The sequence below is a fragment of the Erpetoichthys calabaricus genome, chromosome 4, assembly GCF_900747795.2.
Source record: "Erpetoichthys calabaricus chromosome 4, fErpCal1.3, whole genome shotgun sequence".
NCBI lineage: Eukaryota > Metazoa > Chordata > Cladistia > Polypteriformes > Polypteridae > Erpetoichthys > Erpetoichthys calabaricus.
Window position 1 is genome coordinate 52,801,128 of NC_041397.2, and position 144,179 is coordinate 52,945,306.

At 39.8% G+C, this 144,179-nt stretch overlaps 2 protein-coding genes across 9 annotated transcripts in view; both read left to right on the forward strand.

Annotated features, from left to right (window-relative positions):
* Positions 1-9,146, forward strand: part of LOC114650028 (MAP7 domain-containing protein 2-like) — a 203,859-nt gene extending 194,713 nt beyond the window's left edge. For all 7 annotated transcript variants that reach the window (XM_051926906.1, XM_051926905.1, XM_051926904.1 and 4 more), the window contains 3 exons: positions 927-1,098; positions 3,390-3,659; positions 7,386-9,146. In XM_051926906.1, coding sequence (XP_051782866.1) covers positions 927-1,098; positions 3,390-3,654 — 437 coding nt within the window. In that variant the 3' untranslated portion in view covers positions 3,655-3,659; positions 7,386-9,146. The remainder of the gene's footprint in view (positions 1-926; positions 1,099-3,389; positions 3,660-7,385) is intronic.
* A 14,732-nt stretch (positions 9,147-23,878) lies between these two features.
* On the forward strand, positions 23,879-120,450 carry LOC114650029 (BCLAF1 and THRAP3 family member 3-like). Of its 2 annotated transcripts, XM_051926911.1 has the most exons (12): positions 23,879-24,093; positions 29,119-29,169; positions 29,442-30,086; positions 30,404-31,072; positions 35,343-35,518; positions 36,437-36,551; positions 37,379-37,442; positions 38,313-38,449; positions 39,289-39,403; positions 43,981-44,088; positions 50,112-50,172; positions 120,439-120,450. In XM_051926911.1, the coding sequence occupies exons 2-11, from the start codon at positions 29,135-29,137 to the stop codon at positions 50,136-50,138; spliced, it is 2,091 nt and encodes a 696-aa protein (XP_051782871.1). In that variant the 5' UTR covers positions 23,879-24,093; positions 29,119-29,134; the 3' UTR covers positions 50,139-50,172; positions 120,439-120,450. The 2 variants fall into 2 exon arrangements, with proteins under 2 accessions (XP_051782871.1, XP_028655298.2); XM_028799465.2 differs by lacking the exon at positions 120,439-120,450 and having other exon boundaries at positions 50,112-50,942.
* Positions 120,451-144,179: the final 23,729 nt, after the last annotated feature.

Genomic DNA, 144,179 nt, shown 5'->3' on the forward strand with positions numbered 1-144,179 from the left:
ACCTCAATCTTACAACAAAAAGTTAATTGTTTCAATGTATAAAAACAATTATAATTTAGTACAAAGAAAACATTTGACAGTTGCTTCTTCAAAAAATGTTATTTAAAAAATAATACCATGCTTATTGTTAAGTACAGTGAGCCCCAAAGTGCAAGTGGAAGAAAATGTCATTAACAGTATTGGAGAGGTGGCAACATTAAGAGGTGACAGCAATTAAACACAACCTGTGTGTGCGTGTGTACGTACGTATCATATGTCACCATACTGAGAAAGCCCAGTAGCAAACGCAAATGGAATATGATGTGGCACTCCATAGTATTGTTGCATTCTGTGATAAAAACCAAGGCTGTAAAGTTTTATATAACACAATTAATAAATATGTATGAACACATTTGAAATAATGAACACATAATTGACAGCTTTCTTCAATAACCATTGTACTTTTTAAATTTTTAAATCCTAACTACCATTGTGTGGATAGTCCACTTCGTAATGTTGCCACTACTTGTATTTTACATATACCATGCTGCCACCACCCCAATTTTGTGTGCACCACCTCTGTCTCTCCTGCAATTTTTGCTAACACTACCTCTTAAAATATGACAGGTGTTAGAATTGTATGCCACCTCTTTTAATGTCACACTTTGGACAGCTATAGCTAAAGTTTTCTAGTGGGGTTACTATGCATAAGTCTAATCTAGTTAAACAGCCATCTCTTCTAGTCTTCTATTCTGCCTGCAACTGATAATCAGAAATGGTAATTATTATAAATGCAAAACACAAAGAAACACAGTAGTCATTATGTACAGATCAATGAAGTGCACTGCCTAATTTTGTAGCTGTTTTTAATTGAATGTAATTTTAAAAGTAAGTCTACAGTGGAACTTCTTTGTTGAACTTGTAACTGAAAAAAATCAATTTTCTAGACAATGGAAAAGTGGAGAAAAAGGTTTTAGAAGAGTACATAACTGATGGATCTTGTTCTGAAGTAAATTTTAAGGATGTAAAGCCAACTGAGCCTTTAAATATTAACTCTACTGAAATGAAGCCTGCACCTGTTGATGATTCTGCAGATGAGGTTCAGTCAATGGATGTCAGGTAATGCAGCAGATGTAAAGTTTATACGTATAATACTGCTAACACTGTTGTATTAAGAAGACTGAATTTTAACATCCATTAAGTGCCCGCAAAATTATTTTATTTTATGGTAGTAGAGATTACATTAAATCACATTTTGCTAAGAAAGTGGTGGATGGTAAGGAGAGGAGTCTTTTTTAAGTGACTAGACTGCTGCACTTAATACTGAAGATTAAAGGCTTTTATGCTGTTTTTAATATGAGGAATTTCCTTATAAATGAACGAGAAAGATACTGTCACAACTTTGTGTATGGACTTGGTACGAGAAACCCATTAAATAGGCACGAGATATGCATATAAAGCACTGTATGTATTTACATTATCATAGAGTAACTCAAAAAGTAAATGGATTCTGCACAATTGTGTTTTTTTATCTTTCCTGGAGTGTTCAGTCTGCCCAAATTACTCCGAAGGCACAAAATAAAATCATCCGATTATCCCATAATATTCCAATTTGTTGGGTTTTTTTTTTGTTCCACCACCCCCCCGTACTTTCGTACCATCTAAATAGTTACATTTTTTGAAACTCCACTGTGATTTTAAAATGTCATTAACCACCATAAATTAGTTTTGTTTACTTATTTTAGCAGCCTTATGATATTTGTGAGACTGAGTTGTTGAAAGCCTATTATTTATAGTGTCATGAGAGTGTTTTTGACTTGCCACAACTGAAGCCATTTATCCATTACATTCAGGACATGACTCCAAAGTCCTACTTGAGTCTTTGTATAGTGAATGTGTGTTTTATCCAAATTCCGGCATTCATGCTATTTTTGATTTGATTGGCCCCATTTGGTAGTATTGTCACATGTTGTACTCTCCAAATCTGCACTAAAAATCTATCATTTATTATATAACATACAGTGTTGCATAAAATAAGTGTAACCGCTCATTTTAATGTTTTGCAAAAGTGAAGCCAGAATATGTAAAGAGGTTAGCCTGGGTAACAACTTAATGGGAAACCTGTAATTATGATGCCAGGAAAAATTAGTAAACTATTGCAGAACTATTAAGGTACATAATCAATGTTCATGCATCTTTACTTACTATGGGAAATGTTAGTCTATATTCGCAATGGCCATTCAAAACTTGTAAGCAACATAGGGAAACCCTTGAAATGGTAAACTGTTTAAATATTGAGAATGTTTTCTGCTTTCCACTAGCACAGCTGATGCAAAACAATAATGATTAGGTGATTCTACTCCCACAAATTTTCCCAGACTTTTTGTATCTGTTCAAAAGGTGGCTTGATTTTCACTTAATTAAATTCAATGCAATTCCGAAAATCTTGCACTGAAATGCAAGCTGTACAGTATTTGCATTTATATAGTATAAACCCATTGAGAATTTGAAAAATTATGATATTTTTCATTCTCATGTGTTTCTCCTCATTGAAATATACAGTAAGATTCAGTATATGGATTATTTTGCATCAAAGTATAACGTGTATGCTAATTACATCAGATGTGACAGAAATATGTGAGCTTCTCCACTTAACATTGCATGGAGAATATCACTGCAGTGCTATTTTTGCTTTTTTTTCCAAAAAGAATACTATGTCAACATAAACCTTTACATTCTTGTCAAGGTTTGCTTCTTGTAGGTTGTTATCACCTATCTTGCATTTGTAATTAAAGTTTAATTTACCAACATGTAATACTTTACATTATTCTTCACTTTACAAATGGTTGGCCAGTCTTAAAAATTATTTAAGTAATTTTCAATTATCTATCTGCATCCTCAGTATTGGCTGTTCCTCCTATTTTAGTATCATTTGGCAGATCCTCAGAATTAGTGTTAATAATGTAAGTTGGACTCCAGTGATGGCCTCACCAATATAAAGCATTGTATTGTTGTGTATATTCTGTCTCTAGCATATTAACCTGCTTAAAATTAAACTTTCCAAGGTACTGCTTTATATCAATGGTACAGCAACAACATTTATTTATATAGCACATTTTCATACAAAAAGTAGCTCAAAGTGCTTTACATAATGAAGAGAAGAAAAATAAAAGACAAAATAAGAAATTAAAATAAGACAACATTAGTTAACATAGAAAGGAGTAAGGTCCGATGGCCAGGGTGGACAGAACTTTATTATATACTTTTTGCATCCCTGAATGCATAATGTCATAGACTTGACTTTTGCCTGCTACTCCTGCTACCTGTTTAAAAGTGTCTTACATATTTCTTTACAAAGACTCTCCTTGTTCGGTATATCATAACTTGAGATTTATCACTTTTCATTGTAGCCCTGTCTCCAAAGAAGAGCTCATATCTATCCCAGAATATTCTCCAGTAAATGAAATTCACCAGAATGGAATGAGCAACTCCAAGGCCCTTGAAGATTTATTAGATTTAACTGGACATATTGCAACCTATCCTAAAACAACGAGTGCTACAATGGGTCTGGGAGACTGCAACAAAAATCTGATTGATGGATTCTGTGGTTCAGGACAGGAGACCCAGCTGATTGAATCAATAACTCAGGCTGTTGAAAAAGTTAATATTCAGTAAATAAGGTACCTGAATTTAATTTATGGTAAATGACTGAACAAAACTTGTCTTGGTTTCTGATTACTCATTTATTTAATTCTGGGTTCATTGTCTCTCAGCTTCTTGGACGAGCTACTGAGTTAGTTATCTCTATTATGTGACAATTATATTTGTTCCAAATGGTGTCAACTCCCTTTCTAATTTTGTGCATACTTTTACTGAAAGTGTGATTGATCGACACTTACTCAATTTCAGATGCTCAATATTTTACATGAAGAATCCTTACATTTTTGACTTGAATGAAGCAACTGAAGACAAGAAAATTATTGAAAAAGTAGAATCTTGTACTGAAATGCAGAATTAGCATCCCAGCTATCTTGAATTTATAATGTTTTGAGTCATTTTTCAAACATTTGAAAACTGAAGTTAATTAACCAAAAGAAATCTTCTAATTCCCATGTTAATTTAAGAACTATTATGGAATATTGGTCTTTCAGATTTATTTTAAAAACAGGGTTAATTTGTTCAATGGTAACACATCATGTAGCCCCTATCAACCAAACATTTCTTAAACAGTAGTTACTGGTCTGCACATTCTTTGTCGTACAACTCCTAACCTGCTTCAATTTGTTGGCGGTTTGAACTTAATAGAAATTTTTTAGGTCTTGCCATAGCCTATCAGTTAGGTTAATATCACAATTTTGACTTGATCTTTCAAAAAAACATTTTTCCCTCTTAATTCCTTGCTTGGTAGCCTTGTGTTAACATTTAAAATGCTCTTACTAAAAGCTCCATTTTTAGCATAACTTTAAATTACCGTTTTTCTTTTTGTTTCTGAACTTATTTAATAGTCTTATTTGTGTATATTTTTGTACCTATTTATGTGTTTATTTATTTAAAACACTTCTATAAAAAGCCAAATTTCCCCCTGAGGACAAATACTATTTCAACGTATTTTAGTTCAAGTCAGTACTCATATTTCCTCCAGCAGTGACAAGTTATCAAGGTCCATGGGCAGAAAAGTCCCAAATCATGACAGTCCCACCAACATGCTTGATTGTGGGGATTGAGATTATTATGGTAATTAGTATAGGCTTTCATAAGATTTGGCAAAAATCTATTCAAACTGAACAATATCATCCAGATGCAAGCAGTGATGTTAATTTTGGTAACAATGGTTTTCTCCTGACTACCCTCCCAACAAAGCAATTACTGGTCCTCTTCTATCATGCTGTTTAAGTATGAATATGGACTTCAGCTGCAGCAAGAAGGTTATGGAGATCTTTTGAACAGATCCTGTGTATCTTTTACATATACAGTCATGGCCGAAATTATCGGCACCCCTGGAATTTTCCCAGAAAATGCACCATTTCTCCCAGAAAATGATTGCAATTACAAATGTTTTTGTATATACATGTTTATTTCCTCTATGTGCATTGGAACAACACAAAAAAACAGAGAAAAAAAGCCAAATCTGACATCATGTCACACAGAACTCCAAAAATGGGCCAGACAAAATTATTGGCACCCTTTCAAAATTGTGGGTAAATTGTTTTATTCCAAGCATATGATGCTCGTTTGAACTCACCTGTGGCAAGAGACAGGTGCTGGCAATATAGCAATCACACCTGAAGCCAGTTAAAATGGAGAAAAGTTGACTCAACCTTTCTGTTGTGTGTCTGAGTGTGCCACACTAAGCATGGAGAACAGAAAGAAGAGCAGAGAATTGTCTGAGGACTTGAGAACAAAAATTGTGGAAAAATATCAACAATCTCAAGGCTACAAGTCCATCTCCAGAGATCTTCATGTTCCTTTGTCCACTGTGCGCAACATAATCAAGAAGTTCACAACACATGGCACTGTAGCTAATCTCCCTGGACGTGGACGGAAGAGAACAATTGATAAAAGACTGCAATGAAGGATAGTCCGAATGGTGGATAAACAACACCAATCAACTTCAAAACATATTCAAGCTGTTCTGCAGACTCAGGGTGCAACAGTGTCTGCTCGTACTATCCGTCGACATCTGAACGAAATGAAACACTATGGCAGGAGAGCCAGGAGGACCCCACTGCTGACACAGAAACATAAAAAAGCCAGACTGGAGTTTGCCAAAATGTACTTGAGGAAGCCAAAATACTTCTGGGCGAACGTCTTGTGGACAGATGAGACCAAGGTAGAGCTTTTTGGTAAAGCTCATCATTCTACTGTTTACAGAAAATGGAGTGAGGCCTACGAAGAAAAGAACACAGTACCTACAGTCAAACATGGTGGAAGTTCTAAGATGTTTTGGGGATGTTTTGCTGCCTCTGGCACTGGATGTCTTGACTGTGTGCAAGGCATCAGATAGATAGATAGATAGATAGATCATGACATCTGAAGACTACCAAAAGATATTGGGGCGCAATGTAGGGCCCAGTGTCAGAAAGCTGGGTCTGCGTCAGAGGTCATGGGTGTTCCAGCAGGACAATGACCCCAAACATACCTCTAAAAGCACTCAGAAATGGTTGAAGACAAAGCGCTGGAGAGTTCTGAAGTGGCCAGCAATTAGTCTGGATCTAATTCTGATTGAACACTTATGGAGAGATCTCAAAATTGCTGTTGGGAGAAGGCGCCTTTCAAATCTGAGAAACCTTGAGCAGTTTGCAAAAGAAGAGTGATCAGAAATTCCAGTTGAGAGGTGTAACAAGCTTGTTGATGGTTATAGGAAGCGCTTGATTTCAGTTATTTTTTCCAAAGGGCGTGCAACCAAATATTAAGTAGAGGGTGCCAATAATTTTGTCCAGCCCGGTTTTTGAGTTTTGTGTGAAATGATGTCAGATTTGGCTTTTTTTCTCTGTTTTTTGTGTTGTTCCAATGCACATAAAGGAAATAAACATGTGTATACCAAAACATTTGTAATTGCACCAATTTTCTGGGAGAAATGGTGCATTTTCTGGGAAAATTCCAGGGGTGCCGATTAATTTCAGCCATGACTGTAGTGTATAACTATCTTGTTTAATCTCAGAGTAATTTTGAAGAACATCAATATCTGCTATTTGTATTACAGGAGACTGACGCATCAAAAATGTTTTGAATGTTCGTTTCCTGACTGTTTCCAGACTTAAGAGCTTTTGAGGTTGTCTGAGTTATGTGCATTACACTAACCTATACAGTATATTTAAGAACACATCAGCAATATTTCTTACTTTCATACAGGGTATCTCCAATATCTGTCTTCCTGGTGGTTGACTATTTAATTAATTATGCCCAATTACTAACTTGATACTCTTGCCTCATCCAGTAAACTAACCTTGTGGTTCACTTACTTTTGAACATGACCCAGTTCTTTTTTACACATTTCTCATTTTATATTACATGTATCAGTTTATCCAAGTAATATGTAAAATTTGTGAATTCAAATCCTTTTTATTTTAGGAACAAATAAGGACTTTTATTAATTTAACAAGGGGTTAACAGTAAAAATGTAGCAGTCAAGTATAGATTTGATGAAGAATTGAAAAAAATGTTATATTACTTGCTTTATGAATCACCCATGTTTACTGATATTTTTGTAATTTAATAATATACATCTTGAAATGTTTCCAGAATTTATTAAGCTTGTTCTGAACTTATCCATTTAAGGGGAGTGAAACTCTGTGATCAGGAATAGTTCTCAATGCTCTTTCAAGCCTGAAATCGAGACAACTGCATCTTTAGACTTATCTGAACATTTTTTATTCTTTTTTTTTTTTTTTTACTTTTTCTTACAGGCTTCATCAAATGAGAAACATGCTGTTTTAGACCAATTGTCAGCTGCTACAGTCTGAGAAGGCCAAGTCATCTATAGAAGCTTTCTTCTTGCAGCCTATCTAAGCTAGAACATTTTGAAAAAATGAAATGAAAACAGCTGAATGTCTCAAAAACGTTCCAGAATACGAACTAGTCTGAAATAAGTTTGCCCAGATTTAAAATAAGATTTGCAGCTGCTCTTTGTCTTTCATTTACAATTTGTTTTACCCTTTTAGTATTTTCTTTTTATATCTTAATCAGATTTAAATTATTTTTAGTTGTATTATCAAAATTCTACATGGAATAGACTATACTGTATGTATTCAATTGAAAGCACTGTGAATGTGTGCCATTTTTTTTTTATAAAATGTGAGAATGTCTGACTTTCCTAAGTGAGGCTGCAACTATGAAATGTACAGTAGGTTAGAATGATGATACAGTAAGTGAAAGTGTATTTTTTTTAATCTCCAATTTGCAGAATGTTATTGTCAACTGAAGATATATTGTACATAGTTATGAGATACTCTGTTGTAGGGTAAGGGATGAAGACAAGCGGTATAGCATTCCTTCATTCTTGCCCACTTGATTCTGAGTCTTCTTCAGTTATCTAGGATAAGAATGGTTTACACAGATTTCCACAGGAAGCATCAGATCTTAAATGTTGCATATTGCAGTTGTGTAGCAGTAATTAAGAGCAGATATTACTCACAGATGTTGACTCAGTTGAAGAACACGTTAGACTCATCTCCCCCCCCCCCCCCCCCCATTATTTCTTCAGAATACACATCCAGAAGTGGCCTTCAAACACCACAGAATGTCACTTCTTATTTAAAAAGAAAATAAAATATAGCCACATTTTTCCATTTGTGACATTTTTTCCATATTACTTGCTTTGTCCTTTTTTTTGTCACCCTACCTGTTTAATTATTCAAATGTGCTTTAGTATTTTAAGTTCACAGTGCGTTCTGACATGTATATGTTTTAAATAAACAAAAACAGACTCAGCTAGTGGTTTAGGTAAAGTATATATGCAGTTATCATAATCATCATGGAAAAAAACTGTTGGTTTTGGCACAAAATTGGTACCATATTATGCTGTTGCATTGGAAAGTTTTTCACATACTTACTTGGGTAAAATAACTGATTCAGTATGCAGGATCATGAAATGATACGAAATTCAGTTGTTTTGAGTTACTTGTCTCATTGTTCTATAGTTTGCTTAATGTCCTCTAACTTTTGTTTTGGGTTTTTGTTTAATATTCTGTTTTGTATAACTATTCAAATTTAAATCTTATCACACATACACTAAAAAACTTAGTTTCAATTATAGATGATTAAAGGTTGCGAATCATCAACTAGTAATCTGTAATATTAAATTGTTTTACAAGTAATACATTATATTAAAGTAGTCTTTCCTTGTTTTTCTGTCATAACATAATTATGCTACTTGCTTTATGTGTGAAAGTTGGTTTGTACATTATGTAAGTACATGTATATTTTTTTAAGAAGCATTGTGAGTAATGTCTGTTTTAACTGAAGTGTGGCATGATGCATATAGTCTTCCATGTGGCTTTTTGATGCAAAGAGGTTGTTGAAGCATCTCTCTGTATCTGCAGCACAATATCTGCTCTCATACAAAATCTTCAGCATGTGCAAATAATCAGACTGTCAGCCGTTACAAATTGCTTACCCATTCCCATATATTCTTACAGCAAATAATAAACCAAAAGGATACACAAAAATTTGACTAAAAAACTTTTGATGAGTCGTTTTTCAATTCTTCATGCTCTTTGTTTTCTGATGTCTGCACCTGTGTAGTTTCTATTTTATATTTGACAAGTTAAATGTCATATTAATGTACAGGAAACTGACAAAAACAAGGAAACACGTGAGAAACTCGGAATATTTTGAAAGTAGGAATTTCTAAACGTGTTGCCACTGAATTAACTGAACAGTTCATTCCTTATGATGCTTAAGATCATGGATAAAAATGAAAACACAGCTGATTATTATTTTCACTACAGTAGCCCAACAAAGAGTTTTCATTAGTTTTGAGAAACTTGTCACATATTTGGCAGGAGGTTTGGCGGTGAAGGCTGTATTCATGAGTAACAGTGGCTAAGGTGATGTTGCCATGGATGTCTGAGGGAAATATATCAGTTAGGAATAACTGTACATGAAACACTTTGTATTGAAAATATAAGAGACTAGCAATTGTGGATCATTTAATTGCAAATGTCACTCTAAAGTAGGAGCAAGATGTTTCATCAAGAACAATTCTTCCATTGGTCAGGCTGTGGCGCACAGGTCCTTTACTACAACTAAAATGCATTTTTGGTAGTAAGTGGTGCAGAGAACATATGGTAAGCATTTGTTATATGAACTGCAAAAACCATCATGTGGTCAGACAAATTATTCTTTACTTTGTGCCCTGTGCTTCGTGGTTAGGCTCCAATTCCACTGTGACCCTTCTCAAGATTAAGTGGGCTTAGAAGACAGTGTGGTATTTCATAAATACACCTGTATTGCAATTTTTAAGTATATTTTTTTTTATAACTAGTGATTTTTCATAAGAGTCTAAAGATTTGTATTTGACCCTTTAGGTGGCGCAGTGGCAGTGCTGCTGCTTTGCAGTAAGGAGACTGTGGAAGATTGTGGGTTCGCTTCCCGGTTCCTCCCTGTGTGGATAGCGCTTTGAGTACTGAGAAAAGCGCTATATAAATGTAATGAATTTATTTATTTTATTTTCACATCTACAGTATGTACAGTACGTTGGCTAATATATTCCTCCAGTGCCTTGGGTTTCAAGCTGTCTTAACTGTGCTTAGGCAGCAGACTTTAAACCACAAGGTACAGTGTCTGGCTCTCACTGGTGCATAACAGAATGAGGAAGACCCAGTGCTGACCTGAATTCACATTCATCCTACGTGAGCTATTCCAGAATTTTTATATCCTTATGGTATGGAGTGACTTCTTGCTGCAAAGTAGACAGGCACACTGCAGCTTTGAAGGGAAGCACCTCATTGGTAATGATGTTCACACTGATGTGTTGCTCTACTCCTAACAAGGTACAGTACATGATGTGTGCTGTGAAAATGAGCTGCTACCACCAGCACCAACCTGCATGACTGAAATGTGGTTTGGAGGACTCATGGGATTTTGTCTTTTGCCGTGGCCAGTCTTGCTCCTAGAAGGCTACAGGTTTTTGTTCAAATTGATTTTATTTTATGTATTTGTTTTTGTTTTTATTCACTGTCAGTCTAGTTGAAATTGTAGCCTAATTTCTCTGTCTAAGATATCAGTAACTCATTTTTATTTAAAAAAGTCAGAAATATGGTTTGTACTTGTATGACTTTGTACACAGGAATCTCTTCTTTTTCTGCCTTTTTTGTTTCATATTATCTTGCTTTTCTAGAATTATAAGTTCTTTACTGTTTCTTTTTTATTTTATTATGGCAATAATACCATGATTCACAAAAAAGGCTAATAAACTGAATTAGCTCTTTTCACACTTCTGCATTTTATCTTCCGGGAGGAGTTATCAATGGGTAAATTCTCAACAATGGCAGAATTGTGAAAGAAGAGCACCTTTGTTCATATTCTAAGCATAAACATTCTTACCATAGTTTCAACAGTTTTCCCACTGATGAGGCAGAGTGCAGATTTAGCTCTTTGAGTAGTGAGAAAAATGTTCTATAAATTTAATGCATTATTATTATTGTTATTATAATAGAGCCAACCCATCAAAAAAGACCACTTGTCTGCAACACTTTGTCTGATGAGTACATAAAAGTTTACACGCTGCCTTAACATTGATGCTGTACCTTTTTAACAAGTGTAACTTTAGGGTTTTACTGACAGTAGAATCGGCTCTTGAAGGGGCAAAGGCTTGTCTCAGAGTTAACATGTCCATGATGATCGAAAACAGCACAGCAGTTTGACTCTCAATGGAATATGACTATGCAATGGCACCTGGTTAGTATATACATCTTAATGTAACTGCAATGTTATTAAATTATTTTTTTCTGACTAACCAATATGAACCATATGTTTAAATGCTTTGTCTTTGTGAAAAACATTTGAGAAACAATGCAATGAAGAATGGTCACTAGGAGAGCAGATCCAATATGGTTATTTTCTAAGATTATATAAGTAAGTTACCTTGTTTATTCTGTATTACAGTATACTGACATCTATTGAAATGGAGTGAGCTAATGTTGTCGAGTTTAGATGTTTTTGTTATATACTGCTTTTCAAAGATAATTCTTACATTGCAAAGATCAGTTATTGGAAGTGGGAGTAGAGAAAAGTGGAATACGTACCATCCATTAGTGACAAACTAATGGGAAGCAGATTTACCCATCAATGCATTACTTAAAAATTTTGTGAAAAGAGCTAATTGGTACTATTTTCTGTTGTATGAGTCCCTCATTAAGCAGCAGCTTTTCATATTTAATGCCTTGAAAAAGCAGAAAGAAACTAGGTATAAGGATTTAGTCTATTTCTCCCAAGACCATTCTGTTGATTTTTCTCCAAAAGGTAAAATGAAAGCAATTTCTAATAATAAAAACAAAAAAACAAAAACAAAAAAAAACCTCTCACAACAACTTCTGGCTTTCATAAAAAGAGGGTAATAACCAACTTGTAGGTGGCAGAAAGAGGAGGTCAGACCTGCCCTGTTGTGCTACAGGTTTACATTTAAAGGCGTTAAAATCAAATCAAGCGGGCCTGACTTGTTGTGTCCACAAATGGAGGTTGCTCATAGACGTTTGTTTGTTCCAATATTGCCCTGGTTTAAATCACCAGCATTCTAGGGATTGAATGATTCATTCATTAGAGTTTCAGTAAAAGAGTGAAGCATTAAACATTAGCCAGGGTGATATAACTTCTCTCGCTAGGCAGTGATGTGGATAAATTCATTCAGCATTTCAATGTCTGGGTAACACACTAATGTTTTAATTGTATGGTACACACTTTTTGCCAGTAATCGTTCACTTAAATCGAAAGGCAGGAGAGGGACTGTAAACTGCATCTAACTGTATGACATGAAATTAAAACAGCTGGCTTTCCACTGTATACAAAATGCCACAGTACTTGATCTCGCCGTGACTCACCATGAGATGTTAAAGTTCATCCAACTTATTAAAAAGCGATTAAACATTCCACATTTATGGAGGCAGGCCAGTACTGAAATCTTTTCTTAATACTTTTCTTTTACTCGGACAAGCTGCTTCTTAAGAAGGTATAACACTGCTCCATAGGCGGCAATGATCGCAGTGCTACCAGCTGAGTATGGGAATATTTAATATAACCCAACTTTGTTACTCAGCATCTTTTACATTCTCGGATGTTGTAGATGTAAGGTAGCCTTCATCCTTCCTGTCATCTTTGCTCACCCTGTCACATCTCTTAAGTTCAGGGCACATCCACATGAGAATTCAGATGTACTGAAGCTCAGGTCTGGGTCTAAGAATATCTAAAAACATGGTATGTCTCATAAATTGAAAGAGTTATATTGTTGTAATTAGGAAGCTATTTGCAACCAAAGCCTGGAACTGTAATTCTAAAGAACCAAGAAGCTGTGGTCTGTTGTTTGTTTCCTTTATCTCATTGCAGCCACACTTATGTGTCCAATCTATTAATAACCACATAAATACCTATCATAAAACAGTCTGCATGCATGATGGAATCACTGACTGAGCACTTTTTTCCCTTATATTTAAGGGTTCGTGGCCATATAGGATGAGTAAAAGGAGAAAAGTTTTACACAAATCATTGATTTAGATGTTTAAAATTTCCAGAGTGTTATTTGGAAATTGTGCTGCAGTCTTAAAAGTGACAAGAAAAAAATGCATATTATGGAAGCATAAAAAATGCCATGTATTACAGGATGTCCCTGGAAATATACACATCAAAGCAATATGAATGACCACCTCTTCATTGCTGACCCATACTGCCTCACCAACTGTTGGACTGTGATACTTTTGAGTGTGTGCCCACCTTCCAGAATGAATGATGCTCTCTGCCTCCTACCCATCGTCTTCATGTGACAACTGAGACAGCCATATTGCCAGTATAATTTAATTGTCCATTAACACATGGATATATCATCTGGTTGTATGGATGATTTAGACAAACTCACTGCCTCTGGAACACATGAGTATGGATGTCTTCTGTTCTGTCATGCTTGCATTCTATTGTGAGAAGTAAAGTTTCTTATAAAATCTCCAGCTCAACCCAAAAAGACTGATTCATTCCTATAAGATCTCAGCTCTGACAACATGATGGATAATGTGCCATACCAGCCTTGCAGGTATCTCTGGCAGTACTGAGTTTTGAAAAAGTGCATGTCAGATCCCTTCCCCTTCTGTATGAGAAATAGGCTTTCAGCACCTTTATTGTGTCTTGACTAAATTACTAAATATAAATAATTTTCAGATGGTCCCACTGATTGAAGTGTCAACCAGTTACAAGAAATCAAAATTGTACTGTCGAACTTCTAACACATCATCTCTCAAGTGGTTTGACTGCACTGGCTTCATCAGTAAGATTATTTTAACTTCTAAAAACTCTCCACCTGACTGACAAAGCCCCAATATGGATAACATGCTGTAGTTATAAAATAAGGATCTTGATTAGTATCTCATAATTGCAAAATGAGATCTTGTAATTATGAGATGCTAAGTCACATTATTGAGTAATTATGAGAAATTTACTCATATTTATGAAGTGTTTTAAGAGTAGGAAAACAGAATTATCTGGTTCAAAAATCTCGAGTGATGCAAATTTGGACCAACTCTTAGGAGCAGGAGTAAAAGCAGGAGTTAAAATGTCCATAATGACCAAAAGCAGCACAGCACACAAGATTTTAGGAGAGCCTGTGAGCTGTCCTTACTTGATAGGAGCTGCCAAAAGATGGCACTCAGGCAGAGATTGGCATCTACATCCCAAGAGTCCAATGGGCAAAGTCCATTGCATTTGTCATTCCAATAGATGGTGCATCACAAATATTAACACTGTTTTACAAATCCCATGCCAAATAGCATATTCATTGCATGGTGCACTGCAAACGTTAAGGTCTATGTTGATTACTTACAGTAAATAGCAACCTGTCTTAGATGTGTAGTACAACTAGTGAACTCATAAAAATATATTGATCTAACAGAGGTGAAATAATATTAATAACATTGTAATCATGTACATTACATGATTGATCCATCTATGTGGAGAAGACACGCGCTGTCAGATGAAATTAAAGTGTTGGTAACATTACACTTTTTGGCCACAGGGAGGCGACAGCTTTGCAATGCCTATGATTTGGAAATGTCACAACCATTTCTTAAATTATTACACCACAATTTAAACGCGCTCACAACCCGTGAGGTAATATGTAGACTTCAGGTGAGGTAATGTTAAAGCAAGCTGTATTAATTCATATCGGCACACACATAAACATTGCTCTCTGCAAATGTGGAAGAACACAATTATGCGAATTGCAAGAGATACATTATTATAAATACACAGGTGGTCATGAGTGCAAACTGTATTGTAGTGGCCAGAATATTACCCTGAAGATAGGCAGGACTGGGTGGGTGATTGACAGTGAAATGTCACATAGGTACACCGAGTTATGCATTCCATGAACCCCTAGAACATCCATCCATCCATTATCCAACCCGCTGAATCCGAACACAGGGTAACGGGGGTCTGCTGGAGCCAATCCCAGCCAACACAGGGCACAAGGCAGGAACCGATCCCAGGCAGGGTGCCAACCCACCGCAGACCCCTAGAACATGAATGTTACATTTCGCAAGACTAGAAAAGTTCAAGAAGACTGGTAGAGACTCCCAGGGAATTGGATATACTGTATAGAGTATCACAGAAGATGAGAGGATCATGGAGAGACGAGTGGGACACTAGAAGTGTGAAAGTGACTTCAAAAACAGAACCATAGCTAGTTTCAGTATACATTAACTGTTACTTTACAGGGTGTTTCCATAACAGCTGAAAACTGATTCACCTGAAAGTACGGCTGTAGATCATTAATCCATCCATTCGTCAATCCGTTTTCTAAATCTGTTTTACCCTGAGCAAGGTTGCAAGGAAGCTGGGGCCTATCCCTGCAAGCATGGGGTACAAGGCAGTAAAAATCCTGGGATCATTCATTATTAAATAAATGTGCGAATTTCTGGCTACACTTATCATTTGTTATATGTGTCTCAGTCTTTACATCTTGGTGCTTGTTATAACATTATTCTTTATGTTGTTGTGAGGTGGCAATAATTATATGCCACTTAGCTGAATATCCTACCTTATTATGTTTTTCTTCTCATCTTTGTGGTGAAGCTGTAGCATTAGTATCAGAAAACTATAAAACGTCATCATGATTTCCAAGAGAAGTACAGAACATCATGAGTTCCACTTTACGGATCAGGGTGCCATAAAATCATAACATCATTCATTCTCAAATCCGTACTCCTAGCTGAGAGCAAGAGTGGGATGCTTCATAAATACTTCTTGTGTCCTACTCTGAGGTTGGACAAATTCTTACCCTTGTCCAATTCCTAGGAGTAATTCTGAGACGTTTAATAAATACAGGCCCTGGTCATATTCTTTTTACCGTAAATACTAACTGTTGGGTTTAGAACAGCTCCAGTGTGCCACAGAGTTGTGCAGTTGCAAGGTGCTTTTTTTGGTATCTGAGAATGGGTACAAAGTTGCGTACTAACCTCATGATCAGGTTCAATAGACTTAGTATAGTGGGTAATGTAAAAAAAAAAGAATTTTGCACACATCAGACAGACCTTTATGAACATGAGAAAGGACAAATGTGCCATTAAAACATTTTATGCGTGATAGCGTAGCGTATAGCATGATACTGAATTAAATGTGTAACTCACTACCACAGAAAACGACAAGTGAAGCATAAAAAATATTTTTATTGTGTAATATAAGAAATAGAAAAATAAGGATAAAATTTACATTTAACCATTAATCCCAAGAAAAAAGATGCAGAATTAGTGTCCCTAATTTAGAAATCACTTGGCTGCTGGTTTGGTAAGTGCACATTGAAAGATGGTGCTAGATTCCTTCGTATTCCTTTAAAGTATCGCATAGGTGTCTCAGGTGTGAAATCTCTCACAATATGTATAGTACTAGGGTGTTGTACTGTGTTAGCCATTATGAATGTAGAGAAAAGCCAAGCAAAATGACACCTTTTATTGGCTAACTAAAAAGATTACATTACATCTTGCCTGAAGAAGGGGCCTGAGTTGCCTCGAAAGCTTGCATATTGTAATCTTTTTAGTTAGCCAATAAAAGGTGTCATTTTGCTTGGCTTTTCTCTACACTCACAATATGTATAATATAGTGCCTGTCCTCTACTGTGAAGTTTCTGCTGAGATGAAACATCCTTTATGAATACTGTCCAGCTACTGACTTAGGTATTTTTTACGGTTTGGTGACTGTTATATTCATTTGGATATCAGGAAGACCTGGATGCATAATGAAGGACAAGTATCAACTCTCCTGTATTCTCTACATCCTTGGGAAATGAGTTACAGACAGACCAGATTAAGAACCCAGGGTGTCGCATACTAATGATGGCATCCCTTCACTTGCATTGACATCTCTTTGAACCTCATGATGCATTCCACTGAACAGCTACCAAAGTCAAATTCAGTGCTTTGAGTGAACTCCAGACCTTATATCTACTTAATATGTCATGGACTAACAAGGAAACAGGCGACACCTAGCCATAAAACTGCTTGTCAGTCACTTGTCCAATACCTTTCAGCCTCTGAAAATGGAGGGACTGTGAAAAATGGCTATAATTTCTAAAAGCTTAATGCAGTACCTTTGCTGTACCACATACATTAAAGCTGAACATCTATACTTGCATCACATCTTGATGGCTTAACTTCAAATCAATTGTGGTATACAGAGAGAAAATTACAAAAGTTGAAGCAATGTCCAAATACTTACAGACCTAACTGTATATGTTCTAGAGGCCGGTGGAATGTGGAGACTACTTCCCTATTCTAACAAGTTACTGTCACTCAAACATCTCGCCCCACCAATCTGAAAACATTATTTCAGCCACAACATGTTATTTTAAGACGAACTGTCAATACAGTGGAAATGCCTGAATGGATAGTTACTCTTAAAATATTCATGTTAATGAAGTGGTTCTCAGTAGTTTAAGATCAGTTCAGCACCAAGTCCACACAGAAGGTCATCTAGATGCAGTTCATCTGTAATTTCGAGCCTTGGACAATCTGCATTAATGTGTCCTTACATGATTTCTTCAGGAGCATTTTCTGTGCAGAAAAGTTGCTCAGTAATTCATAAACTACTAACAAATTCTTCAACAGCAACATTTTGAATATTTCTCTAAGTATTTTCATCATATCCTATGTCAGGTCAGGTTAGGGAGCATGTTGCTGCACCCACCATACAACTAAATATTTTGGACTCCTGGTTGGCAACAACGAGGAACCTCCGGATTACCCTCTGGGAATCACGCCACAAGGCCGTAGTACCGTAACTGATGCTCCATCATAATGCAGGTAATGTGCCTCATTTGGGACTCCATGAGCAACCACTCATTCGACACAAAGTCAAACCAGCAGTACCCAAGGATTTGCCGAAGAGACACTGTACCGAAGGAATCCAGTCTTCGTCTGAGGTCACTCCATATAGCAAGACAGGAAGCACCAGGACTCGAAAGACTTGGACCTTTGTCCTTTTGGTAAATTTTGGGAGTGCCACAAACCCCTTTCCCGCGACCTCATGACCCCCCATGCTCTTCCCAATCCATCTACTGACTTCATAGGAAGAGTCACCAGAGACATGCTGCAAACCTCTCTCCACAGACAAACACACTGCTGATGGCTGTGACTAAGAAGTCATATAAGGCCTGGGGCCTCATGTATAAACGGTGCATACGCACAGAAATGTTGCGTACGAACCTTTCCACGCTGAAATCGCGATGTATAAAACCTAAGCTTGGCGTAAAGCCACGCACATTTCCACGGTAACTCATACCTAGGCGTACGCAATTTCTCCGCTCGGTTTTGCAGACTGGCGGCACCCAGCGTCAAAGCAGTGCTACTGTTCCTGTGTGATCACCCTTTCTTTCTTAGCTCCACATTCCTGACGCGGCTTTATAAATACACTGAAATTAACTGCATATTGTTTATTAGTGTAATGCATCTGATTATAATTAACCTGTAGCAATATAATGGTCCAAGGAATAGCCATAGTATTCCAAATACCATAACTGCTTTAGCGTTGTTACGCTCACTGCATCTTGTTCTTCTTTTTGCTGCTCCCGTTAAGGGTTGCCACTGCGGATCATCTTTTTCCATATTACTCTCACTGCACCACTCGGAGTATTTATATCACTGTATCTGAGTGTGAATCACAGCAGCAGCTGATCGGAAAGAGAATTATCGGTATACAGTTTCAAGTACACACTACCTTAACCACGGCAAAAAGTGTCAAAGCCTTTCCTGTACGGACCTCGCGTTTCAGAAACAGTTTCATCCCAAGAACTATAAACGCACTCAATCAGTCCATCAAGTGCTCCTTGCAGAACTGTTTGTACTTATAAGTACAATTACCTCACTGTAAACTTGCACTACAGTTATAATATTGCACAACATGCGCTACTTTATAAAGCGCGTCTGATGACAATATCATTTTTAAGATGAAATTCAGTAAAATATGTTGCTTATAGTATACAGATAAAACTTTAACTTCATTTAAATAATCTGCATTGTTAATAATTAAACATGTGAGGACACGGTGCCGCAACGTATAGCTGGTTCACGGATAGCTCCTGCCTTGCGCTGTATTATTGTTGGTGCTGACGCGACACTGGAAGGATAGACGGATAGAATAATTAAACAAGTACTACGAAGATATTTCAATGTTCCTTAAAAGTTTTGAAGAATCGGCATTCTAAGCTTACAGATGGCTTAACGTCTATTACAGAGCTGATTGTGTGGCAATTGGGTATTTGGAGAAAGAAAAGTACGTTTGAAAAAGACAGTACTTCTGTAATAAATTATTTCATCGAAGGTCGCACATGGCGCAGCAAGCCTCTTGCGTGAGATATGAACAATCACTGCGCCACCGTGTTCCCATGTTTAATAACATGCTTTCATTGCTATCATCATGAAAATGATATCACGTATACATCTCAGTATTTTAATTATTTAGAGAGCTGTAATATCTCGAATGTAATGGATTCTGTGTCCTGTCGGAGAAAGAGAAAGAACGGAAGCACGTAGTGATTCACACACAGAGCACATAGAATATCAAATACAGAACAAAGCATTTAACGTGCTACTTGAGAAACTAGTAAAATAAACGATTTTAAGATGAAGTTTATGATGTTCTACTTTAATGGCAAAATAAACTACGTGATTAAAGTGGAAATTTCGAGATTAAAGTTGACATTTCGTGCTTTTTTCCCCACTGTGTGCCAATTTGTTTTGTCTGTACCCTAATAAGCTTTCATATGACACTCAGAGTCGCCTTTTCACGGGTGATATGTGATTTCTTTTTTATTTCGGGTACTGTGCGACTTTGTGAACTCAATCTTTCGAGTTTCTCCAACACTATGTCACTCGATCAACTTTCTTTTGTTGATTATACCACTGTTTAAACCAACAAATACAGTAATCCCTCCTCCATCGCGGGGGTTGCGTTCCAGAGCCACCCGCGAAATAAGAAAATCCGCGAAGTAGAAACCATATGTTTATATGGTTATTTTTATATTGTCATGCTTGGGTCACAGATTTGCGCAGAAACACAGGAGGTTGTAGAGAGACAGGAACGTTATTAAAAAACACTGCAAACAAACATTTGTCTCTTTTTCAAAAGTTTAAACTGTGCTCCATGACAAGACAGAGATGACAGTTCTGTCTCACAATTAAAAGAATGCAAACATATCTTCCTTTTCAAAGGAGTGCGCGTCAGGAGAGAGAGAGAGAACAAAGCAAGCAGTCAAAAAAAAAATCAATAGGACTGTTTGCCTTTTAAGTATGCGAAGCACCGCCGGTACAAAGCTGTTGAAGGCGGCAGCTCACACCCCCTCCGTCAGGAGCAGGAAGAGAGAGAGAGCCAGAGAAAAACAAAGTCAAAAAGCAATACGTGCCCTTTGAGCTTTTAAGTATGCGAAGCACCGTGCAGCATGTCCTTCAGGAAGCAGCTGCACACAGAAGGTAGCAACGTCCCTATCGTCTAGGTGTGCGAACAGCCCCCCTGCTCACACCCCCCTACGTCAGCGCGAGAGAGAGAGAGAGAGAGAAAGTAAGTTGGGTAGCTTCTCAGCCATCTGCCAATAGCGTCCCTTGTATGAAATCAACTGGGCAAACCAACTGAGGAAGCATATACCAGAAAGTAAAAGACCCATTGTCCGCAGAAACCCGCGAAGCAGCGAAAAATCCGCGATATATATTTAAATATGCTTACATATAAAATCCGCGATGGAGTGAAGCCGTGAAAGGCGAAGTGCGATACAGCGAGTAATCACTGTAGTACGTTTTTCCTTTGACTCCACTTGGTATTCGCTGAAATTCTTATATTTTCCCCTGTGCTTTTCCCATTGTCTTTTCACAGAAGGCTATTTATATTGATTTGCATATTCAAAGAGGCGTAATTCTGGGAGGAGTTGGGGCGGGACAGAATGCGCGTGCACATGCGTTACTTTTCACGCTGATCGGGATTTATGTAGTGGAAGAACGTGAAATTTTGCGTGTGCACAGATTCCTGCATCTGGATTTTTCTGTGCATACGCACAATCCCGCTTTTGTGCTTACGCCATGTTATAGTGTGAGTTCTACGCACGCCGTTATACATGAGGCTCCTGGATCTTGGTTTTCATCAAGGATGCTTGCAAGCCCAGACACTCGAAGACTCCTCGCTCAGTCTCTCAAGAGCCCCAATCAAAGCCTCCATTGACTCTTTGAAGATTACAGCATCATCAGCAAAGTCAAGATCAGTGAATCTTTCTTCACCAACAGATGCTCCACAGTCGCTGGACACCACGACCTTGCCCAACACCCAGTCCATGCCAGCATTGAACAAGAGTAGGAGCAAGAACGCATCCTGACAAACCCCAGAATCAACTGGAAAAACACAGAGGTTCTGCCTCCACTCTGCACTGCACTCCCACTGGTTTCACAGTATCAGTGTACAAGCCGGCCATGATATCCAGCAACCTGTAATTTCTGCTTTGGGAGTTGTGATTATAAATGATAATTGTTACACTGAAATGTATTCAAAAGATTAATTTGTAGTCTTGCTAAACTAAGAGATGACAGTATCACAGACAGAACTCCCCAAGCTAACATCAGCCCTGGATTTCCTTTCTTGCTTAGTAGTAACTCCGAAGGAGGAGTAAGACTGCAGTGGCATGTGAATACTACTGTCAAATGACCATCAATCCCAAAACACTCTTTAATCTTTAACCATTTGTACATGAACTTCAATTTAAGTAGGCTGACTGAGCAATGATTTTTAAGGTTCAGTATGGTGATAATTGATGACATTGCTTTCACTGTTCATTTGGATATGGGGAGAATGTGGTAGGTATGAAATCCAAGTGAATTCACATGTAAAAAAAAAAAAAAAAATCCCCTTATTTTTAACAATTCATCTGTTATTTTGTTTGTTCCCCTATTTTTCCATGATGGCCATGATTTACCCCCCAAATTGAAGGATTCCCCCTGAATAGAGAAGGGTCTAACTGCAGCCTGCAATACTTGTGACATAGGTCTGGTAATGTCCACAACGTCAGTCACGAAACGCCCTTTGAGTCAAGTAATCCCAAAATTACCCCTCAACAATAATAATCTTAACCAAAGTGTAACAGGGCCCTAATGTTAATCATAGGCTAATGCAGTATTTCCCTAACTCATTCATGGGGATCCACGGTGGCTGAAGGTTTTTGTTCCAATCAGATTCATAATCAGTGACAATACCTGATAACTCATTTAATTAGCTGGTTTTTTTTTTCTTTTATTCTACAATCAGAAAAGCACAGCAACGTGAGGTTTACATTGATAAGACATTTAGAAATACTTCTGCTTTTGCTATAGAATTAAATCCTTAATTCTCTTTTGTTGATTTCATTATATTTTGCCCTTTCTCTGTGCAGTTTTCTCCTTTGTTGTACCTTATTAATGTCAATTAAAAATGAGCAGAGCAGACACGCAGGCAAACAACACTGAATAAACAAAGGCTGCAACTACTTTAGCGTCAGACCCACTCATTAGTAAATAATGGGTTAAACACTTAGAACACCTGGAAAAGTAAAATGAAAATCAAGATGAAAATATTGTTAAAAAGAAAAAAAATACATTATTCCAATATAACTGCTTGGTACTTTTTTTTTAACCAAACTTAGTTTTCTAATTCCTGTATTGTTCCCAAAACACAGAACTTGGGAAATGACAGTTCACTTAATTAATCCAGGAGTCCAATTAAAAACAGAAGCCGGTTGGAACAAAACCCTGCAGCCATAGTTTGGTCCTTAGGATCGAGTTTGGGAAGCACTGGTTGGTTGGGGTTTCGTGATTTTGGGTCATTACATGACTGACCTCATAGGTACTGCAGTCTGCAATTACACTCTGTTGGCCTGAATGGGCAACCCTGCCAAGTAACGCTATTGATCTTTGGCAGCTTACGGATTAACCAGTGGGAACTGGTGGTCTTTGTTTTGACTGAGAAGTGACGAAACCATCACGAAAACAAGCGTTTTGAAGTAAATAGCGCTGGTGGCATTAAAAGAGCCATTGGGAAAAGTTTCATGATAAATGGATGACCGATTTAACTATGCGTCTATTTAATCATGTGACTCAAATATATATATATCGCTGTACGTTTGCATGATTTCGTAATTGCCGTTTTATGCATTTCGTATTGGCACAAATTGTGCCCGCTACGAATACTGCCCTTTAAAACGAAACGGAACAAAGAAGAGTACTGCATTTTAACAAGTATATTCATATTACAACAACTGATAAAAAAAACAAACAAATGAAAGCCTCCAGTCAGCCAATACACCACGTGGTGCCTTTACGGGCTGTGTATTTTTAAAGTTAGATGTCGAGAATGAGCTACTGATCTCTGTTAGACCCGAGAACTGCATTTGAGACTTCCGCTTTCGACATTATACGTCCTACAGAACAAAGAAAAACGAACTGCCTTTCATTCCTACGTTTGTCTTCGTATCATGCTAAGTAAAAACTACAAACCGAACACGGCACACATCCATACCATTTCAGATGCCAAACTTCCCACAAGCACGAGAAAGAAAAAATGTTTTATAATGCACTAGCATAAAAGCAAAAATCAAATGCGACCCCACCGCGATACAAGCCTACGACCCTACTAACTGGCAGCTCGAAGCTGCGCCAACGTGACCAGCACAGCTACAGCACGCTAGTAAACACTTCCGGGTTCTCCTTCGACTTCCGGACTGTGCGCTGCTGCAGGAGAAACTGGTTCTTGACGACTGTTTCTTCCTCCTTTTTTGTAAACAGTTTACGACGCAGTTAGACTTCTTTATAAATATGCGCTGGTTCATTCTAAGTAGCTGATGACTGTAATTGTGTAAGTTGTTTTCTAAATAACACTGCAGTGGAAAACGAGTTTTGGGTGATTCTGAAGCTCAAGGTAAGCCTTTCTTATTAAGATTGTTCTTGAAAGTATACTGAATGTGTCCAGTGTGAGAGTTCAAACGACAGAAAGTATTGCGCATCCAAGCAAAAAATGAATGAAGTAAAGGTACTGACAACAAGTGTGTTTTTACTCTGACTAACTATTCGGATAACAAACCCACGTGGTGCCTTTACGGGCTGTGTATTTTTTACAGAGTTAGATGTCGAGCTTGAGCTACTGATCTCTGTTAGACCCAATTGCAACTTACCATTAATCGACATGAAGAGCACGATCTTGTGTTCAAGAAATGGACCCAGCTTTTCGTTGCAGCTATCAGTCGGGTCACTCGGAGGTCAGTTCTACCAAAGCTAAACCCTCGCAGCGTGTTTATACTGTTTTCGTTGGTCATTTTCCAAGCACCCATAAGACTTTTCAACTGTCTTACACGAAACAAACGAGCACGTCCTGTAGTTTGGTACCAAAGTAACATTTTTTTGTCATAAGATTTAACTAGCACTTCGTTTTACTGAGCATCACACCCAACAGATCACACAATAACACACATTAAAATTAGCAAATTGCAAATACATGATTACTTGAATTTTGTATATCTGTCTTTCTGTCCTATGCCTTTCAACCTGACCTTTATCAGTTACAAAGCCACCAGCTACAACGAGTAAGATTAAAATCATTCAGTGCATTTCTATAAATAAATCGCTACTCTGTGTGTGTGTGTGTGTGTGTGTGTGTGTGTGTGTCCGTGTGTCCGTGTCCTCTCCCCCACCCCACCAGCAATGTGTTTGGTTAGTTGGGCTTTGGTGACTCAGTGGTGGGATAATGACATGATACTTTAGGAGTACAAAGTTCAATTCTTCATTGTAAATTAATTTATTTATTACGATAAAGCAGGTAAAATTGAGAATTTCAGCATCAACAAAGCAAATACCATACTGATTGATGTTGGGTTGCTAAATACTGTACTAAAAAGATGCAAATTGAGTTACTTTCAAAGTTGGGAAATATTCGCAAGGACACCAATGACATGTTCATAGCGGGTAATAGTCTACCAAAACAGGAGGTGAGCAAGGCGCCTCAAAAGTCTTTATGGGAATGTGGCAAGAGAGGGCACGCCAGGCAAGGAAGGTTGAGACAGTTGAAGCCTTTGAGGATACACATTGAGACTGAGATATCAAGTATTTTAAACTTTATTCTACTGCCAGTCTTCCACTGGTAAATATTGCTATTAAAAATAATGTTGTTCAAGAAACAAATCATTAAATACTTAAAAAGAGTGGTAATTAAACCCAGATTTTTAAAACTGCAAGGTACCAGTATTTTGTTAACATCAGTACTGGAAGTAAATGGTCACTTTCAAGCACCTTGCACTCGTTTGTTAATTAGCATGATCTGTACTGCCCATTCCCTACTCCCCCAACAACCAAGTTCTGGTATTGATAATGGAAAATGTTTAGTACAAACCCAACTCTGTTCTCATGTGCATGCTTAGTAGCATGTTCAAAAACTCTCTGGCACCGTGATAAGCCAAAATTAATTTTATTTATTAGGAAACATAAATCCTCTTACCTGGTGTACTCTTTACCTCTATCCAATATAAAATATTTAATACTGCTACCTTATTCAGACACTTCTGTAACCTGTGCTAAAAAATACATGATCACATTTGTATTTAAGCACATCTTCGTCTTCCTCAGCAAGCAGTTCACCCTTTTTGACATATGGGTTAGTTGTAACTAAGTTTACTTGGGTACTACTGGTCATATTTGCTTTATACCACTTCCCCACTAGCCCGAAAAGAACCTGAACAAATCCGACAGCCTAGTTCCAGATGTTTTTCAATTACAGCACATCACTTTTTACACATTTTGTTATGTTACAGCCTTATTCCAAAATGGATTAAATTCATTTTTTTCCTCAGAATTCTACACACAACACCCTATAATGACAACGTGAAAAAAGTTTACTTGAGGTTTTTGCAAATTTATTAAAAATAAAAAAACTGAGAAATCACATGTACATAAGTATTCACAGCCTTTGCTCAATACTTTGTCGATGCACCTTTGGCAGCAATTACAGCCTCAAGTCTTTTTGAATATGATGCCACAAGCTTGGCACACCTATCCTTGGCCAGTTTCGCCCATTCCTCTTTGCAGCACCTCTCAAGCTCCATCAGGTTGGATGGGAAGCGTCGGTGCACAGCCATCTTAAGATGTTTAATCGGATTCAAGTCTGGGCTCTGGCTTGGCCACTCAAGGACATTCACAGAGTTGTCCTGAAGCCACTCCTTTGATATCTTGGATGTGTGCTTAGGGTCGTTGTCCTGCTGAAAGATGAACCGTCGCCCCAGTCTGATGTCAAGAGCGCTCTGGAGCAGGTTTTCATCCAGGATGTCTCTGTACATTGCTGCAGCCATCTTTCCCTTTATCCTGAATAGTCTCCCAGTCCCTGCCTCTGAAAAACATCCCCACAGATTGATGCTACCACCACCATGCTTCACTGTAGGGATGGTATTGGAATGGTGATGAGCGGTGCCTGGTTTCCTCCAAATGTGACGCCTGGCATTCACACCAAAGAGTTCAATCTTTGTCTCATCAGACCAGAGAATTTTCTTTCTCATGGTCTGAGAGTTCTTCAGGTGCCTTTTGGCAAACTCCAGGTGGGCTGCCATGTGCCTTTTACTAAGGAGTGGCTTCCATCTGGCACTCTACCATACAGGCCTGATTGGTGGATTGCTGCAGAGATGGTTGTCCTTCTGGAAGGTTCTCCTCTCTCCACAGAGGACCTCTGGAGCTCTGACAGAGTGACCATCGGGTTCTTGGTCACCTCCCTGACTAAGGCCCTTCTCCCCCGATTGCTCAGTTTAGATGGCCGGCCAGCTCTAGGAAGAGTCCCGGTGGTTTCGAACTTCTTCCACTTACAGATGATGGAGGCCACTGTGCTCATTGGGACCTTCAAAGCATCAGAATTTTTTCTGTAACCTTTCCCAGATTTGTGCCTCGAGACAATCCTGTCTCAGAGGTCTACAGACAATTCCTTTGACTTCATGCTTGGTTTGTGCTCTGACATGAACTGTCAACTGTGGGACCTTATATAGACAGGTGTGTGCCTTTCCAAATCATGTCCAATCAACTGAATTTACCACAGGTGAACGCCAATTAAGCTGCAGAAACATCTCAAGGATGATCAGGGGAACAGGATGCACCTGAGCTCAATTTTGAGCTTCATAGCAAAGGCTGTGAATACTTATGTACATGTGCTTTCTCAATTTTTTTTATTTTTAATAAATTTGCAAAAATCTCAAGTAAACTTTTTTCACGTTGTCATTATAGGGTGTTGTGTGTAGAATTCTGAGGAAAAAAATGAATTTAATCCATTTTGGAATAAGGCTGTAACATAACAAAATGTGGAAAAAGTGATGCGATTTGAATACTTTCCGGATGCACTGTAAATCCAGTTGATACTACAGTCTGACATTAGTTATATGAAGATATTAGCGCCCTGTTGTAAATTTATACCCTTACACTTAAGTTTCCATTTTAATGTACAGTGACATTTTGATTGATCATGTTGTAAGGTTCATGAAATCAGTTGAATTATCTTTGTTTCTCTATTAGTTTAGCCTTGAAGGAATACTTCACCCAAAAATGACTGTTACTTACCCTTATTTAGTTCGTAGTGATGACCCAGAAAAAATATTCTTCTCATGTTTTCATGCTGAACAGAAATAAAATTTCTGATGTAATAAGATATCAACACTGGACAGCAACAAGCAATGTCAAAATGTTCAAATCTCTAGTTGCTATGGTCACAAAAACCACGTCATGTCGTCCACTTGTATGCTCACATTTTTACAAAAAATATTGTGAAATAACCATCCCTGTAAATCACTCTTGTAAACAAAAGCCGAATGCACGCAGACAAGCATTTGAATTGTAGGCCCACCTCTTGCTGTATTCATAGTCGTGAGCCACAACTGAAGTATGTTGGGATTACTTAGGAGGTCTGTGACACTGAGGGTGAATTTACCTGCTTATTGAAGAATCATTGGATATGAAGTATATTCTCTACCTAACAATGTTTTATATGCTTTTCTTTAACTTTCATTCTTTAGTTTTATGTTTCTCAGTGCACACTTTTTGTTGCTATCATCATGAATAGCATTCTATTTCCAAGCTATTTTTATTCTTAATTGTATGATGAGCTCTCTCCTCAGTAGCCTTATCTGTTGCAGATTAGATATGAATGTCATTTATGTAAGCAACCTTGTTTTTTCCTTCAGATCCTCATACAGTCTTCACTTTTGTTCTCTTTTCTTCATGTGTTGGACTCTTCAAAGATGATCCTCTGATAAATACAAAAAGAATATAATCTGTCACTCAATCTGACATTCTTCGTACTTTAATACTCTGATACTCTTCGTACTCTTAATACTCTTCGTACTCCATCCACTGTAAACCTTTAACCACTTAAGCATTTCATGCCTTAAATTCCCTGAAATCAGCAGATATGCCAAGTGTAGTCATTTAGGAGAGATTTTGTTCAGTGTTTGTGACCTCCCAGAGTTTCGAACGCCTTGCTGTTTTAATGAACAATGGCAGTGGTTTTGCTTTTTTTGACTGCCTGTGACGTAATGGAGGCCAAAATCTTTAAATATAGATTTGTTACTCTTTATACCTCAGAAGCACTGCAAGGTTTGTTTCTGAACTTCATGGTAAACTGTGGCATATTGTGATGGTCCTAACAAAGCATTCAGTTTGTGGATGTGACACCATGTCATTTGTTATATTTCACATATGTTGTTCAAACAAAATACGTATGCTAGGTGAAAGTGTCCAGCAAAGCACAATCATTTTTTTATGTGGGTCTTTGTTTAACCAGATTATTGTTATTATTAGGCATTAGATGAACAGTACAAAAAATGCAAATGATTCACAGTCTTGCTCACCAATGTAGTCATCTTTTGCATTACTGCAGATATACTGTACTTTGTTTATTACTTTTTTCTTTGTTCTTTCTTCAAAGGCAATATTTTTAAAAGATGGCTAGACCTTCGGCCCCAAGATATAAATACAGGTATTTAAAAATGTGCATGAACCTAAAGTAGAAAAAATCATTAAACCCTTATTATATCTTAAATCAACTAATTTTAATAGTGTGAATTACAGCAGTAATTTTATGGGAATTTTTAGTCATTTAGAATTCAAGTAATTAAAAAAGTAATTTAAAATTATTATTAAATTATTACATTAAATTATAAAAAATATATATTTTTTTTATTTAAAAAATATTTTTCAGATATAGTACTATAAGTAACAGCTCAATGTAATATTTTCGTTTTAATGCAGGTCCACATCACCGTCATATAGGAGAAGCCCGGAACCATATGAAAAGCAGTCTTTTGCCCCCCACTATAATGAGGATTTTCGGGACTATAAAAGAGGACCTGGAAAACATTCTCAGTGGAAGTATTCTGAAAAAGATAAAGATTTTGAAGAAAATAATTCTAGAATTCATCATCATGATAACGGCAGGCAAAAATACATTGATTACAGGCAACCTCTGCCTAATGCAAAAAGAATGCAATCAGATTCTTTTCATGGATACTCTAACCACAGAAAACCGACAACTACTGAAACATTTCATACCTCAAATTCTCGGAGACCGCCAAGTCCAGATAGGCCAAGAAGCAGGGGACTGTATGAGCCTAATAAATACCCAGAAGAAATGCCCAGTGATGGGTATGAGAGACAACATTATGAGGATAAAACACATAAGCCAAATCGAATGAAGAGCCCCAGGCATTTTAAGGATGGTGGGAAAGACAAGCCTTATGACCGTTCACTACGTGAAGAAAAGTGGCAGGATAGAAAAGATTGTGCTCCTTCCTGGTCAAGAGAGTCGTTTTCTGTTTCTCCTCGAAGAAGCTCCGAAGAATTTCATGGGCGAAGTTCTTATGAAGAAAGAAACCGGAAAGAATCGTTTCAGCCTGGGTAAAGTGATGTGCAAGGCTAAGGTTCAGCAGAATAAAAGATTTCATATTAGTGCAGAATGTCAGTTGCTGGATCTTGTATTGATTTGTAATTTTTTGATAACTTCATATTTGTTCAGGCCTGGTGTATATGTGTAAGGGCTGGTTTAATGTAGGAAATGTGTTGGGTCTTTACAAAAAGGTCAGTTAAATTGTTACCCAAACACATGTTAAAAATGCTGCAGTCTGAAGGGTATTTCAGCAATGCTGCAAACATACAAGTTATAAAATATCTCTTCTGTATGTGATGCACGTGTAAACTACTTTGTGTCAACACAGGTATCCTGTGGAGAGGGGTTTCAGAGACCAAGGTCACTCAAGAGAAATGGAGCGGTATCAACAAGAGGAAGCTCCTCGCAGAAGTCCTAAGTGGAAACGGAACCATTCTCCTCCACCATTTGTCAATGACATGCCTGAGGATTTTTCACGTGAAGATCACCGTCCAGTTGACAGAGGTTACTATGAGGAAGAAGTGACAGGAAATTTGACGTTCAACTATGCTCACAAGCATCCAAGCAGACACTCCCCGGGTAATTATCAGCACCCTAAAAGCTACCCCAGACAGGAAGAAGATTATGCTCTAAGCTCTCGGGATAAAGAAGGTAGTCATTTCAGTAGTGGAAAAATACATTCAGCTGCGGACAGACATCCAGGTTCAGCAGTTAACCAAGATAAAACTTTTTATGGAAGTCCCTCAAGGCCTCGGAAAGCTGATGTGGACTTGAGACCACAAGCATCTGAGTTGGTAAGCAGAGAGAAGTTCAGAAATGATTCTGGTATGTCAAAAGGGAATTATGAAGAAAGTTTTAAAGAGAAGAGGTTTCTCCGCAGTGAACTGCATTATTCAGGTGTACAGAAACCCTATAAATCAAATTCCTTCTTGGAAAGCACCAGGGGTGAGACTTTAACCATCAAAGTTGATATGAAGCATACTTTAAGCAACTATAGGTAAGTCCTTGTTATTTTTTCACATTTATAGTTTATGAGGCTGGTTTTAAAGTCCTTTCCTTCTACATTTGACTCCAGCAGATTTAATAATTTTTTTTTTTTTTTTAATTTTGAGAATGATACTACTTTCATCTAGCAAAACATGCTATCCTGAAATTTTCTCCCTTGGAAAATGTCAGCAGATTGTAGTTGCATTATTCCAGCTTTGTAATTCGTTTTACAATTTGCTTTAATATTCATCCACTACATTAACTTAAGAATGTACAGGAAATTACATTCTTCTCTTTTCATTGGTGTTTGGAAAAGTGAGCCAAATCTTCAAATGTCACTTATTCTTCAAACTTCTAATTGATCTCTGGAAAATTCAACAGCTGGGAAAAATTATGGAGGATGGGCACTGGTTGTTTGTTGAACTGATGAACAATTAAAACGTGATTTAACAGAATGTGGTAGACATGATTCTGAAGTGGATACATATGTTTCAAAATGGGTGAATGGAATATGTCCTTGTGCGTTGTCATGGGACCTGCAACATTTGTGAATAAACGGCAAAGTCAATATCCTGTACTATTATTGGGGTAAGAATTTCTTCATTATATTCACAATGAACAAATCAAATCTCAATTTTTTATTAATTATGGATCATCAAAATCAGCATGTCATTTACGTAATTGGATGTATTTTTTAAATGTTGCTGAAAGAGTAAATAGTTTTAAATGGAAATTTGAATAACCAGCAGATTCATATTCAAGTCAATATCCAGTATTACATTTTACAAACTGAAAAATCTAAATTTGAGACACAACTGTTGATGGATACTTCAAAATGGATACAGTAAAAATGTTTTACATTACAACTCTACAGTCAGAGAGTACCTTTTTTGACAATACAGTGTTTTTGTATTTGGAATTTTCATTATTGGCATTACCTACCAGATATCCATATCTAGAAGTTATGGTAAATACAGCATCTTATGGTTACACATTAACAAAATTCCAGCCTAAAGTAATAGTTTGTCTGGTTTACTTGTACATTACCTACATAAAGGAAAACTGTCTTGTGTTGTGAATTCTTTAAATGTTAAAATCAACTCACTACTTATGGACTTTGAAGAAATTCCCTGCAGATTTCTAAACTTAAAAAAAAAAAAATCATAATTTGGGAAGGATTTCATAAGTATATCTCACTTTTGGAGCTTTTCTATTGGCTTTTAAGCATGGACAATAAAACACTGAGAATGTTCAACCCTTAAACATCAAATATAAAAACGCTTGTTGTGGATATTTGAAAATAAAAGGATGAACCAGCTGCGTATATTTACATACATTCTATAATGTATTAAATTTTGGAAACTTGCCACCTTATTCTAATCTTTAAAATTGCAGATGTTTTTCTAAGCAGTGTTTTGCAAAAAATGGCATTCTGTGTGTTATGTGAAATTCCAAGCTAAAGGACTCTAAATCATGGAAATGTTTTGCATTTTCATCTGGATGGTGCTAAACAGAAAAATGAAACAAAAGGAAATAATTGCAATGGATGTATATTTCAGTGTGACAATTAACAAATGATCAATATAAATATTGCACAAGTCATTTCACTGTTATTCAGTATTCACTTCCCCTTGCATATGGGAATTGTCAAGTGGGAACTATTTGCTAAAGTACAGAATCAACATGATGGACATGTTTAGACAAGCAGCAGCCATCAAAACATATTTTAACTGACCAGTGACACAAGATTATTAAAGTGAGAATGAAGCAGCAACCTTCAAAATAATTCAAATAACTTTATTGTAAATCATCTTTAAATGTAAATCAGATTTTGTGCATCTGGAAACCCATATTCCTGACAATAGCCAGTGAGCTAGCACTTTATCATGATGCTGTTCTATAAAAGGACTGTCTGCATTTTATATGATACTAAATGTTTTGACCAACCCAGTACATTTTACAGGAGGAAGAAAAACAGCTGTTAAAAGTGATTTGTACAGCAGTAGCAATGTTGAAGCTATTTGTTGAAGATCTCAAACCCACCACTTCTGGTTGCCTTTTAAAAATGCAGTGTCATCAGGATTGATCAGCATTATCAGAGTTAAGTGATTGTGATAGATTAAAATTTGCTGCTAGTATCCTTTGACTGTAAATGATTTAATTTCTTTTAGTTGCATATGATGGAACAACTTCTGGAACCAAAGCTTATTTTACCAATTCAAGTTTTTGATATTTACTTCTCCTTACAAAGCAGAATTTTTTGCCAGCCTCTTGTTGAGCTTAATTTTTCATGTCAGTAATGTCCAACTTGGAAAATGGAGAAATATAGGAAAACTTCTTCTTGGGTAAACCCTTTCTGGCTCTCAAGTTGTACAGTTACATTGGGGACATTGTGATGATCTGCAACTGTATGTCTTCATCTCAAAAAGCTGGACTTTTGCACAAAGAAGAGGCAGTTGCTTAATAAAAATAACAGATAATGGTATACAGTACCATGTGATTCTTCACATCTTCTTGCTGTTATAGAAAATATTGGATAAAAAATACTAGAAGGAAACTTGTCAAATGTACCTGGTTCCAAATAAAGTTTTTTCCCTCTATGGAAATTAGTCTGCAGTATATCTCAATACAAAAATACTGAACTTGCAGACAGTTTTCCAGTTCCTGCTTTGGAAAAATGGGAATTCAAGTTTCTGAAAATGCCTTTCTGCATGTTATTACTACATAGCCATGCTATTTATACAAAGGTGTTTGTTTTCTGTCTGTCATAATGGACATTTATCAGTTTTTGCTGACTTTTGAAAGATCTCTGAAGTATTAAAAATATGAAGTGAAAAGAAGAGATTGATAGCAACAGTCTCCTATGATCTACCACGTGAAGATACTGGAACAGTAATCTGAATGATTTAAAAAAAAATTGAAGGAAACAACTTTGCCAGCCTCATAAATTGTGTTTTTATTTAAAGTGAAATTCAATTTGTGAACCTTACCTCTTTGATTACAACTTTGAAAATTTGAAGTCAGATAAGTACTTTATCTTAATTTATAGCCTTTCCTCTCATTGGGTTGCTCTTTTCCACACAATATTGTTTTTACACTAATGAATAAGCTACCAATTTTTAATTTAAGTCTAGAATATAAGGGTGATAGGCGAGTTTTGCTTTAAGGAAATGGTGGTATATTTGGATGCTGTGTTTGCATTTTCAGGTGAGAGAATATAATTCTTGTAATAGTTGTTTGGGGGGCAATGTACTTAGCATGCTCCTTCTAAATATTCAGTAAAAGTGAAGTCCAGGTCTCTACAACTGCTCACGAGTCCTACATACAGTGACAGTCTTGGCACATTGTGTGCTGGAAAGTGATGTGTGTGCTGTATGGTGGCTATATAGTGAAGTTTTAATTTTCTAACCACTCATTTCATCATATCACTGATAACAATTTCTTTTGGAATATTTGGATGATTATTGGTTTACAAATGGAGGTGGAATTGATCATGGGACTGACCAAATATCTCTGCAGTGGCAGCAGTTTTTCAGATATTATACTAGACTGTGATGGTGAAGAGGGAGCTGACTCCTTATCTGTCCAACCATAAGAAAGAGATTGCAAGCACAAGGAGCCTAATAAGTTTCCTTACCTGGGTTACAGGACTTGCTTTCCTCAATAGTGTGATATATTCAGCAACATGAAAGGATCTTGAAGTAACAATCCTGCTTTTCTGGATCAAGAGGAGTGAGGTGATCTGGCATGGGGGTACATGAAGATATCCTGAAGAAGGGTTATGCCAGACATAGCCAACAGCAAGAAGATCCGGGGCCGACCTAGTATACACTGAAGGCATTATATCTCTCAACCGAAATGGGAGCATCTTGGAATTCCTTAGAAAATGGTTTCATGGGATAGAGTGGTGCATTCTGTTCAGCTCAGCACGTTGTCACTGAAGCACTCTTCTGGGGAAAAAAATTTGAAAGTATGATGCATTTGTTTTGATATATTTTTATTCTCTACATATTACTTTTTTAACCAATTTAATTCTTCATATGGCCCAAAACTAAACAACATCTACATAACTTACTTGGAAGTTTCTAAAAAAATAAATAAAATTACATTTTCATTGTTCATTTGATTGCTGAATATAAAACACATGGACAATTTGAAATGTTCCTTTTAGCAAGAGAAAATACTTTCCAGGTAAGTCATTTTAAGTGTTTTTAATTTTCATTTAATTTTTAAAACTGTTTTTATGAATATGTGTTTTAATGTATTTTTTATTTTTGTAGCTCTAATAGCCACACAACAGAGAGGCAGCTATCTCAGGATTTAGTTGCAGTAAGCAGAAGAGGTCTGGATTTCCAACCTTTATTAAAGCAGTCTGGCTCTTTAGGCCAGAGCGTTCGACATTCCCACACTGGGGACTTTGCTCAAGAAATCATTTCTTTGGTCCACCAAGTCAAAGGTAAGTATAGTTAAAACAATAAATAATAAAATAAATCTTTAAGTGTACTTTACAGTATATGTGAACAGGTTGTGAGTTTATTGCATTTATTCTAATACTGAGGATACCTGAACCCTGAATATCTTGAACAGTTAAAAAGACAAAATTGTCAAATAGTATACTGTAGAATTACTTTGGTATGTTTGGAAGCAAGTGAAATAGAACTAAATTAAGACACTGCAGCAATCTCACCAAATAAACATATACTTCGCCTTTCTGGACAAGCATTCTTGCTCTAGCATGGTAAATGCAGTTTATTAAACCAATTCATGTGACATATTTAAGCAAACCTCGAAGAGCTCTTTCTGACCATGTCATACAATAGAAACTTTATCTGTAAACAATTCCCACACTTGGAATAATTCTTTTTATTTTATTTATATTTAGATCTCTTCTGACCTCTCACATGCTGTGATCACTCTCAGTTCACTCAGTTCATTATTTTAGTCAGGTAAAAGGCTCAGGTCAATCTTGCACAACCACATTTCATAATAGGGCTTACTGTCAATCAGTAACATTGTGCTGATGGAGTGGGAGTGATTGTTACTATTGTCCGTATGTCCTTTGCATGTGCATTTATCTAGAAACCACGAGAATGTATGATACAGATGATTTATCCAGTCTTATTCATTTAGTCATTGGTTTATGTGGTACAGAAAGCAGTAAATAATTGTGATGCAGATTTATGTAAGGCAAATAATATTTGTATAATGTTGTTCTTTTCTTTATACTTTGATTTTCAGAATTGAAATAATCAAGCTACTCAAGGTTCCATTGTTTTATGAAATAGGCAGTGCCATTATGATTCTATGGAACATTGACAAATATGTTGCATACTGTATGTAATATGGTTTTTTTTTTCCCTTGTGAAATTTCCAGAAAGCTATTTTAAAACTGAAAATGTAACTTTGAATGATCGATTTTCAAATATTCAAGAATTCCACTCTGACTTGCCACATGAAGAAAGACCACCATTAGCGCCAAAAATTAACAGGTACTTTGCTGTAAATTTGTATGTATTTATTTTATATCTGGCTTTGATTTAAAATAAGAAAAAATTACTATGTAAAATTATGTGTGCAGTTTATCTTTCATGTATTGAAATTAGTTTTACTGGCCAGCCAAAACATCTATATTAGTAAGTCTTTAACTGAGATCTTTGTAATGTGTTTAGCAAAAAATGTACTTTAGATAATTAGGTAATAATTTTGATGTATTCAAACTAGGACACATAAGAGGAGCAGGGCCCAACATTAATATTGCCAACTTACAGCACGTAGGTTCCTGTTTGCTTGTGGTTGGAGTTTGCATTTTCTTTTTGTTTCCTTTCAGCCATTCCAGTTTCAGTTTCAATGATATCACTTTGACTGGCTACTCAGTATTGCCACAGTGTATGTATTTCACAGTCATGACGCTTATATTTTGTTTGAATGTTTCTTAACATATTATGTGCAATTTCTAATTTGATTGTCATTTTAGTGATAGGCCGTGACTGTTTACAGATAGTGGAAGGTCAGAATTGAAATTATAAATTCTGAAATTTTGCTGAACTGTGTTTATGGGTGCTTATTTCATATGAAATTCCATTACCCATTGAGGGCTGCATCCTACCTAATAGACAAAGCTCTTACGATATGCATCAACTTTTGCACAACCCTGAAAGGTATATTTACATCAACAAGTGGCCTAATAGATATATAGGAAAGATATGCCATATACTGTATGTGTAGATATCATCTTGTTTAAAGTTATTATCTTTTGAATATAAAGATGCATAACAATCCTGCTTTTCAATTGAATTAATATGTTTCATTAATTTAGACGCATTGATTTATCCCTGTCTGACCTTAAAATGAAGAAAGTGAAAAAGACTGGCCCTTCACAGGTATAAATACGTCTTTGGTGTTTTTCATTGGTTGCTTTTTTTAAGACAAAGTATGTGTTTATGTACCTAAAATTTTCAGATATTTAATAAACAATTGATCATTGAATATACTATGTAAATTAAACTGTAGGTCTGGAAAAGGTGAACTGTATTATCCTAGAAAAAGTATCGTTTTTAAGCCAAAATTACCGTAGGCTTTAATCATTGTAAATTTTGTGATATTTATCAATTTGTAGATGAAAGTTGCACATTTGAGTCAACATCTAAGATTTGACTTTTTTGTAGATATGGATTTGAAAAGGAAAAGTCTATTCTTTGTAATTGTATAGATCCAGTGCAACCAAAATTATATTCAAAAGGTCATTCCTGGAGAGAATGTATGAATATGAGGTAGCTGCAGCCTTACAGTAGGGAAAGCAGGGTTCACTTCTTGGGTACTCCCTGCTGGAAGTTTACATGTTCTCCCCGTGTCTGCGTGGGTTTCCACCAGGTCCACCAGTTTTCTCCCATAGTCCAAAGACATGCAAGTTAGGTGTGTTGGTGTTGCTAAGTTGGCCCTAATTTGTGTATGTGTGTTTATGAGTATGTGTTTGTATTCAGTCCCCCATGGACTAGTGCCATGTCCAGGGATTGTTACTGCCTTGCACCTTGCTGCCTTGCAGCCCTGCCCTGGATAAACAGGTTAGGAAGATAGATGGATGTGTGTTTAAGACTGTAATTAATATTTGAATATATTTGAAAATGGAATAGAGTATTATAGCCATAATGTACTGGAATGGTTTCATTTAGGATAATTCTAACCCTGTTATTCCTTTTTTCTTTTACATATGCAGATTTCATTAACTTGTTTAATTGTTTTCTTTGACATAGGCAAATTCTAGAGTCGCTGAAGATCCAAATGATCTTAGGCATGATATTGAGAGGAGGAGAAAAGAAAGGTTACAAGATACTGAGGAACATAACTTTGCACCTGAGCATCTTCCAGAAGGTGATCATTTCACAGGAAGGTAATTTCCCCAAACCCACCTCAGAACATTTACAGAGGAGTTAATTTGCCTCTGGTATTTTGTATGAAAGTGTTTGTTAACATATGTTACTTGCAGTATCTAGTTAGATTGTCATTTTAGTGATGGGCAGTGACTATTTACAAATAGTGAAAGGTCAGAATTGAAATTATAAATGCTGGAATTTCTTTGTAATAGGAACACCTATAAAAAATAAATGGTGTGTGTTCAGTAGATACAGATTTGAAGTGTTTTTGGGTTTATAGTCTGTTTTTGAGGAACCTAGTTCTAAGCAATCTGAAATATATTACTAATAGTAGATTTAATTGCATATAATTGATTTAAAGCAAAAAGTTGATTTGCACCACAGAATATTCATAAGCAACAAGAGTATGCCTTCTTTTGCATGCAATACATTTTCTCCATTTATTTTTGTTGATTTTTCTCATAGTGTTTCCCTCTCCTATCATATATACTGTATATCTGTGATGTTGGGTTGATTGGATTTTTTTTAATGAGAAAGTATGTAAATATGTTCTCTTTTGCTCTGTAATTGTTAGCCTCCCATCCATAGTCTGTTCCTGCCTTGTGTTAATCTCTGGCCCCCAGTAATTACCAATGTGATGATTCTATCAAAAAGTTCGTTAGTATGACAAGTGCCCATATATAGAATGATACATTTACATGTGGTACTGCAAGTCTTAGTTACTTGTAAGTAGAACATAAAGAGCATTGTGAACAGGTATATTTTCATTGAAGAATGTATGCAAAAACTATAAAATATCAAAGAAAAACTGTTACTAAACATCAGAGCTAGATTCCATTGTTTATTTTTTGAACAGATTCAAGAAAAGCTCCAATTTTATGAGGGGGCAGCACGGTGACGAGCATTTCCCAAGACAAGGCCATTTTACCAACTTTCCAGAAGGGAAAAGAGGCAGACGATCACCAAATATGGTAATTTAATGTTTACCATAGTAAATAATGCTTTAATAATTAGTTAACTCTTCTGTTCTCTGATCCTGTGCAAATATATACTAATTGGAAAATTCAGTATTTTAATAAGGAACAAATAACTACTAATAGTGTGAATTCAGAAGTTAAACACATAGATTACATGACTTACATTAGCACTGTGCCATATGAACCAGCAAGTAGAGACCTTTAGTTCACAAAAATGAATTTTTAATAAAAAAAATAAATGTTAATATTTAAAAATTAAAAGACCTAACTGCTGGAACACTTGGAAACATACAGCAGATGAGAACACTTCCTGATTGTGTGTTTTCAAGTACCTGCAGTGTTTTTTTTTTGTTTTTTTTTTTAACATGTAACACGGTTAATACACATGTGTCTATGTCTGTCCTGTCTTTGTGCTCTTTACATTTTCAAAAAGGCATGTGAAGATCCAAAAGATTGCTATTACATTTTATAATTAATCTTACATTCCCTAACCATTAAGGTTAAGATTCTGATAACTTACTTCTACACAGACTTTTCCGTTTGCACAGGAACATTAAACAAATGTGACAAAAAAAAATTAAAAATCATTTTCAGGAAACAACAATTCATTTTACAATACATGAAGCTTATAACATGTTCATGTGATCACATAGTAAATACTTTTTTATCTCTGTAAATCTGATTTCTTAAGAGGTCCTAGATCAAGAGGCTGTACATTACAATGAAAAAAAAAAATGCCTAAATTGTGTGCTGATTCATTAAACCTAATGGTGATTCCAGCTGAGGTAAAGAGTGACAGAATGTTGTTGCAGTTAGCATCATTCCCTCCATTAACTAACATTTCTGTTTTATCTGTATTTAGAGACAAATAGTTCTCAACACAATTAATTAATTACAGCATCGGAGAAACATCATTTGGTCTAAAAGAAAGGTATAATCGGGTGTCACCTGCATATGAGTGAAAGTTAATGTTATGTTAATAATAGTTCTCAATGGAAGCATGTAAAGTAAAACCAGTAAATGTAGCAATACTGAGCCCTCTGGAGCACCATATTCAAATTCTGAGAGTAATGATAGAGTACTGTTAGAACTTTTCTGTACATACTGGTAACAGTTTAATAAATAAGAACTAAACCAGGCAAGCACAGTGCCTGTGAGGCCAATGTAATTTTCCAGCCTTTTTAATAAAATAGAATGGTCAATGGTGCCAAATGCTGCACTTAAATCTAGCAACATAATTTTTTGCGAAGTTCCTTCATCAGAGGATATCAGAATGCTGTTTACAACATGGGTTAGTGCCTTTTCTGGACTATGACCACTGCAGACGCCATGCTAGAATTTCTTAAACAAGTTGTAATGTGTATGGTGACTACTTTTTCAAGTATTTTACACAGAAAGGGTAAAAAAGAATTGGGTCTATAATTATTATGCGTGTACTTATTATTACAGTTGGTACCGTAATCATTTCTTCTAGAACAGTGTTTCTCAACCTCGGTCCTGGGGACCCACTGAGGCTGCAGGTTTTTGTTCCAAGCAGCTTCTATTTTTAATTGGACTCCTGGGCTAATTAAGTGAACTGTTTTTTCCCAAGTTCTGTGTTTTGGGAACAATACAGAAATTAGAAAACTAAGTTTGGTTAAAATATATATATACTAGGGGGCTCCGCCCCCTGCTCGCTTCGCTCGCCAACCCCTGGTGTTGGGAATGACAAAGAGCGTGATGTATGAATGAGATATAGAATAGTGTGACGGTGTAGATGATGCAAATAGAAAGCAAACAATAAAGTGTGTGGCACAGTGTAAAGGTTTATTTGAAAATTTCTTTGTACACGCCGTTTAAGTGTAAAAGGTAATTCCAGCTCAGAACTTGTAAGGTCATTTAAGATGGTTATTGTTGTGATCAGAGTCAAGTTTGTCAGAGCTTAGAAAGAGTTGTGTCTTTCCAGGAAGTAATGGAATGACTTGGGTATTTATGTTTTCCACATTAATATTTTTTGGACATAATATAGTGTGTTGTGTTAAAAGGGGCATTTGGTCTAATGAGATTGCTGTTACAAATCTCTCTGTAACTAAGTCGTCGCAGATAAAGGCTTGAGGAATTGTAATAATATGTGGCTGAAGTCCATCTGTATTGGTGAGTGTACCATCTCTCAGTTGTAATAAGCAATTGTTATGATCTGGTTCTGGACATCGTATCTTTTTTACTAACTGTATCTTTTGAAAGCAATGCCAATTGTCTGCGTATTTTAAGGTGCACTGAACAATAGCTGAGTGCATGGCATCTGGAAGAATAGCTAATCACTGTCTAAAATCTCCTCCTCATAAAAGTACCTTTCCTCCAAATCGAATATTATTATTCATAAACGTTTGTTCATGCCATTGAACATTTATCAATAAACAACATTTTTTCAAGACGGATGTCACGTGCAGTGCCACCGTTAATGTTCATAGTGGATTCCGATTTGTAGGATCTAATGTAGTTGATAAAGATTTCACTTTCAGGTACATCGTCAGTTATAAGCTTCTGTAGATATTCAGTATATGAATGTAAAGAAGGCAGTCTAATTTGACCCTTTTGACAACAACGTGTAAATGTATAACTTGTATTGCCAGTTGTTTCTTCAGGGAAGTGAACTGAATGACAATGATTGCAAATGACATTCATTAATCCGAATGAATTTTCCTGGTGTATGTTTTGCTTGTGCCGTTTGAGAGGCGCGTTGTTGCATGTGTAGTATTTGGGACGTGTTGTTTTGGAGCTGTAATCGATTTGCCTGTGCTGTGTGAGAAGCCCGTTGTAGCCTTCGCTGCCATTAACGTATGTCTGAGACGGGAGGTGTTTCGTTTTGAATCCGTGCCTGTTGTGATGCAGCACTTTGATTGATAGTTTGCGTCATGTGGATCTAGGATGTAGATTTGTGCATATTAAATGAACTATTGTAGGATCTAATGCAGTTCATAAAGTTTTTACTTTTAGGTACATCGTTAGTTAGAAGCTTTAGTTGAGCTTTGCGTTTTTGGAGTCGAGTCATTTTTTCTTTTAGAAATATGGATAAGTAATAAGGAGTATTGCACTCACTGTTAATATGGAGCCTTTTCTGCGGTTGAACGGTTAATAGTGCCTTATTGTAATGAGATCCACCTATGCTGCATAGCCGTCTATTTTATTGTTTCTTTCGTGTTCGTGTGTTTGTTCCTGTTATCCTTTCCTTTTCGTTTTGTACTCGTGACCGTGTATTCATGACTTGTTTCTTTCTCAGCATGCGAAATATGGATAAGTAATAAGGAGGATCGCAGTCACTGTTCATATGTTTCCTTTTCTGCAGTTGAACGGTTAATAGTGCTTTATTGTAAGGAGATCCACCAATGCTGACACCTATGCTGTCTAGTGTGAAGGTGTTGATGTTCACTTTAGAATATGTGGCTTTGGGTGTCACTTCTTATGGATGTGTGTGTGTGTGGGGGGGGGTTGAGGATTGTTGTCGCGCGAGCGTCTTCTTTCTTTTTGTGTTCCTCTGTCTTGTTGAATCCCCCTGTTTGTGTGTGTCCCGTCCCTTGCTTGTAGGGTCTGTGGGGTGGTTTTGTGTTCTTTTTTTGTGTTCCATGGGCTTGTTGAATCCCCCTCTTGGTGTGTGTCCCGTCCGGTGCCTGTAGGTGGGGGGGGGGGTGCCTTGCTGTTGTGCGCGAGCCCCTTTTTTTTTTTTTTTTTTGGGGTCTAGTCTCGTGTGCAATGTGTTTCGTGCTTTGCCTGCGTTTCCTCATTTCTCCATTTTTCCTGTGCTCACTCCTTTTTTCTGTGGTCTTGTCCGCCTCTCGCGGCCCCTCATCCGCCTCTCTCACCCTCTTTTGTCTGCCTTTCTCGGCTCCTCAGCCAAGTCTCGCGGACTCTTTTTACGCCTGCGCAGTACGTCTTTTTGCAGCTACGGCCCATTGCCGGATGTGCCTGCGTCCATCATCCGGTTTAGCATTCTCGGTTAGTAATATGGATTAAAATGTACCAAGCAGTTATATTTGAATAATGTATTTTGTTCTTTTTAACAATACTTACATCTTGATTTTCATTCTATTCTTCCAGGTGTTCTAGTTGTTTAATCAATCCATTATTTACTAATTAGTGGGTCTGACGCTAAAGTGTTTGCAGCCTTTGATTATTAATTTGTGTTGTTTGCTCTGCTCATTTTTAATTGTTGTTATTAAGATACAACAAAGGGGGAAAACTGCACAGAGAAAGCACAAAATATAATGAAATCAACAAGAGATTTAAGCATTTAAATCTATAGCAAAAGCAGAAATATTTCTAAATGTCTTACAAATGTAAAAATCACGCTGCTGTGTTTTTCTGAATGTAGAATAAGAGAAAATAATAACAGCTAATTAAATGAGCTCAGTGTTATCAGGTGTTGTCAATGATTATGAATATGTTTGTAAACAAAAACCTGCAGTGGGTCCCCAGGACCGAGTTTGAGATATACTGTTCTAGAACATTTATTTACTGTATATGTCTGTGATGCATAACTTGAGTGCTGATAATGGTGAGTGCTTATGATTCTGTTTTATAATGCTTTTGCTTAGATCGATGGATATCGGTCCATGCCATCAACTCCAAAACCTACATTTGCTCGGAAGAGACCCTTTGAAGGAAAATCTGATAACTTCATACCCACAAAAAGGCCTTTCAGGGTAAATTTGCATTCCTTATTCTGCAGATCAACTAGAGTACAAGCGTATTAAGCTTTCTGCTTTGATTTGTCACATTTAGAACTTGAATGAATGTTCTTTAGAAGGCCACATTGTTTAGAAAGCAACAGTTACTTGATTTTTATTAAATGAATTTTGAGTTATTTTTGAACAAGTGAGAAATGTGATAACCAATAGTTATCTGCTCCCAAGGGTTATTTGACATAACACATTTTAGGACCTTTTTGTTAATCAACTTTATATTCCTTTTAATTTAAGCCATTGATGTTAATTATTTGTTCTGAAAACTACTGGTTGAGTAAATAATAAAGAAAAAAATTTACAATTCTAGCTTAATAAAATACTGATGAAACATAAATTGCAACCAGTGCTTCACTGGGACCCCTTGGTGGATTACCTAAACAATTACTAACTGGCTCACAGTTCCTCCCATCTCAGTTATGACATGCTGAAAATTCTTAAGAGTTGTTTTTGACCCCTTGACTTCTATGCTGACCAGTTTGACCAGTTTTGTTCTTCCTCAGCTGCTGAGGTTTGGGGGAGGACATGTGCTTTAAATATTTTTCATAGATTAGTCTGTCTTGTATTTACTGATAACAATGGACAACCATTGTTTTCAAAAACATTTCTTCCAGAATATCTGGAGATTATGATAGACAGCTTCAAGATATCCATCCATCCATCCTCTTCCGCTTATCCGAGATCGGGGTGCAGTGGGCAGCAGCTTGAGCAGAGATGCCCAGATTTCCCTCTCCCCGGCCACTTCTTCTAGCTCTTCTGGGAGAATCCCAAGGCGTTCCCAGGCCAGCCGAGAGACATAGTCTCTCCAGCGTGTCCTGGGTCTTACCCGGGGCCTCCTCCCGGTTAGACGTGCCCGGAACACCTCACCAGGGAGGCGTCCAGGAGGCATTCTGATCAGATGCCTGAGCTACCTCATCTGACTCCTCTCGATGCGGAGGAGCAGCAGCTCTACTCTGAGTCCCTCCCTGATGACTGAGCTTCTCGCCCTATCTTTAAGGGAAAGCCCAGACACCATACGGAGGAAACTCATTTCAAAAGCTTGTATTCGCAATCTCGTTCTTTCAGTCACTACCCATAGCTCATGACCATAGGTGAGGGTAGGAACGTAGATCGACTGGTAAATTGAGAGCTTTGCCTTGCGGCTCAGCTCCTTTTTCACCACGACAGACCGATGCAGAGACCACATCACTGCGGATGCAGCACCGATCCTCCTGTCGATCTCACGTTCCATTCTTCCCTCACGCGTGAACAAGATCCCGAGATACTTGAACTCCTCCACTTGGGGCAGGAGAGGGCATTCCACCCTTTTTCGGCTGAGGACCGTGGTCTCGGATTTGGAGGTGCTGATTCCCATCCTAGCCGCTTCACACTCAGCTGTGAACCGATCCAGAGAGAGCTGAAGATTATGGCCTGATGAAGCAAACAGGACAACATCATCTGCAAAAAGCAGTGACCCAATCCTGAGTCCACCCAACCGGACCACCTCAACACCCTGGCTGCGCCTAGAAATTCTGTCCATAAAAGTTATGAACAGAATCGGTGACAAAGGGGAGCCCTGGCAGAGTCCAACTCTCACTGGAAATGGGTTTGACTTACTGCCGGCAATGCGGACCAAGCTCTGACACCGATTGTACAGGGACCAAACAGCCCTTATCAGGGAGGGGGTCCAGTACCCCATACTCTCGGAGTACCCCCCACAGGATTCCCAGAGCGACATGGTCGCACGCCTTTTCCAAGTCCACAAAACACATGTAGACTGGTTGGGCAAACTCCCATGCACCCTCCAGGACCCTGCTAAGGGTGTAGAGTTGGTCCACTGTTCCACGACCAGGATGAAAACCACACTGTTCCTCCTGAATCCGAGGTTCGACTATCCGACGGACCCTCCTCTCCAGGATCCCCCGAATAGACTTTTCCAGGGAGGCTGAGGAGTGTGATTCCTCTGTAGTTGGAACACACATTCCAGTCCCCCTTCTTAAAGAGGGGGACCACCACCCCAGTCTGCCAATCCAGAGGCACTGTCCCTGATGTCCATACAATGTTGCAGAGGCGTGTCAACCAAGACAGTCCTACAACATCCAGAGCCTTGAAGAACTCCGGGCGTATCTCATCCACCCCCGGGGCCCTGCCACCAAGGAGTTTTTTGACCACCTCGGTGATCTCAGTCCCAGAGATGGGGGAGCCCACCTCCGACTCCCCAGGCTCTGCTTCCTCATTGGAAGGCATGTTATTGGGATTGAGGAGGCCTTCGAAGTACTCCCCCCACCGACCCACAACGTCCTGAGTTGAGGTCAGTAGTGCACCATCCCCACCATATACAGTGTTGACACTGCACTGCTTCACCCTCCTGAGACGCTGGATGGTGGACCAGAATCTCCTCGAAGCCGTCCGAAAGTCGTTCTCCATGGCCTCCCCAAACTCCTCCCATGCCCAAGTTTTTGCCTCAGCAACCACCAAAGCCGCATTCCGCTTGGCCTGCCAGTACCTATCAGCTGCCTCCAGAGTCACACAGGACAAAAAGCCTTCAGCTTGACGGCATCCCTCACCGCCGGTGTCCACCAACAGGTTTGGGGATTACCGTCACGACAGGCGCCGACCACCTTACAGCCACAGCTCCGGTCAGCCGACTCAACAATAGAGGCACGGAACATGGCCCATTTGGACTCAATGTCCCCCACGCTTCAAGATAAGCCCAAAGAGGTAACGTGGGTCCCCCTTCCCATGGGCTCACCACCTATTGGAGGGGCCAAGGAGGTCAGGTGCAATGTGAGTTGGGTGGTGGCTGAAGGCGGGACCTTGGCGGTCTGATCCTCGGCTACAGAAACTGGCTCTTGGGACGTGGAATGTCACCTCTCTGAAGGGGAAGGAGCCTGAGCTAGTAGTGTGTGAGGTCGAGAGGTTCCGACTATATCTAGCGCTAGCTTCAAGATATACAGTCAATCTGAAATTATATATGTGTCTCATGTGGGAATTTGGAGAAACAAGAAATTAACTTTTTTAAATTTAGCATGTTTATTCGTTTAATGATTTTGTCACATAGCATTAGTTCAATTGTATTGAAAGTGTACTGCTGCTGATTTTCATTTGTAGTGCACATTTGATGTTTCTCATTTCAGTGACCAACAATACTTGGCCAGCACTGATGGATTACACCTGGCCTGAAACTGCTTTTCCTTGGTGAAACTTTTCATCATGTTTGTCACTGTACCAAGATTAGCAAGGAAGAAGTCCAAATGGGAATGCAGTAAATGAACCTTTAACAACATGCTGCATTTCATGGTTTTTTGTGCTATACAGATGTTGTTAACCACTTGGACATAGTTTAGTGCTTTGTAGTTGTCAAGAAACTTCTCGAACATCGTTGAACGCCTTCCATGCGATTTTACCCAGTCCCACTATTATAACTTTGAATTGCTTGTTGTTAATGATGTGTCTGATTTGTGCACCTCCAAAAATGCCTCCCTTAATCTTGGTGTCAGTTATTTGTTGAAACATCCTCAGCCTTCCTTGTTGTCACTTTTACAAAAATTTTCATCAGTCCAATTTTATATGAAGAGGAGGGGAAAATATCATTGTGTGGATCAACAGGTAGTGTCACAATTTTCTGCCTTGAAAACAAATGGAGTTTCTTTTTAATATCTCTTTAGATCACTGTCCCATTCACAGATGAAACTACAATAACCAAGCTGAATTCCTGATTGCAGCGCCTATACCTTTAGATCAATACAGATGTTCCAGTTGTTGTATTGCATATGTATAGTTATAATAAAGGAAATCACAAAAATTGGTGATTGCAAAAGAAACGTGCATGATAGGAAAATTTTAAAGAGGATTTTTGTGGTCAGCAGGCCAAAATACATAAGGTAAACCCAGAACTATTCCTTGTCTAGAGAAGAGATGGGCAGTGTCGGTCCTGGAGAGCTGCAGTTGCTACAGGTTTTCATTCTAACCCAATTGCTTAATTAGAAACCAATCCTTGCCAGTCTCAGACCTTATTTAATTTTATGGCTTGTTAGTCTGCGCAATGTAAAGTTCTTATATATCAGATTTTTTTTCCTTTCCAAGGTTACCATCAAAATCATTTTCAGTCTGACATATTTTTCTAGTGAGTGTTTTATTAAATTAAACACTGCATGATGAACACACAGATGTAAGTGGAAAAAAGCTAGATGAAGACCTGCAGGCTCCTTTGTCATTTATATCTTATTGCTAATAAGGAGCCATTAAAACACTGAATGCAGCTGTTTTAAGTTTGAAATAAGCAATTAAAGGTGGGGGACCTGAACAAATGAGACCACTAAAATGAAGCATCAAAGTATCACTTAATAAGTGCTTCAACAACAATAATTGACGTCTCATTAAGAAACTGAGTTGGAGCCAAAACCTGCAGCCACTGTGGCTCTCCAGGACTGACATTGCCCGCCCCTGATCTAGAGCAGTGGACTGAAGAGTGATGCTAGGAAATCTCAGTTCCTTTGTTATCTGTTTCTATCCTCACCAGACCTCTGCCTGTAAATAACTGTGTTTGTCAGTTCCTGGAGAAACTATTTTGTCTTCCTATAACTTTGCATGCAATGACCAGTGATAGCATTTAACATAACAAACACTTGGTGAATTCATTTTAAGTACAGATTGTTAACATTGTAATGGTATCAGGTTGAGGCTGTGTTTTTTCTGATAGTATATACTTTAGGAATTAATACTTTCAATAATTTTGTTATCCATACCAAAAAAATCTGATTTAAATGTCTTGTGATGTTTAGATGTTATGCAATAAATTGTATGTGTAAAATATACAGTGCCCTCCATAATGTTTGAGACAAAGACACATTTTCCCTTGATTTACCCTTCTGCTCCAAAGTTTAAAGATCTAAGTCAAACAACAACACTTTTTCAACATGGTCCCACCCCCCATTACAGAGCACCATATTTTTTTGGGATATAGCAGTAGTTGGTATATTAAAGTAGTCATATTTAGTACTTTGTTGCATATCATTTGCATGCATTGACTGCTTGAAGTCTGCAATTCATAGACATCACCAGGTGCTGAGTATCTTCTCTGGTGATGTTCTGCCAAGCCACTAATGCAGTCATCTGTATGTTTTGGGGACTTGTTCCCTTAAGTTTTCTCTTCAGCACATGGGACATATGCTCAGTTGGATATAAATCAGGTGACCAGCTTGGGCATTCAAGATTTTCCTGCTTTTTAGCTTTGAAAAACTCCTGTGTTACCTTACCAGTATGTTTGGGATTATCATCTTGTTGTAGAATGAAGCACTGCCCAATGAGTTTGGAGGTATTTGTATGAACTTGAGCAGAACAGATGTTTCAATATACCTCAGAATTGTCAGCAGTTATATCATCAATGAAAGTGAAGAGTGCCAGTAGTCCTGACAGCCATACATGCCCAACCCATAGTGGCTTCATTTTCTTTCATTGGCACAGCTCTTGTCCTCACGTTTGAACAGTGGCAATTACAAACTCCATAAGCAATGAAGCACACTTGAATAATCACAAACACCTGTGACACCAATTGTCCCAAAAATTATGGTGCCTTGAAATGAGGAAGAAGAAAAAGGTTTGTCATTTCTACGTGGTGTGACCAAAATTTATGCAAATACTCTTAAACTGAAGGCTGCAAGGTGCACTTTAATTACATCTGAATTGTTTGGTTTGTAATTTTAAACTGTGGAGCAGAGAATATTATGGCGAGTACTATATGTAATCCAAAAAGAAATAAAATATATTAGAAATGTCTTATTAAAAAAGTATTCCTTTTCCATGATTTATGAATTTTCATTAAAGCTGTAGGTTTTTCTAATATTGTTAGAATAGTTGTTATGCAGAACTGGAAAAGCAGTTTTAGGTTTCTTCTATAGTATGGGCTGATTGAAAAAGCAGACTTTTTGGCATTTACCATGCAGATATCTAATTGAATATGTATATTTATGCACATTTGTGAATGATCTGTTTCACTTTTTTAGGCACCCTTTCATCACAGTCACCACTAGTCGACTCCTTTTGAAGACATCATCAAATGTTACTCTCCGATGTATCAAGTCCAGATGAAGAAAGGCATAAAAATCTGCTAAAGTATTTTCTTATAAACTCCAGCCATAGGTTAATTCAGTGTAAGCATTTTTCAGAACTGTATTGTTAAATCCGTCCAATTTATATTTTGTAACTATTTTATTACAAAAATCAGTAAAACCTAGATGTCCTATTGAATTAACAGTAACCCATATAAATATAAGGCTTCATCTCATTATGGAATATGATATCCTACATTTTCTTATATTTGAGTGGAGTCTGTAAATTCAAATTTTTGTATCTTATGGGAATGTGGGGTTGCATATACTGTAATGGATTTTTCACCTCTGTCATAAGAAAAGGCTTAATTATATAAAAGCTGTTTTCTGGATGTCCACTGATCACTTGTTAGGATTGATATTTGAGTGGACCTTTGAACCATATTGTAATAGTGGCTGCTAAATGGGTTTCTAGTTAGTGTTTTGTCTAAAAAAAAACAAAAAAAAATACTTTTTTGTTAATTAGCTCTTTAACACCCATCACAGCACAAAGTTTGAAGTTGTTATAGCAATTAAAAAATAAAATTGCTGTTTTTCATTAAACATAATGGTAAGTTAACAGTTGTGATAAGTGTATATTTACATTATATTTCTTTAAATCCTTGTCTGGCAGAGGAGTCACATTTATTCATTAGGAAATTTACATTCCACCTTTCATTTGTTCATTTGAAGGTTAGATGAGGATGCTTTTGAAATTTGTTTTACTAATAAAATATTTTAATCAGAGTTCTATGTAGATTTAATTATACTGTAATATGACATAGTAATATAGTGAATGGAGAAATTTTATAGTAAAAGAATACTAATTTACAGGTACATGTAAGAAATGTCAGCATAAAGCAAGAAAATGCATTTAACATGCCAGACACTAAAACAAGTCATTGATGTGTCATATTGATTACATATACAGTTTCACTGGATTAGGTAGGCAGTGTGGTGTTACAACGAAGACATTGGACTTTAAACAATAAGACCATCAATTTATTTACTACTCTGCCCAAAGTCAGTGAACCTACCTTAGCTCTTCCTGTTAAAAAATAAATAAATAAATAAAATCTGTAAATACTTGTAATATATACTGATTTTTGTCAATCTCCTTGGATTAATATATTAATCAAATATATGATGATTATAATGGTTAGTAGGCACATAGTGGCTACAGTGTACAAGCCTGACTACTCACAGCTTTTGAGTTTTTAAGGTAATTTAAAGTTATTTGATTGTTAATTTAGAGAAACCATTAAAAATTGGTGTCCTCTCCGGGGCTGGTTCTTGCCTTATACCTAGTGTTGTCAAAGTAGGCTCTGACTCCACATGTCCCCAAATTGGATTTTAATTGAGATCAGGGTATAAATTGGTGAAAACCTATAATAAGCTCCATACACTGCTAGCCCATTTAATCCTGTTCAGAGTCTTCTCATGTAATTGGCTAGTGTCTTTCATCTTTGTTCTTCCTATACTAGGAATGAAAGGCAACACTTTCCTTCAAGTCAATAGAGAGTAGGACTGAGATCACTTGTGTTGGGCTGTTCTATGACAGCTCTTGATGGGATGGGGGGGGGGGGGGGTTCGTTTATACTGTATATACAGTTAAAATTGCTCATCTTCTGCCATCCCTATTACAAACTGAAATATTTCCCAAGACTTCCACTCACATATTCTCTTTTTTCTTAGGCATTGCTCCATCTCATCTCCTGCATGTTCTTAATCTCCTTTAATTATTTTGAGACATTGTTTGGATATAAGGTAATTTGGTCCACAGCCACCCTTCTCTTCTTGAACCACTTATAGCAGGCCACTCTTTTTCTGTCCATCTCATAGCTGCCTTGTTTAAATAACTTGGTACAGACAGAACAACCTTGAGTTAGAATGATTTTGTCAGTGCCATGCTCCCTCTCCAGTTTCAGCCCCACCTCCTCCCTTAAATTCCAGACTGATGTTCAAGCTCTACTTTCTTGCTTTCTCTGGAACTCTGAAAAAACCTCCATCAGACATTTGACTTGGATTTGGGATAGGTCTGAGGCAGAGGTGTTACCACCAGACTTTTCGGAGTTTTATTGTTACGTCTTTTCTCTTTGTGTGTTTTGCCTCTGGTTTACCAAGTACTCTGTCACCATCTTGATTTCCTATGAAGTTCTATTTAATGTCTTGCTGCTTCCCATTCACTGTTTCTTTCTCTTCCCAGACTCTCATTTTTTTGCAGTGAGGCTTTTGGAATTAGTGGTGGCATTATACCTATTTCCTTTAGGGCACTTCTAGGTCTAAAGGTGCAGGGTGACATTTTTGATAACTTGGGGCTCTTTCCATGCCACTCGTAGTGTTCAAAGATTTCTATCTTCTACTTCTTTCTTGCCCTGCCTTCAGCACAGATCAATCTTTACAAAATGTGGTGTTCTATTGTCTTCTTCACACACTCATCACCCACTGTATGAAATGTTTTGTTCCATAACTCTTGTTAAAAAGCCATTCTCCACACTCTATGCTATTCTGACTAAGACTTCCTAGTGCCCTGTCTCTGTTTGTACCATGTGGTTCATTGATCATCTCTCTGCTCCTCTCTTGTCTTGGAAGAAAATATTTAAGATGATCTCTCTGGTTTCCAGAAATCCCAACCACTGACATGTTCATTTGAATTCTGTAAGCATCTGACTAAGTCCAACTTTCACCTACGTAAATATTTCTTTTTTCTTGAGCTTCCATAAAGTTTTCCCCTTGGGGACAAATAAAGTCTGTTGGTCTGTCTATCATTAATCACATCTTATCTATTATATTGTACTGGATCTATCTCTCTCTCTCTCTCTGTCCTACCTTATGAAAGAGTTTTGCCATCAGTCTTCCTCGCAGTCTTCTGTGTGCTCTTTGCTTTTTTAGGGACCCTGACACTTTTATCCAAATGTTCTGGGACTGTCCTTCTGTTGCTTCCTTCTAGTCCTCTGTCTCCCACTGTCTTTCTACAATTCAGTCTTTGAATATTCCTCTTAACTCATACGTTTCTGCTCCTACGTGTGTCTGCAATATCTTTTTATTCTATACAGGATTGACTGTTCTCATTGGGCATATGGTAGAAATCTTTAGCTCTAACCTCTCAATGGACAACACCTCATTCTCTTCCTTGTAATCTCAGAAAATCCTCTTTTTACAATCTAGCTCCTGTGGATCTTTAAATGTCTCAAATTAATGTATTGTCCAATGCCACCATAGATGAACGGTCAATTGCTTCTCGTTTGGTGGTGGCTGTGGTCCAGGAGTTTCCTCTCACTTTCCAACTGTGCGGGCTCAAGGTGTGCATTTCAGACAAGAAGCAGTCTTCTTGATGATTTCTGAACTGTGGCATATCAGATGTTTATTTTATTACTTATATTTCTAATAAAAATTCATCACAGAAAAGGTGGGATTTACAAGCAGTTCATCCTCCATTTGTTTGACCTGTGAGGGCTGCTGTGATGAAGCAGTGAGCCAGATCGACCAGGCCATACTTATCAAGAAGATCAGCCTCCTGTTTCCAACGAGAAAGATGAAACTTGTTCCTCGTGCCAGTTAAGGGAAAGAGAGAATTGCTTCATTGTGTACGTCATCTGCCACCAAGTCTTAACCCACTGGGTCTTTTGTGCACATTCTTTTCATATGAGGTCTCCAGGGGACATTTTTGCTGCAGGCCCAAACCACCTAAACTGCCACCTTTTAATCCAGAGAAGCATCGGTTCTGCTCTGACGTGTAAGCTCCATGCCATGTGAGAAACACAGAACCCAGCAACCTCACTGCAGCAGCTTGAGCCCAGAATCAGACATTAACTAGGTTGGGGATTGAGAACAACTGGTAAATTGAAAGCATGTAAAGGACTTGTTACCCACAGTCTCCTACAATTTTCTTAAAATCAGCAGGGCCACACCTAACATTGAATGTCATGATCACCTCTACTCACTCATGGGCAGGACCCAAAGGTATCTGAGCTCCTCCATTTTTTCAGGACACTGTCTTCTGGAATTATTGTGAGAGAAAAGGAAACACCGGGAAATAATAACACAAGAAAAGAATCATAGTTGTGACCTGGCCAGAACAAAAATGGAAGATCAAAAAGAAACCTGAGGGAGCACAGCACAGGACCAAGCCAAAAGTCAAAGTGAAAGGGAAACCAAAACTGAAGCAAAACTTCAAACTTAACAAATTTGGATTGCAAAGTGAACTATTGCTGAAGATTTTTGAAGTTTATCCATCCGAAAGATGAAACTGCTACCATATTAAAAGCATAGACTATTGCTTATGTCACAAATACGCCGATCATGGTCATGTGACGCATCTCCCATGTCTCGAACAAAATATCGGATCAAAGAAAAATGAAAAATAAACTTTGTGAAAACAAATGAAAATGGTTAGAAAACTTCACAACTTTGTTTCACCTGATAAAAAGCTAACAAAGACACAAAATCCCACATATTGAAACATGGGATTACTACACGTTTGGGGTGTCTGATCATCCCTTACCTGTAGGGAACAAGTTACAGACAGGACAGTGAAGTCAGACTTGTCACTAGTGTCACACATCATGCAAAGGGGATGTTGCCATTCACAAGACTGGTCTCTTATTGGCTGTACATGGAGAGCCTGTTTCTAAACACACAAACTTGGTGGGGTTGCAAGCCCACGTTATACCAACTTGACTTGCTGCATGTAAGCACAACTGTCCTCTGCAAACAGAGCAGCTGAAGAGCACGTAGCACAGGCCCAGGAACCATTTTCATTTCTTACTACTTTCCATAAGATCCCACGAGATCCATGACGATAAACTTTCAAATCCACAGAACACATGTACTGTAGATATGATTGTCAGACTCCCATGAGCCCTTCAAGTGTCTGTTGAAGGATAACAAGCTAGTCCTCTGTTCCCTGGCTAGGATAGAATACACACTCTTAGTCTTGAATCTGACGTTCAGTCCCAGTGACCTGGAATAGGCCTGCAGTGTCTCATCTCAGTTTAAGAATGGAACTCCATTTGAGTGGGTCAGACAGAAGGTCCTGTCACAGCCTTCTGTGGAACATTCAAGAAACATGCTAGCTAAAATGCACCCGCAGTGTCCGATGGTTTCCATACTTCTGGATGAATGCCATCCAGCCCTGTGACCTTGCGACTCCTGAATTGTTCAAATGAGTGGACCTGAACAGTTGAAATGGAGTCGACCCCAACAAACACCTCTGGCAGTGAGCTCTTCAAAGCAATACCCCCAAGTCACAGTCCCCTGTTACTCACCTTTAGCAGAGACGTCAGATACTTGGCTTGAGCCTTTTTAATGCCATGTGAAACCATTCTGAGCTTTTCCTACATCTGGCCTTTGCCTTTTGGTCTGTTTGTAGATAGATAGATAGATAGATAGATAGATAGATAGATAGATAGATAGATATGGTGCTATATAATAGAGAGGTAGATACAGTATGTACTGTAAAAAGATCAATAGATAGATAAGGCACTGTATAATAGATGTGGTGCAGTGGTAGTGCTGCTGCCTCACAGTAAGGGGACCAGGTTTCTTCGCATCCCTGGTCCTCCCTTTGTGGGTTGCATGTTCTCCCTGTGCCTGTGTGGATTTCCTCTGGATGCTCTGGTTGCCTCCCACAGTTGAAAGACATGCAGGTTAGGGGGATTAGTGATACTAAATGAATTGGAGTGCTTGTGTTTGCCCTGTTATGGACGGTCCAGGGTTTGATTCCTGCCTTGTGCCCTGTGTTGGTGGGGATTGGCTCCAGTATATCCCCCGCGACCCTATTCAGCGCTAAGCTAAGCAGTTAGAAAATGACTGACTGAATATATAATAGAGAGGTAGGTATGTATGTACAGTATATAAATAGATAAATACACTACTGTATAAAATAGGCAGATTGATAGATAAGGCACTATATAATAGATAGGTTCATTCTTATGGCATTCTATGTCTTGTTTATTAGCACTATCTACAGTATATACAGCAGATCAGTGTATTATCTAGTGCCATGTCTGCAGCGCCTGTCTACCTAGAGCTTGTTCGAGCTAAATGCAGTACATACGATAGATGAAATCAGGAGTTACAGTACTTAGAATTACGAACCGATAGCTAGAGATGAATAGGTGCAAGACACTGTATAATAGATACATATGAATGGTCATAGCACCAAAACGTTTTCATGTTTATGATAAGAAGGAAAATATACCTATTACTCTTAACAGTAAATAAAATATGCATGTAGAACTGAGGAAGTAAGTTTCATTTTTTAGGATGAATGTAAAGTTGATAATTTTAAAAAGGCCATCGATAAACATGTAAAATGGAGTCTTACCTTTGACAGCAGACCAGTGTTTACTACACGCCGATCAGTCCACTTCCTAATGTCTGGTTTGCAGTCGATCACCAGTGTAAAACCGGCCTGTAGTAGTAAATGACTGCCATGTAGTTACCACATTTATACAGAAGGTGGCGCCATGAGATCAGCTTTGCCTGACAGTTTTCTCCTGCAGATTTGCATTCATTTTGTGAGTTTTTTCACATATTACAGCTAACCTGCCCCAACAAAACTAAATTATTTTAGTTTTTACTTAGTGTTTGGGACTTTTTCATTCATGTGAATCCTAGAGTTTTTAAAACTTTGTGAATATTTCAGTTTTGGGTATTATTAAGGCGGGTTGAGGCAGTGGCTAATACTGCTGTCTCAAGGACCCCACGCTCTCCTGGGTGCTCACCCTGTCCAGTGCTGTTGCTTTCCCACCGTCTAAGTCTAAGTCCTTGTGGTGGACTGGTGTCTCCTCCATGGTTGCTTCCTGCCTTGTGTCTGATGCTGCTGGGATGGGCTGTCCTTGACCCAGTTTGTATGGGTGGGTTTCAAAATGTTAGACAATGGAAGTCGGTTATCAATTCAGGGAGCAATCAAAACCTCCAGCAGTGGCCTAAGCTTGGAGGTGTTGTGGTGTGACGTTTAGCACACAATCTGGAAGGAGCCTGACAGGCTGTTGGTTTTCAGTGGTGGGTGTATGCGTACCAATTAATGCAGTTGTCATTTAAACCTTCCATTCGTCAGATGCATCAGAGCTCCTGTCTTTGGCATTAAAGTAAAGTCAGCAGATATTGAGCCGAGGACATTGGAGAAAACTGAAACACAGAGGGGTCTGTCATTGGAGGTCTGCAGCCAGATGTCGTTGAAAAAACATTCTGAAAAATCGAAAACGTGACATCTGCACTCGGGGTGTCTGTAGTTCATGATGATTTCAAAATAAAGATTTCTCAGTGAAATTAATATTTATGAGGAGACTTTCTACATCTGAGCATTAATCTGTCGAGGTCGCGTTTGCTTTGTTTGCCGCTCTGAAACTAACTGAGGTGTTGGCCATTTCAACTTTTGAAACCCGTGACTCTAATCCTTATTTTATCTAACGTCAAATGTTATCTACACATTAACTTACAATTAAAAACTGCAAAGGGAAAAATCCAAATATTTACACTCACAGTGGAGAGCGAAACTCCAAACTGACCGCAGATCTGAACCTGCTGAAGCATTTCAGGCCCACTGCACTCCTCACTAAGCTGTCTGTGTTTAAAGATGTCTGCCAGCACGACTTTGGGTTCTTCTGAGGAGGAAGTGCATTGTTTGCTTGTTGGGGATTTGCGGGCCTCTTGGGTTTTGATTAAATTGCTGATTTGCTAAATTGGCAGCTAATTTGTGATGAGTGGAAGCAGGTGTGTCTTAATTAATGCTTAACGGCTCACATCTGTGCCTCCTGAGAAGGCTCAATACGAGTCATGTGACCAGCTAACAATCTGATTGGCACCAGGGTCCAGTTGGCCAGGAAAGACCACTCATGTCATCTGAATTCACACAAAGCTGATAAATATTAAACAAAAAAATGACAGTTCAGTTCCATTTGTTCTTGCATAGCATCGGCAGGGCACGGCACACATTGTCGGTTTTAGTCATACGGATAAAACAATGTTGTTGCAATCCTCCTTATTTTTGTGTCATTATTTATTTATGATTGTTCTTTCATGCGAATATTTTGTTTCACTTGTTTTTTTATTACTCCTTCATCACCATTTGGTGCCTTCATGTTGTTTATTGTCGCTATACAGTACCTCTTGCTGGTCATGTGACACAGACATGCCTCACAATGAGCGAAACAGACAAGTTTCAATTCCCATAATGCTTCACAATAGAGACACTAAAATTAGTTTTGCAATTGTGAAACCGAAAGCTCGCTAACAAGAGTGTTTGGGCGGTTTTAAAGGTTTTTTGGAGTGGAACACATAGAGTTTTCCTCCCTTAAATCTCGTTCGTACGTGATTGTTAACCTGTGTTCCATCTGCAGCGTTGCCGCACACCAGTAACATCAATACGATTTATGCCTCTCGTTCACACCACCATGGAGGAAGGAATACAGTGTGATTTCCACACAAAGACACACCAAAATGCTCAGTCCTGCAGATTTCCCAGCATGGCAAGTGAGATCATCTTTCTTGATTTCTACAGTGAAGTGTATGTGCGCTCCATGAGACTGAAGTTTCTTTTCTGTCTCCAGTGCATCATAATTGGCAAAGTGGGCATCATGCTACCAGAACATGTCTGCTGGCTCAACTGTACTGTATGTCCACACGTGATAGGAAATGAGTCTGGCGATTTGTTTTCACTAGAGATATTTATTTAGATTATCAAATGACCGGTAGACGCATGTGGAATTAATGGATAAGTCGGACATTTTTCAAGTCAAATTTATTTCTTCACAAGTATGCTATCTATGGATTTGCCACACAAAACTGTGTTCCAAAAGTAAGCACTTTCTATAAATTAATATAAAAAATATCTTGCCCACTGGTGCTTTACAATGAATGTTAAGGAGTACAGAGGAGAAGCTTAAAAACTTACCAAATACGTCAGTTTTTCAAACTGCGGAGTACCGAGAGGCGCCTTCTGTGTTTCTGACGCATGCTTGTGACATCAAAACGGATCTGGAAAACGTGTTTTATCGTATAATCCTGGTGCGGTTTTTCTCATGGTAAGGATATGTTTCTTTTTCACTTGTGCAACTGCTCACATAAATATGGAAGTAAATCCAAACAAAGCAACCCCATGACGTGAAAAGGTTTCTGTGATTTGATCTTTCAGGAAGAAACCAGCCACCGATGGGGTGAAAGGTTGTTGGCAAGGAAGACCAAGTAAGTGCTGAGCTAACATGCAGGGCTGGTGTTCTTTTAAAATGTCTCATCCTTACAATTTTGATGTTTTTTTGTTCAGAAATTACACTTATAAACTGTTTTACAATGTGTGTGTAATCTTGCCAGCCGCTGATCAATACTCGACAATTACCTTGGCTTGAAAAATGGACGTATTTTAAGCTGCATAAACAGCAATCAAAGTGCCAGTGTAGTCAAGATATATTTTTAAATTCATTTATAGAGAACAATTAAATTTAGAACACAATTTTGCAATGCAAATGCATATATAGCATGTGTGTAAAAAAATAACTAAAACTTGAAAAATAACAAACTTATTCTTCAAAACATATTAAGGCTTCCGGACAGCAACTAAATGTTCGACACTTCTTGTGTCGATGGCACAAATTTTGCTAGAAGTGAAACGCAATTTGGTTTACGAATTTTTGTGAAGCAAAACACAGAGTCTCACTGAGTTCAAATTTGCAGGAATTGTTCTGCACATCACCAGATGTGATGCGACAATTTATTTGTTGTTCTTCATTCTACAAAATGCCAGCACACAAGCACAGAAGTCTTATATTATGAAGGAACCGTTTATTAATCATCTTTTAATCATTTATTAATCATCTTTTAATTAATCATCTTTTAAAATTGTATGTTGAATTATTTCTGATGTCATTTTAGGTTTTGCTGCATTGCTTCAGCAGTTGTTTTGGACGGGTTTGAAGATCGAGACCCCAAAGTTCACCACAGTACGGGTTAAAAGGTCAGCCTTTGGCGTACTTGCTCGTCCAAGTTTTCGGATACCAAAACCATTAATCGTTATTCTGCTTCTAAAACGTTTTCTAAAAGCATTTGCTGGTTCTCGATGCCAGCTTGTGTTTTGCCTTTGATTTTTGGCTCTCATTTTGGCTTTGGCTGTCATGTGGTGGATTGCCCTGTTTTCAACTCTTTTTTCGGTGTTCGTCTCCTGGTTACTTTTCAAATAGCCTGGTCAGTCATCAAATATAATATTTCACCTTTTGGATAAAATCCACAAACCTGCTTTTCATGCGTCTTGAACGTTTGCTTTTTTTTTTTTTGTTTGTTTTTTTTGTCTGTTTGCTTTGGCTCCTCATCTGACCTTTGAACGTTTAGGCCTCAGTCGGTGCCATTTTGATATCTGACCTCTCAGATGCCTGTTCCCTCAGTGTCATCTGCTGCTCCTTTCTCTCAAAATAAAAGCAGATAAATGAGCAAGCATATTATCATTTAGTGCATGTACTACCTGTACAAAAATATCATATAAAAACCGTGAAAGCAAAAACACCTCGAAAAAAATACACAAATATAAATGCTGTCATTGTAACAAATCTGAAATTTTAAATATGTAGTTAAAAAAGTGAATTAAAAGTGATAAACAATAGTCCACAAAATGTGAATACAAATGCGTAGTTGACTCATTTAAATCTCCCAAAATGCTAAATTATGATAAACAACCTTCAGTTGAAAAATAAAGTGAAACAAAGGATTCATAAATTAAAATGAAATTAAAATAAAACAATGTTAATAAGAATAAATTCATAAAATAAAACTGAAAAACCAACATTCTAAGGCTGAGTAGTGCAGAAGGGCGGGGCCTTTGAGTAAGCCACACCCACTCCCTATGGAGTAGCCAATCGCTTTATCACATGGAGGCGTGTCGTGTCTACGCCTAGTAAATGAACTGACACCTGAGGTCAAACGTTGCTACATCAAGTAGGTGACCAGTGCTCTTAAGATTTAACAAAACATTTTTAAAAATGGACATCTTTCTTGTTTATTTTCTTTTCAAAATCCAATTGTTTCCACAAGCAACCATCTGTACAACTGTGAAACCAGGCATAAATCCTCCGGCTATGGCCGTGATGTGCCTTTGCAGTCCTTCCATAGGATGGTGTCTGAGTGCAACTGGAGGACACGCTCACGATGGCCGACTCAGCTTTGTCATTTAATGACCCCTCTGCTGTATAAATTCAAAGCACTTACTCTCTGTCTTTAAAAGCGTTTCTCTTAGAAAATGTTTAATAATGGATGACGCAGGTTGATGATGGGTGGCACTGATAAATAACTAAATAACAGTCTCAGTAAATAATGAAAAAATACTTTAAAAAATCCAACATAAAATGTTAATTATATTTTTCAGTTAAGTTACAATTAAATAGAGCCCACAAAAAGGCACACAAATCTTTAAGCGAATCACACTTCATAACATGAGATAACAAGTCGGAGGGCAGAATGCCACGTTGTGCTTTGCATTATCAGTCAAATTATTGAAAGCAGATGTGAATTGTGGGAAAGCCTTTGCTTTGGGGGTGAGGCGGGTTACCCAAAGGCAGTGTCAGCTTCACGTGTCGAGTCTCACGGTGAGTTTTAGTCGTTTAAATCTTTGATTTCCGAAGCCATCGCTGCAATTAAAACACATTAAGCGACTAATGACAAGATTGAAGGATGCACGTTATGAGTGGTGCAGGGTGAGAGTCATTCTGGCAGTCAAATGACGTAAGAAATACTGGAATAAGAGCAGTAGCACGTCGCAGAAGTAAATAAACACGCATGCCCCCTTTAAAAAGTCTTAGCATTTTATAAATTAATAGGCCATATGCCTACGGTAGTGCTGACGTACTTCGGGTGAAATCTCAGCCAGCTCAGTCAGTTCCACTGTCCATACTGCAGTTGTGATTTTTGTTTAGTGGTGAGAATGTCCGACAAAAAGAAGTTAAAGTTTCAGTGTACAGATAACTCTACAGCCGAACGTTGCTGCGTACCTTTATGTCGAGCGTCCAGTAAGTACAACAATGTACTTAGCGTTCACACATTTATCTCCGAAGTTGAAACTAAATGGATCGTCGCTATCCAGAGAGAGAGCTTTACAGTTAGTCCCCATACCCGAGTTTGTGGTCGGCATTTTAATTAAAGGATTTTCACACGCCATGGTCAAGACAAGGTGGCAACAGTTGTTTGCGTTGTTTGAGTGGAGCAATTTCTCTGTTCCACATGCAAGACCGCGGGTTTGGGAGAGGAGAAAGCAACTGACGGAGGAAGAGTCACCAACGAGGAGGAGGATAATAAAATCCTCAAGGACCACGACTACGCTTCGGCTCTGGATCCAACGATTCTTGACTCAGCTCTTGATGAAAATGTCTCACTCAGAGAGGAGATCCTCCAGCTGAGGAAACAAATTGAGACCCTTACAATGAAGCAGCGGTTTGCCATTCACCATTTTGAGGGCTCAGGCAGAGACATTCGCTTTTTTACGAGGTAAGACGTCCAGCAGACTCATGTTGTTAGTATTAAGCTTACATACATATTCAGCTGTCCTGTAATAAAATTTAATGACTAATTGTTGTTTTTTTTTAAAGAAGCCTAATGTAATCACATATTTGTCCCATGTAAGTTTATAGTAGACACAAGTTTTTAATACGTCCGGATCTTACCTTCGTAATTGTTTAGGTAGCTTGAAACATACAGTTTGAAGCCCTTCTCCTTTTTAGCTCCTGACGTTTAGCACAATGTTGAATGCAGCAAACGGGCGGCACGGTGGCGCAGTGGGTAGCGCTGCTGCCTCGCAGTTGGGAGACCTGGGGACCTGGGTTCACTTCCCGGGTCCTCCCTGCGTGGAGTTTGCATGTTCTCCCTGTGTCTGCGTGGGGTCCAAAGACATGCAGGTTAGGTGGATTGGCGATTCTAAATTGGCCATAGTGTGTGCTTGGTGTGTTTGTGTGTTACCTGCAGTGGGTTGGCACCCTGCCCAGGATTGGTTCCTGCCTTGTGCCCTGTGTTGGCTGGGATTGGCTCCAGCAGACCCCCATGACCCTGTGTTCAGATTCAGTGGGTTGAATAATGGATGGATGAATGCAGCAATGTGACTTAACGTCCTTTACTGTAAGTCTGCGCTCATCTTGAAGCAATCAGGTGAAAAACGCCATAGCTGGTCAGTTTTGGTATCAGAAATGTAGCAGAATCTTGTTTGGGAGTGTGCATATGGCCTATTCAGTGTGGTTCAAGATCGCAGGCTGCAATGCCTTTATAGTTCCCACAAGCGAACCTAAGGATTGTTGTAAATTTCAAAGGCAGCGGACATCCTGGGATTGCACTGAGGCCTACCTTTTCTGAGAGAAGCAAGTTTCTCTTGATGAAAGTATGTTGTGGTTGTCTTTCATGTAGGACAATGCAGCTTGAAAAGATTTGGTGAAATTCCACGCACGGCTAGAACAAAAAGAGGACACATTGCTTTAATATGTCAGGGTTTCTGTGACATTTCTTCGACGTTCTAGCTGTAGAACCACAAGATCCAAGAACCAAGCACTTCCACTGACATTGAAACACAGTCCTGTAGTTCAGGGCAGCATGACGGACACTTGGAGGTCATCCCAGTTTGAATGTACCAGAAGTTAGGGATGGGACGTTGGACACCGACACTTGTAACAGTTTACTGAGGCTCATTACTTCAAAGCAGTGTATCGAAACTTGTGTCGAAGCTTTAGAGCCATGTGACTGATGAAGTACCGGCCGACTGCTTTGAAGGGGACACGAAATTACCGCTTGTATCTTACATACAGCAGAGTCCAGAAATGAGGAACTCGTTATCCAACAATAATAGAAGTCCACGCTGTACTGTTCTTCTATATTGGAACTTCAAACCTGTCATTAATACTCTGACCTACTGTAAGCACATCCTCGAAGGTCTCGTATGTGTGCCCATTCCCTAAACCCTGTTACGATTCTCTTTGCCCGTTTAGGATAATTATTCCCCAGACACTGATGAAAAAATATCTTTCACATTGCCTCAGAGCAAAACTCCCCCCGATGTGATAAAGTCCTCACATGATTATGAATCAGTTCGGAGGGACGATGCATATTTGTTGTTTACATTGCTGTCTTTACAGTGCTGCTAAGCAGTATTAGTTGGCATGCCATCATACAAATGAGCAGTTCAGTGCCAGTGGAAGGGGAGCTCATAAAAACGGCAAGCTTGCCAACGTCTCACAATAATTCTAACTAGCACATCAGCAGCAAGCAGTGCATCTAAGAATGGAGAACTACCTGAAAGAGCCACATGAAGAGGGAGAGGCCATCGGCACAAGTCCAGTATTCATATTGGCAGCAAATTACATCTTTAGGACTAACTATAACACGACTATCAATAATGGAGTGTTCTTGGACTGTTAGGATTTCAGTGCACCTGTGCGATTGTGGGTGAGGAGGATTTGGGCTGTGTCGAGCTCATGGCTGCTATGATTTCTGTCAACCACCAGATGTCACTATTTTCAAAGCTTTGGATCTTTTCAGCAAGAAGCTTCAAAAGCTTCACAGGGCTTCATCTGTCCATCACTACCAGAAATGGCTCCGGTTGTAAATTTCCATACCCAGCACACAATTCCCTATCAGGCTACTGGAAAGGATGGAGTTCCTGAATACACTGCTTGGTTCTGATTAACAAACAGAGTTCTATCTATCTATCTATCTATCTATCTATCTATCTATCTATCTATCTATCTATCTATCTATCTATCTATCTATCTATCTATCTATCTATCTATCTATCTATCTATCTATCTACCTTTGGTTGTTTTCTCCAGTTAATTAACTTGGACGAGACACATTTGTACCCTTAGAATGCATGTAACACCATTTGTTAAGGGGGCTGATTTTAATAAAAAAATTTTTTTTGTTGTAATGTATTACCTTTAACTGGCCGAGACAATATTTAGGAGAGCAGCTAATTTGTTCCAAACAGCAATCCCTTTCCAGAATAAGACCACATGGGAGTTCATGTGTTGACCATCCCAGGAATGAGCTGCGATTCGCTCTTTCTCCCATACCAATTTCTCAGGCTGAGGTTTTCAGACCTCCTCCCCGGTGAGTATGGTGATTCTCAAAGGCGTGTAAATTGTCGATGATCACCCACTGGTATTTTTTACTGTCTGAAAGAAAATCAGTTAGTAAGCAGAGCTGTGGTGAGACGCGTCATGTCGCTCACACTGTAGTGAACATATGGGGCACGTCCATGTGGATATTGTCACACACGTGCGAATGGGAGGCAGTTAAAGGGCTTGAGTAAGGGCAGTTCCAAGACATACCGGGATGTGGCAGAGTGCACTGACTCTTTTTCTCCCTTTCCTGCAGACCATTCACGAGAGATCCCACCTGGTCCTCTTGACGTCACTTCTGGGACCGAGCCAATGGAAGGAGACCTTGCCGGCTCCGGCCCCTGTGATGTCACGTCCGGGCTTGCACCAATGACAGAAGACCTTCATGAGCCCGACCCCTTTGACTTCACTTCCTGTCTCCCCCTTTAAAAGTCTCCACCTTTTCCTGTTCCCTCAGTTCTGTGTTGGACTCGGTTTTGTGCACATCAGTGCTATTTCTATTCAAAGCAACTTTGCAGCCAGGAAACCAAATTATACGGGTGGCTGCCCCAAACGTTTTCACGACTCTTATGTCTGGTTTTTGTGACAATATATAGATTTTTCGCTATAACTTTTCAGTTAGCCTGTTTGAAGGACGTGCTTGGTCTGCTCACTGCATAACAGGCTAGAACCAGTTCAAAGGGGAACCTGAAGTCTCCTGAGAAGTCATCACAGGTTGCAGGTCACAAAGACACAGAGACATGTTTTGCAGTAGCTGAGGACCATGGGTAGAGCACTGATTGGTCAGAGGTTCGAGAACATGGGTTGTGCCTAGCTTGGATTGGCTCAAAGGCACTAGGCATGCAAATGAGAGGGGATTGGGCCCCTGAACTACAACAACCCTTTGGTCCAAGTGGTGTAATAAGGAAGAGCAAGGCTGACATAAATATCAGGCACACCAGAACTAGTCGTCTCTGTCTCTCCTTCCATTAATATCCATCCAGAGACCATGCTGGGTCAAAGACCCATCAGCTCAGAAGTGCAACAGAGGAATGAAAGAGCCTCCCGACAGCTAAGCACATTGGCTGCCTAGACTTCTAGCAAGAAGAGCTGCTGTCCATGCAGGTTGTACTTTTATGAGTTCCCACATCCATTTGCTTTGCTTCTGCTTTAGGTACCGTAATGAAAATATAATTCTCAACCAAGTGAATAAAAGTTTGAACCCACTTCACTTGGATCTCTTTCTACTAAAACAACTGGAGTCTAGAGATAAAAGAAGGAAGGAAGTATGTTAACTGTCGACACCGTCAACCTTAGTTCATCCTGATGAAGACCACAAGTGGAGTTGCGGACTGCTGCTGTATCTTCAAGAAAGGCTGGTAAGTGTGACCTGATAGAGCAGGAGTCAAAGGTCTGGAGATGCTCATGTCTACAAAGAAAATGTGGCAGCAGGCAAGTAACTGTGCAGGCCGTGTGGTGTAGCGGTTAAGACTTTGTACCTCAGACTAAGGGTGTGGGTTCAAATCCTGCTACTGACACTGTGTGACCCTGAGCAAGTCACTTCACCTGACTGCGCTTCAATTGGTTAAACAAAAGAATCGTAACCAAGTGTATCTCAAATATTGTAAGTCACCTTGGATAAAAGTATATTTAAGTAGTGATCATATATTTAAATTAGTGGAATAATACCTACGTTTTATATTTGAACCTCATTAGTAATAATTAGAGCCAAAGTATGACTGCAATAGCGAGTTGGACCTTTAGGAACCTGTCAAATTCTTTCCGAATTTAGCTTTTCAAATATTAATACAAAGTTACAAAGTGAGAGTAGGATCATAATCAGGCTCCTCCATATCAAAACAGCAATAAAAATGGACTCTTAGGGAATGGAGGGCAACTTCTCTGAGGTGGAGTGTAATTAATAAACCAAGACCTGGTGCAATATAAAAGAAAAGTTGTAATAGAATTATTTCTGGCTTATCACAAACAGTTGTAATGGTAAAAGTTGCTTATCTGTTGTTTTAGTGCTCCATAATGTGGTGGTGGGGCAAAGTTGCACCAAGGTCAGTGTTCTCCTTGTGAGTCGCTCCACTGACTTGGAGGCCTACAAGTCAGGGGGTTTCTTTGGCAGACACCGAGTGGTGTGACTGAAGCTGCTGTGTGATTCCTGAGCAAGCTTTCAAATTGAAGCGGCCCGATGCCAAAGTGCGAGCCCGAAGCCATTGCAGGAAGACAATAGCAGGGTGCTGAGTTTAAGAGCTTGCGACCATATGGGTCGGCTCCATGTTGCTTTTCCCTTCTGGGACCCTTCTGGAACCTGCAACCGCCTGTAATGTAAACCAAGGGATGAGCCAGGCAAACGAGGACACTCACACAAAGCAAGGGATTGGTGCAAAAGTGCTAAAATGCTTTTATTAAAACCATCGAAATGAACAGCGTTCAAAAGTGCAGTGCTCAAGAGTATTCAATAAATAAATAATCCATAAAAAGTCCAACGGATAGTGGAGGTTAAAAACAAATAAATAATCCGGTTAAACAGGGTTAAAAACACTGTGCAGGAAGTTTCTTTAAAACTCATTCCCCAGTGCAAGCCTTTAAAATCGACTCTGCTAACCCCAGACGGGACCTTGCAGCAGAGGAGATGCCCAACCGACAGGCACTGCCATCCTTCTCCCTCAGGTCCAGGTCCCTGCTGTCCCATGGCTGACAATATGGCCCCCAATCCAAGGCTCGCCTTCCTGGACTTATGTGGTGTGTTGCACCATCCAGCACCGCTTCACTCCATCTCTCTCAACTGTTCAGCCGAGTAATCCACTTCAGCAGCCCTGAGTGTCGGCCACACGCTCCCCTCAAGGGGCTCTCCTCCTGACTACCTTCTCCTTCTCCTCTTTCTGTCCCGTGAAGGCTCCTTTATCCTCTGCTGTTTATCTGGACTCAGGTGTGAAGAGCCGCCCCCTCACTGGGGCGCCCGACCGAGCCACCCGCCTCCACACATGTGTACACCACGGTAGGCCAGGTACCCCAATTAACCACAGAGTGAAACGCTGTCATGCACACCTGCACCTTCCTAGGGTGCAATTAATTATTTAAAATCAGCCCCCTATCGCTGAGCCGTGGACCCGCTTTACCACACACATGTATAGAAAAAGAAAAGCGTAACTTACCTGTGAGGTGAATGAGCAGACGATGCGACGTGGCTGCAAACGCGGAAAGGTGTAGGTTTGAAATTGTGAAATTGCACCTGAGCGGTGGATGACTCAAAGTCGCTTGTTATTTGAGTTGGGATTGGCTAGAGAAGAGGGTGCAGACCACCCGGGCCGTCTTTTTGACTGGTCTTCGGGTTGTGAGTTCACTTTTGTATAGTGGTGAAGATATGTGTTTAGTTTTGTGTAGTAGTAGGTGAAGACGGCTTTACTGCTGATTGTACATATTTTTGGGTGAATGTAATCTGAAATTGTGGGGGCTCATTTTTTGGTTATTGTCATTGTGTTTCATTTTTTGGTTTCTTGATTATTTTTTTCTGTCTGCCCTTCAGGAACTGTCTGTACAAGAAGAAGAAGAAGGAGGAGGAAGAAAAATCTTTTTGTTTTTGTTGAAGTTTTCTCCTCACTTTTGGATTCTGAGCCACTCCACTTGATGTAAGTAGCACCTGCACTTAGTTTTGTGCTTGTTGTTAATGTTCTTACATTGAACTGTGTATATTTGCAAGCCATTATTCTTAATAGTTTTTGGCACATCTGGAATATACCAGATCTCTGTTTTTGGACAGTTGTCATTGTCCTTCCCCTGGTTGTTCGGTTACAGCTCATGGTGCAATGGCAGACCCCAGGCACCCCATGGAGCCAGTGCTTGTGCAGGAGGTAGAAGACAAGCAGCATTGGTACAAGAAATAGACTCCGCAATCCATGATGGCCTCTCTCTCTCTCACTCTGAGAAGTGAAGCAAAATGACACCTTTTATTGGCTAACTGAACAGATTGCAATATGGGAGCTCTCGACGCAGCTCAGGCTCGGGTAGTTGACTACAAGTTGCCTGAAGAAGGGGCCTCAGTGTTGTTTTTCCTTCACTTCTCATTGCATCCATAATGGCTACCACAGTACATCACGCTACTGCTCGCTCCAACTTTTGAATCTCGCACTCAGGAGAGGAACTGGATGGATGTAAGGCTGCTCACCAGTTCATGTCTGGGGGGTGTACAGTTGGAGTTTCTACCAATGGACGAGAGGTGTCACCTTAATGTGACTTTACATTAAAGATGGAACATTTAAGTGTTCATTGGTGTAGATGTGTCAGTCAACTATTCCAAGTGTGCTGCCTATTTTTTTTAATTTATTTATAAATTTTATTGATTTTATTGTAATCATTCCATACAAATAGATACATTTTTACAAAAAATAGGATTGAAAACAAAATCAACCCCCACCCCTGAGAAAGAGAGCATGGCCAACAGAGTACAACTTAAAGCTAGTAAAAATAAATAAATTGTTGAGTTTAGTAGGTGGATAAAGATAAATGGAGAAGAAAAAGAAATGGGAAGAGAATCAACTTCCTCAGTGCTTTAAGAGCTTAGTATAAAATATTATTGATTAGATCCTGCCAGGTTTTGAAAAAGTTCTGCGCAGATCCTCTAAGTGAGAATTTCATTTTTTCCAATTTCAAATAATATAAAACATCAGTTACCCACTGACATAAAAGAGGAGAGTTAGAATTCTTCCAGTTTAGCAAAATAAGTCTGCGTGCCAATAGTGTAGTAAAGGCAATCACAGTTTGTTTGTTCTTCTCCACTTTAAGCCCATCTGGAAGAACACCAAACACAGCTGTTAGTGGATTAGGAGGGATTGGGACACCAAGGCTGTCTGAAAGGCATTTAAAGATGTTGGTACAGAATGACGTTAGTTTGGTGCAGGCCCAAAACATGTGACCCAGTGAGGCAGGAACTTGATTACAGCGTTCGCAGGTTGAGTCTTGCCCTGGAAACATTTTGGACAGTTTTAAATGAGACAGATGTGCTCGATATATAATTTTGAGTTGAATAATTGTATGCTTTGTGCATATGGAGCTCGAGTGAATTCTCTGCAATGCTACCTTCCACTCCTTTTCTGAGATGTTCAGTTGGAGATCCTTTCCCCATTGTCCTCTTGGGTCTTTGAAAGGGAGGGACTGTAAAATGATTTTATATATTGCAGAAATGATGTCTGAGTCCTCGAAACTGAGCAATATTTTTTCTAGCATAGAGGAAGGTGGGAGATGAGGAAAATTGGGCAGGTTCTGTTTAACAAAGTTCCTAATTTGAAGACAGTGAAAGAAATGTGTAGCTGGAAAGTTAAATTTGGAATGTAATTGTTCATCGGATGCAAAGATGTTGTCTATATAAAGATCTCTAAGCAATTTAATCCCAAATGTTTTCCAGATGTTTGAGAGGGTTGAAAAAGGTGGTTCTTGTGCAGAAGTGCCACCGATAAAAGATTCTCCATCTTAAAATGCTTTCTACATCCATCCATTTTCCAACCCGCTGAATCCGAACACAGGGTCACGGGGGTCTGCTGGAGCCAATCCCAGCCAACACAGGGCACAAGGCAGGGAACCAATCCTGGGCAGGGTGCCAACCCACCGCAGGACACACACAAACACACCCACACACCAAGCACACACTAGGGCCAATTTAGAATCGCCAGTCCACCTAACCTGCATGTCTTTGGACTGTGGGAGGAAACCGGAGCGCCCGGAGGAAACCCACGCAGACACGGGGAGAACATGCAAACTCCACGCAGGGAGGACCCGGGAAGTGAACCCAGGTCCCCAGATCTCCCAACTGCGAGGCAGCAGCGATACCCACTGCGCCACCGTGCCGCCCATGCTTTCTACATTGGTTCCATATTCTGAGTGAGTGAAGCACAATTGAGTTATTAGTATATTGGTGATAACTTGTATTTATAGGGGCACAAAGCAGGGAATATAAAGAAGTGCTGCAGGATTTTATTTCCATTGCGAACCAGGCCTGTGTATGTTCATTTATTTGTGTTCAGGTTTTTATACCTTGTATGTTTGTTGCCCAGTAATAAAACTGAAAATTAGGTAAAGCCATGCCACCTTCTGCCTGAGGTCTTTGTAGAGTCGCTCTTTGGATACATGGATGTTTTAAATTCCAAATAAATGAGGTTATTGTTGAATCTAATTGCTTAAAATGATTTATTGATGTATATTGGAATGTTTTGAAATAAAAAAGAAGCTGAGGAAGGATATTCATCTTAACAACGTGAATTCTTCCAGCTAAAGTAAGAGCTTTATGTTTACTTGTGATGTTTACCCCTAGGTATTTAAACTGATCTGCAATGATAAAAGGGAAGGTGTCCAATCTAATATTGTATGCTTGAGAATTCACTGGAAAGAGTACATTTTTATTCAAATTAATTCTGAGACCAGCGATCTTTTGAAATTCTGTAAGTGCTGTTACGACTGCAGGCACAGTATTTTGTGGGTCTGATAAATACAAAACCATATCATCTGCATAAAGAGAAATTTTCTGTTCCAGTCCTTCTCTGATAATCCCCTTTATCTGATAAGCATTTCGACAGTGAACTGCCAGTGGTTTAATGGCGATTGCAAATAGCAGTGGTGACAAGGGCCATCCTTGTCTGGTACCACGTTCTAGTTTAAAGTAGTCTGAACAAACGTTGTTAATACAAACTGAAGCTTCTGGATTGGTGTACAGTAGTTTGATCCATGCACAAATGTTCAGGCCAAACCCAAATTTCTCTAATGTAGTGAAAAGGTAGTTCCATTCAATCATATCAAATGCTTTTTCTTAATCCAACGATAATATCATCTCCAGGGTGTTTGACTTTGTTGGTGAATATTTTACATTAAACAGGCTTCGGAGATTGGAAGATAAGTGTTGGCCTTTAATAAATCCAGTTTGATCCTGTGATATTACCAAAGGCAGCACTTTCTCCATCCATCCTACTAGCTAGGACTTTGGAGAATATCTTAACATCATTATTCAGAAGTGAAATTGGTCTGTATTATGCACATTGTAATACGTCCTTATTTTGTTTAGGAAAGACAGTGATTAATGCTTGGCGAAAAGTTTGAGGTAGAATTTGATTGTCTCTAGCTTCTGTAAATGTTGCTAATAAGAGGGGAGCTAGCTGAGTGGAGAATTTCTTATAAAATTCGACAGGGTAGCCATCAGGGTCTACTGCTTTCCCGCTCTGAAGTGTTTATCCAATTCCTCTGCACTGAGAGTATCTATTTGTGGTATCTGTAATGCATCCAGAAATGCATTAGATTATGTGTTGTCTTCTTTGAACTCAGTAGAATATAAGGATTTATAGTACTCTCTAAATGTGTGCATTATATTTTTATGGTCAATGATTTTATCTCTGTTCATGTTAATGATTACTGGGATTGCATTGCAAACTTCTTGCTTGTGGATTTGTTGAGCTAAGAGCTTATTAGCTTTCTCTCGATGTTCATAGTAATGAAGTCTTGATTTAAAAATGAGTTGTTCAGTTTCTTTGGTTGTTAAGAGGTTGAGCTCTGAATGCAGAGCCTGTCTTTTCCTATGTAGAGGTTCACTTGGACACCTGGCATGTTCTTGATCTATTCTAGTAATTTCAATGGTTAGCTCTGATACCTTCTTGGTTTCTAATTTAGTTATGTGGGAAAGATATGAGATAATCTGGCTTCTTAAGAAGGCCTTTAGAGTTTCCCAGAGTATTTCTACAGAGACCTCTGAGGATGTATTTGTCTCTAGAAAGAAACTGATTTGTTTGGATATAAATTCTGTACAGTTCTCATCTGCTAATAGAAGTGGGTTAAGACGCCATCTGCGAGATGAGTATGTGGGGCATAATGATTTCAGCTCCAAGATCAGAGGGGCATGGTCGGAAATAACAATAGCGTCATACGTGCAAGATTTAATCATAGGCAAGAAATTGGTATCTATAAAGAAATAATCAATTCAGTCTTAACAGCACTTACAGAATTTCAAAAGATCTCTGGTCTCAGCAATAATCTGAATAAAAGTGTGCTCTTTCCAGTGAATTCTCAAGCATATAAAATCAGATTGGACACCTTTCCTTTTATCATTGCAGATCAGTTTAAATACCTATGGGTAAATATCACAAGTAAACATAAAGCTCTTTATCAACAAAATTTCGTCGTCCGTATGGAAAAAATTAAGCAAGACTTGCATAGATGGTCCAACCCTTCATCTCATTCTAGCCAGAAGAATTAACGTTGTTAAGATATTCTTCCCAAGCTTCTTTTTGTATTTCAAAACATTCCAATACACATCAATAAATCATTTTTTAAGTAATTAGATTCAACCATAATCTCATTTACATGTATTTGGAACATAAAACATCCACATATCCAAAGAGCAACCCTACAAAGACCTCCAGCAGAAGGTGGCATGGCTCTACCTAACTTTGTTTTATTACTGGGCAGCAAACATACAAGCTATAAAAACCTGGATACAAATAAATGAACATACACAGGCTTGGTCCGCAATGGAAGTAAAATCCTGCAGCACTTCTTTATATTCCCTGCTTTGTGCCCCAATAAATGCAAGTTATCGCCAATATACTAACAACCATTGTTTTTCACTCACTTGGGACATGGAACCAATGTAGAAAGCATTTTAAGATGGAAAATATTCTATTTGTGGCACGCAGAGCTTACAAGCTTTAAGGTTTACCCCGTTGGCCATGCTCTCTTTCTCTGGGGTGGGGGTCGATCTGTTTTCAATCCTATTTTTTGTAAAAACTGATCTATTTGTATGGAATGATTAAAATTAATAAAATTTAAAAAAAAAAATTAATTCTTGAGTAGCTGTGATGCACTGGTGAGTAGAAGGAATATGTTCTTGAGTTAGAAACCTCCAGGGGTCTGATAAGTTGTGGACAGTTAAAAACTGTGTAATTGTCTTTGCAGTGTTAGATGTCGTCCCCCCTGTGGCAGGAGACCTATCTAGATCTGGATTTAAAACACAATTAAAATTCCCAGCCATTATAATTTTATGAGTGTTCACATTGGAAACGGATGCAAATACATTTTGCATGAATTCCTTATCATTGACATTCGGTGCATAAACATTTATCAAAATAATTTTACAGTTAAATAAGTTGCCCATGACCATCACATATCTCTCTTCAGGATCAGATACTACATCTGATACCACAAATGAGACTGTTCTGTGTATAAGAATTCCCACCCCTCTAGTTTTCTTTGTAAAGCTGGAATAGAACATTTGGCCAGTCCAGTCTTTTTGTAGTCTGGACTGATCCTTGCTTAATAAGTGGGTCTCCTGTAAAAATGCTATTTTAGCGTTTAAACCTGTTAGGTGAGAGAATACTTTCTTTCTCTTTAATTGATGATTCAGGCCTTTAACATTCCAGCTCACAAAGTTAACTATCCCGTCATGGAGACATTGATCTGAATTTTTGATGTCATTTTGCAGTCTTAACTGGAAGTGAGACAGCTTTAACCTTAATTTCCAATTTTCCCAGGAGTTATTGCCATGCAGTCTATTTTTACGTTGGTGATTATAATTATAAGGATTAAAAGGATAGATTAGATATAGCTTAGATATAGCTTGCTGTCTTTCTCTCCCCCCCTTATCCCCCCCACCCCCCATTTTGCCTCCCCACGTGAGGCTGGACCCCACTTCACAAAGTTCCGGTCCTCTGACATACCTAGAGACAGAGCGTTTGAGGATTAAAAAGTAGAGATATCTATTGCCAATAAAGTCTAAAAACTATAAGCATAAAATATAATTTTCAACAGTCTTGAAATATTAAGACAGTAAACCCAGGGAATGGTGTTAAAAAGTCACCCTGGATAAGCATAGCAAACCCTAATGCAATAATAACAATAACAGTAAACCAAGGGTATGATGTTAAACAGTCTCCTGTAGAATAGTGAAAAAAAAACAAAACAAAAAAAGAGCTACTTTAATTTCTTCCACACATACGCGTATAATTGTAATTAAAACATAAACAGAAATTGGCCGAGAAGGGAAAAGGTTGTATAATTATGGTACCCGTATCATTGCAAGCGGATCAGACAGCAGGTCATATCTTCTTGCCATGCCATGACAGGGTGCGACTCACTATCGTATTTCAAAAAAGTGTCAGGATCAGCTTTCTTAAGATAAGATGTAATGTTTGTCTTGAATATCCTCTTTCAGTTTGGCAGGATATAAGAGGCTGTATCTGATACTGGCTTTCTGTAACCGCTGTTTAATGTTGTAAAAAGTGGCATGTTTAGCAGCTGTTGAGGGTGAGAAATCAGGAAAAATACGAATGTGGTTATTTTCAAATATAATCTCTTGTTTCTGTCTGAGAAGTGCCATTACATTAAGCTTAAACTGTAATCTCTCGAAGCGGACAATTAGAGTCCTAGGTTTAGAGGTATTTGATCCACGCATGCAATAAGCTGCCACTATCTCGGTATCTAATTTAAAGTCCTCTCCAATTATTTTACGCTGCCTCTTTAAAAGTGGGGCGGGAAGCAGGGGGTCAGGTGTGTGGTCCTGCAGCACTTCAGGGCTCATGAGGGGCATCATGTGACCGAGAGAATGGCCTACCTGATCAGAAATACTTTTGAACTGTTGGATTTCTGTGTTGGCTCCACAGTCAGTTACTGGCATTGTCCTCCACCACTGGCACATTTAAATCGTATTTAAATTGTGAGCCCCACTGCCCCTTAAAACATGTTGGCTATGAATGGCCTAAATTGGGTCCAATTTGCACTCAGTACATGATTCAAGGACAGGAGTCTGGTGGCGTGCGGGGTCTGCGCTGACCTCAGTGTCCCCAGATTTATGGATGCCTTTATTTCACACTGAGGTTGAGGCTTATGGTGGTGTAGAGTTTAGTGCTTCAGCTTTCCACCTTCATGAGCGGGAGTTGGAATCCCAAACAGGCCGCTGTCACTGCACATTTTGCACCCTTCCCTGTGTGGGTTGTTCTTGCTGTCCTTAACAGATGGACATTCTGGACACCATTGTTTTGAGATTTATTCATCCCAGCTGGCTTCTATGCTCCTACTGTTAATCTTCCATTCCTTTTATTGCCCAAATGAGAATATAGTAAGTAAACAAAATCAGCATTTTTATGATTTAAAATCTGCAATTTCCATTTCACATTTATTGCCACATGTACGCAGTATAATGAGACTCTTACGTACATGTCTGCCACTAGCCGGCCTTTTGCACATCCATTTCATTTTGGATTTCCATTCCTGTGTCTTCTTAATGCAGCTGAAGTTGCCGCAGACCCAGAGAGTTTCTTGTGTTCCCACGCCATCCCACACCTGAGACTGAGACCCGAGGAACGCTTTCTCTGCTCCTGCTTATAATTTCAAATCTGTCAGGTCTGATTAAATGTGACTCCATACGCACGTCGGCCCCCTCGCTTCACCGCTCAACAGATCACCCGCCTGAACAATTCTCTTCACCTTGCATATTTATGAAAGTTCCAGCAGCTTTCCTCCCTGCCATATCAGACCTCTGTTGCTCTGGTGATTCTAAATGTTTCACTGCTGAAGCGTTTGACTGATTATAGAGCAATTATTGGGCAATAAAGTAAAAAAAACCCACAAAAAGCTAAATCTAGTGAGCCTGTGCTGTGAGTGTCTGAAAATTAGGCCTGATGGTGGGAGGTGGTGGGTGGAGAGCATCGGTGGACTGGAGGTGCACTTAGATGTCAGCCCTGAACCCAAAAAAGACCCAAGAGACCAAAAGGACAAAATAAAATACAAAGGCCAGGTGAAGAGAGCATGGAGATCTGGTAAAATAAAAAAAGAGACGGGACAGGATGAAGTGCTGGGGTCCCCAGTAAGGTCCAACTTTAATAGAAAGCACAATCGCTTTTAACACAAAAGTAAATGTAGCAGAAATGAGCGCAGTCGTTCACTGATCGTCAATGACTCTGGTTGGGTTGCTCCAACAGTCGCTGTCTTGAGGAGTGAACGGCAACATCCGGTCGTGTTGTTGGGTGAACCGAAGGGGCGGGGCTTCCAGAAGAGTCGCCACTGATCTCCTTCTAAGCTAGGGCTGGAAGAGGAACAGAAGTTCATAGCTGTGTCTCCTCCATTATGAAGAACGAAACCAGAAAAAGGGGTCAAAACTGGGAGGTCAAAAATAACGAACCAACAAAGTGAGACAAAAATTCATGGTCAAGAAACAAGAGCAAAGGATCAAAAATACCAAGAATCCAAGACAGAAAGCAATAAGAGATTTGGGTGTTGAATCCTCGGCTCAGACAAGGAAGGGTTTTCATTGGTGACCTTTAATCCTGATGCATTTTGATCAAAGGGCGTGACCTCCGAGAACACGCCCCTAACTACCGGTGCATACATCCTCTAACAGGACAATTCAGTTATCAGGCAGGAGAAGAGCTGTTCATTGTATATTTTAATTACTCCTCAGCAAAATGCCTTGGAGGGATCATTCTTCAAAAGCAGTCAGTTACAGCTAGGGTTGCCACCCGTCCTTTAAAATACGGAATCGTCCCGTATTTGAGAATGAAATTGCGCGTCCCGTTTTGAATCAATACGTATGCGTCCCTTATTTTTTTGTATTAAAAGTGGTAACCCTAGTTACAGCCTGGTCAGCATGATCAGAATGGTCAGAGAAACAAAGAATAGAGGATCATTTTATAAACTGTTGAATTTACATACAGTCTCAATCATCCATACATCCATTATCCAACTCACTACACGCACACACACACACCAAGCACACACTGGGGACAATTTAGAATCGCCAATGCACCTAACCAGCATGTCTCAATCAATGCATACATTTTATTCTGGTTGGTTCGTTGGTTTACACCCAAATGATTAATATAAAATAAAAGAATGTTGTATTATATTCTGGTTCTTCTTATACCTTTGAGTTGCGCCACCACCCTTGAAATTTCTGTGCATATAACAATTGTCCATTCTTGTTTATAGGACATCTGCTGATTTCTTAGTCACTTCTTAGTCATCCTTCAGTACATTTTGTATATTACATCAACCTTTCTTTTGGTACATTCTTTATTTACTTGACCATCTCAGTATTTTTCCTAAACCAATTCTTATATTTCAGTGTACATTTTGTTGTTCACTTGATTTTTATCTCGTTTCCAACATTTATTAACCCTTTATGCTATTTCTTAAAGATGAATGCTATGTTACCCTAAAATTATTCTTCCACAGCATTCGCTGTAACAATGGGAAACCAAACAGCAGTGACCACAAATTTACAAAATGTCAGGTGAACAGACCAAAAATACTTCATAATTAAAATGAAAAGGAATAAAGAAATTTAGACACTAGAATGAAATTCAGTGACCCCCATCAACACCCAAAAAAAAAAAAACCCAGAATGAATGTAAAAGCACAGAAACTCATACGGGTCCTTGTAGCTCCTAACGCACCCCTAGTGGTCCCTCAGGTCACCTGAAGAGCTGAGCCTCCCAAACAGCAAAGTCCTGAGGGCCCACCAAGCCTACCTGTACTCTCTGTCAGCCCCTTCTCTAGTCTCCAATTTCTTCATTTTAGTTTGTTTATGAGGTTATTTGTTTTTGGACATTCTTCTTTGTGAAAAGTTTTTATTAACTTCTTATATTAAATATTTGGTTTTGCCTTTATTTATTTTTTTTAATTCGCTTTGCAATTGTCAGTTATGTTATCCTGCTTGCCCCTTGATCAGTTTGCCCTTTGAGCCTAAGGAGGCAGGGCCCCCCTGACACAGCCTTGCCTGAGGCCTATTTAAGGGCCCAGCATGCCTCTGGGGTACAGACTGCCAAGGCAGACAGTGGGACACTGTGTACTGTTTTGATCTGGCGATTTCTTTAATTAATGTTATGAATTATTATGAATTTGTTTGATTAAAGTTGCACATCCAATTGAGTATTTTCTTACCCCCCCCCCCCCCACCTGCCTAGGCCTCCAAATGGGCACTGCCAGTCATAACACCAGCAACTGCTCTCCGAGTCGAGGTCCTGCAGTGCCACTATGGCTGACAGACGTCCCCGTGCTGTACTGGACAGGCGAGAGCCCCTGGCTTTATCCTGCTTTGTGTTTGATGCTGCAGGATCGGCTCCAGCTCCCTGTGTCCCAAAAGTGGATTAAGCGGATTTGAAAATGTTGTGCCATACATTATGATGACATTTGTGGTTTGTGGATGTCCGTCTAATTATTTTTTCTTTATTTGGCCCAGTGGTCAGCGGTTTTCATCCCCAGACCCCCTTACCGCCCATGTAGAGACTCCAATTATTCTTTAATAATTCACGTATGAATTCATTAAAGGAGCTGAGTCTCTGGGTGGCAGAAGCCTTCTGGAGTGTGAGCTGGAGCTCTTCAAAGGGGGTTACTTGGGGCAAACATCAGTGGAAGAAAAAAAAGCAAATGAACTCTCAGTAAAAAATACCAAATCATCCCAAAGCTTTATTGTAAGGTGGCATCTGCCCTCCCTTCCATGTTTAGTGGCAGCCAGCTGCACAAACTGGAAACATCTGTAGAGCGAGGAATAAAAAACAGACAACCATGAATGAGGAGAAAAGTGGCAGCCATGAGCAGCTTCATTGTTTGTACTTTATGTTCTGATGCGTTGGAACAGCTAATTAATGAGGTTATTTTTGGAAAGTGACTCTAAAGAAACGTGTTCAGTGGCTCCATTAAATGACTAGGCGACTGTCACGCGGGCCTGGAGTGCTGAAGTGAACTGTGACAGAGCAGATTGCATGGGCAAAGAGCAAATCTCGAGAAGTGCTGAGAAATGAAGGAAGTCTCACCGAGCCATCACTGATCTCCACACGCAGTCCTGGGTGGTGGTACAAAGTGCTTGACCTGGATTTGTGCCATCCAGTCACTGAGGTAACATTTTGTTTATGCCCAATACAACCTGTTTTAGATGATCGATAGATGGATGAGCTCTGAGTGGGACTTCACCGGTGGTAAAGGAAGCTTCAGATTTAAGGCTGCACTCAGCCACTGCCCTGGGCTTAACTATGGTGTCTGAGATGACTTCCTTTCTCAAGGAAAACTTCAACTGAACCACTGACCTCACTTCAATATTGTTGGGCAACTTTTAAAGAGAACAGCACAGCGGTGCAGTCAAGAGTGGCATTTGGGGTGGCAGGTGACCGCCACAGGCCCCGCGCCTAAGGGGGCCCTGCTTTTGAGGTCAGTGTGTCCCTTTTAAGCAGATTTGTCAAGTTATATTCTCCAGTGTATATATATATATATATATATATATATATATATATATATATATATATATATATATATATTTGAGATGCTTCTAAGAGGAACCCTTTTAAAATCCCTCTTCAAGGTCAACTTCCATACATGTACATCTTTGAAAAACATTCCATAGTCTGAATATTAATGCACAAAAACATGCTGACATGACATCAACGTGAGTTATCGAGACTCAGAGTATACTTGCAGTTTGGGTACTTTTCTAATTTCCGCATGACACCGCATTGCATTTCACACTGTCGTGGTATTGTCATGAATTATGAATTGCACTTTTCTAATAGATTGTATCGTTATATTTTGATAAAGTCTGCATGTTATCTTCCAAAAATTTAGCTGAATACTGTAATGAGAAAATCCGGTGTATGTTAAAATTCTTTTTATTAAATTCACACGCAAGTTCATACAGTCCACAGATGCCGGTTTGACACATACCAGTGGTTGACGTAACCAGCCCCACGTGCGGTTGGTCAGCCCTAGGCCCCGCACACCCCCAAAGCCGCCTCTGGGTGCAGTGATTAGCGCTGCTTGGATGCGAATCCCAGCCCAGGAATTTCTTGTGTTGCAGTTTGCATTTCTTCCCGTGTCCATATAAGTTTTCCTCCTCTCATATCCGAAAGACATTAAGTGTACTGCTGACTGTGACCTGGCCCCAGTGTGTTAAGTGTGGCCTGCAGTGATCAGGCACCTCCTCCAAGGTGGGTTTCCAGTGCCAGCTTTTGGCCTCCTGTTGTTGTGATGCGAGTTTGAATTTCATTTTTTATGAGAAATCCTGAATGGAATTTAATAATTTGTACATCTCTTCTAGGGTTTTTCTTACCCAAGGCATCTAATTCTTGCGTTAGTTTTTCCATAGCACGTGTCTTCCTGTGACTCCATTTTGTTTTCCATGTAAGTGCTGCTATTTTGTTGAAGTCGCATCAGCTGTTACAATCGCAAATCACCCAAAAACCCTCTGAAGTGCGCGACGTCCTCATCATCATCAACATCATCATCAACATCATCATATTTAAAGGCTAGAACTTGCAGTTTTCAGACTGTGTCAGTATTGGATAACAATGCTATTAGTGTATTTTCTTGCTGTTCAAAACTCTTTCTGGTTACTAAACTTTCCTTCTGGAATTTGGGTGTTTCTGCTTACTGTTCTAAATGTGACGATTGTGCGGTTTGATTTTCGGTTACGACTTTGGCTTCTCTTTGACTTGTCTTCTTCTTCCAATCCCTTTACTCTAAAATCATTCTGCCCCTTTGAAGGTAGACCAGCTGTGGTCCAAAATTGGATTAAGTAGGCCCAAAAATAAACACATTTCTAAAGGTCCATAGTCAGCTACAGTATCTATTCGCTAAATGATGGGCTCGATGGGCTAAATGGTCTGCTATCATTTGTCAGATTTCTTATGGTCATATGTTAGCAAAGGTGGACACATCATCTTGAGAATGTAGGATGACTGGTGCCCTGCTTCAGACCACTGCTTCCCAGGAGTTCGATGGCTCTCTCACGCTGTGGGTGTTGCTCCTGGATGCTTGATCACTGGTGTCTGACCTTTCCCTCTGGACAGCGCACAACATGTGACTTGAGAGGCCTGCTTTAATGGTCCGGTCTTCCAGTTAGCTGGCAAGCCTTGAAAATAATGTATAGTGTCATCACTTCATTTGGCATGTGGGAACCCTGGAACTGAATACTGTTGGTTTCACAAAGAATAACAGTACTGAAGTTTATTAAGGGTCCGAGTCCCTATTGAGATACCACACAGCGTCCTGCTTCTCACCATTTCACCTCCTGATACAGGAAGGCTGACCACAAATGTGGGCCCTCCAATTCAATCCAGTTGTTACTAAAGGAGAACTGTTTGTGGAGAAGGTGGGTGAGAAGGTCTGGGCAGTGGGGGTGGATGGTGCTGTGACCTGCATTTGTATAGGAGATGAGCAAGTGTATCAAAGAGAGACAGGGAGAGGGGAACATCTTGGCATAACTCAAGAGACATCTTTGGGGTTAGAAACCCATTGGGCCAATGACGTTCTCCTATAGTGCCTGCTGCTTACTGGCTCACAGACCTGGATTTTGCATTGCAGTGATTCACTCACTCAAAATGGCTAAAGTGGTGTGAGACCTCCAAAATGGTCAGAAAAGCAGGCTGTGATGCTCACTAGTCTACCTAGAGGGAGTGCACACAAAGGCATCCTGAGATTTGCCAGGCCTGGCTGGCTTAGGCCTACACCGGGGCCAAGATGCACTTCTAAATCAAAGTTCAAAAATATATTCTTAAATGTCCCAATTATATTAAAAATGCCTAAAAAGAGAAGGGATGACAATAAACCATTGGTTACAAGACAAAAAGGACAAATGAGGAATCTTTAAAAATAAAAGATTTATTTCAAATTGTTTTGTATATCAAAAGAAAGCTCAAAGAGCAGAAAGGCACAAAAGGAGCTGCCTAAAAACGGGCAATTCATTCACAAACAGAGTCCCAGTAGACAATCCAAACAGAATGGTCGAAAACCAGAGCAAAAAGTTGAATAATCTAGTGATTCAGTAATAATAATAATAATAATAATAATAATAATGAGCAAGACACAAGCAAACTCATCAACACCAAGCACATACGATGCACTGCATTTACCTGCCTGTCTCCTCAACCTCTAAAGATTTGGGGGCGGGCCCTAGAGGGAGATGGACAGGCAGCCCCGCCTCTTCGGGATCCACCCACAAAATACAAAGAACCTGGGAAAACAAATCTCACACATAAAACATATAAAATACACAAACCTGACAAAAACAGATAACTATACAAAGAATACACATAAATAACATGTTTAAATAAATGATAATATTTTAAGATGTAAAGATCAATGAAAAAGACATAAAAAAGGAATTTCAATATAAGCCTGTGGGAATCCTGGCTGAAACATAACAGGCGTTGGCCTCTCTGTATGTGGATGTCGAATGGAGGCAGACGGGACCTCGAGTGATTTTGTCAATTGTGATGTGCTTTGGCTGCCATTTTGTTTTTTGGATTGCCACCATTTTGGGAGTCCCATCGTTAGGGCAGCTGCCCTCGTTGTTAGGGGCGTGTCTTCATGACCTCAATGTGATAAAAGTTCTGTTAAGAGTTCACTTCCACATCTGAACTGCAGATATCAAATCTATTTTAAGGCTATAATCTTTAATGCTCTTCTGCTTCTGAATTTTGCTTCCATTATTTTAGACTTTGACTTTGGTTTCATTTTTTCATTATGGCTTTGCTGCATTTATTTTTGATCTTCTGGTTTTGACCCTTTTTCTGTTTTTAACATCGGTTTCCTGGCTGCCTCACAAATGTTCATCAGTTCACTTATAAAACTTCATAAATAACATTTTTCATTTCTTCCAGTGCAATGGGTAAAACCTCAACAGGTCCGGGGTTTTATAAATCTTAATATACCGAGGGCCAGAAACACGTCTGACTCTCATTTTAAAATCAGTAAACTCCGAGCTTGATTTTACTTCTGCATGAGACATTCCACTTATCTCTTCTTCTTCAAATACTTGGATAAAACATTTATTTAGTTCATTTGCATTTGCATTTCTACTTGTGCATTATTGAAGTTTCTCTTTTACTTTCTTTTCCTGGAGCTGCTTTCAAAAATATTTTAATGGAGTGCCACATGTCCTTATTTTTGCACATTGCCTCATCTTTAGTCTTTTTATTTTATTCGTTTTTGGGGTATATTTATTTTGAGGCCGAATCAGGACACCATCTATCATTTATAGTTTCCAATTTTTAATTTGTGATCCCCATTAAGTCATCTTCCCATAGATTAGAGGTCTTTACTTTGGTGTACATTTGTGTGTTTTCAGAGTTGATTACAGATTTAGCCATGTTGTGATCACTGCTGTTTAAAGTATCATTTTTTAGAATTGTATAAAGATGAGCTGTTGATGGGCATTCCACCGTGTGGTCCGATATCAGCCACTCAGTCACACTGCCTGCCTGTTTAGGGCTCTGGGATGTCATTAGAAGGCAGTGTGTGATGTTATTTAAAAAGACTGCACTCTTCTTGGGTGTGCCCCCATTGCTTCTTTAGCTGGCACTCCAAGGCCCTGGGCATGGTGCCCGTGCAGCTGACATGCTTGACTCTAAAGCCTACAGTATTACCGGAGCGTGCTGGCTGTATTAAATATGATTCGGAGTGTAGGAAGCACTTAAATATTCATGTCAAGGCCTCAGCAGAATTCTGTCCAAACAGTGAAAAACGACAGCTTTGCCAAATCTCCTTAAGTCGGTAAACGTCGCTCTTCTTCTGTTTCTGGTTTTGTTCCAGAGACCAAAGAAGTTGATCTGAATTTTTCATGAGAGAAAAAGAAGCATTCAGTCCAGCGCACCTGTAAAATGGGCCCACCACAATGGTTTCTCTCGTTTATTATTAGTGTCACTGGTGTTGGGGTTTGAACACAAATCAAGGGGGAGACATATGGGATAAACAACGTGGGACAGCCTCAGTGATTTGGAATTTATACTTACGTGCATTCTCAATCAGTCTAGTCCACTTAGGGGCTGTGGGGGGCCGAAGACTACCCTGTTAGGACACAACCCTGGGCACACTCACACATCACACATAAACTCATAAACATGGTCAAGGCAGAGTGGCCAATTAAACCACCCAGGATGTGTGTGTGGATGAGGGAGAAAAACAGGAGTACCTGGAAGAAAACCCACACTGACATGTGGAGAATGGCAAAGTCTGGAGTTTGAGCCCTGGACACGGGGTCTGCGATGCAGCAGCAGTGACCACTGCCATGCCAGTTCAGAAAAAAACTTTGTGTGTTAATATAGAAAGCCATCGACTCTATAGTGGTGGGGTAGTGTGGAGGGGTTATAGGTTAAAAAAACAGGGTGGGCCTCATCACCACACTTGGGTTAGAGGGGCAGCACTCAGTCTCAGCAGTAAAAAGAGGGCGGCATAAATAAAAAAAAATAGATGATAGCTGGCACAGGTCAGACTTAGAAAAGGGTGCAGCAAAGGGGCGCCGCATCTTTATTTCTAATGTGTACCATGTCATAGATGGTTGGGGCACTTGCCTGACTGGGACGCCTCTGCCTTGGAAGGGCCGGGGGAGCAAGTGTGGACATCACCTCCCCTGAAGTGCAAGATGGCAGCCCCCCTGGATGGCAACGGTACCTCAGACTCCCACAGGGCTTCATGGGAATTGGAGTTCGTTACAGCCCTGGGCGGTTTCTTCCTCCACACCCAAAAGTGCTGCTGGAAGTAGGTCAACGAGCACCTGGAGCACTCCTGGGTGACCTATATAAGGGACCAGCAGACACTACTCCGGGAGCCAGAGTCGGGAGAACAGGGACTAAGGTTGCCGGGAGGAATGGAGGAGAAAGAAAATAGAGAAGGATGAGTATTGTGCAGTGTTCTGTGTATTAGGACTGTGTTGTGCCTGTGGGAAACGAGGAAGGAGTTTCCCACGAGATGAAGAAAATAAAACCATTTGTGTTTTATCAGTGTGCCTCCTGCATCTGTCTGTCTTGGGTTAAGCGCTGGTATAGTGCCATCCTTTGTCACAACCATCAGCCCACGAAAGCGGCATGTAGGAAGGAATGGAGGGGCACAAACATGAGCTTTTTTCTGTTAAAGGAAGGATCGGGTGAAAATCGAGAAGTTCTTGAAGTATAACAGAGGGCTGCTCATAAATTGTTTCTCCTTGCAAAAATTATTTTAATTCAAGCCTTAAATCTTCATACAATCCCTGTACTGTGAAGGCTCTTATTCTATCTTTGTTTTATTAATACGTTATGTGTCAAGCCTTGAGCAAGGCCCTTAACCTGTAATTGCTCCGTCCTGGGCATGATGTTAACCTGCATACTGACCTTCCAATCAGGTCCTCCATCTTGCAGGGAAAACTCAGGGTTGGTGGCAGGATTGGCACTCCAGCCACTGTCAAAAAAACCTCACAGTGTCCCGTTCCATCTGAACTCGTGTTGTGTTGTGGTGTCACCCATTGCATAGCTGCGCTCGGCTCCTAATCTGGGATCCTGAGGTGGTTTGTCGTGTGGTGGGTTCATCAACACGCTGTATCAGTGCATGCTCCCAACCTCTCTCTCTCTCTGTAATATTTAATTGTTTGTTAGTTGTTATCCTGCCATGACATGATCTTTGTTTTGGGCAGCACGCCATCACTGCGAGCCGTGGTCATCAAGACACAACTACTAATTGCTAAGGGGCAGATACAGGAAGTTGCTCTGATTGAGATCATCAAGCGTGATGGTATTTTAGCCAGCAAGTCGGTTTTGCTACTGTCCTTGGTTTGGGAGCAATTCCTAAATCAAATTACATCAAAAATGTAGTCTTTAAACTACTAACTTTTTTTGACTCTGAGTTTTGGCTTGTTTTTCGGTTTGGGCGCCCATCTCTTTTGATCTGCTGGATTTGGCTGTGTCTGTCTTCGACTTTGTTTCTGTTAACGTTCTTTTCCAAGTTCTCCTTCCACTATTGCGTCACCTGCCCCTGCAGGAAGTACAGTTCTGGAGGGTCTGCTGGAACATTGTTTTGTTGTGGTAGAGTCCTAAGGTGACTGTATTTTCCCTTTTAGACTCTTTATTATGCAGACTATAACTGAATGCCTCAAATCCCATACTAATATCACACTGTCAGGTCTGACTGTGACTGTAGCTCAACACTTCTGTAATCCCAGGTGCAATTAGATGGAGTAACTGAACAGGAAGGAGAGAAAGTTACACATATATTCATGTATTATAGATAATATGCCCAAAATACAAGCAGAGTACATTTGTGAGTGTTGGCAAAATAATATTAAAGCAACCTTGACTAATGAAATAACTCTGGCATGACCCGATTCAGCTGCTTTGTATCTGCATGTAAGCATCCTCTCCACTTTCAGACAAGCAAGTAAGAAAGGATTCACTGGTAATAAGGTCGTAAACTGCCCTCTCAAACCTCCTTCTCTTCCAGAGTCCTATAGTTTTCTTGTGAGTTTCAGTCCAGGCTTTCTTCCTCAGGATTATGCACTCATATAATGTAAAATGCCCCCATCTTTGAAATTTGAAGCTCATACAAACTAAAGCAATGTCTCCATCAAGTCCACTCTGGCCAGCTCTCCACCACCCTGTCACAGACAGCCCACAGCACTTAGCAGAGGTTCCTATCAGTGGTCACAGTGTTAAAACACGGGGGAGTTACAGTTTCTTATTTTCAGGAAGCTACTTCTTTCTTTAAGTCACCAACGTATTCCTAAAATGACATTATATCACACATTTATCACTTTTCTAGATATTACAAATACACAAAACAGTGAAAGATTCTAACAAATCAACATTTCAGAAAACAATTGCATTTGTGGGATCCTTAGGAGAGTCAGTTTCTCTTCTGCATATTGGTATTTCTCAGCATATTTTACATTTATTTAACAAGCCTACATATGGCCAAGCCACTGCCACTCACACTGGGACTGTTTAGAGACGAGAATCAACCTGAACAAGCATATTAACGTGTGTGTGTGCGTGTATGCGGTGACTCCATTCGGACCAAATTAGTAACTAATCTCAGGTGTGTGGGGCATCATGGGTAGCCACAGTGTGACTGAAGGCACACAGCTTCAGTGTGAACTTAATCTGTTACTCTCATCTACAGTCTAAGCTGTGAATCGCCTGCAGGAAGACCAAACCTGGGTGAGTCCATCAAGGAAGAGATGTCTGCCGTTTACCATGGCAATGAAAACAATGAAAAAAAAAGAGGAAAAGCCCAAGAAGTGTGATGAGCACCCACCCTGTCCTTCAAAATAAGCTGCCTTCCAATGCTTAGACCCTTGTGAGTTTCCACATATCCCCCCAACCCAATGTTCTGTGAGCCTTCTGGTTTCCTCTCAAACTCCAAACACTAGACTTGGTATCTTTCAGTTATTCCAGTTTGAGCTGGCGTGTTCTGCAATGGACTGGCACCCCATCCTGGGATGGTTCAATACTGCCAGGACCGGGTCTGAATAAAAGTGAAATGGAATTAATATGTTAGACTTCAGTATGTAAAACTATTTAATATAGTCATTTACATCCATCTTTAAATATTATTCATTTGTTAAAAGTTACAGATTAGCCTTTATTGGTCACAACCCAATTTTCCACCATTGAAATTTAACTATGTGAGGGATGGCCGGCCTGTCATCCCGGCCAACACCCCCAGGCCGCCATATGGAGCTCTCCCTGCGGCATAGAGGTTCCCCGAATTCCAGCAGGGCCTCATGGACCTTGTAGTTTTTACAACCATACCATGGGGACCTCCAGGAGACGCTGTAGGGAGGCTCAGGGAATTCTACATGCCCTATAACCTGGAAGTACGTCGTGGGAATGACATGCTTCTGGGATGAAGAAGAGGATTTTTATCTGACCCAGAAGTGATAGGAGATCACATGGACTGAGGGATTGGAAACACTTCCGGGTCAGGGAATATAAAAGGATTGTGGGAAATCCCAGATGTTGAGCTGAGCTGGGTGGAAGCGTGTCAAAGTGTCTGGGAGTGGTGGAGTGTTATTGATTAGTGGTTTGTTTATTATTTATGAGTATTGTGGAGAGAAGGGTGCTTTGTGCACGTATTTGTTCAAATAAATATTATTATTGGACTTTTATCTGGTGTTTGACGTCAGATCTGAGGGTTCAAGGGGCCGACAGTGCCTCTATCTTTCACAACTAATATATGTTGGATAAATCAATCTGTCTTCATGCCTAAAATGCAGCCATCGTCAGCCTTTGCACGAGGCAGCCTACGCCACACTGTGCCCCCAGTAGTTTGAACGGCAGAAGCTTAATGAGTCCAGGCTGTTTCAGGTTCACGCACTGTTGTGTGTAACTAGTCACATTTTCTTGGGAAACCCATCTGGTGGCAGAACTCAGAAGCTCATTACTGGATGCATGGCCCGCACATTAGAAGTCATTCGGACACTTCCACTTTATTTAACACTAGCTGTGTAAGTCCGGGCTTTTTGGTCCTAGAAACTATTGAAATCGTCAGAAAAAAAAATGAAATGTAGAGATGTCAGGTAATTGAAAGGAACTACTCTGGGCGTCTCTCTCCTAGGAGGTTCTGTGTTGCTGATGTGCTCGCATCATTTGTGCATTAGCAGCTAAGCATTTTGGCAACATGTTGGCCTTGCTTTCTCGGAGATGGAGCCCTTTACCCCGACTCCACCTCTCACTTCCAGCCCGGACAGACAGACACACTTCCACGCGTAGACATTTATATGTAAGATTCTCTGGATACTGGCATGTCGACTTGACTGGGCCTGAGTGACGGAATGCACAGTGTGATGGACTGGCACCCAGACCAAGGGTGGTGCCGATGTAATGGGCTAGAAATCAGTGTTTTAAAGAAAAGGACATTTCAGTGTGTTGCTTTTAGGAAAAACACATGTCAATAATAAAAGTAAAAACAAATAGGTAAAGGGGTAATAGGCAGCCTTTGTTTGAGACTGGGATGATAAGTGAAAAGGGAAATATCCTGAATAATTCTGTTACAGGTTATTGTTGGTAAGTGCCTACAGGACACAGACAAAAGAGTCGCATACTTTAAAGATCAAACTGCTTTGCTTGGTATCTCATCAACATACAGCAGTGTGATAACAGAACTGCCAGCTTCCTTAGAAAATGTTTGTATTTACTTGATTTGAAAATGAATGTGTTCTCGGGTCATTAGTCTCTAATCAGCATACAGTGTATATGTACTTTAAGATAGTTGGCAACAATAATATTGTTTAGCCAATGAAAATGCGTTTACACTATTGTTATGCAAAGGAAAGTGGTATGGACCATTGTTTAACCAATTGTCATGTTGAGACTGAAGTAGTTATATACCTCTCTGCAAATCTGAATATAGTGAAGTATGGTCAGAGACGCCTGATTGCTGCCCGCTTCTGCTATGCTTTTGGCACCTTAAAGCTGTGGCTACACCCTACAGCAGCAGTGGCTCGTACCTGGCACAGGTTCCCGTAGGCCTGAGGCTGGTAACACCTACTTGACATCCAAAGATGCTGGGGTTGTCTGTGCCCTCAGTGCCACCCTGGATGGCTGAACTGCTGCAGACACAGATATTCACTACAGAAGGACTTGGATGGCATGTACGCTTTTCTGGCAGATGAACTTTAATGTCAGTAAATGTAAAGTATTACACATAGGAAGTAAAAAAGTTAGGTTTGAATACACAAAGGGTGGTGGGAAAATCGAGAGTACACCTTATGAGTAGGATTTAGGAGTCACAGTGGACTCTAAGCTATCGACTTCCAGACATTGTTCAGAAGCCATTAAGAAGGCAAAAAGAATGTTAGGTTATATAGCGCCTTGATGTGTGGAGTACAAGTCCAAGAAGGTTCTGCTCAAGCTTTATAATGCACTTGTGAGGCCTCATCTGGAGTACTGTGTGCAGTTTTGGTCTCCAGCGCTAGAAAAGGTCCAGAGAAGAGCGACTAGGCTGATTCCAGGGCTACAGGGGAAAGATTAAAAGAGCTGAGCCTATACAGTTTAAGCAAAAGAGGTGACATGACTGACGTTTTTAAAATTATGAAGGGAATTAGTGTAGTGGATCGAGACTGTTATTTTAAAATGAGTTCATCAAGAACACAGGGACACAGTTGGAAACTTGTTAAGGGTAAATTTTGCACAAACATTACTTACTAAGTTTTTCTTTACAGAGAACGATAGACACTTGGAATAAGCTAACAAGTAGTGTGGTAGACAGTTGGACTTTAAGGACTTTCAAAACTCAACTTGATGTTTTATTTGAAGAATTAAGTGGATAGGACTGGCGAGCTTTGTTGGGCTGAGTGGCCTGTTCTCATCCAGTGTTTTAATGAAGATAACTGCACGCCACACCGCTGTGATGAACACAGGGACACAATAAAGCAGCAATGGCCCCCAGTCAGTGGCTCTGATTATGGGAGGACAGATGAACAGATGGAATTTGATCTTGATTGTTTCACATGAGCCAGGAAGTTAATGTGCGCTCCCATCATTCACCATTCCATTCTATTTTTAATGTTTGTTCCATAAATAATTACATTTCTTGTCACATTAGCAATTGCAAAAAAAACTGAAACTTCATTTCCTGCTGCCATGGCGGAGGTGTCGACCCGCTCATAATGAATTAAAACTGTCCAGGACTGCTGACGTGCTGGAAATTGGGGTTAATTTAGTTCAGGTTGCCCTTTCACATGAGTTCTGAACAAGATTATTTTAGTTCCATTTTTGAAATTGTTTTTTATTACTGTAATATCAAATATCATTTCACATTCCGTTCAGTTCTGACCATTTCAATTATAGTTTTGGTTTTTGGTGATTTACTTCAATTAGTTTGATGAATGGCAAAAAAAAGTTGTGATAACTTAGCTTGTCTGAATAATGCAGACTGGAAAAACATTATACTGTCATAATAATTACATTACGATTGATGTGTGTAATATTGATGTATTGATGACCCATGATTACATCTTGCCTGAAGAAGGGGCCTGAGTTGCCTCTAAAGCTTGCATATTGTAATCTTTTTAGTTAGTCAATAAAAGGTGTCATTTTCCTTGACTTTTCAGTACTCTCATAATAAGAAATTAATAAACTTCATCTTTGAAATTTCCGCGGATTGCATCACTACTGCCTTCTCACTTCCAGTCACTACCTGGCTGGGTCTCCTTCCACATCTCAGCTTGACCCGGGGGGTGTGGGGTCCATAATGGACTGCTGTCCTGTCCAGGTCTGGATTTTCATCTGACCTGGATAAACAGATGAGGAATTGTAAAAGTCTTTAAAGTCTTAAAAGTCTTTGCACAGGCCGGGTAGCGTGTCCTGAAATCCAAAACCTGTGTGATGGCAGAAAGGTCCTGTCAAGAACAGAGAGGTGGCCGGGCAAAGGCAAAGAAGGCGCCAATGCCAGTGCTGGGCACTGTAAGCCCAAACCAGAACCTCTGTGGACCGATGGCAGCCTTGGTCATTGCCTGACTGAACCCCCCAATTCATCCTCTCAAAGGTTTTCCCCAAAATGAAAAGCAGAAATTTCCTTCTTTTCTTAATTTTTCCTTTGAGTTTTTTTCCTTTCTTTTCTGCTGTTTTTTTTTCTCTCCCCCAAAGTTCTTCCATTTTTACTTTATGTGCCTCCGTGACCAAGCAGAAACATACGGACAGGTTATCCCGATTGCTTTTAGTGATTTTCCTAATGACTGGGTCCCGATCCAGGGCTGGGGTCTGTCTACCTTGACCCTGCATTGGCTTTAAAATGGATGGACGGATGGACGGACTCTCTGCGTCGAATGTAATCTCATCCACAAGTACACTCCAGTGTGCAGGATGTAAGCGGACAGCCATTTTCAAGAGAGGCCCCAGTGGACCCCTCCTGAGCACAGTCGCACATGCAGTGGCCAGATATTTCGTTTTCTCCATGGTATTCACTCATTCCCCTCACAGACAGCAGGGGTCCCCGTGGTCTCCCATGGCTTCTCCGCTGTGTTTCATCGCCCCCCCTTCCTATTCTCAGCTGTTCAATGAAGTGCCACAGACTTGAACCCGAACCTGAACCTGACATGCTGCCAGTTCTAATGGAGCAACAAGACCAGCCGGCCTTACTTACGTATCTAAGCGTATGGGCGTCCATGCTGGAGGAGCCACTCGTGCAATTTCTCTGAACCTTCTGAGGTTTGTGTTTTTAGGCTTTTGTTTCTTAAAATGGCGGCACTTGTGCGAGACACAAATGGTTGCACGCAGCTGTGGTTTCCTTATCTTGTGTGACTCTGCGTCCCCTGATCGCCGCTCTCTTCTTTTTGATCTTCTCTTCTATTTCTATTTTTGCTCTGCATTTCACATCACCTGCCTCCTTGTGTGAGCTCTCAGTGAAAGTTTTAAAATGTGTGAACAATAATATATAAAAATAAGAAACTAGGAAAACTGCCGGCAGCTTGGGTGAGGGAGACCATGCAGTTTAAAATCCAAAATAATTTGCACAAAGAGCTGTAAAAATGCAATATGGGAACAAAGGACATCCATCTGTTTACAGAAGACACCTCTTCTAAATGTGTATAAGAATTCTGAGGAAGAGACTCGGAGAGAATGTGAATTTCTGTGAAGACTGTGAACCCTGGAGTCTGGAGCTGGGATGAACCATCATGCCACTTCATCATTAATATATTTACTTTTCAGAATTTATGCACCAACAAGTTAAACGACCCAAAAATCAGAGGCAGGGAGCAAAATGGTCACCTGGTTTACTGTCCATGTAGATCAGGGGTGGGCAGTGTCGGTCCTGGGGGGCCGCAGTGGCTGCAGGTTTTTATTCCAACCCAACTGCTTAATTTGAAACCAATCCTTGCCAGTCTCAGACCTTATTTAATTTTATAGCTTGTTAGTCTGCACAATGTAAAGTTCTTATATCGTAGATGTTTTCCTTTCCATGGATATCGTAGAAATGATTTGAAGCCTAAAACGGATCATTTTCAGTTTGTCACATTTTTCTCTGAAGTGTTTTATTAAACTAAACAGTGCATGATGAATCCACGCAGGTGTAAATGGAGACAAGTTAGAGGGAGAACAGCTGGCTCCTTTGTCATTTGCATCTTATCGCTTAATAAGGAGCCATTAAAAACACTGAATGTAGCCGTTTAAAATTAAAATAAGCAATTAAGGGTGGGGAACCTCAACAAGAGAGACCACTAAAGTGAAGCATCAAAATGTCACTTGGGCATTAAGCAATAATTGACTTTTCATCAAGGAACTGGGTTGGAACAAAAACCTTCAGCCACTGCGGCCCTCCAGGACCGACATTGCCCACCCCTAATGTAGAAGAACCCTTGGCAGTGATAATCATTTTATTACAGTTATTTGACTCACCACGGAGGCGAGTTGTCTCATCAGTAAGTGGTGTCCTGTCAAAGAACACATGGACATGTTACCTGTCTGGGCCCCTGTTGATGTGAGATTTTGTATATAACTTGATAAATATTTTGTAAGTCTTTATTTGTAACTTAGGCAAAGCAATGTCATATTAGTATTTCATTAGTGAGAAGCATTCATATTTACAACCCCCCCCCCCCCCCCCCCAATTCTTTCAGGAATGGGTCTCTTTGAATTTTACGACAGAGTTGAGCTAGAAGTCTCAGAAGTCTTTCAACCCCCATAGGAAAGCCAGGCTGCCTAACTGCCAAGCTTCACCTTAGCACATGGTTTGGGGGGCAGGTGTGAAGATGTTCTGTCCCCCCATTGGTCTGAAGTATGGCTGTTTGGAACTGGCTTGTATCAGAAGCCTTTAAGTACCATGACACCCTATTGGCTGTAGGGGTTGGACAGAAGATCTATAAATTTGCTCACTCCTTCAATCTCTCTCTCTTACCAAACTGATGCATGAACTTCAAAGGACAACACAATGAAGAGCACAGCTCAGCAGCCATATTGAGACAGGCATGCGGCCTGTTCTGAAGAAAGCTGACCACAAATGATGCTTTAACTAGAGATGTTTTAAATAACTAACAAGTCTGTGTGCTGGCTGAAACTACACATCACCATTTATCAGGTTGTATGGCTGCCAATATTCAAATGTACTTTGCATATTGTTATTATTTATGAACATTATCAATAATACATCGTTTAAATTGTAACTTAACTCCTGCTTGTCTTTTACTACACCTAATTGCCTGAAGCTATAAATGTATAAGGGAAGGTGGGGAGAAGTTAGATACTATAATACCTTATAAACAGTGGTAAGTCTGGGAGATTAGAGGCATTCTGATAAAGGCTACATATTAATAATACAAAAGGGGAAAGTAGAGCAATATGTAGGCCCCCATAAGGCCATCTCTGAGCAGCCTGTGGTGAACACTTTGAGCAGGTGGACACCTCACTGTTTCTGTTGAAGGTCCTCAGGGATGCCTTTAGTGTTTCTGCTCAGACTTTGTGCAGCTCTCAATGGTGAATGAAGGGAAGCAGCGTGACAGCTGAGCTCAGCCCCATATTGACGTGTCCTCCAGGAGCGAGGGACTGCTTCAGGTTGCTTTTGTCTGGGCAAAACATTCCACAGCATGAAGCTGCTGCTCTTCTCCAGGCTTATCCAGTGACTTTGTTTTGTTCATTCTGCACTTACAAGACAGCCTTCTTTTAGGAGAATTGTTTTCAGAACATGACATTAGCTTTAATAATATTAAATGGGAACCAACCCTGAACTGGATTCCAGTCCACACTGCATTTTCATGCAAACCAAAACAATTTCAAGATTCTTGGTATGTAGCAGGAAACTGGTGCAGATGAACATCAAGAGAATAAGCCTAAGTCTAGAACTGAACCCATGTCTCCAATGCTGTGAGGCAATACCATTACACACTGTGCCACCAGCCCATGGGAATATAATATAATGCAATTCATTTGTATCTCACTATGGGCATGAGCAGACTGGGACTGAATCCTGGCCTGGTGGACATTTGCACCATCATCTTCTCACTCCTTCTATGGGCACTCTGGGTTTCCTCTCGTTTAATAACAGCATGGGATGAATGTGTGTGTGAGGGGACATTGAGACTGACTGGCATCCTGCCCAGTGCTGGTACCTGTTTTGAGCCCAATACTGGAAACTTCACCCACAAACTTTATGGGTACTGTAAATAGATAGACAGAAATGAAAGGCACTATATCAGAGAAAGAAAGAGAGAGAGAGAGAGAGAGAAAGAAAGAAAGAAAGAAAGAAGAAATGAAATAAAGGCACTATAGATAGATAGATAGAAATGAAAGGCACTATATCAGAGAAAGAAAGAAAGAAAGAAAGAAAGAAAGAAAGAAAGAAAGAAAGAAAGAAAGAAAGAAAGAAAGAAAGAAAGGTGCGATAGATAGATAGATAGATAGATAGATAGATAGATAGATAGATAGATAGATAGATAGATAGATAGATAGATAGATACAAATCTGGCCAGATGTACCACAGGTCGACATTTAAAGGCATCAAGTCCAGTCGGTTGTGTCTACAGATGGTAGATGCCGATAGAAGTTTGTTCCTTCCACAGTTCCCCTGGTTGAAGTCACCAGCATTCTAGGGTCTGGATGATGCCTCATTAGAGTATCGGTAACAGAGTGAATCAGGATGGATTCTTGCTCTTGTATTCAATATTATATTATACTAGCAAAACAGGCAAACCTTAGGCTGCTCTGATTTCTCCATCTTTGTCACTGTTGTATTCTATATCCTGCACTTAATGCTCAGCAGATGGCTCTGCTCTTCTTCTTCTTTGTCCTCCTCTTAAAGTGTTCTTTGTCATGTCATCAGACTCTGCCATTTGATTCATGCTCAGCAGATGTTGCTGGTCTTCTTCTTTTTTTCTGCCATGTCATTTTCTCTTAAGATACCCAGGAGTGCATGTCAGTTTGCTGAGATTGCTGCTACTCAAATTTTTTGAATTACTACAACATATCAGGTGGTAACCTCTCATTCAACACCAAGATATTTTTCTATTTCTTATATTATGACATATTTGTATTTCCATGCATTGTTTGTCTTTTTCTGTGCTATTCAGTTACATAAATTTCATTCAGTATCATGCTATACTTCAGTCCGAATATAGATATAATAAAACATTTTCCATATGTTTTAATGACATAGTTGCATTTTTCATGCCCATAAATGTGTGTCTTATGCATATGGAATTTATTTGGTAACATTACCCACCATACTAAACCTGCTCACAAGGTGGTCTACATTAGTGCACAACTTTGTTCCTCTGCTCTGACTCCGACAAGCCCACTATGACTGCACTTCATCTTGGTCTTGATCTACTGCTAGTCCGCAGCCCTGAGGCACACTGCAACAATGCGAAACCCAAAAGCTGGTCTTGTTGCCATTAATATGAACTAAGACCAGACCAGCATGGGATCGTCATCATCCTCATCTGACCTGCAGTGTCTTTCCATAGTGAAACTCCATCCCAAGATGCTTTATCATTACAGAGATATTATTTACTGTTCATGTTAAATGACTTAGGGGGCCACACAGAGAATCAGAGGTGGGAACTGAACCATCAGCCATGGAGCATGCAGCCCACTTTCTTAAGCCCCCGCCACTGAAGGGTGAGGGCCTCCTGTTCACTGAAGACCAGGGCCAACACATCAGTCCCTCTGAACTTTGGGCACAGAACTGTACGTATAGTGAGGTCCATACAATAGTCTACTCAGGGTCCCCAGCTACACGACTTAGAGGTTCAATCAGTCACTGAAGGTTCCAGGCCACCATTAGGAGGCCATCATCGCCCCATGAGGCACTTGCTCGACCTTGTTAGTTACTTACATAAGCGAGCCGTCTACTCAGTGCTTGATTTATGAGCTCATGGGAATGAGTTTGTAACACTGAGTGCCTGACTGTGTGTGGACTCAGTGGGGTTTCCTCTCTGCACGGTGACGTCTGAACAGGCCAGATGACAAAGCTGCACACACAGAGAGATAGGCTGTGAGGCAAAGCCAAAGGCCAATGAGATTTGTGCAAGGCAATGAGAGGCCTGCCATTTCATTTCCGTTTGTGCTTTTTGCTCAGTGGAATGTGCAGATAATAACCGTGCCACAATCACGTTTCTGACAGCTTTGCTATTAGATTTTCTATTTCAGTACAGGCGTGATGCGTGACTGATATATAAGCTGTCACCAATCTGCCAAAAAAATAAAAAATAAAGCTGTGAAAGTCAGATCTCTGTGGACGACTGGCAAACAAGTGCTGTCTTCTGGGCAACATTTCCTGAACAAGTGTCCATTCATAAAAAATGGGCTGTGGGAGGACAAGCCGAGTCAGGTAACTGCAGGGCCTTCATCCGGCCTGTGGATGATCAGATAACGTTCTCAAACCAGTTTAATCCAGTTCAGGGTCAGAGGAGTTTGGAGCCCATCCCAGCAGCACTTGGCATAAAGCAGGAGCCAATCCTACACAGTATACCCACTCATAGGGACACCCACTTGGAGGCAATTTGGAGACGTTGATGAGCCAAAGAAAACATCTTCAGTAATAAAGAAGGAGAAATCAGAGGGTCCTGAGGAAACCCCACTGAGAATGTGCAGACCCCACATGTATCCCGTGCTGGACACATGAGAATCCTTTTGTTAACACAGCCACCCGGCGTCTGTGTGCTAACAGACCTGTCTTGGTCTTTCCAGTCTGTTCAGTTTGGCTTCAAAAATGTTTCCACAAAGCAGGCAGAACAGAATGAGGACGACTTCATCAAATTATTAGGAGAGTAAACCAAGAGAAAAAGGCAATTTGAAAATTACAAGGTGTGTGGAAGAATAATTTTAGGTTAACATAGCATTCATCTTAAAGAAATAGCATAAAGGGTTAATAAATGTTGGAAACTAGATAAAGATCAAGTGAACGACAAAATGTACACTGAAATATAAGAATTGGTTTAGGAAAATACTGAGATAGTCAAGTAGATAAAGAATGTACCAGAAGAAATGTTGATGTTAATATACAAAAATGTACTGAAGGATGACTAAGAAATCAGCAGATGTCCTATAAACTAGAATGGACAATTGTTATATGCACAGAAATTTCAAGGGTGGTTGCACAACTCAAAAGGTATAAGAAGAACCAGAATATAATATAACAGACTTTAATTCTATATAAATCATTTGGGTGTAAACCAACGAACCAACCAAAGTAAAAATGTATGCATTGATTGAGACTGTATGTAAATTCAACAGTTGATAAAATGATCCTCTATTCTTTGTTTCTCTGACCATTCTGATCATGCTGACCAGGCTGTAGTGGACTACTTTTGAAGAATGCTCCCTCCAAGGCGTTTTGCTGAGGAGTAATTAAAAGATACAATGAACAGCTCTTCTCCTGCCTGATTACTGAATCGTCCTGTTAGAGGTGATGCATACAACACGTTCACAATGGCTTATGGGTATTTCAAACACACACAGCACGTGCCCTGCTGTTAGTCTAGCTGAAGCCAAGGTCAAATGAACATGGACTGCACCATTGTTGAACAGCCCGGAGTAGTGAGATTTCTTTGGGAAATTCATCAAAGGATGTTGGCTCAGAATGGAACTGAAAACAGTAACAAAAAGTTTTACGAACAGGTAGAAAGGTTTAAAGTGGGAAGAACAAGTGAAACTGACAAAGCTCAACCTGTTGGACATTCATGAATTTAAAAACAGTCTTGCTGCTCCATGACAACACACATCTCAGTAGTAGAGCTGTGGTTTAAACATCTTCCACATCCCCCTTACAGCCCTGATCAAGCACCATGTGACTGTCACATTGTTGGTCCACTTAAAGAGGCTCTACACAGTCGCAGGTTCACCTCTGATGATGAGGTTGGGGAAGCGGTGCAGGCCTGGATTTGGGAGCAGCTGAAAACCTTCTTCTCCCAAGGAATGAAGATGTTAGTGGAACAATACAAGTGTATCGACCTGCAGGGAGACAACGTGGAGAAGTGATGTTCATCTGCACATAGTTGCTGATATTAAAGGGTAAGTTGCCTTTACCTTTTAATTCTCTCTTATATTAGAGTCTGTCCTGAACACCAGCATCCATTCCTCCAGAAGTGAATAATCAATCGGGCTGAGAGGAGGAAGCCCAATGTGTTGTTGTTTCGCAATAATTTAAAGAAAGCCATGTTTTTGTGAATTTTTTCCAAACCTTATATTTTTTTCCCTGGGATTTATTTTTTTCCATAATTTTTGAACAGTGTATGATTCAGTTTCACTTTCATATTCTACTTTTATTATGATTCAGGATTAGTTATTGGGCGGCACGGTGGCACAGTGGGTAGTGCTGCTGCCTCGCAGTTGGGAGACCTGGGGACCTGGGTTCGCTTCCCGGGTCCTCCCTGCGTGGAGTTTGCATGTTCTCCCCGTGTCTGCGTGGGTTTCCTCCCACAGTCCAAAGACATGCAGGATAGGTGGATTGGCGATTCTAAATTGGCCCTGGTGTGTGCTGGGTGTGTTTGTGTGTGTCCTGCGGTGGGTTGGCACCCTGCCCGGGATTGGTTCCTGCCTTGTGCCCTGTGTTGGCTGGGATTGGCTCCAGCAGATCCCCCGTGACCCTGTGTTCGGATTCAGCGGGTTGGAAAGTGGATGGATTAGTTATTTTATTTCTTTGTTTCGGAAGCCCTGTGACGTTATCTTGGCATCACCATTTTGAGCTTCAGTTGTATAGAAGGGAAAAATTTTATATATATTAGGCATAAATAGCATATTAGCATAAATAGGCATAAAAGTAATTAATAGCTTCAAAAACATTAAGGTTAAGCATAAATTAGAATGTTAAGCAAATAAGATTAACTAAAAAAATCAGTCATATTGCATTATTTTTTTAGCTTGAACGAAAATTTCCAGTATTAAGAAAGCAAAAACGTTGGCGCGATACACATGCAGAGCAATTAAGATATAATGAAAGTAGGAAAATTCTCAAAAATATGATAGTCAAGATTGCATTAACGCAAACAAACAGAAATTATTACTCGGTGAAATAACGGAACAGCGAAAGAGATCGGATAGATTGTTCGGATTTAAGTCAGAGACTTGTAGATTGTCTAATTCGTGTTGCCATCAGGGAAAAGTACTGTTACTTCCCAATGAAGAGGCGTATCCGCGACAAATAAAGGATTTGTGGTTTGGTGAAAGTGAAATCCACATACGCTGTCACGCTTGTGTCACAGAGTTGCACAGATACACAAGAGAGTTTAGAGACAGAAATGTTATTCAGATGCTTCAAACAAACAGAAGTCTCTTTCAGGAGTGAATTGAGCTCCGTGTGTAGTCAGAGGGGACAGTTCTGTCTCTAAATTAAAAGAATAGAGAATCGGGAGCAGAGGATGTCTGGGTCAGTGAGACAAAAGGACAGCTGCTGTACAGGCTTTTAAATGTTTGCAGTGCTTTGCGAGATGCAGATCATGCAGCAGCAGCAATCCAGCAACTGATCGAGCAGAGGAGGTAAAAAAAAAACTATTTGTTTCCCATTGCATCACCGTTTAAGAGGGGGTTTTGGAGGAGCGACCGCTTCTCCTTGGGGTGCGTTCAGCCCCCCTCTTCACAACATGAGCGGCAGAGGCGCTAACGTAGCGTAGGCCAGGCTGGCGTGCAAATCAAGCAGTTTGCCCCCTAGTATATACAAGGGCATTCCCAAAAGTAAGGTCTCCTATTTTTTTAGAAATACAAACAACCGTTTATTTTCTACTAGGGGGCTCTGCCCCCTGCTCGCTTCGCTCACCAACCCCTGGTGTTGGGTAACCCGAAATACATTGATGTATGTATGAGATACATTGAGCTCTTTCTTTTTGGACCCGTGCCTGCTTTGCTTCCGCAGTTTCAGATGCGCGTTGTAGGCGTCTATGTTTATTGTATTTGTCCATGCGGGCTCATTTTTGTAGCTCCTTTAGTCGAGCTGTTTGTTTTTGGAGCCGAGACAGTTTTGCTTCCGCGGTTTCAGATGTGCGTTGTAGGCACCCACGTTTATTTTTTTTATCCATGCGGGCTCGTTTTTGTAGCTCCGTTAGTTGAGCTGGATCGTTTTGGAGCCGTGACCGTGACTCCATTAGTTATCCGTTGTCTACCGTTAGTAATATGGATAATTGCACTTACTGTTAATACGGAGCGTTTTCTGTGGTTGTACTGTTAATAATGCATCACTGTAATGTGATTCACATATGCTATATGGTTTGGACGTGTGAGGATGCCGAACGTTTAATACGGAGAGTTCGTTTATTCTTGTTACCCGGACCATGCTGTGTAGTGTGGACGTTTAGTTCAGAAGCGCGCTGTAGGTGCCTGCGCCTTCCGTACTTTCTCGCGCCTTCCGTACTATCTTTGTGGACCTTTGCGGACTCCATAGTGTCTTCCGTTTGACTCTGGGGTGCAGTGCAGAATCCTCTTTTCTGTGTGGCTGTGTCGTTAGACGTTAGCTATGGGCGCGTTGTTGCTTCATGTCTTATTTACGTTAGTTGAGCTCTTTCGTTTTTGAGCCGTGACTCCTTCGTTCGCGGTGGATCAGTCTTCGCTTATGGTTTATGAGACGTGCGCTGTAGGCGCCTGCGCACTATGTCTCCTGGGTCCATCGCCGTGTACCTGCGTCCGTGCCTTCCAGTTTACCATTCTTGGTTAGTAATATGGATAATGTTTACATCATTTTAAAGGTTAAAGACTTATTTGTTTTTCTACATAATCGCCATTTCGGTCAATGCATTTTTGTAGACGCTGTGGTAGTTTTAGAATGCCCATGTCATACCAGCTCACCGCCATGTCCTTCAGGAAGCAGTGAACCTCATCTTTCACCTCTTCTTCGGAGCAGAATCGCCTTCTGGACAAATGTTCTTTCAACTTAGGGAACAGGTAGTAGTCACTGGGTGCCAAGTCCGGACTATAGGGTGGGTGGGTGATGAAGTTCCAACCGCCGATCTTTACGCACGTTTTCCTCAACCTTCGCGATTGTCTTGTCGGAAATTGACAGTCTCCTGCACGAACTTCGCACTTGGCGGTAGCGTTCAACGGGAGCTCCATTTTCAAGGGCTGCCAAGCCAAGATTGAGCATCCCAGTGAAGCCGCACATGCTTGTTTGGGAGTGGAGGAAGCACCAATCACAACAGTGTGGCCAACAGCCGTACGAACAGTTTCTCTACTTCCCCACCGCTTTGGAGACCTTACTTTTGGGATTGCCCTCGTATGTATATAAAAGGAAAGGTAATGTTAAAATAAAATAATACATACAGACGATGTTATCACAAGCATGAAGATAAGGGCAGATGACAGCGGATTGTGACGGGTGCGCTTCCGTGCACATGATGGGAGCCTTCCTGATTCTAAAACAAACTTCCTGATTACCTCATATGATAGGAAGCAAGGGGAAGGGAGGGAAAATACCAACTATACCCACTAGATGGATCTAAACGGCAAATCTTAATAAAATGAACAATTTTAACAAGCGTAACAGAACAGACCCCTTATTCTGTCTCAGTTCCTACATTGTGCAGGGGGCACATTTTCCCTGACAATAATGATTTCTTTTCTGTTTCTTGTGGAGCTACAAGCCCACATTTGTGCATACATTGCACCTACACATCAAAATAGACAATGGAAGAACAAAATACTCGAATGTTACAGAATAAACACATTGACTTTTAATGCTGATATAATTTATAGTTTAAACTTACAGCACAAGAATTCAGCACATCAGCAAAGCAGGAATCTGGTACAGCAGTGAAAACAGTTACGTGTGTGACTGCAGAGTCTGTTAGTTGGATAGTCTTGGCTTTGTTTAAAGTAAACTTCCAAAGGCTGGATAAATCAACGAATTTCCAAGATAGCAGCACTCGAATGTTAAAAGACTGAGACAGACAGTAAAAAAAACTGAATGTGTTGACTGCTCTTTTAATCACCATATTTAAATATCATTTACCAAAATGAGCATAATAAATGACTAGGAACAGCAGACATCCCTTATTCCTTCTCCTCTCTGTAATCTGGCCTGTAGCATCTGGTGCATGTGGAGAAGTTCACTTTAAGATCTTTTTCACGAATTAGGTAGAGGTCATGAAACGGACAAATGAATTGGTGTTGAAGATGGTCAGTTATTGTACTGGACCACAGGAGCTAAATCTGCTGAAAACACTCTCAGTTTACTAGTCAGTCGAGGTCGCCATCCTGGGCTTTGAGTAGTGACTGAAAGAACAAGATCACGAGTACAAATGTCTGAAATTAGAGTCGCTGTGCAGGCTGACTTTGTGTATTTTTTCCCAAACTTTTATATGTGAATATAAATAAATTATAATTAATTATAATTATAAATAGATTAAAATCAATACATTGGTATGCTCCCACCTATTTATCTGAATTGTGTGTTATACACCAGCCATCCAGAGAGCTTAGGTCAAGCTGTCAGTTGTCTCTTGTTGTCCCTCGTACTAAGTGTAAAACTAAGGGAGACGGGGATTTTGCAGCTGCTGCACTGCGTCTGTGAAACTCTTTACCTCATTACATTAAGGAGTCACCATTAAATGAACACTATGAACATGCACTTCAATTCTCTAGTTGTCCGTGACCTTCACTGATACTGATGGTTCCTTCCTCATAGTCATTTATTTTGTTACAATTTACGGCTGTTTTGCATTGTGTTCCATTGTATTTTATTCTGTTTATTTATGTTTGTTGCATATTTTATTTTCAAGCACTTTGGCTGCAGCATTACCGATGTTCTTTTACATGTGCTCTATAAATAAATGGAAATTGACATTATAAATCTTTGAGTCGGTAAACCACAGCACTGACTGTGTTTGCCTGAACACTTCATCTTGACATCAAAGCTGATTGGAACAAAGAACTTTGTAAAATGAATGACTGACATCAAAACAAACAGCACGGTGGTCCTTGATGTGCACCTGATATTGTTAAGGTGACCTTCGTCTCTCTGTGGCTCTGTAACAGAACAGAAATGTGGGTTGTGAAAATGGAAGGATGGAATGACTAGAGCATGTTGACTGAGCTTATCTGCTTCTGTTTTTGTTTTCAAGATGTGTTTGATACTCTGAAAGAACACAAAGTGAGGTCAGTGTGGCTATGGCCAAGGAGCATGAACTGTTCTACAGTAAGCTAAATAAGGCCTCAAGGTCACTAAATGAATGCTAACGTGACTGGGGTGAATATTTATGCAATCAATTATTTTGTATTTTATATTTGTAATTAATTAGACCACTTGGCAGAGATCTGTTTTCACTTTGACATTAAGTCTTTCTTCTGCTGATCAGTAGATGAAATGTGATTCAAAGTTGTATAACAATAAAATGTGAAACTTGGAAGGGGTGAATGCTTTTTATAGGTACTGTATTGCTATTGTTTGGATTACTGCTGCTTTTACCCAGCAGACCACCCAATAACTGCTATCCATCTCCTCCAAGTAATCCAGAATGAAGACTGATATTTCTGTTCCTCACGTCACCCACACTACCCTATTACTTTGTTCTCTCCATTGTCACCCAATTGCAGTAAGCATCCAACTCAAAAAAACATAACCTTCAGATCCCTGCATGGCTCTTCTCCACATTGCTTTCAGTCTGTGGTCAATAAGTCTTCATTCTACTTCTGCTGCCTGTCCCACCTCTCATCCAGACACTGCTTCTCCATTCTTGCTGACAAGCTGCAGAATGAGCTTCATGTGACCATGTGAACTCCACATTGACTGATGTTCCAGTGCCTATTGATGACTCACTTCGTTACAAATCATCTAAGGACTGCTGAGGTTTGGCTGCTGGGTATCTGCAGCAGTCCCACCCCAGTCAACTGTCAAGCTGCTGTGGTTTTGTTAGAGTTGTAGTTTTGCATCAGGTCTTAGGATTCACTGCAGTCCTATGCTTCTTCTGCTACACTTTGAATTTTGTTCTTTCTTAAACATGTATTTTCTAATAAATCATTATCTATTATGATTTGCTTTTGTAAGTCACCCACTGGAGCCGTATAATAATAAAAGTACACAGAATTGAGAGAAGAAATACACTGCTTGTGGAGAATGGACATGATGATTATTGTGCACATTGTTGTATCCACCATTGGTGTCCTCCCATATACATTGCACAAAAGCCTCCAGACATTCCTGCATGTGGAACACAAAGACTCGTGTGGTCTTGGTCATAGTCAGAGCACTTGGAACTGCTTAACTAGACCTCCAAAAATACTGTGATGAACTGTCAGACAAAGTCAGTGTCACCGAAGTGCAGGAGATCACCCTCCTCAGAATTGCCCACATACTTCATAAAGTCATGACAATTGGACAATAAGACCTAAGGGACATGGAGGGTTCCTGGTAAAAAGCAATCAGCACAAACTGAGAAAAAAATGAAATAATAATAATTATTGTTATTATTATAACAATAACAACATCAATAATAGTAATACTATTATCATGATACAACATTGGGCAATAAGAAAGAGAGGATATGCCTGCTGATCAATTTGGCCACTACAGATGACATGAACATCTTTCTGAAAGACAATGAGACGTTCACCAACTACAATAACTTGGAAAAGGAAGGATGTGGAATGCCAAAATATGTGTAGTACCAACAATAGAGAGACCATTAGGAGCACTCAAGGAAGGATTGGAATGCCCTCCAGTCCACCATTAACCTAATAAAGTGCAGAAGATGGCAGTCATGGACACTGCACACATCTTCAGAAAGGTGCTGGGGTGAATCAGTTCAATCTGGCAGAGGCTTAACCTGTGGTCTGTGTGTGGATCCCAATGCCCCAGTGCAGTGACCGGGACAAAAATGGGACCATCATTCAAATGAGACATAAAACTGACTCTCTGTGGGCATCCTTCGAAATGAACAAGACGCATCCTGATGGCCTGGCTATATATTTTTCCATGGCCTAGTCATTTTGCTCTTCCCCAAGTCATCCCCTGTCTTTTATTGGCTAACTATCTCTCACCTCTTCACCACCTAACAGCTAATGTGTGGTGAGCATATTGGTGCAAAAATGGCTGCCATCGCACCATCCAGGTGGATGCTACACATTAGTGGTAGCTGAAATGGCTCTGCAATCACCATGTAAAGTACTTTGAAATAGTGAGAAAAGTGCTATATAAATGTAAAGAATGATATCTTTTTTGATATCTGGATGCGCCAGAAACTACCAAAATATTATCTATCTATCTATCTATCTATCTATCTATCTATCTATCTATCTATCTATCTATCTATCTATCTATCTATCTATCTATCTATCTATTATTGCTCATATCTATTTGTGTATCTTTGTATTTATTGACTATTTTAAACTTTGCTTTTGATTTCCAGCAGATTGTTGTGGGATGTAGTTGAGGAAAGCAGCTGAAATAAAAGAAAAAAGTTAAGGTAAGAATTTTTTTTTATTTAGGCAGAAATGCAGAATATGTTTGCCTTTTTCGGTTATTAAACAGGTTCAACTTTTCATGCCACCTCTGTCCATATTTTTGATCTCATTGTATGCCCTCCCACACTAGCAGTACAGAATGGCGTGCGGTGTGAAGCGGAGCTCTTACCAGCCCCACGCAGATCTATCAGGCCGTGCATTTTCCACTGAGCTCCACTGCTTTACTCCTTCACTAAAAGTCAGATTGCCATTTGAGAATGTAGTAGAAGTGAGGTCAGATCATCACTCATCCAGTCTCCGCATTTGCTAATTGCAGTAGAGGGTTGCGAAGCTGGCGCCTGGCCACGCTGACTTGGGTGCTGCCAGTCCTTCACAGGTCGTATATCTGCACACACACGCCTGGCCAGGTTAGAGCCCCCAATTCACCTAACCTGCACAAAGCTGAGACAGACAGGAGAGAATATGCAGACTCTGCACAGACACCAACTGTGCTGAACTGTAACCACTGTGCCACCACTTGGCTCTTGTGTTAGCAGTAATGCAACACTTCTAAATCCAGTGCTGGCCTAATACCTATTTTTAAACGAAAATGTGAATTTACAATTTAACTGCATGAAAATAAAAATGTATATTTTTGCCAAAAGTAATATTTCTTTTATTGGAACATAAAAATTCAACATGTACCTTTTTTTTTGCATCAGACAGCATTAAACTTCCCATTCTGACACATTTGGGCGATGGTCACAAGGGAACCCTCTCTATATTAAAAAAAAAAGCAAACTAATTACAGAGTACCCCTCGGCAAACTGCGCACTTGAATCCCCTGTGTGCTCTGGTCATAATTACAATCCAGGACTGCTAACCCCATGCATGCAGCACTAAAGAACTCGCAGGATTTGCCTCACACATTTTATTTTATGTTTCTTCAGCAGCACACATATTAACAGTTGTGACAAGTTTCATAAAGCATTGAGCTACGCCATGGCAGTGTTATGATGATACTTTGTTATTGTAACATGATGCATAAAAAGCAGACTATCCAGACTGCCTTAGTGTTCTTAATGTGTAAAAGTGAGTTTGGAAAAAGTCCGTTCAAGCATTTTAGTATTAAGAGGAATGCAGGAGTATCCCGAGGCTGATGAGACCACATACTCTAAAGTTCATCTTCATTTCCTGCCATGCTGTAAGGTATATTTAATTACAACTACAGCATGTGTTTATTATGTGGGCTCAGTCTGTCTGCTGATACACCATCATCTGGGAAGGGTCTCCCATAGATAGATAGATAGATAGATAGATAGACAGACAGACAGACAGACAGACAGACAGACAGACAGACAGACAGACAGACAGACAGACAGACAGACAGACAGACAGACAGACAGACAGATAGATAGATAGATAGATAGATAGATAGATAGATAGATAGATAGATAGGTAGATAGGTAGATAGATAGATAGATATATTCTTTATTAATCCCAATGGGAAATTCACAGTTTCAGTCCCTAGGGAGGTGAGACGGCCACATTTAGCTGCTGGTTATGCGTTTGTTGTGCTCCAAGAATTCCAGCATCGACACTCAATCCGAAGTGATCAGCTGCCCGATACTTTCTTGCTGCTCTATTCTCTGGTAAGACAGTCTGTCCCTGCAACCTGATGATTTACGCTAAAGCCCACATCACTTCTCAGCAGGTGAATGGTGCTCTTTGTGGGCAGAGCCAGGATGCAACTCTCTGCAAGCTCTTCTTCATCCTCGAGTGCTTAGGAGGCTAGTGAGTACATCTATAAACTTGATGCATGTTTCTCAGAAACCACTGCACACTGGGGAAATTCATGGAAATATAATATCTTCAACACCTTTAAAAGTGACTAAATGAAAAAAAGTTAGAATAGAATTCAGTTTAAATAAAGCCTAATTCACATAACTTATGTTTGTCTAAAGTCCTAGCAGAACCCACAAAAAGTTAAATAAAAAGACCCAGCAGAGCAGTGTAAAGAAAGAACCTTAAAGTCCTATCCACAGGTTACCTCCATGGCCATCTCTGGAATTATTTCTGTGGTCAGCTACATGCTTTGAATGCTGGGCCTGTTTCTCAGAGCTGCTTCTGGTGGCCCCAGGTATGCAACACTCTTGAGATCCTATATACAATTTATCCCCTGCTGTTTCACTGGCTCTTTGCTCCCCATAATATACAGAAGAGTCCATATGGGGACACTCTGCTGTTGCTCCCTATTGGGCAAGTAGACTTCTCATTCACACCCTTTAGGCTCCAGTGATTTTCTGTGGTCATAACAACATGAGCTCCAGGCCCAAGGACTGGCGAGCATTCTGACAAACTGATAGACATGGGTATCAATTAATCCATGTGTTTTTGTTTTGGGATTTTCTCTCTGAAAAATGGATTTGAAGCTGACAGACCACCCCTCTCTATGCCCCTCACCCTGGGTACCTTTGTATTAATGTTTAATTAGCATGATCATCTTCTGCTGCTCCTGATAGGGGTCACCACAGTGGATCATCTTTTTCCATATCTTTCTGTCCTCTACATCTTGTTCTGTTACACCCATCACCTGCATGTCCTCTCTCACCACATTCATAAACCGTCTCTTAGGCCTTCCTCTTTTCCTCTTGCCTGGCTGCTCCATCCCTAGCATCGTTTTCCCAATATATCTAGCATCTCTCCTCTGCACATGTCCAAACCAACGCAATCTTGCCTCTCTGACTTTGTCTCCAAACTGTCCAACTTGAGCTGACCCTCTAATGTACTCATTTCTAATCCTGTCCATCCTCGTCACACCCAGTGCAAATCTTAGCATCTTTAACTCTGCTACCTCCAGCTCTGTCTCCTGCTTTCTGGTCAGTGCCACCATCTCCAACCCATATAACATAGCTGGTTTCACTACCGTCCTGTAGACCTTCCCGTTCACTCTTGCTGATACCCGTCTGTCACAAATCACTCCTGACACTCTTCTCCACCCATTCCACCCTGCCTGCACTCTCTTTTTCACCTCTCTTCCACAATCCCCATTACTCTGTACTGTTGATTCCAAGTATTTAAACTCATCCACCTTCACCAACTGTACTCCTTGCATCCTCACCATTCCACTGACCTTCCTCTCATTTACACACATGTATTCTGTTTTGTTCCTACTGACCTTCATTCCTCTCCTCTTTAGAGCATATCTCCACCTCTGCAGGGTCTCCTCAACCTGCTTACTACTATCGCTACAGATTACAATGTCATCAGCAAACATCATAGTCCAAGGGGACTCTTGTCTAATCTTGTCTGTCAACCTGTCCATCACCATTGCAAATAAGAAAGGGCTCAGAGCCGATCCCTGGTGTAATCCCATCTCCATGTTGAATGCATCCATCACTCCTACTGCAGACCTCACCACCGTCACACTTCCCTCTTACATATCCTGCACCACTCCCGACTTCCCCATATAATACCACAACTCCTCTCGAGGCACCCTGTCATATGCTTTATCTAAGTCCACAAAGACACAATGGCCTTCACTATACTTCTCCATCAACACACTCAGAGCAAGAGCATCAAACAAATTGCATCTGTTGTGCTCTTCCCTGGTATGAAATCATAGTGCTGCTCACTAATCATCACCTTCATTCATAACCTAGGTTCCCCTACTATGTTCCATAACATCATGCTATGGATGATCAATTTCAGCCCTCTGTAGTTACTACAGTTCTGTACACCACCCTTATTCTTAAAAATCGGTACCAGTACAATTCTTCTCCATTCCTCATGCATGATCTTCCCCAAATCAAAATCCTCGCAACTGATGTTTTTATGGTGCTAATGTCTTTGCAGAGCACCAAAAGATTATATTCATTAATTAAAGGTAGCATACTCAGCAGACATCACAACTTAAACAAACATGGAAAGGTGCTATATAACATAAAAGCTGTCTGTCTTTTTATTTAATGTGCCTGTGTAAAGCTTTAGGCAGTAAAAGGCTTAGCCAGATATCTTATGGGTTGTGACCTCCAGCTGTCCAGCATAGCAATGTGGATAGCAACTGTATACAAGCTAAGTCTAAAATGGTGGTGCCCACGAGAAACACATGATATGGCAACAAGACATAAAATATTTTTTAACAGTTTTAATGATTGCCCTTAGCACAAAAGAAACTTTAAATATTTTCTGTTTTCTATAACCTCTAAAAAGACACAAAGAACAAGACAAACTCTAAATAAATACATACAATTTTAAAGAAAAAACAAAATCATAACAGCCTGTTCTCCAACTACAATTAACAATTGCACCACCATTCATTTTTATTTTAAAGTGTCATGGTTTTGCTGCCTTACTTTCTGCTGGCTTTAGTTTTGTTTATTTTGCCCATTTCTCTTCGTGTTCTATTAATTTGTTAATGAAGTGGTTTGTATTACATTATTTCTTTATTTGTTTGTCATTGAATTTCTTTGTTTCAGTTAATCATATTGTAGTTTCCATCCATCCGTTTTGTAATTATTCAATGTTAAACGTCACCGTTGGAGTGGTGTTTTTAAAGTGGTGGTCAGAGGTCTCTGCCACACATCTCTTTGAAGGTGTTGTGGAAAGCACACATTTTTGTCTCATCTGATCATAAAAATCTTTTCCAACATCACAACCGGGTCACTCAGATGCTTCTTGGATCTTCTTGTGTGATGGCTTCTTTCACCTACAAGCCAGTGTTATGCAGAGCTCTCGATATGGTTGACTGGTGCACCTTTACTCCAGTCTGAGCTGCTGAACTCCTGGTTGACAGAGTTGCCGTGTCTTCTCTCACAAGTTTCCATCTTATTTATGCTTTCAGGGACTGAGTCTGGGTGGTCTGACATACTGTAGCTTCCAATTCCAATAATTAAACCAGCAGGACATTCCAACACTTGGAGATTGTTTTGTACCCTTTTCCTAATTTATGTATTTGGATTATTTGTTCTCAGATTTTTTGGAATGCTTTTTAGTCTTCACTTTCCCACAACTTTAAGGGTTTTGACCTGAAAATATGGTGGGTTTATAATGGTGGAGGCCAAATGGAAAGCAACTGTGTCTGGGTTAGGCCCTGGATTCTCACCCTTTCAAATGTTGACACTTATACAAATAGCATATTTAATTTTTTTCTGCTTTTATGATTTTTTTCTAACATGAAACAATGTCACACATATATTTTTTTTCATTTGGAGTTTCAGTATTTAAAAGAGAAAAAGAATATGCAGAATTTGTTACTCGATAAAATTGGTCAAGAGGATGAGCACTTTTGAAAGGCATTCCATTTTTTTGCTTTAACTAAGTACTGCGTCAACAGACATCAGGGGTTTGGTTCCAGTTTATTTGTTTTTGCTCTTCTCGCTGTTCTAATGCAAACACTTTATTAGCAGTCCCTGCAAATGTTTCTGATTTACTTTGCTGATGAAATAAGCTGAAATTTGGCAGAGGGTAATGAGTGTGGTTTCCCTCTCAGCCTCCACCACAAGCAAAAAAAAATGCAGATTCAGTTTCTGGTGTCAGCAGCAAGCAAACCATCAGTTGTTTCTCTCTGCTTTTGAGTGCGCGTGAATTCACAATAATCGACGTTTAGGGGTTGTGTCAAATGTGAAAGTAGGTTGCATGCTGTTTTAACCAAGAGCAAAAGATTTACTGTATTTGATTAAAACATTGTTTCCTAACTTTAGATTTTTCAGATCATTGGACAATGGTGGGCAGATTTCACAGTCAGTTATTGGCAAAAGCCATTTATGTTTTTCTCACAGAGCTCCTCATATATATGTGGCACAAAGCAAAGGGAAAGCCAAACAGTTGAAACCATTTGCCAGTTCAGAAAACCAGAATAACACAAAAGAGCAATCATACGGTGCCTGGAGAAGCCAAGGACTTTGAGACCAGGAAGTGAACATGTCTGCATGTTTATTAAAAAAGGGGCTAAATAAAGTCATCAGTAAACACTGAAAATGTCTGATTGCAAAGTTGGCATATCTGAATGAAACATATGCTTAGGACCTAAAGCAGGAAAAGGAAAACCACATTAAAGACAAAAATAGGCACAACAACATCAGTTCAAGTTTTATTTGCCACATGCAAACAGCACATTGGAATTCTTCTTTGCACTTTTTCTTTCAGGAAACAATCCATCCATCCATTTAAGAAATTGCCTTGTTTTAAAATTTAGAATCACAGAGAACCTGAGCCTTTCCAAAATGGGAAACTGTACTTGTACAGTGGGCCAACCAACAGCTAACCATCCCTTTTTTAAAACGTACCCTTCTTCAGTCTATCTATCTATTTCATTTCTAAGTGTCAGAGAGCAGCAAAAAAGTCCAGGACCTTCACTGGCCTGCCTGGAGGTAAACCCCACCCCGTGCAGCCTGATCCTTAAACTCTATAGGTGTGCTTCAGCCTGCACAGGCCCAAAATGGAGAGCTGGCTTTTCAAGTTCAAAATATGTTTTAAATGTTCAAAAATGGACTTTGAGGTAAAGGAAACTGTCAAACCTTTGGCTTGAGAGACAAGGCCAAGGAATAATCTTTATAAATGAAGGATTGTATTTGTATAAACAAAAAAAAAAAAACACAAAAAGATCAGGCAGAGAAAAAATACAAAATAATTGCAAAAAGGTTATACCTGAAAATGCAATCAAAATCAATTGGTATGCAGTCATCCCTCACCTACCACGGGGGTTACATTCCAGAGCCCCCCACGATAGGTGAAAATCCGCAAAGTAGCGACCTTATATTTATTTTATTATTTATATATATTTTAAGGCTTTATAAACCCTTCCCACACTCTTATAAACCTTACCACCTTATTACGTCCACTTACAACTCGTTTTGTGCCCTGGTTAAAGGACACTGCGGCCGTAGATCTTATATTCTTTTCCTCCTTTTTAAATAAAAAGAATCGTGGACTCATTGATGCCGTAATGGCGTCCTACAGCGGTGTAGCTGTTCCCTTCCTTCAACATATCCAAACCTTTTACCTTTTCGGCAATCGTTAGCATCTTCCGTTGGCGCTTGGGCACGGCCCCTGAAGCAGTAGTAGGAGCAGATCGTTTTGGAGCCATAACGAAGGGCTTCACTACGCACAAAAATAAACACAAAAGAGCGCAAAAGTTCATTCTTTACACAGCAAAACACGTTGATGCTGAATGAGTGAGACGAGACTTCCTGGTTAACGCAGCGGAATTGAATTCGGCGCCCTGTTGCTGAGCCAATCAGCACACACAAACTTAACTGCGTGCTCTGATTAGGTAGCTTCTCAGCCATCCCCCAATAGCGTCCCTTGTATGAAATCAACTGGGCAAACCAACTGAGGAAGAATGTACCAGAAGTAAAAAGACCCATTGTCCGCAGAAACCCACGAAGCAGCGAAAAATCTGCGTTATATATTTAGACTAGCAAAATACCTGCGCTTCGCAGCGGAGAAGTAGTGTGTTAAAGAGGTTATGAAAAAAAAAGGAAACATTTTAAAAATAACGTAACATGATTGTCAATGTAATTGTGTTGTCATTGTTATGAGTGTTGCTGTGTTTTATATATATAATATACACACACACACACACATAAACATATATATACATATACATATATATACATATCTACATATACATACGTATGTATTCACATATACACATCCCCATAAACATATATATATACATATACAAATTTACATATCTACATATATATATATAAATATAGACATACATATATACATACATACATTCACATATATATATATATATATATATATATATATATATATATATATATATATATATATATACTGTATATATACTGTATATATACATATGTACTTATTGGCTCCTGTATTTAGGATATAGCAGGTTGGATAATGGACGGATGGACATTTATATGCATAGCCCCATTTGCCCGTTTTCGTTTTTTTTCTTTCTTCAGTAATATTTCAGTAAACCTGGAGCCTGTCAGTTCAAATCCTGGTACTGACACCACTGTGTGACCCTGAGGAAGTCACTTCACCTGCCTGTGCTGCAAAAAACAAAAGTAATGTAACAAATTGTACCTCAGATGTCGTAAGTTGGTGGAATAAAGGCATAAGTAAAATAGATAAATATGTATTATACACATAGGAACAATTCATTTATTTTCAGTTAAGTCATCTGCAGCAAACTTTTATAAATGAGGGTTTCTCCTTTTAGATAGTGCAAACTGTTTCTTGTTCATTGACGTTTTCTCTTGGAGAGCTTTTTTCATTTCATTGAAAATGAAAGCAGCAGCTGCCAAAATATGTAGCTTTCTTATTAATTTTTCAACATTGTGTAAAATAAATGTATAAAGTAACATAAAAGGTTTAAATACTGGTTATCCTTTTACACTAAAATATTACTAAAGAGATACAAAAAAAGTAAAATGGATATGTTCTTTTTCTTTAAGGAGATTAAATATTACTGAAGAAACAAAAAAAAAAAATTAAACAGCCAAATGGGGCTATGCATACGAACTTAAAAGGTTTAAATAAAACCGAAATATATATTTTATTTTTACTTGCTTAACTTGTGGAGGGTGTATCCTGTAGCAAAGCTGTAACTTTTTTCATGAAAGCCCGTTTCAGTCAATAAGTCTTAAAAAAACGTGTAAAGATATTGACAATAAGCTAAGCAAACCCAGGAAGACATGGAATCATTTAAATCAAGTATCATTACATCTTCCTTTCTTAAAGAGAAGTAAGGCAGTACTTATAAGCTTAAATATTTATATATAGACATACATATATATATATATATATATAGACATACATATATATATATATATATATATATATATATATATATATATCCGAAGCCGTGCAAGCACACTCTTGAGAATGCAATGTATAGTTGTACAGAAGAAAAGCAATCTTGCCTCAAATGAATGGCAACCTTTTGTAGGTCTATGAAGTTAATTTAAACTTTAGGTTTACACAGTGCTTTCTTTCCGAAGTACCTGCACTCATGAATATGTCTGTATGTGTCAGTCAGTCAAATCCACGCGCTTCGCACCGGCGAAGTACCGCTTTTAAATTATTATTAAGAAGAAAATAAAACCTTTTTAAATTGAGGGAAAATATACTAATAACAGTTTGTTAAGGATCTGTTTTTTTGTGAAGCTGCCTTTACTCGAGTGATCACTTCGACCTGACTTGGTGGCCAACCATAAGCGTTACCTGGAAGTAACCACCCATACAATCAGATTGTGAATCAGACTACGAATGCCGTGAATGTAATTACACACTCACTGCACTTGCTTACGGTAATTGAACCTCGGACGTCAGCGCTAGAGGGGCTTAGCAGCGGTGAAGTATTGCTTTTAAATTTTAATTAAGAACAAAAGAAAACCTCAGAGGTTCGATTCCCGTAAGGGAGTGAAGTAACTGGCCAGTTACCTACCAGGTAACGGTCATGGTTGGACAGCAAGTGACGTAACATCAGCCACGGTGCCTTCAGTTGTGAGAAGCAGATCATAGAATGATTGAAAATAGTTTTGCATTTACCTTCTTAGTAAAAGGCGAGCTTTTAAGCCTGACAAATCACCCAGTAAATGCACACGATTAATTGCACATGTGTTAATATGTATGGTTACACAGTATTAAAAGACAGTGAACAACGTGAATCACCTTTGTTCCCACGTTTGATAAAAGGCGAGCTTTTAAGCCTGAGAAATCACCCCGTAAATGCACACGTTTAATTGCACATGTGTTAATATGTATGCTTACACAGTATTAAAAGACACTCAAAAATTAACGTCATTTACCATCAGCCACGGTGCCTTCAGTTGTGAGAAGCAGATCATAGAATGACTGAAAATAGTTTTGCATTTACCTTTTTAGTAAAAGGCGAGCTTTTAAGCCTGAGAAATCACCCCGTAAATGCACACGTTTAATTGCACATGTGTTAATATGTATGCTTACACAGTATTAAAAGCAGTGAAAAATTAACGTCATTTACCTTCATTCCTGCGTTTGACTCGTGCTGTAAATCTCTTCCTTGTTTTTAGTTCACGTGATTACGTAGGAGGCGTGATGACGCGATACGTGACTCCGCCTCCTCCATTAGAGCATATGGACAAAAAACATGTTCCAGTTATGACCATTACGTGTAGAATTTCGAATTGAAACCTGCCTAACTTTTGTAAGTAAGCTGTAAGGAATGAGCCTGCCAAATTTCAGCCTTCCACCTACACGGGAATTTCGAGAATTAGTGATGAGTGAGTGAGTCAGTCAGTCAGTCAGTCAGTCAGTCAGTCAGTCAGTCAGTCAGTGAGTCAGTGCCTTTTATTAATATGTATAGATATGCTTACATATAAAATCCGTGATAGAATGAAGCCGCGAAAGTCGAAGCGCGATATAGACAGGGATTAATGTAGTTCATAATCCAGAAATCAGAATCCAAAAGATAAATTTAAAAAATAAACTATAAGAAGCCCAATATACTTTGTCACACACGTGTGCTTGGGAGTCAACCAAAGGGACCAGGAAACGTCAATTCCACGCCAGGCCCGGCGGCAGTGTGGTGCACTAAACCTCTCTCTTTTCTCTCCGCAGACCAAATACAAAAAATCCTTCCTGTCCCGGCCCTGAGGACGTCACTTCCTGTGAACCAGCTATAAAGCCCCTCATCCTCCATACTTAGACCGTTCTGTTTTGGACTCTAACCTGTACACATTGTACGCTATTTTAAAGCCTTTTGCAGCCAGGGAAACTATATGGGTGGCTGCCCCAAACCTTCATTGTGTGTCCAGCTGTTTCTTTCACAACTTACAATAGAAATCTGCACTTGTCTTCACTCAATGACACTCTGAGTGGATCCATTTCTTCTACCAGAATATAAAGGTGGAGGGCAGTCCCTCTGAAGTGACATCATGGTGGCTCCACTTCTGGTTGCTTCTGTAGAATACAAGGAATACAGCCAGGTGATGATTATACAATAAAATTATTCAATAGAAAATTACTAAATAATACTTAAATTATTATAAAAACAATATTAACAAAAAAATACATAACCAAAAGAAAAATATTAATTCAAAAAACAACAATGAAAAGGAAGACATACAAAAATCAGGGAATAAACAAAACAAATTGGCTTCACGATAAACAGCACTAAGAAAAATAAATTAAATGAATTTGTAGGCATAAATTAGCCAAAAAATAAAGTTGCAAAAATAATGCATGAAGTTACAAAATATGGCAATGTCGTATGGAGTAATTAATAATGATAATAATAAAAACATAAATAAATAAAGGGCACTGTGACTGACATCCCATGCAACTCGGTCCATTTGAGGCTGGAAGAGAGAGGGGTTATGAAGAAGTGGGCAGTTAAATCTGAGGATTTCCAGTTGGGCCGCAGAGGAAGGCTGCTTTTCTCTTGAACTCGTGCAAATCAGTGGACCATTGTGTCAGGAGAGACCGAGAAGAAGCTGAATATTGAGACCTTAATAAGAAAGCCAGGAGAGTGTCCTGGGGCCAAAACACCAGGGTAGTGAAGACGAGGTCCCTCAAGGCCATTAGAGTGGGGGGGTGGGGGTACTGTACATACACACTTTGTTTGCCTGACTGGATGTTTGCACCCCAGGGTCGCAACAATATTGAAGGAGAATTTGCATAAGACATTTTTAGTGGGGTTGTAACTTCAAGCCTTCAAATGATCCAAATTTTAGGTCTGTCTGCCTTTCCTTATTTTTATTCCTTATTAAATTAGAAAGGAGAGTTTCCAGAATCCATCCCAGAAGATGGTGCATCACCTCACTAAGGTGTAGTGGTCCATAGCTTCCTCAGTATGCAATTGCCATTGGTTGGTGAGGACAAACTGAGTTGCTGACTAGGTACTCTGATTGAACTCCCCCATTTAAAGAGCATGCAAAGAAGATCCAGAATGTGGACAATCTGAAGGAGCACATCCCTGAGACCTGCAATAGCGCAGAGATCAAAAAAATTTGAGAACCACTGGTAGTTTTCCATTAACATTTTTAATAGCTATAGTGTATTCAAATGTCACATTTTTCTGGAAGTCCTCATTTATTTAGAACATTCCCAAAATAATGCACTTCCTCATTTACTCCCACATATCATTTTCTAACCCACTTAATCCAGACAAGGGCCACAGGAGGGGGCAGCAGCCTACCCCAGGCTAGCATAAGGCACAAGGCAGGAACAAACCCTGAACAGGGTGCCAGTCCAGTGCAGGTTGAGCACACGCATACACACACCAAACACACACTAGCGCTAATTTAGTGCTATCAGTTCACCTAATCTGCATGTTTTTGGACAGGAGGTGGAAACCCATGCAGACACGGGGAGAACATGCAACCTCCATACTGTGAGGACCCAGAACACAAACCCTGGTCTCCTTACTGTGAAACGGCAGTGCTACAGGGGAACACGGGGCAAGTTGTCTCAAGTTTTAGTTAGTCAGCTGTGGATGGGTCAAATATGAAGTTATTGCCAAGCAAAGGCCTGCATTGATTAGGTAAATTAACATTAAACAGATGCAAAATAACAAGCATTATCAACAGAGATACTTAGTATGCAATAAACTCATTTAAACCAGGACACTTGAGATGTTACAACATGCCCCAGGATGGGGTATGTTATCTCACAAGCAGGGGCACGTTGTCACGAATAGTTAAAGCTGTCATCAAGTAGGCCTTTAAAACATACCAACTACTAGAGACTAACTCAGTTGCAACAGCATCATGTTCCTGTAACAAAACACAATTTTACAGTCTTAGGCTGCTCAGTTTTACAGGTCTAGTCCTGGCCCATATCAGTGCCATAGTTGCACAGCAACTGCTTGCTGCTTCTGGCAGTTCCAGCAACGCGAATGGGGGCAGGCAGCTTCATGATGATATCAGTGGCATCATGCTCCCATATTTCATCCTTTTCCGGGAAGATTGAAAATGAAGTCTTGTTTTGACGGAATTCGACGCATGTGACATGTGACAACAAGCCCCAATAGAGGTCAGTACATTTCAGTTTTCAGCAGCACCAGCGAAGTTAACGTAAACAACTAGCACAATGCACAATAAATTCAGGATTCAAAGATCTGCAAATCAGTGCTTGAAAAAGTTACCTGTGTTGAAATACTCTCCGGAAATGTGAAAAACTCTGATACACGAAAAGATGCTTTTTCGTTGACAAAAATACGAGTTTTAATCCGTGATGTAACTAACAATCCTACTGTTTACCTGACCTTCTGCTACTCATCGCTGTATTGTTTACACACTGTCCAGTGACGTCAGCACACCATAGATAGAATAAGTTTTGCTAGACGACCCTTGAGACAACCTGCCCCGTCTTCCCCCACCACTGCAGCAGCGTGTCACTTTATACTGTATTATTGATTAATTTTCTGAGCCTATGGGGTTATGGGTATTATAGCTACACTTATAACTATTTAATTTAATTAAAAAAAGAAAAACGTTTTGGTGGCACAGTGGTTAGGTCTGCTGCCTCAAAGTTCTGATCACTTTCAGTGTCAAGCCGTCTTCCTATGATTGTGTTTATTTTTTCTACAGACTCCAGTTTCCTTCCATATTCCAAAGGTAGCAGATTAGATTGATTTGTGATTTTAACTTCTGACACGTCATGGAGGGTTCACTTCTGTCCTTTGTCCAAGGCTGCTGATGTAGGTTTGGTTCCCTGTAATGGAAAAATTATGTTCAGAGAATGGATGGTCTCTGTATCCTGGCACTGTGATACTTTACAATATTATCCCTGTTTTGATGGAAGTAAACACTGAATAATTAACACAAATATTTGGATTAGGAAATGAACAAATTAATCACCATATATATTAATGCGAGGGTGACATTCAGGTGTAAGCTGATTTTTGCATGCAAATCAAAACCAATGTGCACGATATTCACTCCAAGGTCAAGATCTCAGCTTTACTTTCGCTGGCACATCGGCTCACCTTAGTGACTCTGGAGTGCTTTAGGCGTTTTTGTACCACATGGCGTATATTTTATTTAACAGTTTACAGGCCTATCTTGCTACACCATTCAGACTGCCTTCTGAGAGCTTGTGTGTAACACACTCATTTACCCATCAGTGACAGAGCCCAGGTGGCCTTCTCCTCCTGAGCCACTGAGACAAACATCTCAGAGTCAAAGCTCAGTTGAGGACTTGAGTGTGCTATGAATGTATTTTTAAGAAGCTGTTTGGGTGATCCACCCAAAGTGGGCATACTGGTCTAATGCATGCAATACTGCAGAGTCTGCCACTGTGCATCCTTCATCTGTGAAGCACATTGTATTACAAGAAACTTGGCGGTGGCTGCTGCTGGAGGGACCACTGTCTGATTTACATTTTGACAACAATTTGTCAATGTCCATCTGTGTCCACAGCAGAGATGACACAAAATTATAACCATATACCAATGTGGGCTATCAAGTCTTGAGACCAGAAATATCCTGTGCTTGCAGATTTGTAGGACTCGCCAACTGTGGGCATCTTAAGCTGGCATTTGTGCCCCAAACTTACAGCCTCCTAAGATAATGAGTGTATTTCTATGCAACCCTAACTGAATTCCTGCTTGACTCACACTCAACAAACTGTCATAAACAGAAGCTTAGTATATGCCCATCTAAAACAATATACGACAAGTCTCTCTACTTGCTCTTCATTTCTTTGTAGTTCTTGCTCAATTAAATTGATCTCAAGGTCGTCTACTAAAAAACAAAGCATGATATCAATGAACAAGTGTTTTATTGTGGAAAAGACTCATCCAAACATAAACCCTTTCTCACACGCACACACTCTTTTTATTGTGGACCCACAGTATAATACTTGGGGGGTTTAATGCACCCCCGGACACCAAATACTTTTTTGCTGCTCTTTTTAAAGAAATGTCACAATTCACCAAGAAAGAATGAAATTAGGGTTGGAACACATTTTTTTCATGCAAAGAGCATCACAATTACTGCATTTTACACACTGCCAATGAACTGTAAAAACTATTAAAATCTATTATTATATGTACAAAGTGCAACTGACGCCGTTGATGAAATTCAGTAAATCACCGAGCCAACTGTGCTTGAACTGGCTGCACGCAAGCACACAGAGGCAAGCGCTGATGCTGGCAGGCTTATCAATCCCAGGGACAGTGATGCTGATTCACTAGGGAGCGGCAGTGGTCATGAGCAGGCTGCTCAACGAATGTACGGCACTGACTGATCAGCTCCGTCGTGCTGGCAAATTGTACTGGGAAGCGACTATAGTTGATTGCGGTGGTTTAAGGGTTAAGAGTTAATTCACAGTTACGATGTTAATATTATAAGGATGCTACATTTTATTGCCTATTCATAACATTTGTCGATCTTTAGGTCTGTACAGTGGCACCCAGGATTACTACAAGTAAGATCAACTAACTTACCATCAGTAGATCCTTAAGAGTTCACCCGGGTATGACTGTCACTGTAGCTTCTCTCTTGGGAGTATCCTAGTGCTCCCCCGGTTGGCCTGGTTGAGAAAGGAACTCAGTTCCCAGGATCTGGTGAGGCAACATAGCAAATGTGCTAGCAGGAAAGCAGGCTTAATAAGTTTTAATCTTTAAGTATTATTAAAATAGTTGTTGTCATAAACAAAAGCAAACAGAGTGTGGCAATTCACACCATACCACCCGGATCGTTCTGTATTTTTGTAAAGACCCTGGCACATTACACAATCTTTCCAGCATTTGCTGTCGCAGACTTCATTTACATAATCTTACTGAGTCTGGGGCAGTTTCTTTATCATGTAAAGCACTTTGAGCTACATTATTTGTATGAAAATGTGCTATAGAAATAAAAGTTGTTGTTGTTGTGGCATGTTCCTGTGATCATTGGGCATGTAGTCTGACATCCTCTGCAACTCTGTCCAACCAATCTGCAGGTCGTCCTGACAAAATGAAACAAGTTTCTATCTTCACGATGGAGGAGGTAATGAGAATACCTGGAGAAACAGGAAAACACAAAGTTTAAAAGAAGAAGTGCCAATACAGTATGTTCAGTCCCTTGACGAATTTTACAAAACAACAAATCCTACACTCCAAGTTTGTGTTCTGTGATATTTTTATTTCAAAGCACTGAAACTACAAATAATTTTTTTAATGTGACATTAATTTAGAAAAAAAGGAAATATGCTGTTTGCATAAGTATTCATGCCCCACCTTTTTATACTTTGTACAAATATGCACAAAGCTACTCAGGTATCTCTGGACATAAAGCTGGAAACTGACTCAGCGTTGTTGCTAAAGGGAGATGAGAGCCATGACACGGGCAGACACGCAGTAGCAGCAGATCACTTCCAGGCAAAGGTGATGGTAAAAATTCAATTACCTGCTGTAAGGCCAAGGAATGAGAGGAATATGTGTAATGTGGAGAGGCTGAAGATCCAGCAACGGCAGAGAAAGTAGATGAAGGATTATGAAGTAAATACAAATGTTTAAAAACAAATGAAACTCGCAGACACTTCTGAGAACAAGTGCAAGAAGTTATATACAGAAGCAGCAGAAGAGGTGTTAGAAACGGAGAAGAGAAATTATAAGCAATGGATTGCAACAAGAGCAGTAAAATGTAGAAAAACCCTGAAGGCACTTGATTCAATTTCAAGTTTATTGTCACGTGTGTATGGTACAATTAAATTCTTGCTTCCCAGTCTCCTCAGAATATTAACAATAATATAAAGTATCACACATGTGTGTCTGTGGACCACTCTCCAAGCTCATCACAGGTCAAGAGGTGGCGGGGTATGGGGGTTCCCCTTGGTGTTTCATAGCCGCCAATATTACAACAGGAGCAATGCCGCTTGCTTAAACATCCTGTCGCAAAGCCATTCCCAGTGCAGTAAGCGGTGGGTTGAGAAGCTGCACGACACAGAGGCAGCAACCCATCTAAGATCTTAAAAAAGCAAGCAAGTACTATGAAAAGCAGACTGCATTTTGTCAGACAGGAAACTACGCCCCCCTAACATACACTACATTCTCAATTTCAGCTCACAGCTCTGAGGTTCCAAGGTTAAAAAGCAACTGGTTTAATTTTTACTGCTATTAATCTTTTAAATAATTTCAATATTAATAAACATCCACATGCTTAAATCATAGGATGGAGAGTTAGCTTTTGCATCTGTCATCTGTCAAGTCTAAATGTCGGTTTAATCCATCCATCCATCCATTTTCCAACCCGCTGAATCCGAACACAGGGTCACGGGGGTCTGCTGGAGCCAATCCCAGCCAACACAGGGCACAAGGCTGTCGGTTTAATTCTTGTCTAATACGTCTGATTTAATTTTTCACCAAAAGTATTACACTCACTGCTATATTTTATTTCTTTGTTTATGTTTGATGGCAGTGTTCTGTGTTATTTATTTTTAATGTTATGTCACGGTTATTCTCTGAAACCTGCTGACAAACCAAATTTCCCTCTTGGGACAATAATATTGAATTGATTTGAATGATCTTGCAGACCGAGGAGTGTGCAAAAAATAATAGTCTGGAAGGGTTATGGGACAAGTGCATCGCAAGTATGTTTGAGACAAAAAGGAGAACGTGTTTTGCAACAAAACAGACAGAATAAAAAGATGGACAGAGCATTTTAGAGAAACTCCTAATAGAGAACACTCAGAACAGGTAATACCACAAGGGAAAGATAATAATCACTACCAATGGAATAACTAAGAAACTATAAGGAGAGCTGTATAACAACAGAGAAATGAAGTCAGCCCTTGACCGAGAATCAGGACCAAACCGAGCTAGTTTCTGCACATGTAGGTCACTCGTGGGCCATACAGCCTTTCTAAAATGCATTGTTGAGCAATCCTTGTGGCACAGTAAGCTACGATTTCAATTTTATATTAACTTTGAGTGACATTTGATGGTGTCAACAGTAGGAAATAAAGTGGAAAAAAAATAAAAGAATAATAAAACCAGTTTAGGTGGTATGGAATGGTTTCTGAAGTGATTAAAAATAGATTGTGGTGTCAAATAAGGATGCTGAGCAATGGTCTGAGTCATGAGAAGGACAATAGAAAACAGAACAGGCCTGCGATAAAATTTGTTCAGCTCAGCTAGAAGATCACGAATCTGCAGATGACATGTAGCTAATCTGAAAAAAACATCAGAGGAGTAAATGAAGCAAAAAACGGTGCTGTACACATTAATAAGAAGTTAACAAAAACAATGAGACTAAATACCTCAAAACAGGAGAGGGCTATCTAAGATGAAGAAACACTGAAAGAGACAATTACCAGTAGGTGTTTACAAGTAACCAGGGGTCTCATTTACCAAACTCTGCATGGATATGAGTGTGCAAATATACGTACAGCAAAAAACAAAGTTTATACAGCAAAAAAAAATTGATTTTATAAAAACCTGCTGTGCACACATTTCTACTTAATTTACCTTTATAAATCACAATCATTTAAAAAAAAGTGTATACAGTCATGGCCGAAATTATTGGCACCCCCAGAATTTTCCCAGAAAATGCACTATTTCTCCCAGAAAATGATTGCAATTACAAATGTTTTTGTATATACATGTTTATTTCCTTTATGTGCATTGGAACAACACAAAAAAACAGAAAAAAAGCCAAATCTGACATCATGTCACACAGAACTCCAAAAATGGGCCGGACAAAATTATTGGCACCCTTTCAAAATTGTGGGTAAATCGTTTTATTCCAAGCATATGATGCTCGTTTGAACTCACCTGTGGCAAGAGACCAGTGCTGGCAATATAGCAATCACACCTGAAGCCAGTTAAAATGGAGAAAAGTTGACTCAACCTTTCTGTTGTGTGTCTGAGTGTGCCACACTTAGCATGGAGAACAGAAAGAAGAGCAGAGAATTGTCTGAGGACTTGAGAACAAAAATTGTGGAAAAATATCAACAATCTCAAGGCTACAAGTCCATCTCCAGAGATCTTCATGTTCCTTTGTCCACTGTGCACAACATAATCAAGAAGTTCACAACACATGGCACTGTAGCTAATCTCCCTGGACATGGACGGAAGAGAAAAATTGATAAAAGACTGCAACGAAGGATAGTCCGAATGGTGGATAAACAACCCCAATCAACTTCAAAACATATTCAAGCTGTTCTGCAGACTCAGGGTGCAACAGTGTCAGCTTGAACTATCCGTCGACATCTGAACAAAATGAAACGCTATGGCAGGAGAGCCAGGAGGACCCCACTGCTGACACAGAAACATAAAAAAGCCAGACTGGAGTTTGCCAAAATGTACTTGAGGAAGCCAAAATCCTTCTGGGTGAACGTCTTGTGGACAGATGAGACCAAGGTAGAGCTTTTTGGTAAAGCTCATCATTCTACTGTTTACAGAAAACGGAATGAGGCCTACGAAGAAAAGAACACAGTACCTACAGTCCAACATGGTGGAGGTTCCAAGATGTTTTGCTGCCTCTGGCACTGGATGCCTTGACTGTGTGCAAGGCATCATGAAATCTGAAGACTACCAAAAGATGTTGCAGCGCAATGTAGGGCCCAGTGTCAGAAAGCTGGGTCTGCGTCAGAGGTCATGGGTGTTCCAGCAGGACAATGACCCCAAACATACCTCTAAAAGCACCCAGAAATGGTTGAAGACAAAGAGCTGGAGAGTTCTGAAGTGGCCAGCAATGAGTCTGGATCTAAATCCGATTGAACACTTATGGAGAGATCTCAAAATTGCTGTTGGGAGAAGGCGCCTTTCAAATCTGAGAAACCTTGAGCAGTTTGCAAAAGAAGAGTGGTCAGAAATTCCAGCTGAGAGGTGTAACAAGCTTGTTGATGGTTATAGGAAGCGCTTGATTTCAGCTCTTTTTTCCAAAGGGCGTGCAACCAAATATTAAGTAGAGGGTGCCAATAATTTTGTCCAGCCCGGTTTTTGAGTTTTGTGTGAAATGATGTCAGATTTGGCTTTTTGTCTCTGTTTTTTTGTGTTGTTCCAATGCACATAAAGGAAATAAACATGTGTATACCAAAACATTCGTAATTGCAACAATTTTCTGGGAGAAATTTTTCAAGGAAAATTCCAGGGGTGCCGATAATTTCGGCCATGACTGTACATGAACCTGTCTCAAACTCCACCTGCTTGCTTCATTGAAATAACCAAATACGGATTATGCTAATGAACCTCATACATATGCAATCAGAAAGCTGCAGAACTTCATTGGCTGGTAGAGCAGCCTACCATCTGACACATTTAGTTACCACCAATTGGATTTGAGGAGTCCTATGCCACTTTCCACACTACATTGAAGTGCTTCTTCTCTCTGCTCAGGAGTCATGGAAAGGCACAAGGATCTGGCGTCTGAGCGAGTAGCCAGTATCACCAGGCACATGTAACAACGTGACTGCTGTTACAATGAGGGTCCATTTGCCTTACCAATAAGTCAGCCATCATGTACAGCACCATCAGAAAATCATCTGATCAACACGTTTTGCCTCAAAACAAATAAATCCGGTTGACCCAGACCACTGAGCCACGTGTGTGTCAGTCTTGTCTTGGCATCATAGATGACTTGTGTGTTCATGGAATGTCACTGCTTACCATTAACAAAAGCAGCGTAATTCTGGCTAGGTGCTCTTATTACAATATGAGTGCTGTCAATTCGCATGATTAAGTTAGCAAAACCGGACACCACTGCAGATTTTCTTTATATGTTGGCATGTACAACCAAACCATACAGACACTGAATGTAGTACCTCATCAGTATTGGCTTCAAGCCCAGCAGACATGATGGAGCTGAAGGTTGGCTGAAATATTCCTGACCTGTGGGTCAGTTCACTCAATTAGGTGCCTGTTGCCAGAAAGCTTGCCTGATTTTGGCTAGTTTGCCGTTCTAATACCAGGGCCAATTCAGCACATAGTTCCAAGATAATAATTCTTCAAAGTCTAAATCATTTCATAAGCCAGTCATCATCATGGGACAAAAATCCAAGTGGTCCCTAAAAACTCATTCCCTTCCTATTTGACCATTTGCTCAGTCTTCAAGCAGTGTCAAACAAGCCAAGTTGTGTCAAGCCATTGGGCTATGAATAGGCTGTAGGCATGAAATGTAGAACTTTTGGTATGCAGAGAGTACATCACCTCTGTGTTTTACTGCACTTTGCTTTTTAATCCTTAAAAGTGATAACAAGTAGCCAATATCAAATGACGAAAGAACAGGATAAAGTTCTTCAGTATCAATATGCAGCATTGGCCCCCTTAAAAGGAAACTAAAATACAGTCTGTGGATCATGTCCATCTCCTTTGAGATTTAATATGTTTGTCACATTACAATAACAGCTCAGTAATATGGATTATTATATACATGAGTCCCCATTCAGAAGGTTTGCCTGCATTTCCCTGCTTGATCAAGGGTGTCATCATTTTCCAGTTTCTCCAAAATGTTATGTACGGATGGGTCAAAGTTGCCGTAAATATACACAAGTTTTCTTCTCACATTTTCTTTAATAAATCCTGATTTTTTTTCCATGGAAAGCTGTGTATGTCAAGCTTCCTTTTGTGCATATGCAAGTTTTATAAATCTGACACCCAATCATTCTTTCAAATGAAGAACTGTCGAGGAGAAGAAGCCATGATCTACCGTATTTTTCGCACCATAAGACGCACTTTTTTTTCCCCAAAAGAAGGTTGGAAATTTTTGTGCGTCTTATGGAGCGAATATTGCGTCACAGACCATGATGTGTATTACCTGACAAAAGTCGACATCCAGGGGTAGAGGGCGACAAAACTCACTGTTACGTTACAGGCATTCCCTCTGTGCTTGGAGGAATGTTAGACTCATTGACTCGGCATCTAATCCTTGTGTGTGCGTGAGTTGCGAAATGTAAACAAATATAAACAAAGGCAAGATGGCATCTACATCTCACGAGGGAGTGAAGCGAGTGCAGAAAACAAAATACTCAGCAGACGATGTTTTGCGCATTATCACTGAGTCGGACTCTAGACTTGACAGATTACCAGCCGCTGGACTACTTCAGGCTGTTCTTTCCTGAAGCTGCTTTTCAGCTACTGTCAGACAAGACAAACAGGTATGCAGAGCAATTTTTTGAATCGAGGGCTGTGCTTGCACCGCATTCTCGTTTTTCAAACTGGAAACCCACATCAAAACACGAGATGAAGGGCTTTGTGGCATTACAAATATAGATGGGACTAGACTGGTGATATAACTTCAGGGAGCACTGGTCCAAACGTGCTTTGTCCCCTGGTGGCTTTGGACAGGTTGCTCCCGCAAAGTGATTGTGAGCAACTGAGCTTAATAAATTCTGACACTAGCGATGAGGAGTTCTTGGGGTTTCCATAAAACTAGAAGAGTGCTTGAACCTTAAAGTCTCTCCTTATTTGTTAATGACAGTGATGATGTTTCTTAATACCGCTGTTGAATTTACATGGTTGAAATATTATTCTGCTATATTTTATTAAACATATTAGTGCACCATTTGGTTCAGAATATTTTTTTCTTGTTTTCCTCCTCTAAACCTAGGTGCATCTAATGGTCAGGTGCGTCTAATGGTGCAAAAAATACGGTAATATGTGTCAAAATCTAAGGACAGATATGGAAGTGCTTTGGCACTCATGGTGGTAGTAGGTAAGCCCCAGAATGAAATCCAACCACCAAGAAAGGGAGAGGAAGGCCTAGGCAACCATGGAACTGAAGCACTGCAGATGACTTGCACAAGGTTGGCCTCAAATAGAAGCAGAGGTCAGAAACTGAATCTGATGGAGGCATTTGGTATGCTCTACTGGAAATAAAGACGATTAGGTCAGTAAGTTACCTTTGTCAGCAATAGCAGCTTTAAGTCATCTTTGGTAGGTATGTCCGTATCTTGCATTCTGGGAGAGGTTTTGGCCCATTCTTTGAGGCAAATTTGCCTCAGGTTGTTGATGTTAGTTAGATGGCACTTGTCCATTGCAATTTTTAAATGTTGCCACTGATTCTCAGTAATACTAAGATGAGAGTTTTGACCACACCATTGTAGAAAATGTATCTTTTTGTCCTTGAGCCATTCCAAGATTACATTGGCTTTGTGTTATGGATCACTGTCATGCTGAAAGATGAACATTCTTCCAAGCTTTAGCTTTTTAGCACACTGGCATAAGTTCAGTATTTACTTGTATTTTCCATTGTGAGCTTGTCCTTCTATTTTAACCAGGTGTTTAGTCCCTGCTGATAAAGAGCATCTCCACTACATAAAATCCACCATACCTCACTTTAGGTAATAGTGTTTTTAAGATGTGGGCAGTGCTTCATTTGCATCACATATATATCTTAAATTTTGACCAAAAGGCTCTATTCTAGTCTTATTTGACTGTGATTTTGTTCTTCTTTTGGAGCAATAACTTTGTTGTGCAATTCACAAATGCAAGGATAAGATGGTGTAGAGATAGCCAAAACTGTGATGACACTTTATCTTTCACAGACAATTTATTTGACATTTTCTGCTTGTAACTTCAACCCCTCAGTTATGCAAAAATGGAAACACTCATGAGATATAGGAAGGGACTGACATACTGGGGATTGGCAAATGGATGGGTAGAGTCCTTATGTATTTTAATACATTCTTGTTCTCACCAGAGAGTGGTAAACAGTTGCATGTTTTTAGGACAGTTCTCTGTTACATGATACCACTACTACTACAAGTGATACAGAGCACTGTTACGCAGATCTCTTCATATGGTGTACTGGTGCCCTCAGTCCGGTGTCAGTACCACCTTCTGTGTAGTTACTGGCCACTCTGCAGCTTCTCTTCATATTGAATTTTCAGAGACAAATTTTGTTAGACAAGGTCTTTATGGTTCCACTTCCTAATAATTCAACCAGCAGTGCCCACTGAGACATCTAAACACATGGATATCATTTTGTACCCTCATCCTAATTTATGAATTTGTAATGTATCTCTAAATTCCTTGGAATGTTCTTAAGTCTTCATTTTCACAACTGTCATTTATATTCACTGACTGAATAACAATCCCTTAACTTTGGGTTTTTTATCCAGAAAATGTAGCTGAAATTTTATTGACTCACTAGTGGATGCTAAGATTCGCAAGATTCCAAACTACTTCAAGGCAAAGATCAGCAAAGCAGTCATCCACTGCCAATGTTGGGCAGCCTCCACCAAGCATGGGCAGGTGCTACACTTCATGGAGATGACAGAGCTGCAGTGGGTTCTCGGCCTAACCAGATTTGACCATGGAGACATTCAGAAGATCATGGCCCTGGCATCTATTGATGGGAAGATACGCAGTTCCCGCTTCTAATGGTATGGCCATGTCATCCTCAGCAATGACAGCTCAGTGAACTGCTTTACAATTGATCCCAAGTGGCCAAGCAGAAGACTTAAATAGTGTTGGGTCGAACAAATCAAGAAAGATATGCGACGAGTCGACATTACCGCCTGAAGATTTTTAAATAACATAAAACATGGCAAATTAAGAAATGAAGGTCTTTTGGGGATGAAGCGATCACAGAGAACAAACTCTCAGCATTTGCTGTACAGTAAAATCACAGAACTGATCAATGGTCTGAACACTTTTGGAAGGTACCATCTTTATAATTTTGCACCTTATTTGCAGAAACACAAGGTTTTCAGTCTTTTTTATATAAGTTACAACCTCTCTGCTGCTCTTCTCTTCTAGCACCTTTCTTTTTCTCTCTTCTCTACTGCTTTGCTAGTAAATCTGGTCTCTCTCTTGTCAAATGTGGATTGCTTCCGACTTGGTGCACCTGCTTCGTGAAGGACAGCGACAGCTGAGGACTTAGGATAACCTGGTGGAGCAGCCCTCAGAAGTGAAGGGGTTTGGTCTGACGCCATTCTGGAACAGAAGGGAAGCACAAGTGAAATGAAATGGGAAAAAAATATTTAAAAAATGAAGAGTTTACTTTCAGTTACTAGTGAGGGGTTAAACACAGCTGGAACACAGCAGCCCTCCTGATCAGTACTCCGCGTCTAATGAACAACTACGAGTGCTACATCACAAGCCAACCTGGGACATTCATCCTTGTCATCTTTACTTTTTCGTAAGCTTTTCCTAAAGACTATATATATCCAGACTTTACTATCAATCTTATTTTCTATTATGCTTTGTTCTATTTGGTATTATTATTATTCATGCAATAAATACCATGCTGCTTTTAACTTTCTGTACTTTGTTTTCATATTTAGAGTGATTGGAGTAATAAGGTAAATTTCTTTGAGCACCTAGAGCAGTGAGGAAGTGCCATATGATCCAAGCTGCACGGTTTATCGAGCTACAGATGAAGAGCTCTGTCCAGTAATGAACAGTGCGTTAAAGTAACACATTCGCTGGTTGATAAATCGCCTATAGACAGGGATGTTGAGCCTTTGTATGTTTGAATATATTCCCGGAGACCAAAGGTAACATTTAGGTCTGAGATATATCTAAGACATTGCATGTTGTTCAAGTCTATGATAAGTAAGTCTCTTGATGTACTAAGGAAAGCGGACTTTGCATGTGTTATTCATACGGTACTTGTGTGGGTTAAAGTGCTAGGGAATAACGTGCATGTGTATGCGTCTTTCATACGGTACTTTTGTGGTTAGGGTCTGTGTGTATGCGTATATCTATGTATGCGTGTGTTAATCTTAAAGTGCGACAGTAGACCAACCCGGTAACGAACTTGACGAGTACACTTACCCTTAAAGAAAATAGGTAAAGGGTAAGTAGAGGGAAATACCACGATGATACACACACGTACAGCCTGTCAGAGTGCAACAAACTTGCACAGACTACAAAATCCTTAGCTGTACTTGGTTTACAAATAATCAGGTTACTCACCTAGAAATCTATGAAACTATGTTTGCTAACTGGGTTTCTCAGAGACCAACTATTCCTGTTGCTATAACTGGAGTAAGGGTTTGCATGGCATTTTATAAACCAGGTTTCAGTGAACAACCAAGTTATTAAAGCTCATGTAAAAGGACTGAATAAGTGCAAAGCTGACGCCAGCCTGAGATAGACAGCCAGTCAGGCAGAGGGCACATTCACACCCCACCCACCCATTTACAAGAACGTTTAGTGTTACCTTTCAGGAGGTCTTTGAATTGTAGGAATACCTGACAGAAAATCACATAAACACAAGTGGGAAACTCCATACTGAAAATACAGCCGCCAGGGGACAATTGCAGTGACTAAACAATGTTGTAGTTACGCCATTGTAATGCTTTACGTTAAATCACTGGTGACAAAAGTGTTTTCCATTTAAGTATTTTTGAAAATATCCCTCAAAGATCAGCATGATTGACAGGAGTTAAGACAATGACAATGTAATCTTGTTCTTTTTTGTTGTTTCCCTATTTATAATCTTTTTTTTAATTCACCATATCTTCTTTTAAATGTGAACATTAGGCTTATCCATCCACCCATTGATTTCACTTCATCTGATGTGAAGCTGAAGGGAACAGAAGAATTTCAAATAATAATAAGGGCAGCTTTAAGCTCAAAGGCATAATTCAGTCCTGGATGGGACACCAGGCCATGATGGGCATTATTGGCATTACCAGGCCTGTTTAGAATCTCCACTACCCTAACGTGAAAGTTGTTGAGATGCGGGAAATAATGAAGAAACTCCACACATTAAGGTGACCAGGCCAGGATTTGAACCCAGGACAGTAAAGCACTGAAGCAGCAGAGCTATCCACACTGCATCATAATGGTGCCCCCAGAACATTCATGGCTATGTCTAACACTGCCTGTTACTGAAGCCATTGCCAGACAAATGTGCTCAATGTACAGGACACTCTCCTTCCATGCATTTCTCAACTCAGTTTACCAACTAAGCAGAAAATCATTCTTATTATGTTGTCATTGAGGGTGAGTGTGAATATGCTCCGGAGCACACTGGGGTCCTGTCGGCCTGATCCCTGCTCTGTGCCCAGAGCTGCCAGAATAAGCTCTCGATGCACAACTGAATTTAGAAATGGATGGTTGAATGTGGTTTTTAAATTTACAGTATGTGTTATTGTGAAGTTTCTGAACTCTTTTGGGATCCCCACCCCAACAGGACGACACGCCGAAGCACAACTGCCACATCTGTGGAGGGCTACTTGTCCATTGCCAAGGCAACCGCAGGTTCGCAGCACCACAGCATAGCACCATAGAAACAACTACGAGCCGATTGAGATTGCGCTATATGTTCCTGTCGCTGATGGGCGATGCAAGGAACATTATAAATGCAAAGAACAGTATAACTTGGTCACTGACCTGGCCACAACTATGCCCATTTGCTGTGTCTCTGTATATGAGAGTGGTAGATCCCGCTGAAATAAATAACTGTGCTGTTCCTGTTTCAAGCTGCATAAAGCTGGTTTGGCTAAAGTACTGAGACTCAGCCTCCTGTTTTTGGGGTGCAAGACAGGGACTCACACGTCACAATATAAATTGAAATTTACTGGCACTAAATTTTCAAAGGTTGATATTTGCTGTCTTCAAAGCAAGAGCTGCGTTTGAGGGTGGAAAGTGGGGCGACCACCCCAGGGGGGCCCTGCTTTTGAGGTCCACGTGTCCCGTTTGAGCCAATTTGTCAAGTTATATTCTCCAGTATGTACATATTTGAGATGTTTCTAAGAGGAATCCTTATCGCATATTGTTATGTACATGGTGTTAGTGGATCTACTTTTTTGTGGTGTATACTGTTAACCATTATGTGTGCGTATGCGCATTGATATGTTTTCTTAGTTATAAAAAAAGTAAATAAAAAGAAAAACATGGAAAGCGGTTATGATACAGCGTTTCTCAGTTTTATATAAGGTAGAATGTGTAAGACACAACACATATCGAGACTCTAGAAGAGGCCCTGCTAATTTCCGCATGACACCTCATCAAATTTCGCACTGTCATGGTATTGTCATGAATTATGAATTGCACTTTTTTAATAGATTATTTTGCTATATTTTGATAAAATCTGCATGTTATCTTGCAAAAATTTTGCTGAATACTGTAATGAGAAAATCCGGTGTATGTTAACATCACTTTTATTAAATTTGCGCGCAAGTTTATACAGTCCACACATACCGGTAACAGCGTTTGATGTAACCAGCCCTGCGTGGGGTTGGTCAGCCCTAGGCCCCACACACCCCTAAGGCCGCCTCTGCTTCAAAGACTCTGGTGTAAGTAGTAAACTTCTGAAATTCAAAGATCATATAAAAACTGGAGTAATGGCAGACACAGAGGAGGCAGAAAACAAATTTCAAAAATATCTGGACAAGCTTTGGGACTGGGTGTTGTGACGTGAAATTTTGCATACAAGTTGATAAATATTTTGAATATCTTTATTTGTAACTTAGACAAAGCAATATTAGTGTTACATTCCAGATAATAACAGCAATGGTTTAAGAACCCCTTCCCCCCTTTTAGGAATGAGTCTCTTTGTAATTTTACGACATTGTTGGGGGAAGTGCCTCAAACAAGTTTGGCTAATGTATTTTGGCTGGAGTCTCTCAGTAAACCCCCACAAGAAAGCGAGGCTGCCTAACTGCCAAGCATTACCTTAACACAGGGTTTGGAGGGCAGGTGTGAAGGTGTCTTGTATCAAAAGCCTTTAAGTATCACAACACCCTATTGGCTGTAGGGGTTGGACAGAAATCCTATAACTTTGCTTGCCTTACCTCACCCTCTCTCTCTCTGTCTTACCAAATGATGAAAGACCATCTGACACCATGAACTGAAAAGACAACACAATGAAGAGCACAGCTCGGCAGCCATATTGAGACAGGCATGTGGCCTGTTCTGAAGAAAGCTGACCACAAATGATGCCTTAACTAGAGACATTTTAGGTAACTAACAAGTCTGTGTGCCGCCTGAAACTACACATCACCATTTATCAGGTTGTATGGTTGCCAATATTCAAATGTACTTTGCATATTGTTATTATTTATGAATATTATCAATAATACATTATTTAAAGTGTAACTTAACTCCTGCTTGTCTTTTACTACACCTAGTTGTTGCCTGAGGTTATACATGTAGAAGTGAAGGTGGGGAGAAGTTATAAACTACAATACCTTATAAACAGTTGTAAGTCTGTGAGATTTGAGGCATTCTGACAAAGGCTACATATTAATAATACAAAAGGGGAAAGTAGCGCAATATATTACTCTACCAAGACAAAACACTGGGCAAACACTTGGAAAATGCAGAATTGTTTAATGTGACTTCACTCGTAAACCTGATGGGTGCATGCAAGCTCAAGCACACCCAGGAACAACAAAGAGCGCTCAAACATGTTCCCATGGTTTTTCTTATTAAAAGGCACATGCCAGACATGACTTCCTGTTTCTCTCAAAAAAGGTCATTAGGATGACCAAATATCTGAGAAGGGAAATGTAAGGAGCTCACAAGAGCACCAGACAGAGCAGCAGCGACACTGCGGTTTGTAACTCTATATTAAGCTCCCAATCTTGGCCTGGGGATATTTTGGGTTGGCCACAGAGTCACCAGTGTTCGTTGTCTCTGTCTGAACTATTTATTTTTCGTTTTTCTTTTTGGCTGTTCTCATCCTCATCTACCGTACCACCCCAGTCCCAACAAATGCTAATTGACATACCAGAACATATTGTAATGATCATGGAGTGGGCAAAAGACGGAGGGAACCCTTTTGACAAAGGTGATGATAAGAAGGCCTTAAAAAAGGCTGTTAGTTTCTTTGTGGTTGAACCACCATCTCAGTGCTGCTCTGACCTTCCCTGGCTCCAAGCATTATCCTGTGCGTCTGTATTCATGCTGCCACTTCCACCTCAAAACACTCATGTGAGGTCAGTGGCAAAACCATCTGCCTCCAAGCCAAGATTCTTCCCAAGGTTTGCCATTGGCCATGCACCCAGGCCAATGGAGACATGTCACTAAAGTGCTTCGATAGAAGTGCCGATTTCCAGTCCCACAGCTAATGCCACTCAAGCCAGATTTATAGCTGTCTGCTCCCCTTCTGACAGCTCATGGACACCTGCGTAGCTCCTCTCTCACAGTATTATTTGAACTTGTGTGTTCATGCATTTCTCTTGTGCAGTACATCATGACTCAGCAAACGTGCTGCTGAGCAGAGCTGATAAGCTTCTGCTTTCTCATGCACACTCGTACAAACAACATAGAAGAGAGTGCAGGTGGGATGGTCTGTGCAGGAAATTTGAAGAGTTAATGAGCTGTTGAGCTTCCCTGGGGTGGGGTGGGGGGATTTCTCTGAATTACCACTTGTGCAGTATGCAAAGCAGATGATAGCAGACTGTTAAAATAGTGAGTGGCTGGAGTGTATACTTTGAGTTTATGGGGGATCCTTTAGGAGCTTCACTTGAACAGAAGGTGAGTCAGAAAACAGCAGGAGAGTCAGCTGATGCAGTTGTCTGTTTATCGTTAAAGGACGAAGATTATGGTAAATAATTAGAATTAGACAAGTAAATATGATTTGGTGTTAGAAAAGCATATTGGTGAAACACAGCAATCAATCCATGAATTCGAGCACTTTGATAAACTCCATTAAAATCAAAATATAAATGCCAGAAATATGAAGAACAATGATGTGGAGTTATGGGATGTTTGGATGTGATTAGAATAACAGAAAAATGGTTGACAGAAGAGGATTGTTTTGAACATGAAAGGCAGACAAGAGAAAGGAGGTGGAATTAGACTAAAACACGTCATAGGTAGAGGAGCTTTGAAAAACATGATAGATAGAGGAGGTGACACTATGTTTGGAAACATGGCACTCCATTAAGGGTTGGCTACTTTATTGCTTGATGCTTCATCAGTTCCGGTACCACTAGACCCCAAAATTGGATGCAGCAGGTTCTGTACATGAACTCAACCTTAGTAGTTTAACACCTCAAAATGGGAAGGGAAGGAGAGTGAAGGTGGTAGATATTAACTTTGAAGTGGTGTGTTTCTATGGAGGTAGCACAGCACTGGTTTGGTTAGACCCACTGACTGACTCAAAACTACAAGAATTTGTACTTTTCTTCCCAGTCCAAATAGTTTATTTACTTTATTTGGTTGACACATTCATCCAAGGCAACTTACAGCATTTATGATACAATTGGTTACATTTCTTTTTGGTTTTCCAGTTGGAGCACAGGCAGGTCAAGTGACTTGCTCAGGGTCACACAGTGTCAGAAGCAGGATCTGAACCCACAACCTCAGGGTTTGAAGTCCAAAGCCTTAACCACTGCACCACACATCCCAAAATATCAATGTGTGGATTTTGCACTTGTTCCCACATGGATTATTCTAGATTCCAACAGAGGTGCATGTTGGGTTCATCAGCAGTCCCCTATGTGTATGTGTATTGGTCGTGTGCCCATGAAGCTTTAGTGATCTGTCCACTGCTGGTTCCTGCCTTGCACCTAATGCTTTCAGGCTGGGCTCCACTTCTCTGAACATGTTAAATTAATTTAAAAAATCCTAACAGTCCAGATGAGAGCAACTCTATGTACTTTGAGACCTTTAAGTTCTTTCTATACCAGAATAGAACTATTTATAAGATGGTGAGTGGTAGAGATTATATTTGAAAGAGAATTAACAAAAGCAGCAGTATTCTAAAAGTGAAATGACAAATGAACTGAGAATCATAATCACTAATCACAGATCACTATATTTTTAAGGAAAGTAGATATTTTTTCTTTCTAGAAAAAAACAATTTCTTTATGCAAATGAATTTCAATCACTGAACCTTTAATAAGATGGAGGCCATAATCACATGATCACACTGTCATTTTTATGATTTACTGGAGTATTTAATTCTGCGGGTTTTTTTTTGTATTTCTTTAATTTTTCTATTTGATTCATTTATTATTTTATTCTTATTTTTTGTTTATTGTGTCATTTTGTTTTCTCATGGGCACCGCCATTTTGTACTGTTTGCTGATGGCAGCTCTTTCTTGTTGATACCTCATGGCAACCAGGGCTATTTAAGATGATGGCACACTCTTCCTTGTAGACGTTTCCTAATATAAAAATGATTTCTGGTAGTCATAAAAATTAACCACTCTTAGTTTTGTTATTGACAATTGAGCTTTGGTTACCAGGTTTTGTTGCTTTTCTCCAAGTTCTCAGTCCTTGAGCTTCTTTTTTTATTTCTGATACCCTTTAAATGGTGCAAGAACACCCCTGTTGCTAGACACACTGAGGGCATGTCACCTAATCTTGTGTGGCATCATAGCAACCAATTCTAACAAAGTGAAGCGACACTTGATGACGTCACCTGGAAGGAGTGCACTGGCTCGAGACAGCAGTGGGCGCACATGTGGAATGGCCACCTGGCACTGACATGCACAAACCCTACGGTGGGCAGCTGCTTGAAGGGGGAGAAGGAGCATTTCATGGTGTGAGATTTGTTATTTTATAATCCTGGACATAAATCAGTGTCCAGTTTTATTTCTGTGTTTTTTAATTTCAAGGGAAATTTGTACATTCAGGGGCTTTTTTTTATTCACAAACATGGCAAAAAGTGTTTGTTCATGATCACTAATTATGTTAGATTATCAGAAAAGACATTACACTTCCTCTACCTCATATATATACACTTTATTTTCCTGATATAACAAGATGAAAGCAAATCAAACAATTCCCATCTAGTTACACCAAATACCAAATGCAGTTTCTTCCATCTCAACAGTAGGAGTTCACGTCACAGCACATCAAACCAAGCTTTTGTTTTCCTGCTGTTGTGAGTCAGATATTCACAAAGCCACTAGAACTGATTAGCTGGTGCCACAGATTAACATTCGCTTTGTGTATTTAGCATTCAGTAAGGAAAAGTGACATTTTTATGACCTACACCACTGCAGTTCAATGTAAAATAATTTTATATTTACTATATATATTAATATCTCTCAGTAACAAAAACAAAACAAACATAATACTAATGTTTCTACTTCCCAGTGTTGTCGGATTTGGGGGTTTATAGAAAAATCTTCCTTTTGGATCCCATGCTTTGACAGATTACAATAACTGTATCTCTGTTCACAGTCATATCTTTATCTGCTAACAGAAGAAGTTTAGAGAGCCGTTCTCGTCCACAAAGGTTTCTGAGTTTGGACTCTTTGAACATACCCAGAACTACTTGGGCTCAGCTGTTTGGACTGCTGTATGCGGAATGAAAACCTCAAGGGCAACCTGACTGAGCATGAAGAGTAGTGCCAAATCTGAAAGCCAGCCGGACCTGAAATCGTGCCAGCCGACACACATGCAGCATGGAAACACATTCTCACAGAGGCTTTATGGTGCCTTGCTGTGCTGAAATGCGCTCGGGTTGATAAGCAGAACATGCTGTGCGCTGTGAAAAACAGTTGCTTAAATATCTCTAATATTTTATCGTAGTGCACAACAGCTGATAGCCACAGCAAGCTGCATAGAAAAACTGATGTTATAAGCAAAGTGAGTAAGTGCTGCTTGTCTGCAGACATTACTGCTGTCATCTGTATCACACCTTCACACAAATCAACATATCCAGCACACAAATACATTTTTTGTGATATTAAAAACGATAATTTCCACAATATATACATTATTTTCCAGTGACATAGCAGAGACTAGCCTACTTACTGTTTTTAAAAGTAATTGATTAAATCCTAACAAGAGAAAAGAGCACTCAGGCAAATAAGGAGTCTGAGGCTTGAGCTACTGTGGCCACCACTTTTCGCACTCAGAAAAGCAGAAGTCGGGTTACTGTACAACATAACCTTCTGTAAACAGCAGCTCAGCAGGCACCACAGCACTGCATATCAGAGCAAAACAAAATGCAGGCACGTCAGTAAATTATCAGAGTTTACTTCGACAAGTCTGGAATCCAAAAGTACACAAACCAGATAGTTGGCCAAATCCAAAAAGGACAGATAATAAAAAGACCGCTGTGCTGTGCCAAACGGAAGGAAGACACAGTAAAAGGTAAACGATTAAACGAAAAGGTACCGGTTTTAGCATTTTTATATTGATTGCTTGTGTCATTTAGAATTGACTTTAAAACACTATTAATGCTATGTAAAGCCTTAACTAATCTTGCTCCTTCCTATATTTTGGAGTGAGTGTTCCCCAACACCCCAAGCAGTGGCGGTGGTAATGGAGGTCTACTTATAATTCCAAGAGCCAAGCTTAAAAGAAGAGGTGAGGCAGCCTTTTGCTGTTTTGCACCAAAGATCTTTAGCACTTTACAAATATACATTTGCCAAGCTAATGCTGCGGAACATTTTTATAAACTGTGTGGCAGACGACCAGGGACCTTGCCCCACCGGGACACCTCGAGAAGGGAAGGACCAGGAGAGGGGCCATATCTTCCCTGGCGTACAAGACAGCAGCACCCCTGGATAGCATCTGGGGGGCACCTGGATGGTTCCCGAGCCATGGACTGCAGCACTTCCACCACACCAGGAAGTGCTGCTGGAAGATCATCAGGGCACACCTGGAGCACATCCAGGTGTGCCAAAAAAGGGGCCGCTTCACTCCATTAAGGAGTCGGATGACAGTGGACAGAGCTTGCAGGAGAGGAGTGGAGGTGGCAGAAGAAAAGAGGGACTGAGTATAGTGGTGGTTTGTGCCCTGTGTTTGTGCTGTGTATGCAAAAGAATAATAAAAGCGTGTGTTTTGGACATTGGCTGTCTCGGTGTCTGTCTGTGTCGAGGCTGATCTTCCACAACTGCTAAAAAACTTCTTTTTTTTTTAAATTTGGCTTTTTGCTGCTACATTTTAGTTCTATTCTTAATAGACTATACAGTATAGGCATAGAATTATCATACTGTTCAGGGATTTGCAATCTTTCCTAATCTCTACTTTTCTGTACTTTCTTTTCCAGTTTTCCTGTCCACCTGACCAAGACACCATGGAGCCACCAGTGATGCTGGAATGAAGGCAGGTGCTCCTGCGGCCCACAAGACTGACTTCGTCAGATTCACTCAGATGAAGCCTGCTAACAATGAGGAATGACTTGAGTACATTTATGTTAGGTAGCATGTCCAGTGGAGGCTGGGATCCACTGCCAATTTTATTTTTCCCCCCACCTTAATTGGAGTTTTTTTTTTGTTTTGTTACTTACATTATGCTATTGAATATACGGATGCTGCCCTGCTACTAATTATATACTGTATTTGTGGCGGACTGCCAGCACCCTTAAACAGTCGGGATGCCTTCTCAATGGAAGGACCTGGGAGAAAGATTGCTCAGGGCATTATTACGAGTTGTTAAAGTGGATTCCTACAGGGCATGCTGGGGGTTGGAGTTTGGTGGCTCAGCCCTGTTGGGTTTCGGGGGGTGCCACAAACACTGTTGAGCCCTACTTTTATCAGGCTCTCACCTCACCCAGAGTGCTTTCAGACCAGGCTTAGAGGACACCAGAAGTACTCCCGGGTGCAGCATGAAAGAAGCTGGCTGCCGCAGCTCTAGGAGCCAGAGTCTGGAGGAAGAGGGATGAAGCCTGCTGGAGGACAGAGGAGGTAGAGAGAGATAGAGGAAGAAAGAGAGAAAGAAGAGACGCCAAAGAAAGAGTTGATTTGGGCTTGGGTTTATATACAGATCAAAGGCTTGTGTGGAAACGGACTTCATCCAGCCATCAAATTCAGGACACCTCATGAACCTGTTTCAGGAGCCATGATTACATCACATCAGAGCTCAGAGCACACGAACAAAAGGACACAGGACAAAAGAAAGCTAATGAACAGTGAGACATACGCAGAGATGAAAATCAGCAGCCAATGGGCACAACTACTAAAGTATCATTGTACTGTGCAATTTACGGTACAATCTGCAAATCAAAACATATAATGTGAAGAAAACCATCACACAACTCAAAATCATGTAAACTAAAGAGTAGCCATGCAGTTTAGTTTATCAAGGCTAAGCCATCTCATTACAATCTGGCCTTTCCAGTGCCAGTAGAACATGGGAGATGTGAGCAATCCCAGTGCTTGTGGCATTCTGTCTTCACATGACACACTGTATAGTCAGAGGTTGGATTTAGTCTTTTGCAAGGGATTGCACATACTGTATATTAATGTGGCGCTATAAATTACACAGTACAATTATTCTTTAATTTACATAGTTCTGTGTTGTCTCTCTCATTTCTCTTGTTTTCTAGGAGTAAACAGGGTCATTCCACTCTCCATTTGCACCAAAGAAGAGTAGCAAGCAGATATCCGCTTTCAATGGGCTGAAGGTATAGCAGGGGCCGAAATCCTTCTTTATGCTTAACACTTGTCTGGCCATTTTTGGTAAAAAAAACTGTCTCCTCTGAGATTTTTGGCTCCCGATAAACATTCAGCAGATTAAAAGTGGATATCTCCTTGCTGATCTTCTTTGGTGTAAGTGAATAGCGGAGCAGCCATGTTTACTCCAAGAAAATAACAAGCGAAACTGACTAAACAACATCAACACTTTACCACTGTCTCCACCGACACATCCCGTTTCTGCAAGTGTGTGGGGAAAGACAAAGTGCAGATAATTATTGCTCTCATATATACTGTATATATATATTATATATATATATCGTGGTGGACTGGCCGGGATGCCCCTTCACTATATATTCAGGGTCGAGCAGCCCTGGACGGTGCAGTACCTCCCCCTGGACGCTGGATGGCAGCCCCCCTGGGCTGGAGCGGGGCCTCAGCCTCCCGCAGGGCTCCATGGGAGATGGAGTTCTCCACGGCCCTGTTGGGATCTGGGGTGGCCACCAGGGGGCACTGCATGGGCTCCTGAGTCCATCTGGACAAATCTTCAACCCCACCTGGGAGTGCAACTGGAAACAGGTGATCAAGCACCTGGAGCACTTCTGAGTGGGCCATAAAAGGAGCCAGCAACCACCACTCAATGGTCAGATTCGGGAGGAGGAGGACAAAGCCTGTGGAGGAGTGGTGGT

Coding starts and splice junctions, on each gene's coding strand:
- LOC114650029 (XM_051926911.1), top strand. CDS start 29,135: ATGGCTAGACCTTCGGCCCCAAGATATAAATACAG. Junction 37,443..38,312: donor AAAAGACTGGCCCTTCACAG/GTATAAATACGT, acceptor TCTTTGACATAG/GCAAATTCTAGAGTCGCTGA. Junction 39,404..43,980: donor GCAGACGATCACCAAATATG/GTAATTTAATGT, acceptor GCTTTTGCTTAG/ATCGATGGATATCGGTCCAT.